This window comes from Papio anubis, chromosome 13, assembly GCF_008728515.1.
Source record: "Papio anubis isolate 15944 chromosome 13, Panubis1.0, whole genome shotgun sequence".
Taxonomy (NCBI): Eukaryota; Metazoa; Chordata; class Mammalia; order Primates; family Cercopithecidae; genus Papio; species Papio anubis.
Genome location: NC_044988.1, coordinates 84,432,892 through 84,577,070, shown reverse-complemented (window position 1 = coordinate 84,577,070; position 144,179 = coordinate 84,432,892). Strand labels below are relative to the sequence as shown.

General features: G+C 41.7%; 1 protein-coding gene and 1 long non-coding RNA gene across 11 annotated transcripts; one reads left to right on the top strand and one right to left on the bottom strand.

Annotated features, from left to right (window-relative positions):
- Window positions 1–40,273: 40,273 nt before the first annotated feature.
- LOC103878131 lies at window positions 40,274–47,857 on the bottom strand. Its single transcript, XR_004177977.1, has 3 exons — window positions 47,764–47,857; window positions 40,983–41,410; window positions 40,274–40,575 (listed from the first exon to the last, which is right to left on the bottom strand). It is a non-coding gene; the product is annotated as an uncharacterized LOC103878131 (long non-coding RNA).
- TNC (tenascin C) lies at window positions 43,866–142,360 on the top strand. Of its 10 annotated transcripts, none has more exons than XM_003911317.4 (28): window positions 43,866–44,428; window positions 70,984–71,576; window positions 74,988–76,397; window positions 77,748–78,011; window positions 79,426–79,541; window positions 80,307–80,463; window positions 84,407–84,676; window positions 86,069–86,254; window positions 86,524–86,613; window positions 88,803–89,066; window positions 97,506–97,778; window positions 98,356–98,628; window positions 99,235–99,507; window positions 102,739–103,011; window positions 105,306–105,578; window positions 113,828–114,100; window positions 115,676–115,948; window positions 119,951–120,073; window positions 121,073–121,216; window positions 123,778–123,897; window positions 126,257–126,400; window positions 127,160–127,290; window positions 130,836–130,968; window positions 132,113–132,264; window positions 133,063–133,159; window positions 135,792–135,953; window positions 138,359–138,522; window positions 141,622–142,360. In XM_003911317.4, the coding sequence occupies exons 2-28, from the start codon at window positions 71,120–71,122 to the stop codon at window positions 141,730–141,732; spliced, it is 6,606 nt and encodes a 2,201-aa protein (XP_003911366.1). In that variant the 5' UTR covers window positions 43,866–44,428; window positions 70,984–71,119; the 3' UTR covers window positions 141,733–142,360. The 10 variants fall into 10 exon arrangements, with proteins under 10 accessions (XP_003911366.1, XP_017805092.1, XP_017805091.1 ...); XM_021927215.2 differs by lacking the exon at window positions 43,866–44,428 and adding an exon at window positions 49,083–49,827; XM_017949603.2 differs by lacking the exon at window positions 99,235–99,507.
- Window positions 142,361–144,179: the final 1,819 nt, after the last annotated feature.

The window sequence follows — 144,179 nt, the reverse complement described above, 5'->3', positions numbered from 1 at the left end:
TGAAGCTCCTAGATCATAGGGATGGCTTAACTTGTTTGAACTAAACCTTTGATTCACTGGTTGACTCATTCCATCATTCATGTTTATTGCTTGCTTTATACCAGGAACCATATTAGGCATGAAGATATGAGCACTTTAAGAACACTGTGCCTGGCCCAAAGTGGAAAATCATGTACTATTTATGGAAGAAAGGAAATAATTCAAGAAAAGAGAATATAAGTGAGATTCAATCCCTGTCTTCAAAAAGCTCAAAGTCTAGTAGCCACCTAAAAATGAAACAGACACTGCCTAATAGCAACTACTATTACTAGATGTCAGGTTTGATATGAGCTAGGAAGGAAAAAGGAAAAAAGGAATATCATGCAAGATTCCCCAGAGGAAGTGAAGGAACTTTCAAGTTGAAATCTGAGAGCTATGTTGGAGTTGAACCTAAGTGGGAAGTCACAGGAACAAAGATGTTCTAGCCAAAAATATGCAAAGGTCCAAGGTGCTGGGACCTCATTAAGGATTCAGGCATTTCAGAGAGACTCCAATATTGATTTTTGGCTTCTGCGTGGGAATGCATATGACTGTATTATTGGGGTAGGAAGAGATGTGTCAAGAGATATGCCTGGAGAAACCATCAGAGGTTAGGATTTAAAGATTCTCTAAAGAGAGTCTAAAAATGTGGATGTCTCAGAAGAGCATAAAGCAGTGGAAGGATTTTCAGCAGAAGTGAAATATCTTTATATTTGTCTGCTATGCATAGAATGGATTGGATCAGCTGAGACTGAGGGCAGAGAGGCGAGATAAGAGGACACTGCCATAATCCAGGTGAGAAACACTGCCAACATAAGAAAAGATAATTTTAACTTCAAAAAGATTCATGGTCCAAAATGGACAATTGGAGATTATTACAAACATTCTGAAGACATAAGCAGAGATTCAGATGCAAGAATTAATGAGGTATACCATCCATAATTGTGTACCCAACTTTAATTTTCTCCAATAGAATAACTACAACAATAAAAATTTCTTTTATTTACTTTACATAAATCTTATAAATGACGATGTGTTCCCACTTGTCTTAAAGCCAATGTCTACTTTACAGTACATGTTCAGTAAGTAAAGGCTCTCACAGGATTCCCCCAGTAGTCCTTTAAGGTAAGCAGCAGAGCTATGATCAGCATGTCCATTCAACAGATGGGAAAAATGAGACTCAGAGAAGTTAATGAGTGCCTGATGGTCCAAGAAAACTTCAGAGCCAAAACTAAAACTAAATTTCATGGTTTTGTTTTGTTTTGTTTTGTTTTGTTTTGTTTTGTTTTGTTTTTTTGGAGACAGAGTCTCACCCTGTCCCCCAGACTAGAGTGCAGCGGTGCGATCTCGGCTCACTGCAACCTCTGTTTCCCGGGTTCAAGCAATTCTCCTGCTTCAGCCTCCCAAGTAGCTGGGACTACAGGTGCCCACCACCACGCCTGGCTGATTTTTGTATATTTAGTAGAGATGGGGGTTTCACCATATAGGCCAGGCTTGTCTCAAACTCCTGACCTTGTGATCCGCCCGCCTCGGCCTCCCAAAGTGGTGGGATTACAGGCATGAGCCACCGTGCCTGGCCAATTCCATGTATTCTTAACAGGTATTCTAACTACCTCCATGCTGGAAGTCGAGGGCATAATTTTTGGTGCCTACAGATAGAAGCCTGAGTTTGTATCTTAAGAATAATTGATCTTAAAACTTATTTTCCAAATAGTGTTTTAAAGGAGGATTTGAATGCAGGCTCCACAAACACAGTTGGCAGGCAGGGTTAAGGTAAGGGAGTTTGAAATACCTTAAGGTGGCAGAAAAATCTAAGATGATCTCTCACCCAAAGCTCCATATAGGCAGGTCGAACTGGTCTTATCCTGGGTCTTCATGTGCTAAAGACAAATTTATGTATGTTTATTTCCACTGACAACAAGTGAGGATTCTGGTCATTGTCCGTGTCCCTGGTTCACTCCCTTACAGGTCCCTGTAGATGCCAAGCCCCACACATGCCAGGAATCGTTCTTCACAATTGACATGTGATGAGCCAGTGCTGGCTGACAAGGATATCTCAGGAATGTGGGCCACCAGCCTCTATATCCTGGGAGAGCACCCCTCCCAACATTAGGAAAGAGGCAGATGGTGAAATCCATCTTTCTACCTCCTAAAAAGCTACATCCTGCCAAGATCTTTCCAGCTCTGGATCCAGGCGCCTTCCCTCAGTCTCCCTTCCTGGACCAGGTGGAGATGAAGTCAGTCTTCTGGCTCCTCCAACTCATCCCTGGCGACTCAGCTCAGCTCACAGCTCTCCCACACTAAGTGAGGTTGACAGTTGGTCACTAGGGAAAGGAGAAAGACGGGGAGGTAAACCAGAAGGAGCAAAGAGCACCGCCAGTTAGGCCCTGTCTTGGCCATTTGTAGTAGACGATATTACTGATCACCTATCCTGTGTCTCTCACATGGAAGATTACATACCTTCATCCTGTTCACTTCTGGTGGAGTCACAGGACTTGTTTTGGCTAAGGAAGCATAAGCAGAAGTGATGTGCGTCACTTCTAGGAAGACGCTTCTAAGAGTCAACGTGTGGTTGCTATATTCTCTGGTTCATCTGACTGAGTTCCAGATAGAGGCTGCTCAGTCAATTTGGGCCCTAGGCAGAGACTGAAGCGGAACAGAGCCACAGATAAGCAACATGGCCACATAGCACAGTAGGGAGATGAAAGTTGTAGTTGCACATTAAGGTTTAGTGATCATTTGTTACCTAAGCATAACTGAAACTCCCTTTTTGCTCTCCTTCTTCAACCCTCTAACATGGACCATGTGTTCCCACTCTGGGTTCACTTGAAGAGTCCCCTATGTGTTTCTATGTCCCAACATGTACCATGGCATATTGGAACATGTATATGTTGAGTATCTGTCCAATGGTCCCAGGGCTTTATGTTCCTTGATCTGTACCTATACAGTTCCTGGCAGACAGATCACACTGCATAATAAATGCCTGTTGAGATTAACTCAATTAATTTATTCTTACAATGAATGTTTTGTGTTATCCCTTCTTTGGGCATGACACTGTGCTCTATGCTAAGAAGAAATAAAGAAAGAGCAAATACCAACTCTGCCTTCATAAGTCTTCCAGGATGGCAGGGGTGATGGAAGACTGTCAGTTGGCTAACCTAACCTTACACACAGTCCTGGTGGCATTCTCCTTCACCAATCCCTTCTATAGAAGCTAGAAAAGCAACCAAGAATGGCTACATTCTTTGGGCCTGAACAAGTGGAAATATTCTGGGTATTTTGAAAAAACCTTTCCTTTTCTGATAAAAAGGATTGAGTATAGGTAATGCCATTCACCCCCCTTCCTCCTGATTAGAGTGAAATGTCCAAAACTGTGACAGACAAATGAGATGATCATGAAAAATAAAATCAAATACAGATACCAACTTTGATATTGTTAGAGCCAGATTTCTTAATAAGTGAAAAAAATAAACTCAGAATTGTTTTTCCCATTGCTAGTCAGATTTTCTGTCACTGGCAACCAAACACATCCTATCTGATATCAGGAAATAAGTTGTTAATTTTTGGAACACCAACCTTTACCATCTTCCTTCATTGTCTAACTCCTACTAACATTTCAGGATTCAACTCAGTCATTATATCCCTCCTAAAGTTTAGTCTGCATGTCAGAACACAAACTTTTGATCCATTCTGCCTGGATCAGTGAAACAAGTTACATAAATTTTCTATAAACAGCTAGTTTTATTATCCGTACACTTCTTAGATCCTAGGAACAAATTCTGCCTAGATCTTTGATTTCTGTAGGTGTCCCCAATGAATCCATTTTCTCTGGATTGCATACATTTGAAACTTCCCCCTACGAGAACTTGAGAATCCTTTCTGTGGACTTCCAGGGACCTTCCTATGACCTGGGGCCAATCTGGAACACAGGGTGAGCAGCAGGATCTCTAGGGTCTACCACATATTCTGTATTGCTGTATCTCTTCAGACCCAAGAGTTGTCTATGGGGATAAGTTTTAGTTGTTGTACACTACTAGAAAACACCTAAGCATTTCCCAAAGAATCATTAGATTTTTGCCCTTGCTATTGAACTTGAATTAAATGTGCCGCTTGCTTGGCTTCTACGAAGGCTGTCAATTACACTGTCCCCTACCCCAGTGATCCCTCCCCCACCTGCAAGCTGGTGTTCCATCCCGGAACACCATCACATATATCATTGTGTAAAATGATCTTGGAGACCCATGACCTGAGCTCAAATACTTGCCACAGTAGATCCTGAACAAAGAAAGGAATGGTGTTTCAAGAAAGTATAGACCGGGCACGGTGGCTCTTGCCTGTAATCCCAGCACTTCGGGGGGCTGAGATGGGCGAATCATGAGGTCAGGAGTTCAAGACCTGTCTGGCCAACATAGTGAAACCCTGTCTCTACTAAAAATACAAAAAACTAGCTGGGTGTGGTGTCGAGTGCCTGTAATCCCAGCTACTTGGGAGGCTGAGGCAGGAAAATCACGTGAACCCAGGAGGCAGAGGTTGCAGTGAGCCGAGATCGCGTCACTGCACTCCAGCCCGAGTGACAGTGCGAGACGCTGTCAAAAAAAAAAAAAAAAAAAAAAGGAAAGTATAAAGGCAATACAAAGGTATTTTCCAGACCGCTGTGAGTGGAGATCATAGTATAATGCAGGGTTAATGGGCAATTTATGGGCTCAGATAATCAGAGCTCAAATGTTGGCTCCACCACTTGCTGGTTGGGTAATCTTAGAAATGTTACACAGCTTCACTGTGTCTCAGGTGTTATCTAAATATCTAAAAAATAGAAATTTTAACAGTACCTACTTTATAGATTGCAGTGAGAATCAGTTAAGCTAACACATATAAAACATTTAACATTTTTTTCTGGCTATAGTAATTACACAATAAAGATTAGCTGGCAATATCAAGCCATAAAAGTAGAGGTAAATTGGTTGGTCCCTAGCATCAAAGTGAGGAGGAACTGCTATGAAACTTTTGAACATGAAAAATGCATACAAGTAGACAACCAATAAGAGGACTCAGAAAACAGAAAAGCATAATGCCAATGAAAATTAGATTGGTGAAAATACAATTCTAAAGGCCGACATTTGTTAATGAATAGAAACTGTCTTTGGCAGATGATCAAGTAACCCAATTTGGAGAAATAATTAGACTGTAGACTGAAAATAAAAAAGACTAAAAAAAAAACAAAGATTAGTTTAGCGTCATAGTTAAGAGGATTTCCTCGTTGCACTACGTGTTTTCCCTGGGATGAGCTCAGTTTAGGATTAAGAAATTGGTCCCCTCCACAGAGATGATGAACAGCTGCAATTCATTTTCAGTTCCTGTCAAGAAAGTTGCACGTAAGAAGCTGGGGCAGAAATACAAGGATCTGACATTGAGAGATGCCATATTCACCAGGGGGCCATGAGGTAGATACAGAGGCATCCGTATTTACCAGGCAGAAATGTAAATTAGGAAATCTTCAATGTAATGAGATAAATTTCTGCAAATATGCATTTCCTCTGTTTCAATTTGGAACTGGTTAAAGTGCACCATGGTTGTGTTGGCTGGATGTGTGGGTCTGAGCCCAGGACTGGGAGCCTGCTATCTCCAGCTACTTTCTGAGTGACGTTGAGAAAATGCCTTCCCCTTTCTGGGCTCCAGTTGCCAGCAACTATAAAGTGAGCTAGACCACTCCAAAGCTCCTTCCATCTTTAGAATGTACCTGACATGTGATCATAAAGAAAAGTAATTGGCTATGATGGTGATTTTAAGGGCCCCACATTTAGACACCACATCCTCTTCCCACCCGCAAAGTCAGAACCAACTTCATACTTTGAAATTAGAGTCATATTTAAACAAGGGAATTAAAATGTCATCTTTATTAGGTAAGGTTTGGTTGGAGAGCATGGTTTAGGTATGTGAAGGCATGGGTTTTCCAACACTGCACCTGAAATTAGCATACAGGAACACCTATTAAAGGACAGCACTGCATAACTGCATGTCCTTCCCCAGCTCCACCAGGCAGACCCTTTTTTTAACCACACTGCAGAAAACAAACACAGCCTCTCCGTGAGCAGGCAGGTCCAGAGAGGGTGAAGGAAACAGCTAACTAGTGGTTCTCAAATTCAAATGGTCATCAGAATTATATGGTGGGCTTGTTAACACACAGATGGCTGGGCCCATCTCCAGAGTTTCTGATTCAGGAGGCTGGAGTGGGGCCTGAGAATCTGCATTTCTAACATGTTGCTTCATGCTATTAATGCTGCTGGTCCTCGGACCACACTAAGAGCATTGAGCTAAGTATATTCAGCAGCTCCTAAACTCATCAATTGAATACATAAACTCATTTCTCCCCTGCTGGGACAGATGAAAAGAGGGAGGGGAGCCAGCATTTCCAGGGACTCTACAATGTCTCTCTACATGGAATAAGGAGTAAGTTCCCTTCCACATCAACTATTAAGTTTTAGCAGGATGTAGTCCTGCAGTACTTACTGATTTATTGTCAAAAAAAATAGAGAAAAACAATGCTATTGTAATTGTGCTTCATTAAGTGTAGGAATTGATAATTCACTAGGATACTAGTAGTATAATTCCTAAGAGAAGTTATACCACTCTTCCAATCAAAAATAAGATTTCATAATTTTCAATGTATTAACCAACAGTGAAACAGTATAAGAAACAGTTGGACAAGGACAATAATTCTTATAATTGTTAGCTTTCAAATTACGGAAGTATTGAACTAATTCAACTAGTACCCTGGACTTTGCACATGTGCTCTGATTTAAACAATTTGCAATCTTCACTAAAGAAAATCAATGGGCTTATTATCTTCTGGGGTATGCTGGGTGCTGGCAAAAGTCATTGCATTAGAAGCTATAAACTGGAATTATTGTCCACGTTGGCTATTTTTTCAGTTGGATTGCCTTGGGCATGTCACATTCCTTCTCTGACCTTCTTTCTTCATATGTCAATTTCAGATGATAATACCTGTAGACAACTGAAACGTTTGTGCCCCCTTATCTTTGTACAGCCTTGAGCACTTTATATTTTTGCAAGCTGTAAGTTCATTTGGTGCCTGTTGATTGAGAGCCCTTAAAATCAAGCAACTCCTCTCATCTAGTAAAGCAGAAATATATATATATATATATATATCACTAGCATTCCACTTTTCTAAGCATCCGTATATATATGGATGCACAGCCAGCAGTGAAATGCTGACTGTCAACTTGGCCTTCTTTTTTTTTTTTTTTTTTTTTTTTTTTTTTTTTAATTAATTTATTATTATTATACTGTAAGTTGTAGGGTACATGTGCATAACGTGCAGGTTTGTTACATATGTATACTTGTGCCTTGTTGGTGTGCTGCACCCATCAACTCGTCATTTACATCAGGTATAACTCCCAGTGCAATCCCTCCCCCCTCCCCCCTCCCCATGATAGGCCCCGGTGTGTGATGTTCCCCTTCCCGAGTCCAAGTGATCTCATTGTTCAGTTCCCACCTATGAGTGAGAACATGCGGTGTTTGGTTTTCTGTTCTTGTGATAGTTTGCTAAGAATGATGGATTCCAGCTGCATCCATGTCCCTACAAAGGACACAAACTCATCCTTTTTTATGGCTGCATAGTATTCCATGGTGTATATGTGCCACATTTTCTTAATCCAATCTGTCACTGATGGACATTTGGGTTGATTCCAAGTCTTTGCTATTGTGAATAGTGCTGCAATAAACATACGTGTGCATGTGTCTTTAGAGCAGCATAATTTATAATCCTTTGGGTATATACCCAGTAATGGGATGGCTGGGTCATATGGTACATCTAGTTCTAGATCCTTGAGGAATCGCCATACTGTTTTCCATAATGGTTGAACTAGTTTACAATCCCACCAACAGTGTAAAAGTGTTCCTATTTCTCCACATCCTCTCCAGCACCTGTTGTTTCCTGACTTTTTAATGATCGCCATTCTAACTGGTGTGAGATGGTATCTCATTGTGGTTTTGATTTGCATTTCTCTGATGGCCAGTGATGATGAGCATTTTTTCATGTGTTTGTTGGCTGTATGAATGTCTTCTTTTGAGAAATGTCTATTCATATCCTTTGCCCACTTTTTGATGGGGTTGTTTGTTTTTTTCTTGTAAATTTGTTTGAGTTCTTTGTAGGTTCTGGATATTAGCCCTTTGTCAGATGAGTAGATTGCAAAAATGTTCTCCCATTCTGTAGGTTGCCTGTTCACTCTGATGGTAGTTTCTTTTGCTGTGCAGAAGCTCTTTAGTTTAATGAGATCCCATTTGTCAATTTTGGCTTTTGCTGCCGTTGCTTTTGGTGTTTTAGACATGAAGTCTTTGCCCATGCCTATGTCCTGAATGGTACTACCTAGGTTTTCCTCTAGGATTTTTATGGTATTAGGTCTAACATTTAAGTCTCTAATCCATCTTGAATTAATTTTCGTATAAGGAGTAAGGAAAGGATCCAGTTTCAGCTTTCTACTTATGGCTAGCCAATTTTCCCAGCACCATTTATTAAATAGGGAATCCTTTCCCCATTTCTTGTTTTTCTCAGGTTTGTCAAAGATCAGATGGCTGTAGATGTGTGGTATTATTTCTGAGGACTCTGTTCTGTTCCATTGGTCTATATCTCTGTTTTGGTACCAGTACCATGCTGTTTTGGTTACTGTAGCCTTGTAGTATAGTTTGAAGTCAGGTAGCGTGATGCCTCCAGCTTTGTTCTTTTGACTTAGGATTGTCTTGGAGATGCGGGCTCTTTTTTGGTTCCATATGAACTTTAAAGCAGTTTTTTCCAATTCTGTGAAGAAACTCATTGGTAGCTTGATGGGGATGGCATTGAATCTATAAATTACCTTGGGCAGTATGGCCATTTTCACGATATTGATTCTTCCTATCCATGAGCATGGTATGTTCTTCCATTTGTTTGTGTCCTCTTTTATTTCACTGAGCAGTGGTTTGTAGTTCTCCTTGAAGAGGTCCTTTACATCCCTTGTAAGTTGGATTCCTAGGTATTTGATTCTCTTTGAAGCAATTGTGAATGGAAGTTCATTCATGATTTGGCTCTGTGTTTGTCTGTTATTGGTGTATAAGAATGCTTGTGATTTTTGCACATTAATTTTGTATCCTGAGACTTTGCTGAAGTTGCTTATCAGCTTAAGGAGATTTTGGGCTGAGACAATGGGGTTTTCTAAATATACAATCATGTCATCTGCAAACAGGGACAATTTGACTTCTTCTTTTCCTAACTGAATACCCCTGATTTCTTTCTCTTGCCTAATTGCCCTAGCCAGAACTTCCAACACTATGTTGAATAGGAGTGGTGAGAGAGGGCATCCCTGTCTTGTGCCAGTTTTCAAAGGGAATTTTTCCAGTTTTTGCCCATTCAGTATGATATTGGCTGTGGGTTTGTCATAAATAGCTCTTATTATTTTGAGGTACGTTCCATCAATACCGAATTTATTGAGCGTTTTTAGCATGAAGGGCTGTTGAATTTTGTCAAAAGCCTTTTCTGCATCTATTGAGATAACCATGTGGTTCTTGTCTTTGGTTCTGTTTATATGCTGGATTATGTTTATTGATTTGCGAATGTTGAACCAGCCTTGCATCCCAGGGATGAAGCCCACTTGATCATGGTGGATAAGCTTTTTGATGTGTTGCTGAATCCGGTTTGCCAGTATTTTATTGAGGATTTTTGCATCGATGTTCATCAGGGATATTGGTCTAAAATTCTCTTTTTTTGTTGTATCTCTGCCAGGCTTTGGTATCAGGATGATGTTGGCCTCATAAAATGAGTTAGGGAGGATTCCCTCTTTTTCTATTGATTGGAATAGTTTCAGAAGGAATGGTACCAGCTCCTCCTTGTACCTCTGGTAGAATTCAGCTGTGAATCCATCTGGTCCTGGACTTTTTTTGGTTGGTAGGCTATTAATTGTTGCCTCAATTTCAGAGCCTGCTATTGGTCTATTCAGGGATTCAACTTCTTCCTGGTTTAGTCTTGGAAGAGTGTAAGTGTCCAGGAAATTATCCATTTCTTCTAGATTTTCCAGTTTATTTGCGTAGAGGTGTTTATAGTATTCTCTGATGGTAGTTTGTATTTCTGTGGGGTCGGTGGTGATATCCCCTTTATCATTTTTAATTGCGTCGATTTGATTCTTCTCTCTTTTCTTCTTTATTAGTCTTGCTAGTGGTCTGTCAATTTTGTTGATCTTTTCAAAAAACCAACTCCTGGATTCATTGATTTTTTGGAGGGTTTTTTGTGTCTCTATCTCCTTCAGTTCTGCTCTGATCTTAGTTATTTCTAGCCTTCTGCTAGCTTTCGAATGTGTTTGCTCTTGCTTCTCTAATTCTTTTAATTGCGATGTTAGAGTGTCAATTTTAGATATTTCCTGCTTTCTCTTGTGGGCATTTAGTGCTATAAATTTCCCTCTACACACTGCTTTAAATGTGTCCCAGAGATTCTGGTATGTTGTATCTTTGTTCTCATTGGTTTCAAAGAACATCTTTATTTCTGCCTTCATTTCGTTATGTACCCAGTAGTCATTCAGGAGCAGGTTGTTCAGTTTCCATGTAGTTGAGCGGTTTTGATTGAGTTTCTTAGTCCTGAGTTCTAGTTTGATTGCACTGTGGTCTGAGAGACAGTTTGTAATAATTTCTGTTCTTGTACATTTGCTGAGGAGTGCATTACTTCCAATTACGTGGTCAATTTTGGAATAAGTACGATGTGGTGCTGAGAAGAATGTATATTCTGTTGATTTGGGGTGGAGAGTTCTATAGATGTCTATTAGGTCTGCTTGCTGCAGAGATGAGTTCAATTCCTGGATATCCTTGTTAACTTTCTGTCTCGTTGATCTGTCTAATGTTGACAGTGGAGTGTTGAAGTCTCCCATTATTATTGTATGGGAGTCTAAGTCTCTTTGTAAGTCTCTAAGGACTTGCTTTATGAATCTGGGTGCTCCTGTATTGGGTGCATATATATTTAGGATAGTTAGCTCTTCCTGTTGAATTGATCCCTTTACCATTATGTAATGGCCTTCTTTGTCTCTTTTGATCTTTGATGGCTTAAAGTCTGTTTTATCAGAGACTAGTATTGCAACCCCCGCTTTTTTTTGTTCTCCATTTGCTTGGTAAATCTTCCTCCATCCCTTTATTTTGAGCCTATGTATGTCTCTGCGTGTGAGATGGGTCTCCTGAATACAGCAGACTGATGGGTCTTGACTCTTTATCCAGTTTGCCAGTCTGTGTCTTTTCATTGGAGCATTTAGTCCATTTACATTTAAGGTTAAGATTGTTATGTGTGAACTTGATCCTGCCATTATGATATTAACTGGTTATTTTGCTCATTAGTTGATATAGTTTCTTCCTAGCCTCGATGGTCTTTACATTTTGGCATGTTTTTGAGATGGCTGGTACCGGTTGTTCCTTTCCATGTTTAGTACTTCCTTCAGGGTCTCTTGTAAGGCAGGCCTAGTGGTGACAAAATCTCTAAGCATTTGCTTATCTGTAAAGGATTTTATTTCTCCTTCACTTATGAAACTGAGTTTGGCTGGATATGAAATTCTGGGTTGAAAATTCTTTTCTTTAAGAATGTTGAATATTGGCCCCCACTCTCTTCTGGCTTGGAGAGTTTCTGCCGAGAGATCTGCTGTGAGTCTGATGGGCTTCCCTTTGTGGGTAACCCGACCTTTCTCTCTGGCTGCCCTTAAGATTTTTTCCTTCATTTCAACTTTGGTGAATCTGGCAATTATGTGTCTTGGAGTTGCTCTTCTCGAGGAGTATCTTTGTGGCGTTCTCTGTATTTCCTGGATTTGAATGTTGGCCTGCCCTACTAGGTTGGGGAAGTTCTCCTGGATGATATCCTGAAGAGTGTTTTCCAACTTGGTTCCATTTTCCCCCTCACTTTCAGGCACCCCAATCAGACGTAGATTTGGTCTTTTTACATAATCCCATACTTCTTGCAGGCTTTGTTCATTTCTTTTTCTTCTTTTTTCTTTTGGTTTCTCTTCTCGCTTCATTTCATTCATTTGATCCTCAATCACTGATACTCTTTCTTCCAGTTGATCGAGTCGGTTACTGAAGCTTGTGCATTTGTCACGTATTTCTCGTGTCATGCTTTTCATCTCTTTCATTTCGTTTATGACCTTCTCTGCATTAATTAGTCTAGCCGTCAATTCTTCCACTTTTTTTTCAAGATTTTTAGTTTCTTTGCGCTGGGTACGTAATTCCTCCTTTAGCTCTGAGAAATTTGATGGACTGAAGCCTTCTTCTCTCATCTCGTCAAAGTCATTCTCCGTCCAGCTTTGATCCGTTGCTGGCGATGAGCTGCGCTCCTTTGCCGGGGGAGATGCGCTCTTGTTTTTTGAATTTCCAGCTTTTCTGCCCTGCTTTTTCCCCATCTTTGTGGTTTTATCTGCCTCTGGTCTTTGATGATGGTGATGTACTGATGGGGTTTTGGTGTAGGTGTCCTTCCTGTTTGATAGTTTTCCTTCTAACAGTCAGGACCCTCAGCTGTAGGTCTGTTGGAGATTGCTTGAGGTCCACTCCAGACCCTGTTTGCCTGGGTATCAGCAGCAGAGACTGCAGAAGATAGAATATTTCTGAACAGCAAGTGTACCTGTCTGATTCTTGCTTTGGAAGCTTCCTCTCAGGGGTGTACTCCACCCTGTGAGGTGTGGGGTGTCAGACTGCCCCTAGTGGGGGATGTCTCCCAGTTAGGCTACTCAGGGGTCAGGGACCCGCTTGAGCAGGGAGTCTGTCCCTTCTCAGATCTCAACCTCCGTGTTGGGAGATCCACTGCTCTCTTCAAAGCTGTCAGACAGAGTTGTTTGGGTCTGCAGAGGTATCTGCTGCTTTGTTATTGTTTACTGTGCCCTGCCCCCAGAGGTGGAGTCTACAGAGACAGGCAGGTTTCCTTGAGCTGCTGTGAGCTCCACCCAGTTCGAGCTTCCCAGCAGCTTTGTTTACCTACTTAAGCCTGAGCAATGGCGGGCGCCCCTCCCCCAGCCTCGCTGCTGCCTTGCCGGTAGATCACAGACTGCTGTGATAGCAATGAGGGAGGCTCCGTGGGTGTGGGACCCTCCCAGCCAGGTGTGGGATATGATCTCCTGGTGTGCCTGTTTGCTCAAAGCGCAGTATTGGGGTGGGAGTTACCCGATTCTCCAGGTGTTGTGTGTCTCAGTTCCCCTGGCTAGGAAAAGGGATTCCCTTCCCCCTTGCGCTTCCCAGGTGAGGTGATGCCTCGCCCTGCTTCAGCTTTCGCTGGTCGGGCTGCAGCAGCTGACCAGTACCGATCTTCCGGCACTCCCCAGTGAGATGAACCCAGTACCTCAGTTGAAAATGCCGAAATCACCGGTCTTCTGTGTCGCTGGCGCTGGGAGTTGAAGACTGGAGCCGCTCCTATTCGGCCATCTTCAACAATCAGAGCCAACTTGGCCTTCTTTTCAGCCTAAATTGATTTGATTGAAGGAGAATATAAGAGTCCCTCATATCCCCAGGTCTAGAAAAGAGCTCTTTACATAAAACCAGCAGCTGGAAGGAGTTTAAACATTCCTTCGGCTTTACAATTCCCGTAAGATTGAAAAAGCTAAATCAAGTCAAAATATGTCATCATCAAATATTCAAGAGGAATAATTTCAATTTGCAATTACTAAGAGAGCACGGTTTCTCTGCCTTCTTAAGGAAATATCTAGTAGGAAGACTTGAAAACAGGTAAAGAGGAAGCAGTAAATGAGACTGAAATAGAAATAAGGAGGTACAACAACGGTCACATTAAAACCCACTTATCAGATGACAGGGTGAGTTGTCTCAGACCTAGCAGCCCATGCCCACAGCCAGCCAGCTATCCAATACAGGCAGAGCATAGAGATTCAGAAGCTATTAGAGTCAAAGCCCAGGCCTGACTGAGGGCACAATGGCAAGGGAGGATGGTGCCAGACAAAGAAGAATACCAAAAACCCAACCCACAAGAAGCCAAAAATTTAAGGGACAGAGAAGGAATAGACAGAATAGTCCAACCAGAGGAACAGTACAAATAGATGTCAAAGGAGACTTGCGCTCCAGCCAAGACTAATTAACATTATCTATTTCAGTGAAGAGGTCTGGTAAAAGAAGAAACAGAAAGATGGCCACTGGGTTCGGTAATATGAACACTGAGTTGACCTCAGTGGGAACAGACTCAGGAAAGGAGGGTGGAGGGAGAGGGCTAATGAAAATGAATTGACAAGTCACTATGAGAGGAGGACACTCAGTGAGTATAGACTCTGCACAGATGAGCTTAACAGAGCCTGACACACAGTATATGATCAAAAACACATGAATAAAGAAGAAAGAAAGGGATAAAAGAAAAGCAGAGAAATGTATACTCCAGCATACGAAGAAAATGCCATGAAGGACATAGTAGAAGGATGAAGAGGCTAAGGTTTCTATGGGACTCTTTTAGGTAAATTGATAGTTATATATTATTCAAAGACATGTATCCATGAATTAAATTACAAGCCTGAGGAAAACAACAAAGAGAAAGGTCTGTTATCCCTCTGGACAGATTATTTGCATCTTTGGCACATTTTCTATTCAGTCTAAATATTTATGGAGACAGTTTTACTTGGAGTTGCACCATCTCCATCAAGGGATGTTAGCAACATGACAAAGAACCAGAGCAAGAGATGATGAATGTAGGATGTGTGATGGGGTGGGTGGGAGTGCTGGGGCCAGGAGAGCTCGCTGCATTTTCCAAAAATATGCTTTCATGGAATCTGGCCTTGTGGACAGGAACGCATTAATCGTAATCCATAGCAACATCTCAAGATGCGTGATCAGAATGATTCATTTGCTATTAGTTTTGTCTTTCTCTATGCATTGATGCCATAGTATTGCCAGCAATGCTGACCAGGAGGGAGATTATTGGCAAGCCCTACTCACCTGTGACTTGCACAACATCTGCAATCTGGTCATTGTCTATGTCTGTATCTCCATCTCCTCCTGCAGTAACCCTCAATAACTCTCCTCCACCCATACTAGCTTTTGCTTTTTTTCTTTCTTTCTTTCTTTTTTTTTTGAGACGGAGTCTTACTCTGTCGCTCAGGCTGGAGTGCAGTGGCGCTATCTTGGCTCACTGGAGCTCCATCTCCCGAGTTCACGCTATTCTCTTGCCTCAGCCTCCCGAGTAGCTGGGACTACAGGCGCCCGGCTTTTGCTCTTTTTCAAATACATCAAACTGGTTCCTGACTCAAGACATTGGTCCTGTTTTTTACTCTGCCTGGGAAACAGATATTTGCAAGGTTCTTCACTGTCACTTTCTTTAGTTCTCTGATCAAAAGACTTCCCCTTGAAGAGGGCTTCCCTGGCTATCTTTGTAAAAATAAATCCTCAACTCTAATATTGATTAGTCTGTAGACCTTTGCCTTGTTATAGGCCTGTCACTGCTGCAAATTTGAATAATGTTTTGTTTAATTACACTTGTTGCATTTCTCCCATGAAGGTGAGGAATATTTTTGCTTTCTTAGTGTTGCATCCCTCAATATCTGGAAGAGTATCTGACACAGAAGAGGTATCTGTTAAATATTTGTTGTAGGAATGAAATAATGAGTCACTTTAATCAATTAATCCTCCAGGAAGACAGGAAGACCCCTCTAATTTCCCAGATTGGGGTAGGTCTCCTCATATTCACTTCTATAGCCCCCCAGCTATATATTACATATGATTGTATAATAGTGTATGAAACCGAGCTGTTCTCATATCTGACTCTCCAACTTCCTCCTAAGTTCCTGAAGCTCATGAACCAGGACTGATTTATCTTTGCATCTCCAATGTCTCCTGCAGCAGTGTTATTCACTGAAATGAAGGTGAAAGGTTTTATAGACCAAATGATGATAATAATTAACCAGAAAAGGAGCTGTGGGACAAAAAAGGACTTGAAATTTAGCAATGGCTTGCCTAGAAGAAGGAAAGATGGTTCTGCCATACGTTAAATTATTTTTCACCAACCAGCAAAACATATTAACTATCCATGTGAAGTGACGGGCCTCGTCAGAGTGAGCATCCTGAACTGAGGGTCAGGCAGCATCTATTCTGGCCCTAGCCTTTGTGTGAGTATGAGCAAGGCCCTTCCCTTCTCTGAGTCCATTCTCATCTGTACCACGAGAAGATTAGACCATGGGATGCCTAAAAGTCCTTCCAATCCTGTGTTCCAGGATTCTATATACCTAGGACAGTGAATGGTGCAATGGAGGAAGAAAAATGTGTACAATGCATAACCCTGCTCTCACAAAAGCCAACCATGAAGGATTTGGAGTCAGACACACATGGGTCTAAACCCAGAGTCTGGAGCTTAACAAACTTTGTGAACTCAGGCAAATTCCTCAATCGATTTAAGCCTCCATAAAATGGAAATAGTAATTCCTAACTACACGTTCAATAAATAACAGCTTGCTCTGCACTTCTTTCCCGTACATCCCATGGCTGGCTATTTTAGCAACATTGACTCAATAATGAAAAGATTCTTTTATAAACACCATCCTAGCAGTTTAGATAGCTCAAGTGCTGCTGCAGCTCCAGCTGACTCCAACACAGGAGTAGACAGCCTCCCTCACAAGGCTAAAGTTTTCCAGTCACTCTCCTTTGGGGCCTCTGAGCAGACTCTATTTGTGTTACCCAGGAAGTTTCTTGAGCCATTTCTTTTGCTAGAATTGCACGGTAAACATTCTTACAGATGACTTACCGCCTGTCACAACATTCTACTGCTCTTTCCAGAAAGAATTCCTGCAGAATGAGGTCAGTCGCTTACTAACCATGACTTCCATTTCTTTCACCCCTTTTGGTCTTGCCCTTACGATGTGGAGTGACTGACTCTGGCTACCTTAATGGGTCACTTCCAACAGCTGTGGGAGCAAAATGTTCCAGTAGTTCAAGACAGATCCCAGAGGATCCACAAGATGAAGAACAGACTCCAAATACAATCAGAGAGCCAATGGGGAAATTCCAAGTTTGTAGATCCAGTAACCATGGAAGGGAACTAAGAAGTTCTTAGATACTTTTCTAAAAGGTTTGGAAATGTATACAGTGCAAAGATGCTTGCCTTCTTATAGACATTCTTATTCATCAATGGCCCCATGATGCCAGGAATGTTGTTTCTTTTTTCTATGCTTCCAAAAGTGCTGGAGGCGCTTAAAGGAATTGAGATAAGGACACTATAGAGTATATAACTTCTACTGGAAAGGGCCACAGCAGCTCCCTCTCCCCAGCTATGAGGGAGCACAAACCAGGAGCCTTCGGGTAAACACCTCTCACTATTTCCCTCAAGAGGACAATGGATGTCTCCTGTGATCTCAGAGTGGGCACACAGGAACATGCTCCTTCTCATAATCTCATATTGCTGAATTATGAATAAATTTGCTACATCGCTTTATCTTTCATCTTGTATAGCTTATGCTTGACACATAATGGTTGCAGAAGTGATGGCTTTTAGTTTGAACTAAGGACTATTTGCCAACCCTGATTTAGGAAACCGTTCCTATTCCCATGTCCAGTAGATAATAATTTCTCTATGGTTGCTCACTAAAATAACACTTCCAAAAAAGCAACAGGGGAACTACATTGCAATCAATCTATCGTCTACTCAGGTATTCAACAGACTTTTACAGAGGCTCTAGGAGAAGCAAAGGCTCTTACACTGTACTACTTGAATTTCAACCCAGCCACTTTAAAAAGTCAACTAACCTCTCTGATTCTCAGTTGCCTAAATCATGAAATGGCAATAATAACAGAATCTATCTAGGGTTATTAGTAGGATTAAGAGTCATACCAACTTTACTACATGTAATAAAGTCCCTGACATTGTCTGTGCTATGATGTTCAGTGGGTTAGGTGTATTCAATGCATTTTTGACTTATGATAGGTTTAACTTATGATGGGTTTATTGAGATGTAATCCCACCGTAAGTCGAGGAGCAGCTGTACTCAGTTGTCTAGTATGATACAACATGAGATCCTTGAGGAAAGAATTTTTTGTGATTTACTATTGTGTTCTTTGTGCCCAGCACAATTAACAACACAGGGTAAATACTTAATAAGTATTTTTCAAATGATGCCATGAATGAACAAACAATAAATAAAGAAAAAAATGCTTGGGAGGAACTCCTTTATTTAAGGTGGTGTTTTTATTTCAGAGGGACAATTTTATTCACAAATATTGTGGGGACAAACTCTTATGGGTTGATTTTGTCTGAAAACACAATCTATAGGGCTTTTTACATAAAGAATTTCCCCATGATTTTCAGTTCCATGGATCCAGACCAGGGACACACATTTAATATTTTATAAATGGGAGGAGAAAAAAAAAAGAAAAATTCCAGAGAAGCATCAAGCTGAGCCCAAGTGATAAGAGAAATGCCTAAAGAAGGAACAACATTGAAAGAAATTTTTTGAATATATTCAAAGTATATAAATCATTCTGAAACCATGGAGTCCTGGTAAGAAACACAGAATAGAAAAAAATTATTTTCTCATGTGCTAATATTTCATCATAACTGGCAGCTCAAAACCCGTGAGAGCCTGGAGTTTGAAGATCTTTGAGATGGGAGCTGGAAGGACTGATCTCAGAGCATTACCTTGGAGCCAGTTCTCAGGAAAACCACAACACATTGTGTGGCTTTCTGGAATGCTTGTGGAGACCTCTCATTCCAGTAGAGTTTCAAGGAGGAGACAGGGCTTTCTCAGGGGGTTGGCTGACAAAAGAAAGAAACAGTAAAAGGATAAAGTCATACTAGGCATGGCGCCAAAACCCAAGTATCTATCCCTTGGGGTCACTGTCTATCAACCAGGCTGTCAGGAGCCTGCCACTCAGTCATTCTTGCAGCACCCTTCATGCCTGTGACTTTACTTAGGCAACTGAGACCCCAGTCTCTGCCTAACATTTTGTGACATGACGGGTAGCAAGAGATGTAAATCTGAATGCTGGTTCCATCACTATGCATGGCTTACCCAAGCTGAACTTCAAAATTCTTGTCTGGGAATTTAAAAAGAAACAAGGGGAAAAAAAAGGAGAAATGAAGGAAAGAAAGGAGAAAAGAAAGAAAGGAGAGAGAGAGGGAGAAAAAGAAAGAAAGAAAAGAAAAAAGGGAAGTGAAGGGAAAGGGAGAAGGGAGAAGAGGAAAGGGAAGGGAAGGGAAGTGGAGGAGAGAGGAGGGGAGGGGAGGGGAGAAGGAAGGGGAAAAGGGAAGGTCTAAATGAATAAAGGGTTAGATTCTGTTGAATTGAGCCATCTGACATCATTTAAATAAAGTTGTGGACACCAATAGAAGAGTACACAGTCATCAACAGGACGGATAGAGTTGGGTGTCGCTTTGGAGACCCTTGGAGATGCACAGCTATGCTCGGTCTCCAGCCTTGTCATAGTTGAAACTACAGAGGCGATTCTTGGAGAACGACATTTCCCCCCAAAAAGGCAGTCCTCAATAATGCCATCTTTGTTGCAGCAGAACATCGGCAACCTTGTCCTGAGCTGGGTCCAAGTTGAGGGGAAAGAGAGGAACAGCCAGCTGTGAAAAGATCAATTTGTTTCCAATCCATTCTTTCTTATGGTTAGAGAGGCTGACTCCCCACACTGGCTGGGTCTGTCAGGGACAGATGCCAAGTAGGGCACAGACTGAAGAAACACCCCCTGTTCCCACTGAAGCAGGAGCATTCAGCCTCTGCTCTGAGTAAGCCTCAGAGTCTGTTGCATTAGCCATCCCCCAGTTAGGTTGCTTTGGGGAGACACAAGTTGGGGCAGATGAGAGGGATGCCTCAAGTCTAATTCAAAACTACAACTATTCAAAGCCTCCATTTATTTTTGTTTGTAAATATCCAGTGTTGGCAGGTTGTGGGAAAGCAGGGGTTCCCATATACCATAGCTGAGAGTGTAAATTGGTATAACAGCTTAAGAAATCCATTTGGCAGAATCCATGGAAATTGAAAGTGCATAGGAATTTATCTGAAGGATAAATTCTCAGAAGTGCACCCAGATGAATGCACAAGGAGGATGTTTATTACAGCATTGTTTGCCACAGAAAAAGTCCAGAATCAACTGAACATTATGTTGTAGAGTAAAAGAATGAGCTACACATAGAAAGAGGTCTGACAGAAAAGGGAGGAAGGAATATTCAGTTTGATACGCATGGTAAAAATCTATTTATTATACATAGAGTTAACTCCTCCATCAACATGTATGTTTTACATCCTGTTGGACCTCTGCTAATACCTCGGTCTGTTCCTACCCCAATCCCAAGATTGAATAACACAAGGCAAGAGGACTCCTGTAGGGCCCTGTGGATGTGCAAGATGCTAAGAATGAGTGGATATTATAAATAGATGTAAAAGTAGGAACCTTGCCAGCCTCTATTACCTTTCCTCAGTAAATCTGTCTTCCTGGGCCAGGGTGAGGTAGAAACAATAGCCAGATGAGTGATCAGTGGCTTGTATGGCTTAGCATTTTTTCCTGAGGTCCATTTGGAGAGGAAACTAAGACCATACTCAGTATTTTCAGGTTTTCAGTCTCTTCATAATTGACAGCCCGTTTCCTCCTCTTATCAAATTGCACAGAGATCAAATGTGAAGAAGCCTGAAAGAAAGGACAGGTTACATTGCTCAATTAAGAATTTGCTCCCTTCCAGCTCTAAAACATCCCCATATTTTCCAGTTGCAAATGTTACCAAGTTTACAATGACCACCAAATGCTGAATAAAACATATGTAATTCTACCCATCCTGGCAATAATTCACTGTGGACTTTTGGTCAAGCTTCCTGCTCTCACTCGGCCTCAGTTTTCCCTGTGGCTCATGTGATAAGGACTATGTACCTGGGGTGGCAAGAGCAGATCACCTGCGCCCCTCTCTCCCTGCTTCCTCTGACAGGCATAACTAACCATTTACAGCATCCTTTCCTACAGATCTCAAATGATTCCTCTGACTCCTTCTTGACACAGAATTGTAAGCAATCACAAATATTTAATCCAAGTTGACATAAAAGTCAACATTTAATTGTCCTCTCCATACTAGATGATATCTGAAGTTCATTCCAGATTTAATATTCTGTTTCCATAATTCAAGGATTCATTTGAATGCCAGCTCGTTCACAAAGTCAGCCTAGATTGCTGAAGAACAAGTTAGGTTTTCCTGTTTCTGACTTATGGAGACAGAGCTATATAAGTCCATATGAACTTGACTTCTGGTTTCTTTGCATTGTTATACCATTGTCACCTGTATAACAATGCTGCCTCCGTGGGGAAATTTAATTTAAATATAGAAAGGATATCTCATACAATAATTTTCAGACTGTGATGCATAGTACCCCTAGAGTTACTCAAAGATTTTCCACGGGCTCTAGTTGGCAGACATAAGGAAATTTTCAGATTCTCAGCTTTCATTTGCACTCTTTCTCAGGAATCTGAAGAGAGTCCCTTTTTCTTAAATGCTTTTCTTTCACTTTACAAAGGGAATTCATGCCTCTCACTCATCTCGAGTTGCCTTGGGGTATAAAAATTTCTGGGGGACCAAACAAAGGTACAATTCAAAATTCTTTTGAGAAAAAGTGTTGAGAAAGTGAATGACTAATGACCTCGTAGCAAATCATTCTGCAAGTCAGATGACTTTCAACGCTTTGGTTACAACAAAACTGAAGGGGAACCTAATTAAAATGTCAGCTAAGAAAATATTTAAAATGCTGTTTGATGATTGATCTTTATGTGATTTTCGGTATACAACCTGGTAAGAAGTTATAACACTGCTATAATAAAAGTTTTTATTTTCCCATCTACTTATTTCTGTGAATAGGTTTCTCAGTGCTTACAACCAAACAATGAAAAGTAAATATAATTTATGAAATACCACTTCATGTTAGCAATAATGAATATTCCTCAGCAGACATATGGCTTAATTTTTTAAAAAGTTCACCTCATTCAGAGAAACATTTCTTTTTTATTTATTTATTTATTTATTTATTTATTTATTTATTATTATTATACTTTAAGTTGTAGGGTACATGTGCATAACGTGCAGGTTTGTTACATATGTATACTTGTGCCATGTTGGTTTGCTGCACCCATCAACTCGTCATTTACATCAGGTATAACTCCCAATGCAATCCCTCCCCCCTCCCCATGATAGGCCCCGGTGTGTGATGTTCCCCTTCCTGAGTCCAAGTGATCTCATTGTTCAGTTCCCACCTATGAGTGAGAACATGCGGTGTTTGGTTTTCTGTTCTTGTGATAGTTTGCTAAGAATGATGGTTTCCAGCTGCATCCATGTCCCTACAAAGGATGCAAACTCATCCTTTTTTATGGCTGCATAGTATTCCATGGTGTATATGTGCCACATTTGTATACTTCTAATAATTGTTATGACAATTTAATGCAGAAGAAATTGGGTTTTGTTAGCATCTTATATTTACAGAACATTAAAGAAATTTTAATATGAATTTATATATATGTTTTGTTGCAGAATAATATAATAATATGATCAGTGAAAGAATTTCCAATATAAAAAATCTATTACATTAAGAAACATTTCTATAGAGCAAATGAAATGGAAATAAAGATTTAAGGAAAACAAAAAAACTATGTAAGTTTTCAACTGTTAGGGAAGATTCTATTTGTATATTTTTAAATGGATGAATGGTGGTATCAAATTAAAGTGGAATTTTGATCCATTAAATCTATTTATAATAGACAGTTTTATTTTAAATGACTATATTTTCAATATACTTTATATCCCTCACAACTATTTAAACTTATAATAAAAGCACTTGTCAACTTAAAAAGGTTCATATTTTTCCAAGAATATTTTAGAGAGCATTAAAGCAAACTACTAAGGACTGTATTTTATCAGAGTGAATTCTCTTCAATAATTATAATAGGGGAATCGAATGGTAGTTGTTTAAGAAAATCCAATGTACTGATGGACAAATCTGTATAAAGGAAGTAAGAATGACACATTTTCTAAGTATAAATGTTACACGTCAAGTTTGGGCTACAATTGGACTAAGTCTTCACTTCCTTATTTATCCTCAGCCAGTCAATCCAGGTCTTATGGCCCTACCCTTTGATCTATGCTACCCTGTGTAACTCTTCCCTAACTTGGATTAGAAAATTGAAAGATTTTCAAACTCTAGGTCTTTGTTGATAGATTTTTTAAAAATCTCTTTAATTATAGTATATAATTCTAGTGCCTAGGAATCAATGCCTTATCTGGGAAACACAAGCAAAGCAATATGTAATTGCATCATTTCTTAGGATATTCATTCCTTTTTTGGTCAGTTCTGATGCTCTCTTTTCTGAGCAGATTGCTAAGCTGGGGTGAAGGCAAGGCAAAGCAAGAAGATGGTGGGAGGAAAAAAGGTATGTCATCTACCTACTGTTGCTTCAGTTTTATCTTGAATTGGCTTATCCATTGATTCATTCAGTAAAGTTTTCCTAAACATGTACTCTGCACCACTTTCTGGGTTAGGACTGGGGACTACCAAGGTCAAGAAGATACAGGTTTTTCCCTTGAAGAGTCACAGTTTACTAAGGGAAAGTCAAACTCAACAAGTAATTGAGATGCTCTGCAATAAGCTCTACATTAGAAGAAACTCAATGTGCCAGGGATCAGAGAGGATAGTATGAGTATGATCAATTCTATAAGAAGTGGTAGTATTTGAGCAAAGCCTTAATTAAAGAGTAAGAACTGAGGACAGTCCCAGCAGAAGGTACAGCACACATTTTAGCATGGGACCATATGTGGTCATGACATTTCGATAAATAGAAAGCATATCATATCTAAGGCAGAGGTTAGAGCCAGCACCTAGCAGGTGGAGGCAGGAGATAAGGCTAAAGAAGCAAGTTGGGGACAGGTCACAAAGGGCCATGAAAGTTGTCTTAGTTTTTTCAGGTGGCTGTAGCAGAATAACATGGAGTGGGTGGCTTATAAACAACAGAAATGTATGCTCACATTTCTAGAGGCTTGGAATTCCAAGATCAAGGCAGCAGTAGATTCAGCGTCTAGTGAGGGCCCCTTCCTGATGTCTTCTTGCTGCGCCCTTATACAGTGGAAGAAGAAAGGCAGCTATCTGGGGTCTCTTTTATGAAGGCATTAGTCCCATTCATGAGGGCTCCACCTCATGACCTCATCACCTTTCAAAGGCCCCACCTCCAAATACCATCACATTGAGGATTTGGTTCAACATGAACTTGGAGAGAAGACAAACATTCAGACTCTAGAAAGCCTTGCTCAACATTTGAAAATTGAACTTGATCCTTTGGGCAACAGGAAGGAACATGATGAGATAAAGACTTTAGAATGATAATCCGAGGTTAGAGGACATGAGAACAATCCTAACCCAGCACAGGATACAGACTCTCCAAAAAACTTTAATTGACCTTTCAACTTCCCTTTCTCCCTTAAAGAAAGCAGGGCTCTGAATCCCCAAGATACAGTGCATCCAGTATTATATACTGAGAAGAGAAAATGAACCAAGAATAAGATAAGAACTATTCATTTGTTTTATTAGTATTTATCAGGTGCCTACTCATTTACATATAATTCTGCTTTTTTTTTCCTCTTAAACAAATTTGTCAAATAAGAGCTAAGGCCTGTACTTTATCAAAGTGGACACTGAACCACAGATGGCTTCAGTAACTTGCCCAAGCTCACATATCTAATTAAGAATTAGACTATTTACAAATCCAGCAGTCTGCCTTACATGTACTTAACCATGGTGCCATCTCTCTGTAAGCAATATGACTATTTTACTGCTGTGGACTGCGAGAATAAAGATATGCCAAACAAACAGGGTAAGGGCCTCTAAGGGATGAACTTTGCCTGTTCTTAGCTCCATCTTAAGTGAGAGGGTGCCATATGTATGTGCTGGCAGGCCAAGTCTGGAGATAAAGAAAGCACAGGCATGGTTGCCTGCTGAGGCCAGGTCTACAAAGGAATTTGTTTGTTTCTATTGCCTCTATTCCTAAGCTGGGACTACCAGGTCCAAACAACGGTCACTTTTCCCTCTTCTCCCTACCTGCCAATTCCATTTCAGGATATTACTTCTCTCTAATCTTTACCCATATCCCATCAATCACCAAACCCTTGCAAGTTTGTCTTTAATATCACTATACTCTGCCCAATTCCCTCCATCCCCACAACTCCCACTCTGGTTTGAGCCACCATCCTCTCTTGCTTAAATGACTACAGCAGCCCTTCGCTGGTCTCTCCAACTCCAATCTGCTTGCAATTCTGCTTCACAATTATAGCCAAGATGATATTTTTAAAGCATGAATCTAACTTTATCCCCCCTTGTTGACATCCAAAAACGGCCTCCTATAACTTTTCTAGAGAAGAAGAGTTCAAAATCCTTCCCAGGGCTCTCAAGGTCCTACATGAGATTCTGCCAATTTCGTCTGTCTCACCCAAACCCTCCCTCCATTCCTGATCCTCACTCCATGGACATTCCCAATATACAGCATGCTGCTTCTCATCTTCACACTCTGATATGGATAGACCTCTCTGCCTCTCTCCCACTGCCTCCTTTCTTCCCTTTTCTTCCCAAGCTCTAAATTGTATTCAAGATTCTGTTCAAGTGTAATCCTCTCTAGCAAGCCTTCCTCCCCACACCCTGAGCCACTATTGGTTCCTAGATCCTGTACTTTCCCTTTAATGACATTAATGGGTTACAATAGTCACTTTGCTTGTCTGTCTCCTGTTCTAAGCTATGAGCCCCTTAAGGACAAATCCCCTGGTTCATCTAAATTCCTCACTTCCCAGCACAATGCTCAACGCATAGCAAGAGACAGGCAAATACGTATTAAACAAATGAATAAATATTCTCATCATCTTTAATTCCTAATGAATATTATACATTCTCCTAGTAGATGCTATGCGTTTGCAAACTGGATGATCACAAAAGTTAAGTGAACTTGAACATTGCCATTAACTCATTAGGACCACCCCCAGCCTCCCTCTTTCAAGTGTGGTCAATATGGCTTCATCATTGCCAAATGAACAAGTTCCGTTTAGTGGGGGAAACCCACATATCCAGCTCATCGGCAACTAGGGCTAGCAAATGCTCCTGCCACAGTTTTAAAAGTCTGAACAGTCTGTCTGACCACAGGTGAGAACATGATGAATTTTTCACATCTGCACTTCAAAACAGGAAAGAATCCACTCCAAACTCTGTAAAAGAAGAGCTCTTGTAGCATTTCCTTTTGTGGGGGGCGGGGAGGAATTTTCCAATAGATCAGGCTCCAGACTACTGAATGGAAATTATTTCCTCACTCTTCCCTCCATCCCCCCAACATATACAGACACACGCACACACACACAGATGTCTGAAGATTTTTCTGAAATCAGGGATTGACTCAAGGAAGGGTTGTGTTTCATTAGCTGTTTCATCAAGGGAAAGAGACACGGAGCCTACTAAAGGTCAAGAGAGAAGAAGAGAAGGAGCTGAACACGGGTGGCCCAGATGCCCAGGCCCTGCCCCGCATCGTGACACACAGCTGTTTGGAAGCACAGTGTTGCAAATCTGATCCTAAAATATTTCATGACGTCACTGGAGTGCTTTCTATCGTGATGAAGCACAGAACAATACATGTCCTTTCCTTCACAGTAAATGCCTGTGGCAGGAGCCCAAGATATTTAACGCTCTGACTCCTTGGATACAACACTGTTGAGATTTCCTAGCATATTTTTTTTTAATATAAGATGAACCTTGGATGGAGGTTGCCTTACTTCAGTAGGGAAAAGAAATAGTCCAAAAATTTCAATGAAACTCACATTGTTCTTGCCGTATTCAGAGAACTGTTATGTCATGCTGGTGGAACATACAAAGCTAGATAAAGGCATAAATTTTAAGCCCTCCAGGAGTTTAAAATCTCAGAACCTCCATTTTACTCATTTTTGCTATTTTTTTTTTCAGAGACAAGGTCTTGCTATGTTGCCCAGGCTGGACTCGAACCCCTGGGCTCATGCAATCCTCCCATCTCAGCCTTCTGAGTCACAGGAGTACAGGAACATGCCATCATACCCACCTTTATTTTTAATACGGGGCTGGTAACATCTGCCCATAGTCAATTTGGGAAGATTCCATGAACAAGAATTTATAAAACAATTATCCCAGTGCCTGCCACATAGAGGCTCATAATAAATGTTACCCCCCTTATTTTATAATCTCATGAGAGGGGCACATGAGAAAACAATTACTTAGGATCCTGGCAAAGTGGGGTAACCAAGGAATAGAGATAAAAGTGAAATATAAAGAGCATTCTGGGCTAAATATGGAGGAATGATTTATGGAGCAGGTGGCATTTGGTTGCACATTAGAAGATGAAATGATATTTTAGATAGAATGGGAAGGCTATCTTCTCAGAAGTCTATGTAACTGAAGTGCATCATTTAAGCATAAAAAGAAACACTTCCTGGCTTCACTAGTCATTATTGTGTCATTTGTTAACATTATCAAATCTTTTCCATGTGGTTCTGCTTCCTATCCAAAAATAGCTTACAAACGAGAAGTTTAGATTCTAGTTCCCAAAGCATCCTCATCCCCTGTATCTTCCACAGATGCTAGTGGCAGGAAGGTGCTAAATCTCTTCATAGTAACTATACAGTGAGTCTATCTTCTTCTCTGAAGAAAGGAAACATCTATCCAGTTCCCTGGGCATGGAGGGAGGAAGGACATCATTGTATAGGAGAATCCTTGGCAAAACAGAATCGTACCTAAGTAGGTAGAGAATCAGTGCCCACTCTGTCATGCATCATAGCCGTGAGAGACTAGAATGTGTAGCAGATGTTGTATATGGACTACAGCCTCAAGGATCACATGACTAGAAGTCCCTAACCTAGTGGCAAGCACACTGGGGTGGCTGGTGGTGCCATAGGTGCCCTATGGAAGACCAGCAAGTTCTCATAAGGGTTAGCTGTGGGCAGTTCCATTGTATATTGTGAAAATCTCTATTCCTAAGTGGACATTGTTATTTTGGGGAGATCAGAAAAGCTGAATAAATGCACACTCCTTAGCACACAGTACTCATCATGATCTCTCCCCTATGGATCATGTGCCCATCTCTCCCGAACTACTCACTGCTCCTAAAGTCTCGTCTATGCCGCCCTGCTTTTGCATGTGCTGTATATTCTACCAGATCACCCTTTTCAAACTGCTTTGAGGATGTTTCAAAACTCAGAGATAAATCAGCTAATCCTTCCTGTAGCCTGGGTTAGACAACCTTCATCTAGCATGTACCTACCTCAGTCACAGGACTTACTCTGCTGGATTGTAATAATATCGTTCCTTGTCTTGTTTTCACCCTTGACTGTAAGCTTCTTGAAGAGCAGGTACTGAATGTTTAGGTGCCTGGTTCCTAGCATAGTATCTAGTATAAGGGAACACCTGGAATTTGAGGCAGGAGGCAGCAGTAGCATGTGTATATTGGAAAGGCATAGAATTCATGCCCAGGTGAGAGATGAGAGGTTTTGGCAACTGATTTTACCTGTTTCACCCATTTGCTAAAGAGCAATGTCAAGAGGAATCAGAAATGCTTCCAGTACTCCTCAGTTGCTGGAAGATCTTGGATTAGTCATGCTTTCTGCAAAAGATTAGCTATCTTCTCACTGGAACCAAACTAAACCATTTAGTGAGAAGCATCTGGCTTAGTGGTTAAGACTTAGGTTTTGCAGGAAGTGAGAGAGGAGTTGGAATCCTGGCTTTTCCACTTGGTAGCTGTGGCCCTCAAGTGAGCCAGCTTTGCTGATCTTCCATTACATCTGCTTTCAAGTGGAGAAGCTAATCTACACATCGTTTTAGAATTACACGAGGTTGTACACTTGTTAAACACATAACACAGTACTTACATTGTTATAACTGCTCAAAAATTAGTAGCCATTTTAACTTTTTGACATTGCTATAGGCCGAATATTTGTATCCCCCTAAAATTATGTTGAAATCTAATCCCCAATGTGATGGTAGTTAGAGGTGGAACCACTGGCAAAAAGTTAGGTGGTGAGGGCGGTGCCCTCATTAAGGAATTAATGCCCTCATGAAAGAGGGCTCAGAGAGCTTTCTTGTCCCTTCTGCCAAGTGAGGACACAGAAAGAATATGGCTGTCTATGAACCAGGAAGCAGGCCCTCACCAAACACTGAATTTGCTGGTACCTTGATCCTGAACTTCCCAGCCTCCAGAACAATAAGAAATAACATTTCTATTGTTCATAAGCCACCCAGTCTGTGGCATTCTGTTATAACAGCCTATAATAAAAACACATATGAAATACAGACTCCCTGGAGATCTCTAAAATTATGTATTTCTTCAAAAAGATTACTGAATATTTATCACCTGTCATAATAAACACAAGAAATACAGACAGAATTATCCAGGCACCATTCTCAACAGAAGATACCAATATCCTTTTGGCTTTTTCTGTTTCTCAGCTTTTGTCCTTTTGAGAGACAGAACCACAAACAAGCCCCTCTCCTCCTGTGTGTTGGGGTGAGCTTGGGTCCTGGAAGGTGAAAGGCCAGCCCAGAGCTCATCAAGCAACTTTGGTCTCTCAGAGCCAGAGCTGCTGACGATGTAATACAATCTGGCTGCAGAGAATGTGACTAAACGAAACCCCATCTGCTGCGAGGTTTCCCTGGGTTCCCAGGAGGGACCTGAGCAGGATATGAGGCGGCGGTGGTGGTGAGGTGAGGGGTCTGCAAGGAAATGGTGCGATCCCCCACGTGTACTGTGTCTCACCACAGGCCAGCGTGGGTCTCCCCCAGCATGACATCATCTTGGAGCTCACCCGGGCTCCGGTCTGCTGGCTGCTATAAACCAGGGTTTCTCAATCTCAGCACTATTGACAATTTTCAGCTGCATAATTCTTTGTTGAGAAGTGTGGAGGGAACTGCCGTGTACATTGTAGGAGGTACACAGCATCCCTGACCTCCATTCACTAGTTGTCAATAGCATCTCCACCCAGTCTAGTTGTGACACCCCAAAATGTCTCCAGTCATTTCCAAACAATGGGGAACAAAACGGCCCCAGTTGAGAACCACTGTCACAGAAAAAGTGGAACAAATCAGACTCCCTTTCTATTAAAAGCAAGGGGAAAAAAATCCAGAAAAAATAGAATACAGTAAGTTTCCAACTCCTTAAGTAGTTTTAGAAATGAATTAAAAGTTGAGCAGCTAGCTTTGATGGTTCAGGTGAGAGCCTTCAAATAAAGAGGAAAACCTAGAAGTAATAATAAGTACCATCGACTTAGTGCTTTCTGTGTCCCACTGACCCCTCGAAAGAGCACTGAAGGTAGGTGTGTGATCTCCGTTTCATAGGTAAGGACTCTGAGGCTCAGGGGTGTGAAAGTCTTGCCTAGAAGCATATAGCTAGTAAGGATTGAGCTGGGATTTGAACACAGCTCTGCATGATTTTAAAGAAACTCAGAGCCATTTGGTTCTCTTAGTTCATTACTTTGGAGTCTGTATCCAACACCATGAAAATTTCAAAGTCTATGCTTTAAACCAGGGAGTATTTAATAGGAACTTCAGCCTAGACAGAAGGTAGGTGGATTTGAGTGGAAGAATCAGACTTTCCATGTCCTTACTTAAACAAGACTAATCCACATTTATAAATCAACATGAGATAGTATACAATTAACCCCTATATGGGTGGTAGATGTTAAAGGAGTGTAAAGTAAATAACAGGCTGAATAGAAAGAATGCATTTTAACAAGCATGCTTCTAATAAATTAGTGAAACTGTCACTGAATGGGGTGGCTCATATCTCATGAGGCTCCCTTATGAGGACTTGGAGTGAAGTACATGGGTTTGGCATTGGACAATTCTGGCTTCTAATCCCAGCTCCAAAACTTACCAGCTGGGTGGCTCTTGGCAAAACACTTTACAACTGAAAGCCTCAGTAAACTCCTTAGCAAAATACAGATAAAAATACTTACTTTTCAGGATTGATGGGATTAACTAAATCCAGGAAGTGGAAACTAATGTAGAGTGTCTCACAGGCAATTGACTTTTCTTTCATCACTCTTTGGAATTACATGTTTGTTTGTCTATTTGTGTGTTTAATGGTTGCCTCCTTTATTCTCTGCCTCTCCAGAATCTCCCATAGTGCTTGGCATGTAGTAAGTACTTACTTAAAATATGCTCAATGTATAAGAAACATTAGTGCACTTTCTTTTTAGTTCCTTCCATGACAATGAGTTTTCAGACATTAAAAATACTCAAGCAATGGAAATACAAGATTCTCTATCCCTTTGTGTCCCAATCTTAGCCTCTTATGGTGACTTGTACCACAGCACTTATGACATTGTTTTGCAATGACTGTTTCTTTGGTTATAAACTCCTTCAGGGCTGGATGGATCAACTTTCAATTCTTATGACATGGTCCCATTACTTGCACCCAAGGTGTAATACATGTTTGAATCTAATAAGTATTCGTAAAATAAAGATATTGATGCCTTAGGGGGCATCAGTCCACTGAATGGGAGCTCCAACAAAATTACGGTTCCAGCCTTTGGCAACTCTACTGCCAATTCTGCTCATACAACATCTAATGACCAAGAACAAAAGGTTGGGGCTGTTATTTTTATTGTTCCAGGAAAATGTAGATAATTAATAACTCTGTATTGAATTTAATTGGCTTCTTTTGCAAGGAAAATTGTGAGCCAGATTTTCCATATCCAAGCTAGCACCTCAAAGGTGATTAGATTCAGCGATTAATTCTTATAACAAATATTTATAGAGTGCTTACTATGAGCCAGCCACTGTTCAAGGTACCAGTTAAATCTTGGATATTTTAAGTCTTGGGGAATGATTTTGACATTGAGCATTCTTCTCAGTTACCCAAAGGAAACCAGCTGTTTCTATTGGATTGCTTGAGACAGACAGCAATAAGGGGCTCAGAGGTCTTGGATACAAATTCTTAAGCCTCTGGTCTCAGTATCCTGGTCCTTGGAGAAGGGAACATCTAATACACAAAGGAAACAGTTAATAAGCCAAGCCGTATATACTTCCTAACTAGAGGTTAGCATCCAAAACAGAATGCTTAGGCATTGGAAAGTTTATCATACCCATGGGTCTCATCTCCCCATCATGCAACTTTCATAAAAAACAGGGAAAGCTATTACTTCAACTGCAATTGTTGTCTTTTGAAAGAAAGAAAAAAAAAAACCATTTTCTGTGACTGGCCAGAAGCTGGGAGATATATATATATATCTCCCCATAGTGGGTACATTACAATACTTGAGGGTAAGATATATCTCATTTCTTTATTTCTTTCAACCATGCCACACTCCTCTGAGTTCTCATACAAGTGACTGTTAGAAAATTCAGTGTCAGCTGTGTTGAGTGTTGCTTCTCTTGTCCACTGGTTTATTCAAAAATCTAGAGGTCTTACATGGCCTAGAACATTTAGGAACCAGTTGCATGCCCCTTTCCTCTCTGGCCATAGCAGATATCCTCAGTTTTGGGGTCTGTACCCTTAGAAGTGAGTAGTTCTGCTTCTTCCATCTCCTACTATGATATTAGGATCCTGGAGACTCACTCGGGACACAGCCTCTCTGAATGCACTCCGTGGCATGATCAGTTCAAGTCTTCTCACTTCCTAAGACACTGCATTAGAAGAGAGTGTTTATCCCACTCATGAAACCTATGTCTCTCACACACTATCCCACTGCATGTCTATTGGGTTAGTTCTGCCCAAGGTCATAAATGTTAGAGTGATTCCAGGGTCCAAATTCAGGTCTTTTCAATCTCTATGTTGGACATTTGTCACGATTCTACATCCTACATCCTCACTAGATCAGCATTATTCCAACAGCACTATTGACATTTTGGGACAAAGAATTATTTGTTGTGGGAGACCATCCTCTGCATTGCAGACTTTTAGCAGAATCTCTGGCCTCTGCCCACTTGATGCCAGTAGCAAACCTCCAAATTCTGACAGCCAAAATGCCTGCAGATATTACCAAATATCCCCTAGAGAGCAAACCATCCCTGGTTGAGAAACATTGCCCTAGAAGGTAAGCCCAAGAGGAAAGTGACTGCATCTGTTGTGTTTGTAGCTATATTGCCAACAGTAATTAGCACAGGACCTGTGTATCCCATCAATCTAAGTGCAATGAAGAAATGGTTAGAAGAATTAGTCAACAAAATAAATAGAAATAAATATTACCATGCCCTTTCCTTGCTTCCTCCTCTTTTTCTTTATTTCAACAAGGAAAGTAAAGCAGTAAAACATTGATATGGTTTGACTGTGTCCCCACCCAAATCTCATCTCAAATTGTAGCTCCCATAATTCCCATGTGTCATGGGAGAGACTGGTGGGAGGTAATTGAACCATGGGGGTGGGTCTTCCCCATGCTATTCTCGTGGTAGTGAATAAGTCTCATGAGACCTGATGGTTTTAAAAAGAGGAGTTCCCAGGCCAGGCGCGGTGGCCCATGCCTGTAATCTCAGCACTTTGGGAGGCCGAGGCGGACAGATCACAAGGTCAGGTGATGGAGACCATCCTGCCTAACACGGTGAAATACTGTCTCTACTAAAAATACAAAAAATTAGCCGGGCGTGGTGGCATGTGCCTGTAGTCCCAGCTACTTGGGAGGCTGAGGCAGGAGAATCACTTGAACCTGGGAGGCGGAGGTTACAGTGAGCCGAGATCACGCCACTGCACTCCAACCTGGGCGACAGAGCAAGACTCTGTCTCAAAACAAAACAAACAAACAAAAAAAAGTGGTAGGGGAGTTCTCCTGCACATGCTTTCTCTTGTCTGCCACCATGTAAGATAAGACTACTTTGCTCCTCCTTTGCCTCCCACCATGATTGTGAGGCCTCCCCAGTGTGAAACTGTGAGTCAATTAAACCTCTTTCCTTTATAAATGATCCAGTCTCTGGTATGTCTTTATTAGCAGCATGAGAATGGATTAATACAAACATCCTCTGCAGGAAAACATAGTGAAGAGGATCCTGTGCAAGATGAAAAGAGTTTTGGGTCCTACTCCCATATCCAACACCAGCTATTTATTATTGATCAAGTAACTTCCTCTTGCCCATGCCTTCATTTGGGACTAATAATAGTATCTATGCATATAAATGTTATGAAGATTAAATGAAATTAATGTATGCAAAGTTCTAAAAATGGTATCCAGCACATAATAAATGCTCAATAAAAATTAACAATCACTATTTACAGAAGATCCCCTGTGTCATAGAAGTGATAGAGTAAAACTCCATTCCCTTCCAAGGGGCTCATTAGAAAGCAACTATCCATTCACACGTTTGCCCAGGTGTAGTCTCAAGAACACTATGCCTTTTACCCCTGCTATCTGGTTGTCTCCATGGCTCTCTAAGGGCCTAAACCTGAACTCTGATATGCAATATCAGCTTGTGACGTCTCTTCTATTGGGGGTCTTCCTGCTCTACCCAGGTTCTACACATGGTGTTGATATCCACACAGTACAGTATCCACAAATGGGAGAAAAAAATCATCTGCCAACCATGGCTGTCAGAACTGCAAGTACGGGTCTACCTCACTGTCCTTCACAAATACCCTGCCCCACACCAACTTGGCCTGTCTTTCCATTGCAAGAGTGACAGTGGGCAAAACCTTTTTAAATTTAGCCAAGGTCTGGTCTGGAATTTATCTTTGTCACAGATTTGGTGATAGGGCTTATACTGCATTAGGTTTAATCATATTAAAGTATCATTTTTATAGGTCAAATATGGTTGAACAAGAGCAATTTCATATGAATTACTTCTTAGATTAACTGAGCAAACAACATTGCAACTTGCTAAAAGCCAAAGTACTTCCACTTCCTTCAAAAGCAACCACTTGTGACTGATTTCCGCTCATTAAACCAGACTCTCAGATCTCTCCTTGGCATACTTGACTAGTTTAAAGGAGCCACTGGCAGAATATACTTCAAAGTCAGCTTCCCTGGATTGGTATTCCACAATGCAGCTGTCTCACTGATTCATCCTGGCCCCCGCCCACTACTGTCCATGGGGATTATCAAGGCTTCACCATAATTTCCTTATAAAGTATTTCCACGAGAGAAATCTATCATCTGCCTCAAACGATGAGTCATCTATCTATATTCACTCAAGAGCACTCCTCATATACCATTCATCTGCAAGTTGAGTCCAATGTGGGCCTGGGCAGGTGTTCCAAAGAATTTAGAAAGTCTTTTTGAAGTTCCCCTACAGAGGCTGCTTTCTGATACAGTGTCTGAAAAACTTGCCTGGCATCTCACTAAGGGGCTCCTTTGGCCCCCTGATGCCACAGCCACATCGATAAGAGCACCATGTGCATCCAAAACCAGAGAAAAGCGGGAGAGAAAGAAGGGACATCGTACTGCTGACGGAAGCTCAGAGGGAGTAGAGAGCCTGGTGTGTGTTCACCTACTCCTCTCAGTCCCCTTTATATGTCCTTTCTAAGCGAAGAAGCCCAATCCATGTAAAGGATTTTTAAGCAATAAATTCCTTTGGTTTTGGCTGGTCTTACACTAATCTAGGCAAGCATTTTCCTCCACATGGAACATAGTTTCACAGATGAGCAGACCTGGATTTTAGCTCAGAGTGGGCAAGACGCAACTGCTTTGGGCCCCATTTTCTTATCTCTAAGTTGAGCAGGATTGTCTCATAGCTCTTTTCACACTTGTCAAAGTGTGCTCTGGGTGAATCCTCTGAATTGTGGTTGAGCAGTGACCCAGATAAGCCTGCCACTTGCTGGGTTCAGACTGACCTGGGAATGATAGGAATGTCGTGTATAAGTCTAGATTTACTCCTCACTGTGGGCTAAACCACTCAACACTGCAAAGTTCCCATGTCAACAGGCCACTTCAAAACTATCAGGCTAATGATGGAGGTTGCAACTCCCTCCAACTTCCCTTTCTTTCTCTGTCTTTCAGCCTACAGCTAAAATGTCATGTTAAAGGAGCTATGCCAAAAAAAAAAAAAAAAAAAAAAACTACTTAAAAATCTAGCGATGAGCATTTACATCATAGAACTACATCTCTAAGGAAAAGCATTCCAGTTTCAAGGTAAGTTAATGCCATTTCTCCCAGAAAAATAATCTCTTGGACGAATACTAACCATTACCATTTTTAAAAATTCATTAATTTTTGTTGGTACATAGTAGGTGTATATATTTACAGGGTACATGAGAGGTTTTGTTTAATAATCATGTCATGTAAAATGCGGTATCCATCACCTCAAGCGTTTATCCTTTGTGTTACAAATAATCCAATTATACTCTTTTAGTTATTTTTAAATGTACATTTAAATTATTATTGACTATAGTCACCCTGTTGTGCTATCAAATACTAGATCTTATTCACTCTTTTTAATTATTTTTTCTACCTATTAACCATGCCTACCCCCTAATCCCCCTCCCACTACCCTTCCCAGACTCTGGTGACCATCCTTATGCTCTCTATCTCCATGCATTCAAGTTAAACATTACTGTTTTTAAGGCCCTGTTATGCACAAGGCAAAGACACTTTCCCATTTATTTCTTGTATTAGTTTTATATTGCTACTCTAACAAATTACCACAAACTTAACGACTTAATAAAACAGAAATGTATTCTCTTAAAATTATGGAGACCAGAGGCCTGAAGTGAGTTTTAGTAAGCTAAAATCCAGTTGTCAACAGACCTGGTCTTTCTGGGGGCTCCAGGGGATAATCCATTCTTTGCCTCTTTCAGTTTCTGGTGTCTGCTGGCATTCCTTGGCTTGAGGCCACACCACTCCAGTCTCTGTTCCCTGGTCACACTGCCTTCTCCTCCTCTGTAGTCAAATCTCTCTCTGCCTTCCTCTTATAAGGACACTTTTAAGTATATGCAAAATAAACTCCCCACCTCAAGATCCTTAACTTAGTCACAGCTCCAAAGTCCCTTTTGCCATACATGATAATATTCACAGATTCCATGGATTCGAACACACATCTTGGGAATCCTTATTCAGTTTCCCATGACCCTTCCTTTATCCCTGTGAAGTAAGTATTCTCCTCTTTTACAGACTCAGATACAAGATGGGGTCACGTAAGTGAAGGAAATTGAAAAAGGTCAAACACCAATAAATGGCAGAGCTAAGATTGATCCCATCTGTCTAGTGTCAGATCATGAGTTTCTTCTTTATACCACTATACCCCATAAAACTGATAAAATAATACTCTTTATAGATGGTTCTGCAATGGAAACCTGAAGAGCCCAGTAGCCCAGTAATTTTCATGTGTGGACCTTCTGTGAGACCACATACCAGCTGTGTGACTTTCAGCAAGTCTCTTGATCTCTCCTCACCTCAGTTTTCTCACTTGTAATAGGGGAATGGTCTGGTGTGAGGACTGAGATAATGCCAACGCCTTGTCATGTTATTAGCAAATACAAGTGGGTGTATTTGTTACCACCCCTACCATTGGAAGGCTATGGGGCAAGGAAGTAGTCAAGGTTAGGACTTCCCAGTATGTGCTCACTAAAATAAGGAGCGTCAATTTACTCTCCGCCTTAGGAAGGGCAAGGGACAAAGGGCCAGCCCAGAGTACTTTCTAAGGAGGAGAGGGACACAAATACCTATGTGATGCCAGTCCATCAACCTCTAGACCCTGCTGAGGGAGCTTCTGGCTCTGAGGCCAGTGAAACCACCCAGCTGACTCTGAATCAGGGAAATTTTTCCACCTGAGAAACAGAATGTACAAGGCTTGAAAGACAATTAAAAATAATAATACCTTCTATTGACTGGATAGGCAAATGTCATTCTACTTTTCAAAGGAAGTTCAAACTATTTCTCTCTCAGAGCAATACTAAACATCCTTTCAGGAAAATACTCATTTCAATGAACTCTCTCTCTCTCTCTCTCTCTCTCTCTCTCTCTCTCTCTCCCTGTGTGTGTGTGTGTGTGTGTGTGTGTGTGTGTGTGTGTGTGTGTTGCATGTGTGTAGCAGGATGGAGGGGAAATTTATGAAGAACATTAGAACACACAGGGTGACTAGTACAGTTCAGTTAACCTGAAAATCTTATGTCCCATGATGAAAAGAGCTGTATATTTTTATTTGCATGTACCTTTGTTTTATTAACCCTTCTTATTTTAGTGAGCACATTTATGAAGCATACCTCTGACATTATCTTTTCCATCATTTTACAGATGAGAAAGTAAAGGCTCAGAGTAGAATAAGTGACTTATCTACAATAGCCAAAGGCCACCATTTTGAGATTACTTACAATGTGGCAAGCAACAGCATAAACTTTTGACTAAGTATTGTTCTTTTAATCCTGACGCTAGCTCCAAGGAGTACCCGTTTTACAGATGGAGAACCTATAAGAAAAGTGTTAAGTAATTTATCCAAGGCCCTACTCCTTTTTGAAGCTACTATTGGTTCAATTAAGGTTTGAAACCAAGTCCATGCTAGGTAATCCCAAAACTCCAAGATTAGCACAAATAGGGACAAAGCAAAATAACCAAAATCTTGCCTCATCAGATCTTTATGCACAAGCTCCAAATCACTCAATCTGGTTCACAAATCGAAGAATGTAATCTTTTCCTTTGGGCAATTGTTACATTAAATACATAAGAAAGCACTGACAATAATAGAAAATTGGGAGCTGGAGTCCTCTTGGTGGGTTTGAATCCTCTTGCTACTATTTATTACCCATGCACCTTGGTCGTTTCTCTAACCTCTCCATGTCTCATACCCCCCATCTGCAAAATGGGAACAATGATAGGACTAACCCAATAGGCTCATTGTAAAGATTAAATAATTTAATACATCCAAACTGCTTCAACAGTGCCTAGATCACAGGAAATATTCAATCAGCGTTAGCCACTGTTATTCTTTGTGGTCCACAAAATAAATCTTAAGAAACCTAAGAGAGAAAGAAAAGAAGCAAATTATACTTCCTCACAAGTATCCAACCCAGCTGTGGAAAATCAAAGAAAGAAATTCAATTTGCATTGATTTCAAAGCTATATATTCCCTCTGTGACCTGCATTAAGCCCAAGATGGTTTGACCCATTTGTATTCATCACCACAACCTGAGCTCAGACCGGTAAACATGATCAAAACTGCCTCCCCATCCCTCTGTTGGAAATATACAACTCCAGATCTTCTAATTTAGCTTGGGCAATGCTAGTTTTTTAAATTCTCCCTCTTTCCCTTCAACCTCCAAAGAGGCAGTCTTTAGAATGTTTTAACAAGACAGCACCAGGTGGCTTCAACTCCCCTCTTCCTGCTGCTAGTCCCTGTAAAGCCCAGAAGCGTTTCAGATAGAAGTGGGGGTTCCATGCTTTCATAAGCACAATACAGCTATGGAGAGATTGAGCTATCTTTTGGGATTTGGGGGTTGTGGGGCAGGGAAGGGAACCACATCATTTAGCATCAAAAAACTCTACATAGGGCATCCCAGTTTGCTAAGCACTTTGCTTATACCCTCTTTCTTGGTCTTCATACCAATTTTGAAAGGTACTCAAGGTACAGATTTTTATCTCAGTTTTATAAAACAGGAAACCAGATGGATCCCAAGAAGAAGAGGAGCTTAAGAGAGGGGACGTGCTTTTCTCAAGGTAATTCACATTGAAAGCAGTTGGGCCAAATAGAACACAAAACTGTGTGGTAATATCATATATTTTCCACTATGCAGCCAATTAGTTGATCAGTCGATCATTTCAAGGGAACATTAATAGACCTCCAAGTGTTTTGGGTCTGTACAGGCGAAAAGCACAGTCCTTGCCCTCAAGGAGTCCTCACAGACCAGCTGGGCAAATGAATGAGTAAATCGATGCTCACAGTTAAGGTTTCTAATCATTTCATAAAAGTCACTTCAAGAATGTTTTTATTGCTTACCTCCAAAATCTGCGACAGGTCATATGCTATTCTAAAAACTATGATATGCAGGAACAATATTCAAAATAATTAACAAATAATATGGCATAGGCAGCAGCCATCAACAGATGCTGGCAACAAACAGAACTGCTGACAAACAGACGGAAAGGCACAGTGCCTATCCTCAGATGTCCATGATATAGCAGGGTAAACAGGCAATGGAAATCAAATGTGCAATATGCCAAAAGTTAAAAAATGGTGGTGTGGATGAGCATGAAGGAGAGACCCTTCTCTCTGGATGTGAAGGTCATTAAAAACTTTGTTAGAAGAGTATGAAGGAACTCTTGAAAAAAAAATAATAAGGAATTTGTCATGGCAATAAGGCAGTGTTCTTCCTAGGGAAGTGAATGTGCAAAGGCTTGGAGACTTCTAAATTATTTCTTTAAAGATTTTACTTGAGAGTTTTGAGTTTCTATAATCCCTGGGAATTCCCCACTTGGTAACCAGGACCCTGGGGGTCAGCGGGGAAAGGGATTTTCCCAAAGTCACACAGCGAATTGATGCAGCATCAAGACTTGGACACTTAACCAACGCTGTCCACTCTGCTCTGCTGACCAGGCATGGCTTCTTGGTTGATGGTGCAGCTAAATTGCCATAGTCCATCCATCAGGGACGCTCTCATATGTCTTGCCACACATTCCATATGGTCTTTGACCTTGATTTTGTCCTTTGTTTTCTAAGGAAAAGTGAGAACAGATGAAAAGAAGACCACTCAACCATGATCTGTAAGCAAGTTGGGAAACCTTGACTCTAACGAAATGCATTTAATTAAGTGACTGGCCCACTGTGTAGGATCAGAGATCCATCCTGGCTTTGGAAAAGATTTCTGGTGATTATGGAGTTACATGAGACTTTTGGACCGGCGTTAGCACACCAGATGAGATGAATCCTGAGAAGAGGAGGAGGAGGTTGGGAACAGTGAAGGAGTACGTAATCAGAGTAGGAAGCAGGGGATTCCATGGGGAAGGGGACACTCAGCTTCCTCAGCACTAGTCCTGGCCAAAATTCCACTCATTGGCTGTTCTGTCTGGAAGAAAAAGTATTACATTTAACAGACCTTTAAGGAAATGAGAATGATCTCACCTGAGGCAAACCCCGACATTCCTCTGGCCTCCAAACCACAGCCTCCACCAACAAGTCCTGAATGAAAATTGCAAACAAGCAACAATGAAATCAGTCTTTGGCAGGAAGCTCTGTGCAGAGGTGGTGTTTACACGCATTCATTCTACCCTCTCAAGTGGAAAAAAAGTGCTTATGCTTCTGAGAAGGATGCAACCATGAGGGATCAGATGCCAAGAGGTATGGCCTCTGCCAAACAGGAGGATAAATGGTTCTTCATTTCCATACACTTCCTCTGCTGTAATGTCTAGTGTGGCTTGGTTACTCAGTTCTGACTGTGACAGTTTTCTTCCTGGAAAGCAGGCATAGTGGCTTCAGACAACTCATTTTTCCTCTCAGTGCCCCATTTTCTGATCTGTGCGATGGAAGCATTGTACACAATAATCCAGGTTCTATGGTTGTAAAAGGAAGAATTTAATTATAAAGCACAACATGTCAAACATTTATTTGTTCCTCCATTACTTCATACATTCTATAAACATTTACTGAGCTTCTCTGATACCCAAGGCTCTATGCCAGGTACAGAAAAAGCAAGTGTGATCACCAACCTCAGGAAGCCTAGAGTCTAGAAGGAAAATCTAGACATGCACATGTTTAATTATACCACGTTGATGCAATGGATGTCCTAATAGAGTTACAAATGCCATAGTGCATAGAAGCATTTCTTCCTAGATGGATTTCTTCCACTTAGGAAGCTCCATAGTGAAGTCAGATCAGAAATGGATGACAAATAGATGTGAGGACATGGAGGTGAGGAGCCTAGGGCATCATCCTAGCATGAAAAAAGGTTGGGGGTATTGTAGAGTACATGGTGCATATGGACCCATCTACCAGAAACAGACGCTGTGAACAGTACAGGGATGGAAAACACGTCCTTGTCTGGGCCCTCCTTACTCAAATGCCAAAAAGCTATATAGCTTAAGATGCCACATACCTTTTGGAGAAAATACCTTTTACAAGTAGCCTCTCCTAAAATGCATAAATCATCTCTTCTCTATGTTATCAGAATATACTTATATGATAGCTGTTAACTTAATCCACAATAGTATTCCTGTTTGTCACCTCCACTAGCCTTTTCCTGCTTTGAGGGCCAGCCTGGTCATATTTGGCTTTAGTTTCCCTGTGATTGGCCATGCCACTTGTGGTAGACACTAATCAATAATTGTAGAATCTTAAGAGAACTGGGGAGAGGAGTTCGAGTTTGAGACATTCCCCAAAAAAGCCATATCTATCATCTAGTTTTCTAGCATGCGTTCTTGTCTTATTTAAAAACTCACATAGAATTATAAATATATTGATTATATGTTATATACAAATATAGTTTATATACCATAGGAAATATATTGTACACTATTCTAATATTTTACTCCCTAACCCAAGAGATTAACTCAGTAGCCTTAGGAAAGCCAGGAGGCATGGAACCACTCACTGCTGGTTGAGACACAGCTTCATGCTACTGAAATATCCTTTGGCTAAAGCACAGAATGTAAAACTTCCCAAACAACCAACATTTGAATCAGCCAAAATGGATCAAAAGTTCAAATGAGCAGTTTTATGACATGACTATTTATGGGCTTTCTGGCTCTCTGGGAGGGGTCACTTTAGCAGAGAATCCTAAAATACTACAGCCAAAGCACCGTAGGATGACCTAATCATGTCTTTTTTTTTTTTTCAGAGAAACTGAGGCCCACAGCAACAATAATAACTGTGGGGATGATATCATTTAATATTGAAAATAAGTGAATAATTGACACCTCCATTATTAGTAGCTATTTTTTAAAAAATCAAAGGTCTCTCCTAATTAGCTTTACGGAGCAAAGAAATGTATTTTCCATATTCAAATATGGCTGTGATTTCTACACAAATCGTGTTAACAATCTAATACAGCATAAAACATTGCTTAAATATCCTCATACCCTATTCCTAAATAGTAACGTGTAATAGAACTCTGGAGCCCAGTGTTGTAATAGAAACACTTCCCAGGTGTATTCCCTTGGTGAAGTTTCATTGCTTCTCTAAACCTCAGTTTTCTTCTGTGAAAAAGAGACACTTGTGCCTATCCTACTTACTGGTTGCAAGGATATAATAAAAATCGTGAACAAAAATAGTGTTCATAAAGTACCCTGCACAGCACCTTATTAAAGACTTAATAAGGGAGGGCTCAATGGTACTTGCATTTTGAATTACATTCGATGTTTCATTTTCCTCCACGGTCACAAACTACTATGCTCTGTGGCAGGCTCAGAAGTCTCTAGGCGCGGATGAAGTGCTACTTCTCCACTCCCTTAAATGCCCCTGTATGCCCTGCGGATACTCAGCGCATGCTAACCACCAAATGAACGAATGACTCAGAGCTTGGAGGAAATCCACGGCAGGCTGGAAAGCAAAGGCGCAGCTTATGGCTCAAGGATTAGGTTGTTACCTTTTTAAATTATTGCTTTTCTTTAAAGAAAAGGCTGTGGGGGACGCCTTTCAGCACTAAGAGAAAACCTCAGAAACCGTTCCCCCTGGAGACCCAAGCTGAGAAGACCACACCAGGCACAGGGCATGAACAATGTCAAAAAGCTACTGCCCTGTAGGACACTGGGGCTAGAACAAAGATGCCTCCCAGCAGCTGGGCAAGGCTGGCTGCCACATAAGAAAAGCAGGGCTGATATGAGCCTCCCGCACAGTCCCCACCTGCTGAGACCTAATCCTGGGTTATCTCTCCGCTGGCCCAGAGAAACCTGAAACGCCCCAGGCTTTTGAAGGGTTTTATCTCCTCTTTCCAGGAACTGGGCTCAGTCCCTGTACTCACTCCGAGGTGCCACTGAGCAGCTGCTGCCCAGAGCCTAGGCGAGCCCTGGTCCCATTTCCAGCTTGACCAAGTACAGGAGGGGAGCCAGGGCTGCGTATCCTGCTCCCTCTTGCTCCCCGGGGCATCCGTCTCACAATTAGAAAACCCGTGTGAGGAGCAAAGCAAAAATCACATTTCACTAACAACTACTCGGGTCGGGGGCGGGGAGGCGGGAGGGGAAGCGGGAATTCCTACTTTCTCCATAAATTGTATGCAAATGGGTTCCTTCCCTGGCCGAGAGCCAGGAGTGAGTGCGTCTTTCATGAGCTAACCCTGTTCCGCTGGGAGGGCTGTTCCTTTAATTCGCCAACTGAAAAAGTGGGAAAGGATGTCTGGAGGCGAGGCGTCCCATTACAGAGGAAGGAGCTCGCTATATAAGCCAGCCAAAGTTGGCTGCACCGGCCACAGCCTGCCTACTGTCACCCGCCTCTCCCGCGCGCAGACACACGCCCCCGCCTCCGTGGGCACAAAGGCGGCGCGGCTGGGGGACTCGGGACCGCGCACGTGGGAACCGCCGCTGCTTCCCACTCTAGGTACTTCTTCCAAGGATCTAGGTCTCTCCCCCATCAGAGAGGTAAGTCTGTTTTTCCCTCATCACTAGAGATCCTTATGATGTACGGATTGCATTCCTGGTACCAAATAAGTTGTGGTTTTATATTATAATTATAAAACGTTTGGGTGGTTTTGTTTGTTTGTTTGTTTCCGCTGCTGGAAAAAAAAAAAATGAGTGTGTATTGGTTGTGATCAGATGCACCTTGACTGTTCTGGTTTTGTAATTTTGTTTGTTTTAACTTTATGAATAGTCAGACTTGGAAGGAACTTTTCATAAAGTTGTTATCTTCAGCTGTTCTGCAGAGGAAAAGTAAGAATTTTCTCTTAAACTTCCCCCCTACTTCTAGCCTGACTGATTCACCTGTATGTATATTTCATTTTGAGGGTTAGGGAAGTAGAGTTTTAAGGTAGAGTTTGCTCATAGCCTGCCCCTGGGATGGGTTAGAGGGACTTTGATAGAGGAGTGCAGGGAGAATACAAAAGTTTACATCTAAACAGACCTTACATAAAGTTTACAAACAGTTTTGTACCCATTCCCTCATTTGGTCCTCAAAATATTCACCCTGGAGATGAGAGTTGGGGGACAGAAGAGAGGAGGTGGCTCCTGGGCCAGATGAGTAACTGACAGGCAGCTAGAAAGTGGTGGAGAACAGCTTTATTGGGGTGCCTAGAGCCAGCAGCATCCCACATGTCTCTAGAATCACCTCCTCCTCCTCACTTCTCATCACAGAAAGATCTGAGCAACAACTTCCCCCAGGTATGGGAACCCTACTGCCCCTGGTGTACTTTGGAAAGAATGCAGGGTTTCTTCTCACCCATCAGTGTTGTAAGAGGAATAAGAGCTTATGTTTGAAGCCAGAGGTGTTTGGTATTCTCCCCACCACCATGCATACGACCCTGAGAAAGATACATTGCCTCCTTAGTCCTCAGTTTTCCCATCTCTAAAATGGGGACAATAGCGTCTGCTGTCGTTTTGAGGAGAAAATGAGGTATAGAAAGATCAGCAGTGACTGCTCAATAACTGGAAGTTTGGATAATCATTGTCATTGCCAAAAACTGCCATCACTCTGGAAGTTAAAAGAGGCACTTAGCCAGTGTTGGATCGTTTCTTGTGTATTGTTCCTCAGCCCACTCCCAACCCCCACTTTTTATCTCACCCAATCTGACGGTGTCTCACCAGGCTGGCAGGTCTGAGACTTGGCTATATTTTACAAGCAGGAGGTTGTGTTGGCACAGGTTGGAGAAAAGGTAGCAGCCCGGGGCTGGGTGTTAATGTCAAATACTGATTCCAGAATGTCAGGAGGTTTTGAGTTTAGGCATCTGCAGATTCTAAAGCTGACAGCTATGAAGTACGATGCTGTTGGAAACTCTTTGGAAAGCTTTCTGTCCAGAGGGAGAGCAGGACAGGGAGCCCCACTTGAAGAATGAATGCCTCTTTTTCATGTTTTTGTAGACTTTTTTCCCCATTTTTACAGAGCTTTCCCATATGTGCTTTAGAAAGGAAAACTACTACCCACCCCAGCCAGGCAAGCCCGATTCAGGACTGAAGATTTATTCAGTCCTAGATAACCCAGTGAAGAGTTTCTGGCATTGTGCACATACAAGCCATTTGCAGGATATGTAAGTTAGCGTGCTTTGGCCCTTGCATTTCATGAAGGTGACTGCTTCGGGAGGAAGAAAAAGGTGCACAATATGAGTATTCTCTGGTTTGCTCAAACAGAGTAAATTGGACACGGATTGAAAGGGATGTTGCCAAGCTCTACAGTCATTAAATATTTTTTCCTCTATGCTTTGTTTTAAAAACCTAGTTTCTCTATTTTATCTCCCACTAACCTCCTCCTTCCCCACTCTAAGAAGTTACTAACCTTTCAGCCATCAGCTTTGTCATTCATATAATGGAGATGACAAACTATGTCTCACAGGGCTCTTGCAACATTCAAATGACGTAATATATGGCAAACTCTTGGCATAGTACCTGCCACATATTAAGGGTTCAATAAATGGAAACTTTTCTCTGTTTATCATTTTGCAAGGAGTTGTCCAAGATTAATGTTCTAATATCATGATTTTTAAACTTATTTTTAAAGATGGAAATATTCATTACATGAATTTACGGCAAAACCCCAGTATATGACAGGTAAATGCAGGGCTGCTTTGGTTGAAGTGAGGTCACAGGGTCTAAAACTTACACCTTTGCTCTTAGCCTCTGTGACATTGCCACAGAATGTCCAATGACAAAAAAACACAGTTACAAATCATGAAACCAGGCTGCGTGCATTCTGGTTGCCCTTCTACCCTTCAACAAGGATTTTTGCGCCTCTGAATCACCATCTTTTTAACAGAAGTAAAAGCAAGTCCACAAATAGTGCAATAGACAGGAAAATATATGAGAAATTTAAAAGGTTTAACAGTCTATTTTAATTAATTCTAATGACAATGATAGCCAAAATATACGATGAGCCTACTTTCTAAACTGTAGCCCTTAGTGGGATCATGCACAGCATGTCTCTGAGGTGTGGACTGTATCTGTTGGACAAAGAGATGGCTTCAAGAACAGGGAGACTGAATAAATTTACTAAGGTCCCAGAACTCGAAGTGATAGAACCAGGTTTCACACCCAGGTCCCCGTGATCACCAAGTCAGAGGTACATTCTGCCATGTTCCTTCTGAATGCTTCTCTGCTTCTTGCCTGCCTTTAGAAGGAAAACACTTCCTTTCTGACTAAATATGCCCCTCCAGGCAGACTGTGGCCACCCATAAATACAGCAGTAGCGTGATCATATAACCAGAATGGAATTTGGAAAGAGAATTCAAGATGACAGGATGAAAAACATATCCCCCTTAATCCTACCCTTTCTAATGCTTATAATAAATTAAGAGCACATATTCTCTTCTTTCTCTGTAGATTTCTATAGACACCTAGCTGTGCTTTCTTACAAGAAAAAACATCCACTGGACCAAAGTGCAACCCTCTTCATGCTGAAGCCACTTCAGTTTGAAATGTAAAAAGTCTAGGTTGCAAACGTTTAGTTGGTTCAAAATAGACGTCCTTTTGTGATGGTAAAACATGCAAACACAAAGTTGATAGTGAGGGCTATGTGTGGCATATGTAATAGGAGGGTTTGCCAATAGTTTTTCATTTAATTCTCACTCTAACACTACAAATTATAAATTACTAGCTCAATTTTATGGCTAAAGAAATCAACACTCAAGGAAGTTAGGTGACTCATCTGAGGTCTTTCTGTAATTGAGGGGCAGAGCTGGCTTTGACCCAAGCTTTCTAACTAATACCCTACTGTTCTTTCTGCTGTGCTACATTGCCTTCTGAAGTCAGGCTGTGCTGACCAAGTTTAGAACCTTTAATGGTGTCTTTCAGTGAATGATCAAGATCGTGGAGAAGACCCCAGCTGTCATTGGTGCCTATTGATTTTACAGAATAGCCCTGCATGTATCACTTTTCATGGTTCTCAGCAAAGGTCAGCTCTCAGTGGTGCAACTCTCTGCCTGGAAACAGGAAAGTTCAAATTTCAGCCCCTGGAAGAGAGAAGAATGAAACTAGAGGTAGCAGTCAGGTCACTCCCGCTGATTTTTCATCTCAGAAAAGTAGGCACACAGGTGAGCCAAACATCTGGTTTTAAAAGGGCTGATTGGTAGGTAAAGTGAAATCGGCCCTGGGGCCACAAATCCCAGGATAATTTGGAAATGGTTGTAGGCTCCAAGCCACAAATTGAGCTACAAATTCAGGGGAAGCCTGGGAGAGGAAGATTATGATTCAAATACTTCTCACTCTGAGAAGATTGTAGGGAATCCCCTTGAATCTTATCCCGGTCCAGTCTGAACACCTTCAACATGTGGGAAACATTAGATGAAGGCTCCTTTCCAAGAGGAAAACCCCCCTCAAAGTGTGATGTAACCAGCCGCCTACAAACCCCAGGCCATAATTCTATTCAATTCTAAAAGACAGAGATGGTGAACTTACCTACCTTCGTGGGCTATACATGCTTTGTGACTTCTCTGTAAAGGAGAAAAGTCTGTGTACCAACCTGATTCTAATCCTAGTGGCCAGACTTTTTTCAGTTATGCCCCTAAGCCTAAACTCCATTCCCTCCACTTTGTCTCACATTTCCAGCTTCTCCTCCACTTTAGAAACAACTCTATCACCATCATTACTCTCTTTGACCCTTCACCATAGAATAAAAGCAAAATGTCCAAGTCAAAAGCAGATCATGAATGGAAAATCCCTTCCATGTGCATTTTCAGTCTATCTGTGAATGGAGATTTTAACAATATATATTTCATGCCATGTTGTCTCAGAATTTTGAAATTTCCTGAAGTTCATAAGTCCTTCATGATATAGCCATGGCAACTCAAATAGCTTTGTTTGGTCCTTTAACCTTCCCCAAATACCCTACACCAAGAGCCAGAGATATATCATGAGCTCTGAACATAGATAGCTTTGTTTCAGAATTAACCATTGTTCACCTCTAACCCTAAAGCTGGCTACTGCTAACTTCGACAAGAATGTGTCTGAAATGTTGTCCTAGGAGAATCCTAGGGGATAATCATAATAGCTAATATTTACTGAGGACTCTACAGGCATCATGCCATTTAGTCAACCATAGCTTCTAGTAAGTCTTAACACCCACCCCATTCAAATATGCACAATGTGAGGCTGAAAACGTTTAAGTAGCTTACCCAATACCATGCAGGAAGTACTTGGTGGAGTCAAAAATCAAACCCGGTTCCCAGTCCTGAGAGGGTGGTTATAACCATTTCAGTAAGGAAGTCATGCTCAGCACCCTAATTCTATTCATCTTCTGATGAGAGAGGACTAGACACAGCAAAGCTAAGAAAGAGACAAAAGCTTGTCTTTTGGGTCCTTGTGTTCTTTGACAGACTGGTTAATTTTGCTATCTCCAGCTTGCTCCTTCAGGCTTCACCTCTTGAAAAAACTGTAATTAAATGATTAGCATGTGACCCATAAATGTAATATATTTTCTCTACTAGACTTTATGCTGCATGAGAGCAAAGCCCGATCCACATCACATCCCCGCAACCAGCCCGAGACCTGAAGCACAGACACACATAAGCAAGTGCTGCCCAAGGAAAGCCATGAATGCCCTGCAGGCTGCCTGGAATCCCCCTGCTCCAGGTTCCCACTGAGCTCTACCCGTCCCCCACTGTGTGTGTCATAATTACCCCTATGATTGCCTTCCCTGCCACACTGGACTGTACACCACTAAGGTCAAGAACGTTAGGGAGGCAGGAGCTTTGTCTGCTGGAGTTCATTTTCCCCCAAAAAAAGGCCAACCATGGGCAGATGCACCATTAGCACAGTCCCCAAAGGAGATACCCAGGATTGTGGAATGGTCTTGTGAAGGTCGATGCATAGATATTGCAGAGGAGTGCTTTAACTTCTAGGTAGGTTACTATTTTCTTAAATCTCCTTAGGGAACATAGAATTTTCAAACTGTAAGGGCTCACGGGCAGCCTCTAAGCCAGAATCTTTCAGACTGGATTTTAAAAAGAACCTCAGAGGAGATTTGGGGGCTGCTGTGAAGAGACAGGGAGGTCAAGCAGGGGATTCTCCTCAACTTATATCAATGAAAGCCCCTCCACTTATCTGTTTTGTACACTGAGCCTTCTCATGAAATTTCATTTGATGAAAGGGTTCTGTGGGGAAAAAATAGAATGTTTTTGTAAATTGCTGCCCTAGGTTAGCATACCTCATTTTAAAGAGGGTGAAACTGAGACATAGAGAAGGGAAAGATCTTTCTAAGATCTTCCGCCAGTTGGCAACAGGGTCAGTGTGGAATCCCAGGTCTTCTGACTCTTGCTCTTGGAAGCCAGGGACAATATTAAAAGTTTCAGAATTAAGACATTCTTTTAGAAAAGAAAAATGAACAGAGTCTTATTCTCTCAACAGCCTTAACTCATATGGACTGAGCCAAGGATGACTAGTATCTCTGTATCTATTAATGCATACCAAATTACTTTAAATCAACACTCATTTATTATCTCATGGTTTTTAGAGGTCTAAGCACAGCTTAGCTGGATTGTCTGCCTCATGATCTCTCATGAGGTTATTGTCTGTGTTAGACAGGGTTGATGTCCCATCTAAAGGCTGAACTGGGGGATGATTAGCTTCCAAGCTTGTTGATGTGGTTGTTGGCTGGACTCCATTTCTTGAGAGATATTGAACTGAGGGCCTTAGTTCCTTGATGGCTGTTGGTCCAAGGCCACCCTCAGTTCCTTGCCACATGGGCTTCTCCAACAAGGCTATTTACATTAACAAAGCCAATGAGAAAGAGAGTTGCCAGGCATGGTGGCTCACACCTATTGTTAATCCTAGCACTTTGGAAGGCCGAGGCAGGTGGATCACTTGAGGTCAGGAGTTCGAGACCAGCCTGGCCAATAAGGTGAAACCCTGTCTCTACTAAAAATACAAAAAAATTAGCCTGGCATAGTGGTGGGCACCTGTAATCCCAGCTACTCGGGAGGCTGAAGCAGGAGAATCACTTGAACTCGGGAGTCGTAAGTTGCAGTGAGCCGAGATCAAGCCATTGCACTCCAGCCTGGATAACAAGAGTGAGATTACATCTCAAAAAAAAAAAAAAAAAAAGAGAGAGAGAGAGAATCTATAAGCAAGAGGCACATCACAATCCTGTGTAATCTAATCATGGAAGGGATATTCCATCACCTTAGTCATATTCTGTGTGTTAGAGGAAAGTCGCTGGGCCATCCCACACTCAAGGGGAGGTAATTGCACACGTATGAAAATGCCATGAGGCAGTATCAATGGGGTCACCTTAGAGTCTGCCTGCCACAGCCTCCAACACTCCAGTGTCACCAATTTCTGGCAACTTCTTATCAATGACAAGTTCACTCAACCCATCTGTACTCTCCCTGATGAGTAATAAAAAATTATGGCAGCCACTAAAGTGGACTAGTTTCTGTTTAGCATCCTCCCATGTATATAGTGGAGTCAAGTGTTTTGATTAGCTGTCTTAACTCATTGGGTAGCCATAATTTCTCCTGAATTTCACCCCAGGGAGGGGTCTTTCAAGGTAATGATTCCAAATTTATTTTATTCTAATAATTTTATTTATCAGTCAATGTGACCAAAACTAAAACTCATCCATTGTCCCCCTTCTCAATCTATTCCTCTCAGCAGATATAATAATAAATAGTAACATCTTTGATTAATTCTTTTTTCCTTACTATCCCCACGTACAAAATATTGTAGTCTCTACTGCCTTGACAAGCAAATCTGTTCACTGCCTCCCCACTTTCTCCATCATCATCCCCTGCCCCACCTCCATTACCCCTGTAGTTCAGGTCTTGGCACCTCACAGATGGGCCACTGCAACAGCTTTCCCACTGGCCCCCAGCAACCCAGCCCTCCCCTTCTTCAACCTGAGACATAGAGGTTAACATTCCTAGGCCTCAAGATTCCAAATGCTTCTCCTCTGCCTGCAAAACAAACAAACAAACAAACAAACAAACAATAACAAAAAAAAAAAAAAACAGATATTCTGACATTCAAGATTCTCCATGATCTTGCTTCTGGTCTCTAAACAGATCCTGTACTTCAGCTGTAATTCATACTCTTCACATCAACCCTTTTATTCCTTTTATGTCCTTATAAATGCCATTCCCTCATGCCTAGATATCCTTTTTTATGTTTTTCACCTATTCATATTTTTCTCTCAAAATTCAGTTCAGGCACCACTTCTTCCAGGTAAATTAGATGCCCCTTTACTGTCATCTCATTCTACCTATGTTTCTTTTTTTAAATCTGTCATCTCCTTTATCATCCTGGAATGGACTGTCTGCCCCTCTTGACAATATAGTTCTTAAAAGAAAAAATTGTATCTGGTTTATCTGAAACCTAGCACAACCAGAATAAAGTTAATCTTTAGCAATTAATAGGAGTCTTTGCTATGTCCCAGATTTGGACATCCTCTTCCTTAGCAGTTTGCTCAGAAAGCCCAGAACTTGAAGTTGTTTTCACGCTTCACCCACTGGCTTGCAAATGTGCAGTGTGGTGACACAACATGTGACAGGAGGAAACCATCCCAGCCCTAGGACAGGAAACTGTCTCAGAACACAGACCTCAAGGAATGTGTTTGCTTTCAGAGGTGGCCTTCAGGATAAAACACAAATTGCTTTGGATTTGGAAAAACCAGTACCAAGGACAGAGGAGTCCTGTCTGGGGATTTTAGGCTGAGTCACAAGAGATAGCTGAAAATCTGGAGGTTAAAACAAAGATCAGTCAACAACTAATAGGAAGAAAGAACAGGCTCAAGGGAGGGATGGAGACAAAGAGCTGTCTATCTTGGACATGGAGAAGCTCACATCCCATGAGAAGAAATGAATAATGGTTAAGAGTATGACTTTGGCATCAGAATCCTCTGGGTCCGAGAGGTATTTGCTTGCTATGTGATCTTGGCCAAGTTACTTAGCTTCTTTAAGCTAATTTTTTCTTATCCATATTAAAAGCAAAGTAGTAGCACCTAGTTTAAAAGTTTATTGTGATGATTAAATGATGTAGTTCATGAGCATTGCTTAACACAGAAACTGGCATTCAATATAAATGTTTTGTTGTCATTGTTTTGTTACTTGTTGATCAAATAGTTCTTGATGATAAGATCCCACTAGAGAAGCAGTTCCCAAAAGTGTGTCATGTGGAAAAGCATTCTCATGGAAATCACCCAAAAAAGGATTTTGTGGCCAAATGAGTTTGGGGAACACTTGATACCCTTCTGTTCTTGGAAATGCACAGCTCATGTGTCCATTCAATGCATAATTTTAGGGCTGGTGATACAATAGAAACTAATACAGTCAAGATCCCTTTATTCATGGTGTTTACATTATGGTGGGGTATCTTAGTTTGTACAAGTTGTTACAACAAAATACCATAAACTGAGTGACTTACAAACAACAGAAATTACTTTCTCACAGTTCTGGAGGCTGGGAAGTCCAAGATCAAGATGGCACCTTCTATGTCCTCACATGGCGGAAGACATAAGGCAGCTCTCTGGGGTCTCTTTTATAAGGGCACAAATTCTATTTATGAAGGCTCTGCCTTCATGATCTAAGTACCTCCCAAAGACTCTGCCAACTAATATTATCACACTGGTGATTACGTTCCGATGTGTGGATTTTGAGGGAACACAAACATTCAGACCATAGCAGGGGGAAGGCAGACAATAAAAAGGAATCACATAAATTTATAGCACAATTTCAGGTAGTGATATTTGCTGAGAAGAAAGACAAAACAAGGTAAGGGGATAAACAATGACTGGTGGGGAGAGGGGTGCTCTTTTAGATGGGGTGAGAGGTGAATGTGCCATTGTGCAGACATCTGAATGAAAGGAGAGAAGGAGCTCTGTAGGCAATGACTAGGAGTTTAAATTTTATTCTGAGTGTGGTTAGAAGCCAATGGATGGTTCAGGGAAGTAGAGTGCATCATCTGAGAAATCTTGCTGTAATTAATCTATTCGACTTTCATTAGCCCAGTATCTCCAAACATACCTGACCATAGGACGTCTACCTAAAAATATCGTGCAGCGTAGTCTGGGAAATTCTTCACTGGAGTACAGGGCTTCGTAGATTTTAAAGAGACTGCAAATTTGCTCTTTTTCATCTAGATCTGCAGTAAAAATCCAAACATACTGCTTGGGACATGATAGGTATGCCCAGGAAGGAAAACCTAGCTCTAGAGGTAAAGACAAGCAGGATGTCATCCTAATTAGCAGCTCTTTTTGGCCAAGACAATCGATGAGCGCAGCCAGGCCTCAGCAGATTCTGGAAGCCCATTTGATGCCAACGGAAACTCGCCAATATCTACCCAAGGCTAATAAGTGTTTGCAAACAGTACACCTTGGCTTAAGTATTCTCCAAAAAGGAAGTGCATAAAACTTGAGATCCAGCAGAGGTTCTGGGAGAAAAACAAAGGTCAAATATTTTGGTGCTTACATGTGCACAGCCACCAAAGAGCTGCTGAAGGTCTGGGAAATGGAAAGTCAAGGTATCCACTTGAATGCTGATCTCTTTCTTTATGGAGCAGTAAAAATTTAAGTTTTTACCTTATCTGAACTGAAGAAAATTCCTTTAGGAGTCAGCCCAGTGTAGCTCAATGTAGTTGAAAGCACACATTTTAGAGCCACAAATAAATCAGGATTCAAAAGCTAGCTCTGCCTCTCAAGCCAGTCCTGGAAACTCCCTGAGTTTCCATAATAATACCTAACTCACCAGGTTGTCATGACAAATGACAAGATAAATGATAGCATGAATAAAAAGCATTTAGTATAAGATTTGTCATAAAAATGTATATAATAGCCACTCAAAAAAATGTTAGTTTCCTTACTGTTTAATTCAATCTGTATTTAGTTTCATAATAGAAGCTGTCATTTATTGAATAACTACTATATTCCAGCAGAGGTTAGCAAACCACAGGGTGGCAGCCTATTTTTGTAAATAAAGTTTTATTGGAACACTGCTATGCTCATTTGTTTATGTATTATCTATAGCTGCTGCCTCTACGATAGCAGAGTCGAATAGTTGTGACTGAAATCATCTAACTGCAAAGCTCAATGTATTTTCTATCTGTTCACTTAAGGAAAAGTTTACTGACCCCTTCCAGTCAACCTACTAAATTTTTATACTTACTTTCCAGTCACCTTAACCTAACAAGGTGGATATTATCATACCTATGCATATAAAGAGATTGAAGCAGAAAAAAAAAATCAACTAGTAAGTTCCCCTCCAAAAACATAATGTTAAACTCTATACCTAAAAGAAGTTCAGAATAATGATTAAAAGTTATTCGTTTGTATGATTCATCTTCATTTGCCTCTGCCTTCCTCTGACTTGTATTTCTTTCTGACTAAATTTCTTGAATTTCCTGCCATATGCTGAATTAAATGATCCTATTTAGAAGGAATTTTCCCTCCTTTCCTTACTTATACAAATAGGTTGTTTTTTCATAGAAGTCCATGCTTTCAAAACTGAAAGTGGTAATTTCCAGCCCCTCTGAAATGCTCTCCTGCCTTGACTGATTTCTTGGAAACCACGCTTTTTTTAGATAGTACATAGTGTGAAGCCCAGTTTTCCAGAAATGATAGATTTTTAGCTCCCCTGTCTGCTACTTCTCACTGTATCTTCCTCTCACTTATTAACCTTCTCTCCAGGTCAGACTCAAGGAGAGCAGGCTTTTCTCCAGGGGCTTTAAAGATTTGCCTAAGACATAGATGTTATAGTCCGCCTGGCCTATGCTGTCCCCTCAAGTTCACGACTATAAATAAAATAGTTATGTGAATCCCAATTCCCAAACACCATCCTACCTTGTTCCATTTTGCAAATCCAACAACTCTATTCATATTAATTATGTTGAGTTTCTCTCTGATAGTTAGTAGATAAATATTAATTCTTTAACTTGAACAATGAATCTTACTTCAAAGGTAACTTGATATAGCAGAAAGAGCATAGACTTTGAATTATAAGACTGTTCTTAATTCTGATTCAAATAAATGCTGACTGGGCCACTTACATAACCTTCTTAAGCCGTCGGTTCTCTTACCAGTAAAATACAAACAATGCTCCCTAATTCCCACAGTTGGTAACATGATTAAACAGCATTTGTAAAGTGCCAGGCACAGTATAAATATTGACTTACTTGCCTCATAGTTTAAATTGCTCAAGATCCTCTAACACAGGACTTCACATTTTATCCCAGACAGGTCATAGGTATATTGCTGCTTCCTTCTAATACAGGAGGAAATGAAAGGAGAAAGGGTCTAGGATTTGTTCTCTATCAGTTCTTCCCCTATCGTGTGCCATCAAACCTAATCCTAATCCTGTGACTCACTTCAAACAGAATAATCAAGTAGATTTGGGAAACACTCTATAAACTGTCCCCTTCTTGGAGATTTCCAACGAGCATGAACCTATTAAACATCCTGGAAAATCCTGAAGTAAAGAAAGTTGTGTAATTTGTTTGGCTTAAAATCATATATGGTTTAAAATAACATTTTCCAAACATGTTTAATTAGGAAATCTTTTTCCCTCACATTAGTACCTATCAACATGTTGTAGATTACACTTCAGAAAATGCTGTTTAGAGTTACACAGCTAAGTTAAAGCCAAGTCAAGGAGGTTAGACATATCTCTATTTTTCAGGTTCTTCTGCAGTTTTTCCTGTCCTGCCTATAGATCATAAAGATGTTTCGTTGCCAGTAGCTTCTCTGGACCCCGACCTTAGTTATGCAAACCATCCTTTAACATAATTAAAACAAGTGAATCAGTTCACCTGATTTAAATTTCTGTTCCCCCTTTCGAGCTATGTGATCTTGAGCTGTGTGAGCCTCAGTTTTCTCATCTATAAACTGTGAAAAATAAAGACAACTACCTCAGAGGTCTTGGGGAGGATTCACTGAGATAATCCACAGAAGACACAAGAAGCAGTGTCTGGCACAGATGACATATGCAATCAATGTTCGTTATTATTGTAGCATTTAGATGGTCCCATTTTGGAAAAGTGAAAATAGACAATGAAAGTATGTTTGCTTTGCCTGAAGTAACACAAATTTATTACTGGAGTAGTCTTAGTTTTCCCTGAGAGTCTGGTTTCCTGCTTCCAGTCCTAGAGACGTATTTTTGTTTCACGAGTCATATTCTATCAAAATGTATCAGACTTTATTGAACTTCATTTAAACAGGATTTTGTAATTGTCAGTGGCTCCATCTGGCTCCTTCTGATGCAAACCCCACTCAAGCAGGATTCCATTCATTTGAATATTAGCACATTGGATCGGAAAAGATTTCCAAAGCTGTCTGTTTTGCTATGCCAAATATTTGGTGTACGCATCAACACTCCCCACTCCTGTCCCCATGGTTGATATTGCTAATCCATCACAGCACCTTTTCCTGAAAGCCTAGTCATAGCCACAGAATCTTTCTCAAAGCAGTTCCAGGTAGTTATGTCAGCCCTTTGAGTTGAAACGTAATTGATCCCAAAGCAATTCCACTTCTTAACCAGTGCCTGAACCACCTCTACGCTATTACTCTTTTATTTTTTAATATGCCCAATGTCATGGAGCTCCTTCATAAAGGGAAACACGAAGGAAAAGGAAAGAAAAGGAGAAGATATACTAACATTTGGGTAACGTTTATTATTAATATGTCAGGCACTTACAGCTTTGTTGTCCCATTCACTGTCTCAAACATCCCTGGAGAGATTTTATAGTTGAATAAGCCACAATTCAGAAGGTATAGAACGTTGTCCAAGGCTCCCCAGCAGATAAGTAGAATTTGATCTCAAGTCTTCCTGACTCTAAAGGCAATGCTCCTGTCTCTCCCATTGCAATGCCTTCTTAAAATTTTTCAGGGTCTTTCAGGACTGTATTTCTGACATTGGGTGGCTGATAACAGTTTCACAAAGGCCACCATATCACAGAGCCCTATTCAGAAGTTCTCTTACTTAGGGTTGTGTTAGTCTGTCTGTACTTTGTCGTAATCAGTTCTTCCTAGATAAATCTCTTCCATTTCTTAACCTTGGCTCAAGACTTTGAGAACTGCTTTCCAATGCTTGTGAAAGAATCAACTAGATTTCTTAAAATTCTGGATGAAGACCAAAATAGAAGAGGTCATTGTTCCATTGGGAAATGAATTCAAATCTATTTTTGAAACAATTTTCCAGAATTTTACAGGAATCTATATTGTTGCCACTTGGTCAGAATCACTTTTTATTTTCTTTTCTGTCTAGGCAAGAAATAGAAGAGAGAAAGCAAGTGCTCTGCAGTTTTATTTCAAAAATTGAAACCAGACCACACCAGGGCAGTTTGTGGTCTGAATGTATCAATGGATCTAGTCATATTTCATCTGAGCATTTCTTAGGTATACTAAACCACAAATATGAATCTCATTATTGTGTCTGGATGGAAATATTTTATGGATTAAGATTTGTGGATTTAATTTGGTTGGTAATGGAACTTCTGTTCAAGGGGCAGGATGGAGGAAGTCGTGAGGCACCACCAATGCTTAAGCCAAACTATGGAAAGAAACAGTATTTAGAGGGTTTTGTATTTAATGTTGGCCATTTGACTTGGGTCTAAAGTGAAATTCAAAATAAAGTTCAACAAAAATATTGTGAAATTAGCAATGGACCACAGATCACTAGAACCAAAGGGATGTTAGAATTGGGAACCATACACGGTTGCTCATTTTACATGAGAAACTGAGGCCTCAAGAGTGGATGTGACTTGCCCAAGGTCACACAATGACCCTGTTGGTCAGATATGCTTGGCAGAAGTGGAGCTCAGAGCTTCTCCTCCAGATCTTCAATTTATTGCACTTCCTGTTATATGGCCTCATAAAAGGCCAAGTATCTGGGAACTTAAAAAAAAGTAATGAAGGTAAAAAATTTTAAATGAGGAAGGGAGACCTAGATTTAACAACAGTACAACAAAATGACAAATACTGCAATGAAATTGAAAGTGCTACTAACTAATAACCCAGGATGCTTTCTTCACACCAAAACCAAATTTTCATGCTGAGTGCATCTTAGGCCTGGCCAAACTTTATGACCAAGTTTATTTGGTCATAAAGAAATCTTGTTTCAAAGTAGAAAGCACTGAGCTCTTAAAAGCCCTTGGGTTGATGTCTAGAATCTCATGGGAAGGAGCTAGGTCTGTCTTTGTCACTTTTGTACCCTCTGCACTTAGTGTAGTGTCTGGAACATAGTAAGTACTCACTGAATAACTGAATGAACAAAAACAAACTAATTCAGAACTGAGACTGTGATAAATTCCTTGATACATCTTGCCAAGAAATACATTCAGCTTCATTTTATTTAGTATAAATATATTGTGCATTTACTATGTTCTAGATAAAATGTTTTGTGTTGGGCTTTCAGAGATGAATGTCTCAGATATATCCCTGCCCTCATAGAGCTTATAGTCTACATACAATCTAACTGCATGCAGAATAACTGTATGCAAACCAACTGTTTATAGACTAATACAAATATAAGCTAGAATTAGCTAATTTCCTAAGAGACGGAATTATGCACGCATAATAAAGCCATTCCAAATCTTTTTTTAAATGATAAATGAAATAATATCATATCAATTCCCCAGACAATTCAGAAGAGAGAAAGATAAATTTAGGCCAAAGTTACCTGATAAAACTTTCAATAGTAGATTTTTTTAAGCAGCATCTTGAAGGACTGATAGATTTATTCTCGCAGAGATGGCAAAAAGGCTTCTAGAAGCCTTCAAGGCATCTGGAACCCTCGCTCAATGATCACTGAGAAATGGCAGCATCCCAAAGGTATCTGTTATCGTGCTTCATCTCCATAGCAGTCACAGGCTGTCTAGCATCTTAATGGTCTACTTCTCGGGGATTGATTGTATACTGCTTTGAGCCAGGTGTTGGGAAGCTATATAGTCAGAAGTTGGGGCTGGTCTTGACTCACAGCTCCTTTGCTTGGCCCTCCAGCACAAAAGGCTGTATAAAATCATGGTTCAGAGCCCTGACTTTGGACTCAGATGGGCTTTGGTTCAAATCCTGACTCCATAACTTAATAATGTCTGAACCTGCACAAACCATGTAAAGACTCTATGCCTCAGTTTTATCAGCTGCAGAATGAGGGTGCAAATACTATCTCATAATTTTATGTGAATTTGAAATTGGAAATTTAAAATGCTAACTAAGCACAGGCTCTGGCAAAATCAACACTTAATAAATTATAGTTAATGATATCTGTATTACTTATGATGGTGATGATAACGATGTCAACTTCCTGATTATTATTATTATTATGTTAACTTCTTAATGATCTTCCAAGGCCTCTTCAACCAATATTTGGTGACTGTAAGTCTTTGCTTTTCTAGGAAGCCCTCCATGAACTTCCCAGTGCAAACTGACACACAATTATCTCATTCAGGCTGGCATTAATACCAGACCTTGCTTGTATATGATCTTCTAATTTCTGAGATCTCTAGGAACAAAAAATAACTGCTTACTTGGCCTATTTTCCGAAGTACCCAGCACATTGGGAGGTCCATAGTAAGTGAATAGCAATTCGCTCTTGAAAGAATGTTAACATTTATACTCTTGCTATTGGCTTGGGAGTGTTCACCATGTTCTCAACCTGCAGTGGCACTTAAGAATATCACAAATACTAAATCAGCTACACATGAAGTTAAAATCAATTGCAGCTGGGTGCAGTGGCTCACGCCTGTAACCCTAGCATTTGGGGAGGCAGAGGCGGGCAGATCACCTGAGGTCAGGAGTTCGAGACCAGCCTGGTCAACATGACGAAACTCCGACTCTACTAAAAATACAAAAAGTTAGCTGGGCATGGTGGTGGGCACCTGTAATCCCAGCTACTCAGGAGGCTGAGACAAGAGAATCGCTTGAACCTGGGAGGTGGAAGTTGCAATGAGCCGAGATCATACCACTGCACTCCAGCCCGAGCAACAGAGTGAGACTTCATCTCAAAAAATAAATAACTAAATAAATAGCATTTTGTGACTCTTTGGGAGGAAATTATGAGCTTTGTGATTATACGGAACACATTTATCTTCTTCAGTGTCGTATTGTTCATACTTACCTCAGGGCTTGGCACGTATGTACTGAAAAAGTAGATAGTTGGATGAATGGATGGATAGAGAGACAGAAAAGCAAAAACCTCAACAGGGCCAAGAAGTCTAGAAATACTTTAACACAAATGCGCTCCAGGATCCCACCACCTATATTTTTCTCTGGAGATCATTACAATAACCTCAGACTAAGAATTACTGAATGACTTTCGTATGCACTTTTTTTAAGTTTTTTTCTGCCAGCTTTATTGAGGTATAATTGACAAATTAAAATTTTATACATTTAAAGTATACAATGTGGTGATTTAATATATGTATACATTGTGATATGATTACCAGATTCAAGCTAATTAATACATCCATCCCTTTACATAGTTACCTCTGTGTGTCAATGATAAAGACACTTAAGATCTACTACTATCTTAGCAAATTTGAAGTATACAATATGTTATTATTAACTGTAGTCACCATGTCATACATATACACTCCTTTTTGAAGGCCTCCCGGTGGTCTAGAGGAAAAGATCAATCTCAGTTGAACTCCTTGACCCAAAGGCAAAATCTCTGGATTTTAATATCAGCTTTAATAGTTAATTAGTAAAAGTCACCACTGATCACCTAGTGACTCTCTGTGGGTGTTTCAATTCAGTTATTCTCTTAAATAACTAGGTAGTATGGCAAATAAGTTTCATGTGATATACCTACCTCTATTTATATACTACTTAATTGGCTGCCTGAAGTGATGATTCAGAATGATTCTTAAGTAGGGTTCCTCAGAAGTGTGTTGTTATTGATTAGCTGTGTCTGCCCCATGCACTAGAATGAAGTGTTTTGTGCCACAGACTTGCCATGCCTGTACCCAGTGATCTTCTACAGTTGCTTCTAAGTCCTGCTCAAGCATGATTTTGATTCTATAATTTGATGTCTGTCTGTGTCTTTGGAAAGTACTGAGAAGCTGGGCCAAATATTTCCCGTTAGGAACACAGTCTTGAAAGACTAAACCACAGGCAGTCTATTCTGTAGAAAGCCCTGGCTCAGCAGCATGGACAGCCATCCCAACGGCAGCACTGCCCCTGAGAAACCTTGGCCAGGGTCCTGACCTCCCAGAAAAGAGCCCCACCCCAGGCTAATTCGTTTGCTTTTCTTGCTACTGAGTTAAAAGAGATAGGATAGGAGGAAACCCAGGGTTGTAGCCACAGCCTCCTCACTTTCCTAAAAATTTTAGAGTGTCTCTGCTACTTGACAAATTGAAACACTAAGATGTACACATTTCCATGGAAAAAGCAACAGCAGGAAAGAGAGGGCTTCCCAGATTTGTCTTGTAGATCTTATCCTTCAGAGACTAGCCTTCTGTTAGAAATGCTGTCTCCAAGCAAAAGACAGAATAATCATATAATACCAAAACACACCAGTTGCTAAGGTCTCCCTCTTTTTAAGTGTTAGCTACTGAATGTTTTGCCTGTATTATCTCATTTTTCTCACTTTCAGTTGAAAGAACTTTATTGTGCAGTTGATATTAGTGTTCCCATTTTACAGATGTGAAAATTAAGGCCCAGACAGGCAATGTTACACAACCAAGACAGCTACTGGATGGAACCCTGTGGATTTGCTACTACCCAACCATTTCTGACCTAAAACAGTGGTGATTCCCACTTGGACACAGGAGGGGGAACATCACACACCGGGGCGTGTTGTGGGGAGGGGGGAGGGGGAAGGGATAGCATTGGGAGATATACTTAATGTAGTTGGCGAGTTGATGGGTGCAGCACCCCAGCATGGCACATGTATACATATGTAACAAGGCTGCACGTTGTAGCACATGTACCCTAGAACTTAAAGTATAATAAAAAAAAGAAAGAAAAGAGTGGTGATTCCATGTGTTTCAAATTAATAGCAAGTGGCAGAGTAAGGATCTAGCAGTGTTTGACTGATGCGAGAGCAGATATCCTCAAACATTGCACAGATGTTTCTTTGATATTTGTCAATGTTAGTATTTATCATTCTTCGCAACAGGTATCTGTTTACATGTCTGCTTTCTATACCAAACTGTGAGCTCATTAAGGGCAAGACCATCATTGGCTTCTGAAACACCCCCCCACCACTAGGCTATCCCATAGCCTGTTCTTACATTTGTTCAACACATCTCTGTTGAATGCAAGAATAAATCATTTAAAAAATAATTCTCAGTCCTCTCGGATAATCGCTGGCTCCCCCAACATCTTAACCGGACATCAGTTAAGCCACTGTTCTGCCTAAATGGATAACCACTTCTCAGTTCTGGAATTCTTCAAACACCTAGGGTTAGGAGGGTCTTTACTTTGGCAGTTAGAGTTTTCTCAGTTCTCTTATGACACAGGTTGTGCTGGACTCACTCAACTATGGAGATCAGATGTCCTCAGGGAAAAAAAAAATCCACACTTAAGGCTGTTTCCTGGCTCCTCTCTCTTCCTGACACATTCCAAAAAGGAATTTATGGATGTTGGGAAGGACAAAGGGTGAGGAATTTCTAGGACATTTAAGAACGCCCATGTAAGCAACTCTACGCTTGACAGGCCATGCACAATAAAACCCTTTTGCCTGTAAGTGAGAAGAAAAATTTGGTATAAGCTGCCTCATGGGTTGCCAAAATGATGTGGAAACAAATTCATCTGCATTTCTAAACGACAGGAATTCTCCTTGTCCTCCCAAACCTAGAATATTTCATGTACGTGCTGAAGTCAACAAGATAAATATATTCCATGAGGTACTAAAAATGAAGTCATAGGCAACTAATTCTGAAACATGATTCTAGCCAGTTGGAAGTTTTATCTTTATCTAAAAATGAAATTGTTTATTCTCCAGCTGTGATCAGGGAAAAATTCAGATTGTTGATTTCTTCGTCTAGCAATGGTCTTTGTCCTGCAGTGAGGTGCCCAAAAATAACTGTTAGTCTATTCCCTGCTGCTTCCAAAAGGTTAGCTACCAAACAGCTTTACTAGTAAAAGAGAAAAAAAGAAGGACTTGACAGCAAGCCAATAGGCATCTTAATGTGTAAAATTATGTGCTAAAAAGCCATTAAGATGGGCATGACACTGGCCTTGGTTTCTCAACCTTATAAATAAATTGTTATCTCACAGTAACGCTCTGAATAAAAGTCTGTAATGCCAAAATCCGAAGAAATGATTCAACACTGATAACATTTAATACCAAGGCAACTGAAATAAGATTAAAGCTTAACATTTAACCCCTCTCTTACCCCACACTCCCCCCAAAAGCTTTCAGGACCATTGTTTTCATCTTCTTATTTTTTGTAGGGCGCTTGGGCCATAAATGTACTAGGTATTTGGATAATGGGGGACTAAATATTAAAGCCTATATTCTACCCAGCCTTCTCAACAGATGACTAACTGTGAGCAGTTAGGCACCTAGCCTTACAGAGGTGCCACACAGCTTACTGAGTTAAGTACCAGCTTTTCATGTTGATCTTTTATATCTTTCCTAATATGGCTTCTGCCAACACCATGTAGTCTCTGCCTCTCCACTTTCCTATGCATTATTTCATACCCTAGTAGAATGAGACCTCTCCATATTCCCTGCATACTACACCACCTTAGCATGTGTCTGGCACCCACAAGGATAAGCCACTATTATTACAGCCATCTTCTTAATTCTCCTCACCACCCATGCATTCCAACTTCTTTGCCTTTTCTCATGGTGTTTCTTTTTTCTAGGATGCTGTAGGCTTCTGTTTGAACCCACCTACTGGAGTTATATCCAACCATTTTTCAGAATCTTGCCCGTCTTTCTAGTACATCTCAAATGCCACTTTTTTGAGATGTCTTTCTTGGGACCCTCAATGGGTATGAGTTGGCCAGTCTCTTTTGTTACTTGTTATAGTCATGAATGTATCTCCCTGATTCCCCCATCCCTTCTGAAGACAAGGTTTTCTTTCTGATCTATTCTGTATTTGATCAGTGTTGTCATTACTGCTGCTGTTATCATTAGCTGTCACATATTAAGCACACCTTAATGTGTGCCAGACACTGTGCCAGTAGCTTAACATGTGTCTTCTCATTTCATCCCACTCTCCTGCAACACTATGAGATAGGCATATGTATCCCCGGGGAGAGGAGGCAGGGAAAGTGAGGTTCAGAGAGGAAAGGGATTGGTCATAGGGAGCAGCTGCTAAAGTGATAGAACTGTATCTGAACACAGGTTTATTTTGCTCCAAAGACCAGACTCTTTCCCCGATACCCAGCTGCTTCATTAACAGAAATGTTTAGATGGCTGAAGGGTATGGACTGAGTGCTCTCAAAACTGGAGCACAGCAGTGCAGGGACAGCAGAGGAACGGCAGTCATGAGTTGTCTTTGACAAGTTCCTCCAGCTTCTAAGGAGAGGCTGAAGCAGACAGAAAGAGACATCAGACTTGGCCAGAGTGGTTCCTGGAGCAATTTGGTTTTAGTTTGACGTGGGGAGAAGATTCTCACGAGACTCTAAGGTGTGCAGAGGGAGGCAGAAAACTATATTTCTTAACTCAAGGACAAGGTTAGGGGAAAGGATGCTGATCTGACACAGGGTAGTTATCTCTTCAGATCTGCAAAGAACAATAGCCTTGAGGATTGTTTCTCACTTGTACCTGGATATGTTCAAACATGTAAGGTATGGAAACTACAATGCACATACATGCTTGCTATAGTTAATTGAGTTAGTTGCTAAAAAGAAGCCATTTTTTCTCTCTAATCCCCAGGCACTTGTATCTGAGGTACTCACCCATTTTCATTAGTCAAGAAACTTAACAACATTGAAACTTTCTTGTAGATTCTTCTCGACCTCTTTAAGTCTCAGTCTCCTCATTTTGTACCATGGGCTTAGTAAAAACAAGCAATCCTCTAAACTAGTGCTGCTCAATAAAACTTCTTTGGATGACAGAGATGTTCTTCATCTGCACTGTCTCATATTGTGACCACAAGCCCCATGGGCTCTTAGGTGCTTGAAATGTGAGTGATCACCTGAGGAATGAGATTTTTAATTGCATTTAATTTTAATTAATTTTAATAATCACAGGCGGCATATTGGACAGAGCAGCTCAAGACCAATGAATTCAAAGTGTTTTACCTCTTTTTAAATTTTCTATCTCATGGGGAAGTTTTTATTGTGGATTTTTTTCACCAGATTAATTAGTTTGTGAGACATTGACAGGGATGGAGATACATAGAAAATCTCACAAAAACAATTTCATAATTCACAGGTATTTATTTGACTCTAAAAATTAATTTTGGTAAAGAAAGAAAGACACATGTGTCTTCTTTTGCATTAGATACATAAGCTGAGGCAGAGCAAAGGCAGCACAACACGCTTAGCTTGGAAATAGCTTTGTCCTGGGTATGTGACTCCAAAAATCTGTATTTTGCACCAATGCAAAGGCTATGTCTCTTCCTGATGCCCTTCTTTGCAATCATTGACTTACCAGATCCTTAAATATCACCATGAAAGATATACACACACTTACATATATAACATAATATGTAATATATTATCTATATTATATTATCTTTCATTGTTTTATAATATTTAATATGTTACATCACATATTATAATATAATAATATATATAATATAATTGGAACAACTATAATATTATATATGGTGAGATATATATATATATATCAGGGCATGCATATTTTCTGGGATCACTGAGAGAGGAAAAGTTCTCACTTTGCTGCAGAACTCTTGTCTTTTCTTAAAAACAGACATATGCCAAAGTAGGGTTTTCAAAGTTTAGGAGAAAGAAAATCCTAGAAAAAAAACACATTCATTAAAGTCCATATTTTTCGTTACAAATGTTTCCCTTTATTAAGCTCTTACTGCTACCGAAGACTGTGTGCCATTTCTTTTACACACATTATCTCATGCACTATGAGGACTCCCTTAACACATTTATTGATGACAAGACTCTAGCTTATGGTCACAGATAATATCTTGCACAAGGAACAGGAAGTGATCAAACAGTAATTCAAACCTAAGACAATTTGCCTATAAAACTTGTGCCCTTCAACACCATTCTATTTACATTCTGGTGCTTTGGAACCTGCTACATTCCCAAAAAAGCCCTTTCTATTGGGTGCCAATTCCAACTAGAAAAGCCTTTCTCCTGTTGTGCTGAAACTTGTCTTCTCATAACCAACCCTCCCTCCCTGCCCCATCCCCAGCATGTAAACACACACACACACACAGGCACTTGTTCTGTCCTTAGGGGCTACAAGAGGCAAGCCAGTGCCTGCTTTGCCAGGATTTATACATAGTAACCCTGACTCACTCAACCTTGGTTCTCTCAACTACAAAATACATATGCCCAGGTCTGTAGTCCTTCCTCCTACAAGATATTTTCCAGACCTTTTACTGCTGATCGATTTTCTATAAAGATTAGAATCTGTTTGTGTTTTCTAAAGAGTCTCTGTAGAATAAGTTGCTCATTCTGAAATTTAAAAAGTCCTACTATCAGAACACGATTCTTCATGTCTAACCTAAATACCTCCAACTGCAATCTCAAGTAATTTTCCCTGGGTTCATCCACAAAGGAGACTTAAAACAGCCAGTTGTCTGCATGAGAATATTTCACATTCTTAAAGGTCATTATTTGCTCCCTATTTTTTCCCTCTCTCATATAAATATTTCTAGTTCTAGTAAATTTATCTCCTCGCCCACCAGTGATTTCTGCAGCTCTTCTTTGATCTACATCCAAGTTGCTGCTGAGTTTAGGACTGTATTCAACTAGGAGGTCAAGCTCAGGCTTAAGTAAAAGGAGGCTATTGGCATGGACTCTTGTTAGGTTTTGTTCCCAGGGGTGCAACAAAATAGGAACTACTGTTTAATGAGTGCCTACTACGGGCTTGACACCATGCTGGGTACTTTATGTACAGGTCTCTAATCCTTAATTTTCTCTGGAAAGGTTTTGACTCCTGTGTTATAAATGAGGTCATGGTTTAGAGAGGATAAGTAGCTTGCCAAAGTTACAGGGCTGATGAGTGACATTTGAACCCAGGTATGTCTAATTCCAAAGCCTAATCATTTTCTACAACACTGAAAATATAATGGATTTTTCCCAAAGTACAAAAACACCCGCCTTCCCTCAGACCACCATGAGCCAATAGGAAATACACAATGTTCAAGAATAACATACTCTTTCCCCCAACGATGCAACATTTGGTGGTACCGGTGCACATCTCTTAAACACACAGTGAGAAATCCTCACACTACTCACACTCTGGTCATTATTACTCTAAACTCATTGCCTTGGAGTCTCAATCAGCAACTATAATGGCTTTTTAGATGGAAATTTAAGTCATTTAGCAACACACACAAAAGTGTCAGGGAGAAGTCCAAAAACATTTCAAGCTTGGCCCGTGGCCCTTTCTAAAAAAAAAAAAAAAAAAAAACCTAAGAATTGATGGGAAAGGAGTAGGAAAGTAGAACTTTGTGAAGGTGAAGAGAGTTAGAGCAGCTATTCTAGTAGACTGTGCAACCAATAAATATTTGTCCAGTAAACACGTAAGATGGCCAAATTGGTTTGAAAGGAGAGAACATGCCAAGTCTCCTTTTTTATAATAATCTTCATTCAGTGGCCTTACCTACATTACAGACCCACATATTGTTAGTTAAGGAGCTAATTTCAATGAGAAAGCATGCTCAAAAGAAGGTTGGGTGTTTTTTGTTTCTTTGTTTTTTGGGGTTTTTTTTTTTTTTTTTGGTTTTTGTTTGTTTTGTTTTTTTGGGGGGGTTTTGTTTGTTTTTTTGTTTGTTTGTTTGTTTTTGGTCTAACTAGGAGAAGATGCCCTAAATATATATTACAGGAATAGTTGGTAAAGTGTCAATAAGAATATAATTAGAATGTGGTGGGTATGTGGATAGGACCTTCTTGGTTAAATGCAGTATGCTTTCTCAGTCTTTAGGCCCCTGATCAGTCATATAGAAATGTTTCCCAGTTCAATTTTCTTTGCCACAATTCCTCTCTAAGTTTTGCAAAGGCTTTCTGTCATGAAGAAGGAGATGGTCAGTTGGGATCATGTTGATGCATTCTATCATTAGGATAAAATCTTTCCAGAAAAAAGTTAGAAACCTTCTTATAGGCTGAGCAATCCAAGCACCACCACTAATTAACATAAACAACTAACTTACAATGTGCAAATATAAGAACATCATGGGCATAGGGAAGTGTCAATTTCTAAATGACATGTTAAAAAACAAATATTAGCCGGGCACGGTGGCTCATGACTGTAATCCTAGCAATGTGGGAGGTCAAAGCAGGTGGATTGCCTGAACTCAGGAGTTTGGGACGAGCCTGGGGAACACGGAGAAACACTATCTCTACTAAAAAAAAAAAATACAAAAAATTAGCTGGGCATGGCAGCATGCACCTGTAATCCCAGCTACTTGGGAGGCTAAGGCAGGAGGATCGCTTGAACCTGGGGGACGGAGGTTACAGTGAGCCGAGATCACGTCATTGCACCCCAGCCTGGACAACAGAGCAAGACTCCTTCTCAGAAAATAAATAAATAAATAAATAAATAAATAGCTCTTCAATTATCATTTGAACTTTACTCAGGTGCATTCCCTAATTAAAGAAAACCATGAATGACTTCATATCATGTGTAGATCACTTTCACATGCCTCCATGGCATTGTTTTAGTGAATATTATAACTGCCATTTCTTCCTGTCTTTATTTAGTTTCTCAACTGCCTCTGACAAGTCCCCTTTTCTCCGCTGCCTGATTGCCCCTACCGGTGAATAGCTCTGAGACAGATGAATAAGATAACTTGGCAAAGTGAGAACTGCTTCATGGTAGCATATTCTCCTCCATATTCTGTTCCCATCTAATTCTTCTCACTATTTAAGTCTCAGTTTAAATTTTACTCTCCCTTTCCCATAAGCTATGCCCCACCTTTCTCTTGACCATTCCTTTTTATTTTCAAACCCCATAGGTAGTTATACACTATACCACAAAACAAATCCTATACATTCTTTCTTGCTTTGCTCCTTAAGTACTGAATGGATTATTCCATTTTCTTCTTAATTCTATTGTTAACTGCCCTGATGGTATATATACACTTGGTCTTGTATTTATTTCTCCCACCCTCAGACCTCTGTAAAAATGCTCTAAGTACTTGTTGATTGGAGAAGACATCAGAGGCTCTTGGACATCGTTTCTGAGCTGTGAATTTCAGTTTAGACAACTGGTTCAGGAATATTCTGTCAGGCTCTTCTAAAAACTGGACTTTTGAAGGTTTTGGAAATAAATCAGGGAGCAGGGAAACTGAGGTGCAGAGGAGTAGACTGAATGCTATGCTGACAGTCACATAACTAGTAAGAAACTCGACTGGAATTAAAACTCAGTTTGCCTCCTAGAGTCATCCTTTATATTAACCTCTACCTCTCATGACAGGAGAGAACCAGCAGATGGTGTGAAAATCAGTTTTGAAGATCAATAATAAGAGGCAAGAGTTACTGAACATCTACCGGGACTAGGGCCTTTATAACACTGTAATAATTCATTCAGAGGACTTTGTGAATACTGAAGGAATTACTGAATACACAAATAACTTCTACATCATTCTTTTAACCCTGTCATTAGCAATTATGATCTTCACTATACAGAAAGTGAAATAAGGCAAAGAAAAATTACATAACTTATCCAAGGGACCAGAGCTACAGCCAAGATACTAACCTGTGTCTATTTCATTTCAATATTTTACCTTTTTCTCTCTATTTTTCTGTCTCTTTAAATTTCCAGAAGTTGAATAGTGAGTGAAATCATTCCTTCAAGTGACAAAGTTCTTCTAGAGACCATTTTATGTTTTTACAAGGGTATGTAATGAAAGATTATCAGGAGAGCTTCAAATACAGGGATATAAAATCAAAATTCACTTGGAATTACAGATATTCAATATATTCAATAGTAGATACTCATAATTTTTTTCTTCATCTTTCCTTCTAGAAAATAATTCTTTCGAGAAGATCAGGGACAACGGATTTGAAGTCTACTTTGTGCTTCTAAATTCCCAATTCTGCTGAGAGTGAGACACCCCAGAACCGTAGAACCCCAGCAGCACCCAGCCAAACCCACCTCCACCATGGGGGCCATGACTCGGCTGTGGGCAGGTGTCCTTCTTGCTTTGCTTGCCCTCCTTACCGAAGGTGGGGTCCTCAAGAAAGTCATCCGGCACAAGCGACAGAGTGGGGTGAACATCACCCTGCCAGAGGAGAACCAGCCAGTGGTGTTTAACCACGTCTACAACATCAAGCTGCCAGTGGGATCCCAGTGTTCAGTGGATCTGGAGTCAGCCAGTGGGGAGAAAGACCTGGCCCCACCTTCAGAGCCCAGCGAAAGCTTCCAGGAGCACACAGTGGATGGGGAAAACCAGATTGTGTTCACACATCGCATCAACATCCCCCGCCGGGCCTGTGGCTGTGCCGCAGCGCCTGATGTTAAGGAGCTGCTGAGCAGACTGGAGGAGCTGGAGAACCTGGTGTCTTCCCTGAGGGAGCAATGTGCTGCAGGAGCAGGCTGCTGTCTCCAGTCTGCCATAGGTATGAGCTGGCGACCGGCCCAGTCCCACACTGTGCAAATACGGAGAAATGAAGAGCATAGCAGCATCCATCACTTGCTTCCAAAGTGGGCTCACTAGAAAACTAGCTTCCCAGAGTGTTCATTACAAAGAGATTTTATGTTCAAATAAATGTGGAGACTGCAGCCATCTCTCTCCTGCTTGGAGAAGTCATGGCGACAACTGCTTCTCAGAGGAATTTTCAGGCTTCTGATAAACCCTGCTTTGAAAAACCCTATTTCACCTTAATTATAAGTTTCTAAAACGTATTTGACCATGAAATCTACCCACTTTCTACCCCAAAACCTATGAGTACGCCATGAAATTTCTCCCCAGAGAGCACTCTCTGATAGGTATTGGTGTGGCCCCATCACCTCATTGTACAAATAGAGAAACTGAGGCCTGGAAGGAGGATGGGATTCCTGAAGGTCCTCCAATAAGGAGTTAAGTTCCTCACATTTCAGTATTCTTACAAATGCACAGTGCTGCCTGTGATAGTGCTGAGTCTATAAGAATTAGAAAAAAAGTTCCAATTTAATAGCAATTATAATGATTACAATCATATAAGCTACCTCTGTGTAACAGGCACTGTTGTATTATCTCATTTAATCCTCCCAACAGCCCTTTAATAAGGTTAGATAAGGGGAAGATAAGTCCTCTTCTGCAGATCAAAGAAATGAGACTCAAAGGGATTAACCCACTGGCACAAGATGACCCACTGACACAAGATGACACAAAGAGCAATAAGAGATAGGGGCTTTGACTGAGTGCAGTGGCTCACACCTGTAATCCCAGCACTTTGGGAGGCTGAGGTGGGCGGATAACCTGAGGTCAGGAGTTCAAGACCAGCCTGGCCTACATGGTGAAACCCCATCTCTACTAAAAATACAAAATTAGTCGGCTGTGGTGGTACATGCCTGTAATTCCAGCTACTCAGGAGGCTGAGGCAGAAGAATCACTTGAAACCAAGAGGCAGAAGTTGCAGTGAGCTGAGATCATGCCATTGCACTCCAGCTTAGGTGACAAGAGCAAAACACCATCCAAAAAAAAAGAGAGAGAGAGAGGGAGAGAGACAGAGAGAGAGATAGGGACTTTGCATGTGCCTGTGTGTCTCCAGAGCTCATACTCTCCCATGGATGCCCTGTTTCCACATGCATCTTATTTCAAGGAATTTTGCTGCTTTGGAATTATGTCTTTGTCTCCAATAACTAAAGTTGATAAAGCTATGAGTTTCAACAACTTCAAATCAGAGCTGAAAATCTGTGTCCGCCACTCAGAAAAAATGTTCTTCAACAATTAGTTCAAGAGTAAACCTGGCTGGCCACAGTGGCTCACGCCTGTGATCCCAGCACTTTGGGAGGCTGAGGGGAGCGGATCACCTGAGGTCAGGAGTTCAAGACTAGCCTGGCCACGGTGAAACCCTGTCTCTACTAAAAGTACAAAAAATTAGCCGGGCATGGTGGTGCACGCCTGTAATCCCAGCTACTCGGGAGGCTGCGGCAGGAGAATCGCTTAAACCCATTTGAAAACATTTTCTTTAGGCATAAGTTAGTTTATCTTCCACTTCTGCCAACTCCCTGGAAAAATGCAGATGAGAATACGCAGCAGGAGTCATGCTAAGTAGTCAGTTAAAACGATTATTTAGAGCAGTGCTCTCTAATGAAAATATGAGTCATACATGTAATCTTAAATTTTCTAGCAGTCATGTGAAAGGAGAAACAGGTAAACATAATTTTAATCATCTCTTATTTAATTCAATGTAGCCAAAATATCAGTTTTTCAGCCTGAAATCAATATACAAATTATTAATGGATATTTTTCAGTCTATTATTTCATACTATTTGGAATCTGATGTGTATTTTACACTTACAGAACATCTCAATTTAGACTAGCCACGTTTCAATGCCTAATAACCACGTGTGGCCAAGGGCCACCATACTAGACAGTACAGACTTAGACTCTCACATTACAAATCAGTTTTAAAAAAATTCTTACTTCCTGCTGTCAAGAAGGAGATAAAATATATTAATACAAGCTGTTTCTAGGTACAGAGAATATAGAGTGAATATATTCCAGTGCAGATTATTTAGAAGTGGGTTTTGTTTCTTCTCCTTAAGCTCCATGGAGATCAGACCAGTGACTTCTGCAAACTGAGCTAAGGCAATATTTAGGCCTCAAGGAGCTTGAGTAATGTCAACCTTGACCCCACATTCTCCAGGTTGACCTCCACTTAGCCTTCAGGATAGAAATAAATAAAAAATAAAGGCACGATACTTTTCTGGTGACAGAGCCAAACTGAAAGGTGTCCTTATAGAATTAGAAAGCCATTGGCTACCTCATTTTAGTTGTGGAAAGTTAGAATGTTTTGGTTATATAAACCCACATACCAACTTGAGCCAACCTTCCACCAAAAACTTTGGAAAAGAAAACAGAAAAAAATAACAAGGACACAAGAGTGAGCTCTTAAGGGGTTCACTTAACTCGGATATTCCTCAAGGAAGTGGGCTATTGGCCCAACTTCATCTATAAGAAAACTAAGCTCCAGATAGTCTAAATCCCTTGCCAAATGTGGCATAGATATTGAATCAAAAAGTTAGAATTACATTCAGCTCAACAACTATTTCTTGGGAATCTTTTATGTGCCCGGCCTTGACCACACACTAAAGAAATAGTAACATAGTGGCCAGGCATGGTGGCTCACGCCTGTAATCCCAGCACTTTGGGAGGCCAAGGCGGGCAGATAACAAGGTCAGGAGATCGAGACCAGCCTGGCTAACACGGTGAAACACCGTCTCTACTAAAAACACAAAAAAATTGGCCCGGCGTGGTGATGGCCTCCTGTAGTCCCAGTTACTCAGGAGGCTGAGGCAGGAGAATGGCATGAACCAGGGAGGCAGAGCTTGCAGTGAGCAGAGATGGTGCCACTGCACTCCAGCCTGGGTGACAGAGCGAGACTCCGTCTCAAAAAAAAAAAAAATATATATATATATATACACACATATATATATAGTAACACAGCCCAGCCTAATGTATGACTCATAATCATCATAGAAATAGTTAAGACTTCTTGAAAATGTGACAAAAACTATGAATACACTCCCCAGGGGTGGAAATACACACACACACTCACACACACACACCCCTATGCATAATCACACACTGTTTTGGCATACAAGCCTATAATTTTGGGGAGTTCAGGTTATGAATTCCTACCTGGTATAACTGGATGTGAGTCTCATCTGATTTCACACACTACAATAAATGGTTCTCAAGCCAGATGGAGCCTGAGGATGCAACCATCCTTCAGCTAAATTTGAATCTGGGTGCCCTGGGTAGATGCCGAGAAATGTGGCTGCTTAAGCCTGGCTGAGAACTTCTGTTTCTTTTGTTGCAGGCCGTGTGGACACCAGGCCCTTCTGCAGCGGTCGGGGCAACTTCAGCACTGAAGGATGTGGCTGTGTCTGCGAACCTGGCTGGAAAGGCCCCAACTGCTCTGAGCCCGAATGTCCAGGCAACTGTAACCTTCGAGGCCAGTGCATTGATGGGCAGTGCATCTGTGACGAGGGCTTCACGGGCGAGGACTGCAGCCAGCTTGCTTGCCCTGGCGACTGCAATGACCAGGGCAAGTGCGTGAATGGAGTCTGCATCTGTTTCGAAGGCTACGCCGGGGCTGACTGCAGCCAGGAAATCTGCCCGGTGCCCTGCAGTGAGGAGCACGGCACGTGTGTAGATGGCTTGTGTGTGTGCCACGATGGCTTTGCAGGCGATGACTGCAACAAGCCTCTGTGTCTCAACAATTGCTACAACCGTGGGCGATGCGTGGAGAATGAGTGCGTGTGTGATGAGGGTTTCACGGGTGAAGACTGTAGTGAGCTCATCTGCCCCAATGACTGCTTCGACCGGGGCCGCTGCATCAATGGCACCTGCTACTGCGAAGAAGGCTTCACAGGTGAAGACTGCGGGAAACTCACCTGCCCGCATGCCTGCCATGGCCAGGGCCGGTGCGAGGAGGGGCAGTGCGTATGCGATGAGGGCTTTGCCGGTGTGGATTGCAGCGAGAAGAGGTGTCCTGCTGACTGTCACAATCGTGGCCGCTGTGTAGACGGGCAGTGTGAGTGTGATGATGGTTTCACGGGAGCTGACTGTGGGGAGCTCAAGTGTCCCAATGGCTGCAGTGGCCATGGCCGCTGTGTCAATGGGCAGTGTGTGTGTGATGAGGGCTATACTGGGGAAGACTGCAGCCAGCTACGGTGCCCCAATGACTGTCACAGTCGGGGCCGCTGTGTCCAGGGCAAATGTGTATGTGAGCAAGGCTTCAAGGGCTATGACTGCAGTGACATGAGCTGCCCCAATGACTGTCACCAGCACGGCCGCTGTGTGAATGGCATGTGTGTTTGTGATGACGGCTACACAGGTGAAGACTGCCGGGATCGCCAGTGCCCCCGGGACTGCAGCAACAGGGGCCGCTGTGTGGACGGACAGTGCATCTGTGAGGACGGCTTCACCGGCCCTGACTGCGCAGAACTCTCCTGTCCAAATGACTGCCATGGCCGGGGTCGCTGTGTGAATGGGCAGTGCGTGTGCCATGAAGGATTCATGGGCAAAGATTGCAAGGAGCAAAGATGTCCCAGTGACTGTCATGGCCAGGGCCGCTGCATGGACGGCCAATGCATCTGCCACGAGGGCTTCACAGGCCTGGACTGTGGCCAGCGCTCCTGCCCCAGTGACTGCAGCAACTTAGGACAATGCGTCTCAGGCCGCTGCATCTGCAACGAGGGCTACGCCGGAGAAGACTGCTCAGAGGGTGAGTCCCAGGGTGCAGACCAGCGTGATGGCTGTGATGGAGTGGACTCCTAGTATGGGTTGGAAAACTATGTTTATATTTATAAACATACATACACACTGATTCTTTGCACATATTAATATACCCATTTAGACACACACCCATAATGACTCTTTAAGGGGGCCCTGTCATTCAGTTGTTACAAGGTGACCTATTTAAGGGCTGAAGGGCTCAGAGAGGTTATATAATTGTCCCAGGGACACATAGCTGACACATCACAGAGCTGCTATTTGAGTCCACCTAACTCATCTACATAGAGTTTAACATGTAGTGTTCAAGATGAGGTAGATAAAGGGATAACGTCTCTTTTGCTAAATATCAACTTTATTTCCTACTCTCCACTGACATCAAACCAACAGTAAAAAAGTCTCTCTATTTGGATGGACGTAAAAATTCAGCCAAATTGAATATGCAGTGAGATTACACAAAAACAACTGTTTCAAATGCATACTCGGCTAAAGACTAAATGCCTATTATCTGCAAGATTGACCTGTCTTTTAATTGTATTTTGTAACTGGTTTTGTTTTTTTGTTTGTTTCGTTTTTTTAATCCTAAAGACTGTAAGCTCCTATCCTTAAAAGGGCACTATTTCTGGCAGTTAGTAAGGGTCCTGGTACATAGTAAGTGCTGAGGAAACCCTGGTTAAATGAAAACACAGGAGAGAAATATAATGTTCATGTTTAATGAGTGTCTTCTTTGTGCTTCTCTCATCCTCCCATATTATAATTGTCATAATGGAGAATCTTTGCCTTTACTAAAGTTATTGGAATCTAGACATAAATAAATGGCTTTGTGTTCAGTGCGGCCCAAGCAAGGAAGCCTGGTTGGAAAGAACACCAGGCTGGCAGGGAGGAAATATAAGTTCTAAACTTGATGAGGTAAGCAAGCTTGGTCAAGTCATTCTGCCTTACTCACCTCTGTAAAATAAGGAATTAGACCAGATGAACCCAAAATACCCTTCCAGTGCTAGGGACATGTAACTCGAAGTTCAGAGCAGGGAGTCAGGCTCAGACTGCACTTTCCCATGCCAACAGCCTACATCTGAACTAAGACTCAGGGAGCAGAGAAAGTTGGAGAGGCCAAAACACCAAAGGGACTCCAGCCTGAAGGAAATGGACTAAGGAACAGCCACCACAGGTCTTAAGATGGATCACAGCAGGGGGTCCTTGATACTGTCTGCATTTTAGAGGCAGTGGAAGATCTTCAGACCTCTGTGGCTGACAGTGGAAGAGACAGGTCAAGAGAAACAAACCTAGAGAGATTTTATAGGGCATATTGTTGACACCAGATGTCCTTTCTTATTCCTGCCAGTGTCTCCTCCCAAAGACCTCATCGTGACAGAAGTGACGGAAGAGACGGTCAACCTGGCCTGGGACAATGAGATGCGGGTCACGGAGTACCTTGTTGTGTACACGCCCACCCACGAGGGCGGCCTGGAAATGCAGTTCCGTGTGCCTGGGGACCAGACGTCTACCATCATCCGGGAGCTGGAGCCTGGTGTGGAGTACTTTATCCGTGTATTTGCCATCCTGGAGAACAAGAAGAGCATTCCTGTCAGTGCCAGGGTGGCCACGTGTGAGTGAGCATAACTCTTTAGGGTAGCCTCACCTGGCCTCAGCCCACCCAGTATATAACCCTCCCTTGCCACGGCCCCCTACAATCCTGTAGTTGTTCTTTATAGTTATACCAAATAAGAGCCTAGAATTAAGTCCATAGAATCATTTCTTAAAGAAATCCCTCGTTTTCCATGGAATCTTTCTCCTTGCTCTCCTGTATACTTCCTGCCAGAGAAAATCATTACAAGTAACATTTAGCAAGTGTTTACTGTGTATCAGACTTTGTTGTAAGCAGTCTACATACTAGTACAAGAATGGTCATTTGGCCGGGCAGGCGTGGTGGCTCATGCCTGTAATCCTAGCACTTTGGGAGGCCAAAGCAAGTGGATCACCTGAGGTCACAAGTTCAAGACCAGCCTGGCCAACATGGTGAAACCCCATCTCTACTAAAAATACAAAAATTAGCCAGGCGTGTTGGTGCATGCCTGTAATCCCAGCTACTCGGGAGACTGAGGTGGAGAATAGCTTGAAACCAGGAGGCAGAAGTTGCAGTGAGCTGAGATCATGCCACTGCACTCCAGCCTGGGCGACAGAATGAGACTTCGTCTCAAGAAAAAAAAAAAAAAAAAAAAAAAAAGAGTCCTCATTATATGAGTTAGTATATGTATGAAATAGGATCTATTGTTAACTCCATTTTACAGATGAGGAAACTGAGACTGCATGGTTAAGCATCTTATCCCAAATCATGCGGTTAACAAGGAGTAGAGGCAAAACTTTAACCCTGGCAGTCCTGGCAGGTTTATGTTCTTAACCACTCTATTACTTTTCAGTGGAGCTCACTGACTATTTTTTTTTAGTGGAAACATTCTGGTTTATGAGTTTAGCATCAGTATAATTATCTTCATATCTGAAAAGCAAGCTCTGGCTAGAAATCGACCCTTTCTTGCTTAATAATAACATTGGCTGCCATTTATTCAACTTGCTCTGTGTGCCACGAATCAGGCCCAGCAGTCTACACACTGGAGTGGAGTATATCACTCACTCCTCAATGCATTCCCAAGAAGTAGACATATTTACCTTCTTTTTCCAGGTGAAGAAACTCAGGCTTAGAGCATTGTGTGCAATTTGCTCAAGTTCACATTAATAGTAGAGCTTAGATTCTAACCCCAAGTCTGTCTGATTCCAAAGCCTGCGTTCATTTTAGATTTAACCATATGAAATTGCCAAAATTAATCATGCCGTTTATCCTAATAATAATTTTTATACAACCTCATAGTAGACCTCATCCCAGAAGAAGCTTTAAAAGGACACCTGCTCTGGTTGTCAGCCCCTGACTGTTGCAGACATCCAGTCTGGTTTAGTGGAATCGTGGCTGTGTTGCCCAACCCCACACCTGCCCTATCCTTATGTTCTATTTGTGTTGTTACTTACAGACTTGCCTGCACCTGAAGGCCTGAAATTCAAGTCCATCAAGGAGACATCTGTGGAAGTGGAGTGGGATCCTCTAGATATCGCTTTTGAAACCTGGGAGATCATCTTCCGGAATATGGTAAGGAGTACAAAAGAGCAGATCCATTTGATCTCAAGAATTTGAAAGATGACCAAAGGGTTCTGAAGACTTCTGTATCAACTCATTTTCCTTAGTTTTTCGTGGAGGACAAGGCTCTAATTAGCATGTTTTGTGTTTGCATCTATATTTTAAGGGATGTTGGTTTTCCGCTGATTTTAGTAAGTCAGTAAGTTTAGCACTTAGGGCTGATACCCTAGACAAAGAGAAGTTGTCACCTCAAGGTTCCAATTGTCCTCATCACCTTGGGAATCTCTACTCAGATGCAAAGAAGAGAAGAAATGGTCTCTCCCTCAAACTACAGTACATCTCAGATTTAAGCAACCCTTCTCTCCAGACCCAAATGTACATGTGAGGGAGGGAACTTGTTCTCTGAATTTAAGCCCAGGCTCTGCCACCAACTAGCTGTGTGACTTTGCAACAATCACCCTGCTTCTCTGATGCTGGCCTCAGTCTACCAAAGGAGGGACTGAGCTTGTGCCTTCAGAATTCCTTTGGCTCTCACATTCTGTCATTTGACTTGCATGACAAAGGGGTAAATGTTTACAAGAGGGAGAAACAAACTAGAGAAATGTCTTTATCATCTCTGTATCCTCTGTAGCTCACATACTGATCTGATGCATAGTAAGTGCCTAATGAATAGATGAAAGAATAAAAGAGGAATGAATGAATGCAGAGTGAATGAGTCACATAAATTAAGAGACTGACACCTCCCCTAAGTCTTACTAAGCTGCCTCTATCTCTCAGAATAAAGAAGATGAGGGAGAGATCACCAAAAGCCTGAGGAGACCAGAGACCTCTTACCGGCAAACTGGCCTGGCTCCTGGGCAAGAGTATGAGATATCTCTGCACATAGTGAAAAACAATACCCGGGGCCCTGGCCTGAAGAGGGTGACCACCACACGTGAGTATCACCTTTAATACTTATAGAATGATAAGGCTGATTGTACCTCATAGCGCCTCCTGGTTGAGAAAGTGCCTTCTCATATAGCATCTGTATCATTTAACTTTTTCTACATTTTTAAAAGTCCAGATACAGTGGTTTAAAATAACAATTCTTCGCATGTTGGTGATTTGGGTTTGGGCTCAGCTGAGCAGTTTATCTGTTCTTGGCTGCACTCCTCATATATCTGTGTGCTTTAGGGGTGGATTGGCCTAGGATGACCTTAGCCAAGATGGTGTCTTTTTGTTTCGCAGGATCTCTCATTCTCCAGGATGCTGGTCCTGTTCACACAGTTATTGAACTGGTTCAAAATTGGCATTATATCACTTCTATCAAAGCACATCCCATGGCCAGTTTATATTTAAGGAATAGAGAAACAGATCCATCTCTTGATGAAAGGAATTTCAAAATCGCCTTTCAAAGGGGCGTGACTACCTGAAGATAATTAAGCCCATTGCTAACAATCTACCATATGGCTAGTTTAATATTAGCACCCAGTTCTAGGACAGAGGAAGGGAAAATATTAATGTTAAGGCTTAAAGAAGCTCAATGACTTTAACATCATATAGGTAACACTATCAGGGGCATAACTTTAAGCCAGGGTAAGTTTTATAACTTTAACCCCATTTCCACTAACATTGACTAGGCTCTGGTTTATGCAGAATGTTGATTCCATCTCTTCAATGGGAACCTAAATAAAATTTCATTCAGTACTAATGATGTCAGAACTTCTTGGGAGTAGAATAGGATTTAGCAGTACTAGATCATTTGGTGAGAAAAAGACCTGAATTTGGAGTTGCTCCAACAGGAAGCGACTTTTTTTTTCTTTTTTTTCTTTTTTTTCTGTCACCCAGGCTGGGGTGCAGTGGTGCAATCTCAGCTCACTGCAACCTCTGCCTCCTGGATTCAAGTGGTTCTTCTGTCTTAGTCTCCCAGTTAGCTGGGATTACAGGCTTCCGCCACCACACCTGGCTAATTTTTTTGTATTTTAGTAGAGAGGGGGTTTCAGCATGTTGGCCAGGCTGGTTTCCAACCCCTGACCTCAAGTGATCCACCCACCTCAGCCTCTTAAAGTGCTAGGATTACAGATGTGAGCCACCGTGCCAGGCCGCAATGTTTTAAAAAGAAAAACGTACATAATTTTGCACTTCCATATAGGAAAACCTCTTTATTTTCTTCAAGATAACATATGCGCCAACTCTTTAAGTAATTGACTCTTCTTGGCAGGGGTTGTTGGAAAAATTAAATCAGTTGCTAATGACAAGAAAGAACATCTTGCGTTTAAATATTTGCACATTTTGCCTAGCTCAGAGCCAATTCAAAGAATTTTCTCTTCCATAAGCAAGTGTTTTCCATCATCCTGACAACATCTCTCTGTGGTAGGTAGAAAAGCAGGTACCAACAGGAAAAAAAAAAATCATTAGATCACCAGAAAGACAAAGAAAAGACAAAGCAAATGCTTAGTTGCTATGGAGGAGGTACACTGACAATACAAAAGACTTTTTTTTTTCACTGCTCTTTTCTTTTTTATCTAAATTTGGGAATTGTCTGCTTTATTTCTTCTTATTTTAGAACAAACATTTCAACATTTGAAGTTGCATAATCATATAAATTTCAACATAGGGGGACAGATATTTACCTGTTTATTTTGTATTTTTAGTACAGACAGGATTTCACCATGTTGGCCAGGCCGGTTTTGAACTCCTGACCTCAAGTGATCCACCCACCTCGGCCTCCTAAGGTGCTGGGATTACAGGCGTGAGCCACTGTGGCCGGCCGCAATTTACCACATATACCTGAAACCTTTGAACCTTTAACCTTTTTTCCAGATTTAAAGGGCCTTAAATTTCCAGTTCAAAACACATTTGGCTCCTTCTGTCTGGCATCTATATCAAGGTGGTATTATATTTACTTTTGAGGTCGATATTTTTGAAAGGTGTTGTCATGTAACGGGGGAAAAGGAGGGGCTTTGGATTCAATGAGTTCTGAGTTTGAATTTCATCTTTACCATTCACCATCACCTTGGAAAAATCTATTTGTTTAAGCTCCAGATCCAACAGCTGAAAAATGGGTTTACAGTATCCTCCTTGTGAGGTTGTCATAAGACTCAAGACATAAATAACAAAGCACCATGTTTGCACCTGATAAGTACAGAGCATTGTTAGTTTCTGCTATTCAAGGGCCCCAAATCTAGGGGGACATCAGTGTCCTTGACCGAATCTCCACTTCTTTAATGTAAGGGGACTAAGGAAGGCAGTAGGTACGGTTTGAGTGCTTGCTAGCACCTATAATGACATAGAGCAGGCAGCTTCTGTCCATTTTTGTGGCATCATTTTCGTTGTGCATTTTATATCATCTGTGAGCTGAGACTGATGTATCAACACCTAGACTTCAAAAACAGACTCTGCAGTTTTCTCACAATCAGCTGTGAATTATTCTTCCTTTTCATTCGCCATATAAAGCCAATTTCCTGTCACTTGTTATTGTTTACTGAACAAATGCTGAAAACACAAACATGAAGAAGAAGGAGACGACGACGACGAGGAAGGAGAAGGAGAAGGAGAAGGAGAAGGAGAAGGAGAAGGAGAAGGAGAAGGAGAAGAAGAAGAAGAAGAAGAAGAAGAAGAAGAAGAAGAAGAAGAAGGAGGAGGGGAGGAAGGGGAAGGGGAAGGGGAAGGGGAAGGAGAAGGAGAGGGAGGGGAAGGAGAAGCAGAAGGGGAAGAAGAAGGGTAAAAAGAAGAAGAAGAGGAGGAAGAAGAGGAAGAAGAAGAGGAAGAAGAAGAGGAGGAAGAAGAGGAAGAAGAAGAGGAGGTGAAGGAGGAGGAAGAGGAAGAGGAAGGAGAAGGAGAGGAAGAGAAAGAAGAAGAAGAAAAAAGGAGAAGGAGAAGGAGGAGGAGAAGAAAAGAAGAAGAAGAAGAGTCACTGAATACCCAGAATGTGCCTGTTTCTATACTGGGAATTTAAAAAGACTCACTCTCTGAATGAATGAATAACCCCACCTAAATTGACTCAAACTGTACAGAAATCTGTTATGAAACAATGAGACAGATGTGATATTAGAATGCTCTTTAAGGACAGTAGCAGCCACAGGGAGGGAATACATGTTTACCTTACTGAAGCTGGGTTTAAGAAAGGCTTCTCATTAGGAGACAACATTTAAGTGGGATTTTGAAGGATGCGTAGGAGATTTTTACAGGGAAGTGTGATCTTAGAAAGAAGAGAGAACAGCATGTACAGAGACCAGGTGGTGCCCAATAGCATAATGTGCTTCCAGAGCTCTGAGCACCTGTCAGAGTACAACAGATAGTGGGTGGAGCAGAAAAGGTCAAGAAGAGCATGCAAAGATAGGCACGGCTTGAAATAGCAATGACTTTCTTGCGTGAATTCCTTTTCATCAAAAATAACTTTTCATACACTGTCAAGACAGTCCACTGCCTCACTTTTCTGCTTTGTAATTCTGTTGGAAAAGTTTTCAACCATCCAGGAAGTTTTGCCTAATTAAAAATTTAAAGAGACCAAGTTCATTTTTTCAAATAAAGTATCCCCAAAGCATGTTTCCTCAACTTATGAGAACAGTAATAATAGCAATAATGATAATAACAAAAGAACAACCTTTTTTTTTTCGTTTTCATGTGACTCCGTGGGCCAGGCTTTGTGCTAGATGCTTTGCAAGCTTTATCTCTGTTAAGATTTGAAAAACAAAAAACACTAGAGGTAGCTGCTATTATCCCTACTTATAGTTTATCAAACCAAAAACTGAGGTTCAGAAAGGTAAAATAAAGTCAAGCTGTTAGTATCTATCTAAGCATTCACCCACAGATCTGGAGAATTACAAAGTCCTCTCTGCTCAGCCTCAGGCACTGGCCCTAACCTCTGAAACCTCTCTGTCCTCTGCCCATCATAGGCTTGGATGCCCCTAGCCAGATGGAGGTGAAAGATGTCACAGACACCACTGCTTTGATCACCTGGTTCAAGCCCCTGGCTGAGATCGACGGCATTGAGCTGACCTACGGCATCAAAGACGTGCCAGGCGACCGTACCACCATCGATCTCACAGAGGACGAGAATCAGTACTCCATCGGGAACCTGAAGCCCGACACTGAGTACGAGGTGTCCCTCATCTCCCGCAGAGGCGACATGTCAAGCAACCCAGCCAAAGAGACCTTCACAACAGGTAAAAGGCCTCCGCCTGTTAACAGATACAGTAAAGGAAAGATTGAAAGATTTCCATCCCACTCCATGTTGGGGTATCTTCCAGGCTCATTTTACAGTTAAAAAAAAAGGAGTATTTCTACTCATGTAAATTTTAAAATATTGTAGCAATTTATTAATTAATTTTTCAAAAAAAATTCCAAATAACCTTCCAAAGCACTTTTGGGGCTGGGGGGCCTATATAGAAGATGCTGGTCAGATATTCTCAGACAAAAGTTCTGATTAAAATAAAGTTCAAATAAATATTTTTAAAGTAAAATACAGTATATGGAAAACATATATGACAAATGAGCCTCCTAACACCTTAGCCTATGGCATTATTTTAAAAGTTCAAAAGTGTCAATTTTTCATTCAGTAAATATTTTTTCAGAGCTCAGTAAGTACTTTGTGAATTATTAGAAATATGATGAGGAGGCTGGGTGCGGTGGCTCATGCCTATAATCCCAGCACTCTGGCAGGCTGATGCAGGCAGATCACGAGGTCAAGAGATCAAGACCATCCTGGTCAACATGGCAAAACCCTGTCTCTACTAAAAATACAAAAATTGGGGTCGGGTGCAGTGGCTCACACCTGTAATCCCAGCACTCTGGGAGGCCGAGGCGGGCGGATCATGAGATCAGGAGATTGAGACCATACTGGCTAACACAGTGAAATCCCATCTCCACTAAAAATACAAAAAAAAATTGCCAGGCATGGTGGTGGGTGCCTGTAGTCCCAGCTACAGGCTGAGAGAGGAGAATGGCATGAACCCGGGAGGCGGAGCTTGCAGTGAGCCGAGATCGCGCCACTGCACTCCAACCTGGGTGACAGAGCGAGACTCCGTCTCAGAAATAAAAACAAAAATAAAAATAAATAAATTGTAAAAAATAACCGGGCATGGTGGTGTGCTCCTGTAATCCCAGCTACTCAGGAGGCTGAGGCAGGAGAATCACTTGAACCCAGGAAGCAGGGGTTGCAGTGAGCCGAGATCATGCCACTACACTCCAGCCTGGTGACAGAGGGAGACTCTGTCTCAAAAAAATAAAGGAAGAAAGAAATATGATGAGAAAATGCAAAAGACCAGCTTTTACACGCATGAACTTATTTTTAAGTCTTTGCATTGTTCTTTAACCACAAAGTCTGAGAAAAACACAAATGACTAAAGTGTCACACTCATCTATAATAGGGAAAGGTGCCAAATCTGTAGCACTTGTTTAGATTTGCACATCAACTATGGGGACAGATGAATGTGCTGAGATTTTGTAATTTATCTCCAGTTCCAGGCACATTTCATATGTCAGCTTGGGCTATCAAAGACTCTTGCTCTCTTGTGACTGATATGTTCAATGCAAATGTTCCTTCTTCTCTCAAACAGGCCTCGATGCTCCCAGGAACCTTCGACGTGTTTCCCAGACAGATAACAGCATCACCCTGGAATGGAGGAATGGCAAAGCAGCTATTGACAGTTACAGAATTAAGTATGCTCCCATCTCTGGAGGGGACCACGCCGAGGTTGATGTTCCAAAGAGCCAACAAGCCACAACCAAAACCACACTCACAGGTGAGCTCTGCATCTCTGCAAGCCTGAGCCAGCCAGCCCTAGAGGGCCCTTAAAGGATGGGCATCTGCTCCCATGTGTCCCCATTTGCAATCCTCAGAAATAAGTCCAATTTCCAGAAATACTGCTTACTTGGATTGCAGCGAGTTCTTTTGTAAAACATTCTGAACATTGGTCGTCGCCTCCAGAGACCAACTCAAAGCCATTTTTATCATCCTCTGAAAGTCTTTCTGATTTCAGGATGAATCTCAACTTGCACATTCTCTCCTTAGGTCTGAGGCCGGGGACTGAATATGGGATTGGAGTTTCTGCTGTGAAGGAAGACAAGGAGAGCAATCCAGCGACCATCAACGCAGCCACAGGTGAGGCACACCTGGGATTCCCATCCCACTGAGCAGGTGCTGGGCAGATGAGACAGGGCCCATGTGGCCAAAACCTATTCAAAGAGAAAAAGTAGAAGCCCGGAGGAGAAAGGGCCCTGTAGTATCACCTAGCCCCAATGTCAAAATTCAAAAGGAACATAAGTGTGGTCCATCTGTGTGATGCCAACATCATCCCCTGTACGGAAAGGGAGACTGGGGATTTTTGTTGTTGTTGTTGTTGTTATTGCTGCTGTTGTTATTGTTGTTGTTTTTGAGATGGAGTCTCACTCTGTCACCAAGCTGGAGTGCAGAGGCATGATCTCAGCTCACTGCAACCTCCACCTCCTGGGTTCAAGAGATTCTCCTGCCTCAGCCTACCAAGTAGCTGAGACTACAGGTGTGCGCCACCATGCCCAGCTAATTTTTGTATTTTTAGTAGAGACTGGGTTTCGCCGTGTTGGCCAGGATGGTCTCAATCTCTTGACCACATGATCTGCCCGCCTCGGCCTCCCAAAGTGCTGGGATTGGACTCGTGAGCCACTATGCCTAGCCGGGATTTTTTAAAAGAAAAATTGGAACCAGGCTTTATAAGAAATTCACGAACATTTTTAAGTTGGTAATCAATTGCATCTTTTAAATAAACCGTTGTCTAGTCCAAACACATCTGTGGGGTTTTCTCTGAGAAAACACCTAACTTTTATACCCCTGTCAAGCAGATTATAAGTAACGGGATTGTAGTTTAAGTCCAGGCTCTGCACTTACCTGTCATATCCTGTAGCCACAGCCTGCAGGTGAAGATGCTGAAGGGTTACCTGATTTGAGGTCATTGATTCTTCCCTCAAGATTTTTTTTCCATTTTTCTAATAAGTATGCACTGCAAAAAGAAAACTCCTCCTCTGCCTCTCCCCCAGCCCCTAGCCCCCAGCCCCCAGCTTACCTCCCTGCAGACACTATGAGGAAGAGGGAAGCTGGTGTGTAAAGAGGAGATGGAGCATCGTTGAGCTTCTACATTATGCAGGATGCAAGGCTGGGCATTTACATGACAATTCTTTTTCTTTTAATCTTTTGATTTTGAGATAATTGCAGATTCATATGCAATTTTGAGAAATTATACAGAGAGATTCCCTGTGCCCATCACCCAGGTTCCCCCAAGGGTAGCATCTTGCATAAATGTAGACGAATATAACAACTGAGAAATTGACATTGGTGTAATCTGTCAACTCTATATTTCACCAGTTTTGCATACACTCATTCATGTGTGTGTATATACTTAGTTCTATGCAATTTTATCGCACATGTAGATTTGTGAATGCACCACTAGATTCAAGATACAGAACAGTCTTACTACAAGAATCCCATGTGCTACCCTTTGCAGCCACAGCCACCTCCCTCCCTTTGCCCCTCTGCCTAACCCTGGGCATTCATTTATCTGTTCTTCATCTCTATGATTTTGCCATTTCAAGAATGCTGCATAAATGGGATCCTACACATATTAATCCATTTGTGTTACTGTAACAAGAATATCTTAGACCAAGTAACTTATAAACAGAAGGAATTTATTTCTCACAGTTCTGAAGGCTGCAGAGTCCAAGATCAAGATGCCAGCAGATTTGGTGTCTGATGAGGGCCTGCTTTCTGGCTGACAGCGGGCCATCTTTCTGCTGTTCCCTCACAGGACAGAAGGGGCAAGGTCTCCTTTATAAGGGCACTACTCCCATTCATGAGGCCTCCCAAAAGTCCCTAGATCCAAATACCTTCACTCTGGGGATTAGGTTTCAACATAAGAACTTTAGGGAGGCACAGACATTCAGTGCATAGCGATACAGCATGTAACCTTTTGAAACTGGCTTTTTTTCCTTCAGCATAATTCTCTCGAGATTCATCTAAATTGCTTCTTTTATCAATAGTTGGTTCCTTTTAACCGCTTTAAATTTGACTAGCATTTCACGGAATGGATATTCCATGACATTTTTAATCTTCTCAGACTCCAATGGAGTCATGTGGATAATGTATAATTAGACCTATTTTACAAAAGTGAAAAGAGAGACCCAGAGAGGTGACTCTCCTGTGGTCCCTCAGCTCCTCTGTGGCAAACCTAGGATTCCAGCCCAGAGGCAGTTGACTTTCAACCCCAGAAGCAGCCCTGCCTTGCAGCCTGAAGAGCATTCATCTCTCTGTTCTCCTCCCAGAGTTGGACACACCCAAGGACCTTCGGGTTTCTGAAACTGCAGAGACCAGCCTGACCCTGTTCTGGAAGACCCCGTTGGCCAAGTTTGACCGCTACCGCCTCAATTACAGCCTCCCCACAGGCCAGTGGGTGGGAGTGCAGCTTCCAAGAAACACCACTTCCTATGTCTTGAGAGGCCTGGAACCGGGACAGGAGTACAATGTCCTCCTGACAGCCGAGAAAGGCAGGCACAAAAGCAAGCCCGCACGCGTGAAGGCATCCACTGGTGAGTCTGCCCTGAGCTTCCTCCAAACTCTAGGTTGATTCTGAGGTTAGCAGATCTGCTCAGTCAGGGTGTCCTTACATGAGAAAGCCAAATGCAAAAGCAAGCCACTTTGTCCATCCCTGAAGTCCCTAAACACCACTTTGAAAGCACTGCTTATTCATCTTTCCTGCCTCCTGTCAATTGATACAACAAAGTTCCCCCACTGGGAAATAGGGGTTTTAAAATAAAATATTTCTTCCTAGGAGAACTTAAAACCTCAGGGTTTGTGTTTCAATTTACCTATGATTTTTGTTTTCTTTTTTTAACTGTGTGTGCATCATAAAATCTTTTAAGTTGTTTCTTGTTTATTTCCTCCTTTTAGCCTAACAATTAACTTACCTTTCATTTTACTTCATTTAAAGATGGCCAAGATGTTGGTAATAATATTTTTTTGGTTATTTTACACAAACTGTTTTTATTCCAGGTCTTTTGCTTTCTGCCAAGGTTACCTCTGAAGAGTGGCACATGGCCATTTGAGACTTCCACGGTGCCCTCTCATTTTCTCTTTTCTCTTAGTCATTTAGACGTTAACCTAGTTTGTGTATGATGACAGCTGAATCCTGACATTGTGGCCCATGCAACCTGTGTCCATTCTGGCCCATGCAACCTGTTCGCTGAACCTGCTGCCATGCTTACTTGGTGGCTAAACTGAAGAGACAACCAGGATTTTAAAATATTTCCTCCTTTATGAAAAATAAGCCTATTCAATTTTGGCCACCAAATATTCAAAAAGTATAGGTGGAAAATGTTACTTCTCCAGGGTTTGGCAAGTAACAGTCTTTACTTCCAATTTAATTAGTAAGCATGTTTTGAGTACCTACTGCATACATTGTACAGTACTGATATTTGAGGAAAAGTAGTTCCCAAAGTCAGCATTGTTATGTGGACTAATTTGTGCCTGCTGATAGTGCTTGGGGAAGACTAGATACTCAGAATGCTAGACAGAACTCAAGAAAAAGAGTGATCCAAGGAAATCAGGAGAGCTGACAAAGGTGTTACGGCAAGAGATGTTATTCCAGTTGAAGCTTGATATGCAAGAAAAGGGTTAGAAGCATGGATATATTTGGAAATGGCTTGAAGAGTCTTTCTCACAGTATCTTCAGTCTCAAATCACAGTCACTTACACAAGATAGAAGTTGGTTTTCTTTCTTATAAAATGAATCTGGAGCTGGGAGGCACAGGGATAGCAGTAGTTTCAAATTGTCAGGCACCAAGGCTGCTTCTGTCTTTCTTTTCCACCATTTTTAGTCCTTGGCTTCCATTCTCAGAGTCATCTCAGTGTCACAACATGGCTGCTGTAGTACATCCATTACATCTGTGTTCTAGGCAGCATAAGGGAGGGAGAACCAAAACTCCCAAAGAGGAGCACCTTCTAGGTGAGTCTTTCTGGAAATTCCACCAATCACTTCTCCTCATAGTTCATTGCCACTCTTAGCTGTAAGGGAGACAGGGAAAGGTAGTCTTCTGTCTGAACATGTTGCTTCCATATAAAATTGAGGTTATTTGTAAGAGAGAAATTTGGCAGACAATGAGCAGTCCCTGCCAGAGTCTGAAATGAGTTTACGTGGTCAATTCTGTTGACTCTGCATTGACTGCTTCCCACCCAACTATAAGATTATTATCAAGGATGCTCTGAAAGAGTAATTTAATCAAAAATAAGGGGGGGGGGATAGAATCAAGAAAAAATAAATCTATAATAGAGATTTAGTTTCAGCTTTATAAACATGAGCTTGTTATAAAGTGTCAAGGGGCAACAAATGAATCAGAAATACACAAAAGATGAAATCCCTCTCTTTCTTTCTCTCTTTCTCTCTCCTTCTTCCCTCTTCCCTCCCTCCTCCTCTTCTTCCTCCTCCTCCTTCCTCTGCCCATCTGTCTTAGCTTTCCCTTAAGTTTGATAAATGCTGTATCTAAAAGAGATTCCTATTGCCCCTCAGTCATTCCACCTTCTGGTGATGGCCACATTGCCTCCTTCCTCCAGTGAGAAAGCCCCACGCCTCCGCAGTCACTGAAGAGGTTTTATCTCCCTAAGATCCTGGGGTATGGGGCTTCTCCACTAGAGAAAGGAGGTAATGTGGCTATAACCAGGAGATTTACTAGCTAGAATTATTCTGTGTCTGAATGAGAGCCCAATATTGGTATTCCAAAGCCTTAGCAGTTGCATTTCCCCACCATGCCTCCTTAATGCCATTTCAAAGATATCATGTTTCATATTTAAAGACATTCTTCAGTGTGGGAAAAATGTGCAAAGTTCTTTTTATTGGTTCTTCTCCACTGTCCACAGAATATTTCCCCCATCCCTTTTTCCACAGAAAAAAAAATATATATATGTTTCATTTAAGGTGAAGCAAACATTTCTTTCCCTCTCTTGAATTCTAACTTGTAAAGTCAATAAAATATATCACCATGCTCTGTGCTAAGTTATGGGGTTAATAGGGCAAAGAAAATGGGTATCTAATTCCAAGGAACTCACTGTGTAGCAAACAGACAATGAGACAACATTCTGCTCACTACGATTGAGGGTACAGAGGGTGCAGCCAGTGCGCAGGAGACACTGGATCTAACTTCAGAGAATCAGGAAAGGCTTACAGTGGGAAGATGCTTTTGGACAGACAGGGCAAACATATAAAGGGCAAACATACATGTGTTAAACTGAATAGGTAAAGAAGTAGAAGCCCAGGCACCTGGCCTTGGTAAGCATATAGGAAGAAAGAAAACAGGAAAAGTGAGAGCTCTTGGGTGAAGGAACCACGTGGCTGTAAGTCCTGAAATGTTGCAGAGTTTTAGGTTCAACCCTCAGAAGCAAGAACCTTCCAGCTCTGTATCACTGGATTCTTATCAACAGAATCCTGCAAGGCGCCACTCAATGTCTGTGGGGCTTACAGAAAAAAATGGAGAATCAGTGGCCCTGAGGAATTTTTCCCAGGGAATTCCAGGGTTTTAGTGATGGATTGGCCCATAATGTAAGCCTTTTTCTTGATGTGGCACCATACTAAAAGTCTGCACAACCTGGCCACCTATTGCACCTCTCACCCAAAGACCCAGCCATGGGTTACAGGGCCCTACAGAATCTGGCATGGCCAGCCCATCCTCTGACCTCAGTCCTGCTACTCATGCCCTTGCTCACTTCACTGTGGCCTCTTCGGCCTTTGCACTGTTTCTTAAGCTTGCTGAGCCTGCTCCCCTCCTCGGGCCTTAGCGTGTGCTGCTCCCACTGCTTAGATATCACTCTTCTCCCAGCATTTCATAGAGCAGCTCAGGTGTGACCCAGAACAGAGGTCTTCTCTGACCACCAGCCTAAAAAGGCACTCCCATCCTGATCTACCCCTTCAAGCTGCTCTAGAGTTCCTTGTGACACTTACCTGCCTTGATATTATACAAGTAGTGGTTTACTATAATACCTATGGCCTGCCTCCCCATCAGTGAGCAGAATGTAAGGACCAACTCCATTATCCACTGCTGTATCCCATCCCAGTGCCCTGAAGGCAGACAAGTTTGTGGTATGAGCTTCATGAGTGTTTGGGGACCCTGGCTACCCCGGAGTCAACATTTCCATGGAATCTTCTGATTCTTCCTTTCCACTTCTGCATTAACACCCCAATTCTTTCCTTAAGGAGTAGGGGAAGGGAAGGGAAATCATTCCCTTGGAAAGTCTTCAGTTCAGCTTAATCTGGATAGGAAGGAAGGAAGGAAGGAAGGAAGGAAGGAAGGAAGGAAGGAAGGCAGGCAGGCAAAAGGAGGAAAGAAGGGAGGCAGGGAATAAAGAAAGGTACTTGGTCTGTTGGCATTTAAAAAAAATGAGCATGTACCAGGCATCCTTCCCTCTCCACCTCTCCCATTCCTTCCCTTCCCTTTCTTTCTCCTCCACGCTATTCTCCTCCTCTCTCCTTCCTCCCTTCTCCTCTCTTCTCTCTCTTCTCCTCTCCTTCCTCCCTTTTCCTCTCTTCTCTCTCCTCTCCTCTCTCTCCCTTTTCTCTCTGCTTTTGTACTTTCATAAACCCAACTAAACCCTGCTTAAGGTCAAAGCCATGAATTTGCTGCATGCCGTAAGAGACAGGAGGCAGGGTTGATAGGTAGAAAGCCAGCAAAGCATCTTTTCATGGCAACATAAGCCTTGACAGTGACACCCCAGTAGCTCTCAGGAATTTTGGAAGAAGAGAGGTGGAATTTTGTTTTTAGCCACAGCTACCAGTAATAGAGAACATTCTGCTCTGCTTTGCTATTTTGGTTTTCTCACAGACCAAACTGAAATTTATTCAAATATTTATTCATCCAACAAATATTTATTTCATACCTACTGTGGGTCAGGTGATGCCGGTGTATAGAACAGAAAGAAACAGCTCCTCTCAAGAAATGGTGCACATTGCTATAAGAGAGAGAACCAAAACCAAAATTATAATGCTGGAGCTTATCTGTTTTAGAGGGATTTGTGGGAGGCTGCAGGAGCATAGAGACAGGAGCATCACAGACCTAAGCAAAATGAATGAAGAGCATTGGAGTAGGCTTTTTGGAAGAAGTGATGTTTGGTTGAGTTCTGAAAAAGAAAAGGGGTTGGGCAAGTGGAGAAAGAGTAATGACATTTCCAGCAGGGGGAATAGCATCCAAAAAGCTGAAAGGCATGAGAAACTTTACCTTAGTGAATTGCAAGCTATACAGTCCTACTACATGATAGAGTGGGAAAACAGTAGGGTAGGAGGCTAGAGGCATCATCAGGGGCACCTGCAAAGGGGCAGTTACAAAGAAATCACTGAATGTTTTAAGGCAGCCAAGGCTTCTCATTTCAATTGTCTTATCTCTGTGAGATGAGAGTAAAGCCACTGAATATATCCTTTGGGGTTGTCAGGCTTGGACATGACCATGCCTCTGCTGTGGGAGAATCAGTCTTTCTCCCGTAAGTGGTCACTGAAATGGGTTCCTCATCAAGCCAGCACTTGGTCATCACTATCTAGAAGATGGTAACAATCTACAGATTTTAAGTTGGCACTGTCAGAAATTCCTCCAGACCAGCTGCTCAACCCACCAGGACTACAGCAGTGGGGTTTCAAAATTCTGATTTCCCAAGCCCACTGACATTGTCTAGAGGATAGATTCCAGTGCACAGCTGTAAGAAAAAGACAACAGCCTTTTCATAAAGAAATGCCAAGAAATTCAGTGTGGAATCTATAATGGAAACACTTGGCTTCTAGGGCAGTAAATTCACAGTATGTCATTTGTGGTTGAAATGTGGAGCCAGCATTTATGTGAAGCCTCTTGGTCCTCACCTTAACTATTCTCTACTGTATTTTTTATTCATAATATTCCCCCTTCTTTCATAATTCTGACCCCTCTCTCTTTAATTTAGGCACTGATTTTATTTGTGGAAGTTTGGCCACATACTGCCTCTCTGAGTTATAAACAAATGCTCTTTCTTGATTTGCCTACCAAAAAAAAAAAAAAAAAAAAGATAGAGAAATAGCCAAAAGTGTTAGCAGAAGTACCAACACCATCACTATTACTATTTACTGAACAACATGACGTTATATAAAAAAATCACTCTATTGACTATATGAACAGATAAAACAGGATGTGGAGACCATTAGATGAAAGTATCAGTGGCATATTAAAAATCTGATTCAAAGAGATAAGATGATTATCATCAGGAAGAGACATTTTCCAACGTGCATCTTTTCTCTCCATCCATCTCTTGCCACAGCTTAATGGGCAATCCACAATCACATTACCCCACCCCCCGTAAGGTAACTTTCCCAATATTTCTTGCAAGGGGGCATTTAAAATTTCTTTCATAGCAAAAAAAATATGTTTTATGTAACAATTAGAGATAAGGATTAAAAGACAGACACCCGCAGAAGAAAGAAAGTAACTTAATTCACATGAAGGGGTATGCTGTCAATGACAGATTAGTTCCTGACAGGTGGACAGCAGAGGAACAAAAACAGGAAAGTGGGATAAGAAGGAGAGCTAAGAAGACATAGGACTGATTTAATTTTCACTTAGCTGTGTTTTGTCCTATACCTCTTTCTGCATCAGAACTGCTGGAGTATTTGAGAAGGACATGCTCTTGAGTGTATTTGTGTTTAAATCCCAAGGTCAAGGGTACAATCACTATATCAGGGCACTGTTTCTGGCCTCACAAGGCCCAGCAGGATTAAATTACTATATCAGATACTGTTTTTGGCCTCACAATGCCCAGCAGGATTAAAGGTAGTTGACACCTCCTTTCTTTTCCTAAATCTAGATACCTCACTTGCAGTTTGGGGTCCTTCCTTTCTCATAAAGACCATGTTTAGGTGGTTAAGAACTGCTTTGGAGCCTCGGGGGTAAGCTTCAGGACATGAGTCGGGGTTAAAGAGGAGTCTGTAGACTGTCATTCAAGATCAACCATTGCAAACATTTTCTGTAAAGGGCCAGATGGTAAATATTTTAGACTTTACAGGCCAGGCAGTTTACATCACAATTATTCAACTGCACATTTCGTAACACAAAAGCAGCCATCAACAATGTAAGTGAACAATCATGGCTATGCTCCAATAAAACTTTATCTGTGACACCAGAACTGGAATTTTATATGACTTGCATGCACCGTCAAATAATATTCTTCTTTGGATTTATTTCCCGACCATGTAAAAAAGTTAAAAAAACTGTTGTTAGCTTGCTGACTACCAAAATAGCAGGCCAGACGTGGGCCTTGGGTAACAGTTTGTAGACCTCTGTTCTCGATCAAACAAAATTTGAAGAAGTGTATGCTCTGACAATGTGAAACAAGTAGGAAGAATGTTCCCCAGAACTTGGAAACGTCTGAGTTAAATCAATTCTAGAAAAGAAATATTTTCTCCTCTGAAAGGATATCCTCAATCAAATTCCAAGCTAAGATTTTCAAGTTAGTAGCCGGCTCTAATGGACACATAAGACTCATTTGAAATTAGCAGCAATGTGAAGTATAAATAGAAAAAAACAATTTGTTCTTTTAAATGATTTAAAGGCAGTTTCTACTCTCTAGTTTATAGGATCCATTCCCAGAGAAATACTTTCCTTCCTAAACTATGCAAAGTCCACTTAAGCTCAGCCCTGGGCAAGTTATCTCCCTTAAGTCAGGTTGAGACCAGTGAGTTTTTATGGAATTTTGTGCATTAAGGAGATGAATGAAGAGGGTGCGTTCAGTTTTACTTGAGCTTCATAAGATCTGCTTCTGCCAGGACCTCTTTCTTTTTTCTAATAAGGAACAGTTTTTCAAAGCATCATCACTTTCCTCAGCTCAGGCTTAGTAATACTGTGTCAATGTGTCTCTGATCTTTACTAATATGATCTATGTAAATGATTTGAACCCTAGAAACTGATGAAATCCCAATATAAACTATAAAGCAGACCTCCCATAGGATATTGAGGCAGCACAAAAAAGAAGAGGATTCTTTTTTTTTTTTTTTTTTGAGATGGAGTCTCAGTCTGTCACCCAGGCTAGAGTGCAGTGACTCAATCTTGGCTCACTGCAATCTCAACCTCCCGGGCTCAAGCGATTCTCCTAACTCAGCCTCCCAAGTAGCCGGGATTACAGGCTCATGCCACCACACCCAGCTAATTTTTGTATTTTTAGCAGAGATGGGGTTTCGCCATGTTGTCCGGGCTGGTCTTGAACTCCCGACCTCAGGTGATCTGCCCACCTTGGCCTCTCAAAAAAGAAGGGAATCTAAGAGGAGCCAATTGTCTCAAAATACAGAAGGTTGGACAGCTCAAATCAAGACCCCCAGAATAACTGAGGGCCACCCCCTTATGATGCAAGACATGTTCCGAAATGAAAACTGAAGCTCAGAGCATTGCTAACAAAGACGTATAGTTTTCTAAATCTGCAGGACACTGATCAATAGGAAAATACCATTTCCGAAAAACCCAAATATGCGTGAAGGCAAAATAAATTTTTTTTTTTTTTTTTTGGAGACAGAGTCTCACTTTATCCCCCAGACTGGAGTGCAAGGCGCCATCTTGGCTCACTGCAAACTCTGCCTTATGGGTTCAAGCGATTCTCCTGCCTCAGCCTCCTGAGTAGCTGGGATTACAGGCTCCCACCACCACGCCTGGCTAATTTTTGTATTTTTAGTAGAGACAGTGTTTCACCATGTTGGCCAGGCTGGTCTCGAACTCCTGACCTCACATGATCCGCCCACCTCGGCCTCCCAAAGTGCTGGGATTACAGGCGTAAGCCACTGTGGCTGGCCGCAATAGAAATATTACATTGTTGTCCTGCTGTGTTTTAATAGGGACAGCACCAGTAGGGGATGCAGTGAACAAAGTATGGCACTCGGACTGCAATGGCCTATAGATGTGGCACTGGGCTTGCCATTCCCAGGTTCTCAGAAGCAAAACTTTCTGAGGAATACTTTAACTGACCCCATCTCTGTCATTATTCAGAACAAGCCCCTGAACTGGAAAACCTCACCGTGACTGAGGTTGGCTGGGATGGCCTCAGACTCAACTGGACCGCAGCTGACCAGGCCTATGAGCACTTTGTCATTCAAGTGCAAGAGGCCAACAAGGTGGAGGCAGCTCAGAACCTCACCGTGCCTGGCAACCTCCGGGCTGTGGACATCCCGGGCCTCAAGGCTGCCACGCCTTATACAGTCTCCATCTATGGGGTGATCCAGGGCTATAGAACACCAGTGCTCTCTGCTGAGGCCTCCACAGGTATCTCTTTCCTTTCTATTTATAGCTTCTGTTTTTCCCAGCAGGAAACTGCCCGTGAATAATCAGACACGACTAGCTTTGGAATGGACTTGTTCTGCCACTAGTTATGTCTATGGGGTCTAACTGTGACACCAGGCCATTATACTAGAGAACCCCAAGGCAACTTTTAATGCTTCACTCCACATGAATGACACCCTTGGGAGTTGTACAGAGCTCAACCTGAGGGACTAAACACACAGCTCCCATGGAAAGGGTCTTTAGCTCCATAAACAGCCTCCCTCCTGTTAACGGATGTTCAGGCTCTGTATATGAAAGGGAAAGAAAATCACAAAATTCTCTCATCTACTGAGGGTTAAGGCAATTCTTTAAGATTTAAAAAACAGACAAACAAAATATTTTCCAACACTTCCCTCTCTTTGCTCCATTTCTAAAATTTAAAGAGTTGCATGATGCATGTTTATCTAAAGAAAATCACATTTTTTCAGTAATATTATTATTCAGCTTATTCTTGCATTAAAGATTCCCTGGATCTTGTTGTGTGATTTGATGACTAAACTAGTTCTTTGTCCTTCTCCAGGGGAAACTCCCAATTTGGGAGAGGTCATGGTGGCCGAGGTGGGCTGGGATGCCCTCAAACTCAACTGGACTGTTCCTGAAGGGGCCTATGAGTACTTTTTCATTCAGGTGCAGGAGGCTGACACAGTAGAGGCAGCCCAGAACCACACGGTCCCAGGAGGACTGAGGTCCACGGACCTGCCTGGGCTCAAAGCAGCCACTCGTTATACCATCACCATCCGCGGGGTCACTCAGGACTTCAGCACAACTCCCCTCTCTGTTGAAGTCTTGACAGGTATTCTAGATGAATTCACTAATTCACTTCCTCCCCTTTGTCTCCACTCAGGAGGAATCAAAGCACTTTCTTGCTTTAAACTGGGATCAGCTCCTACCACCTTGGGGAAATACCAGTGAATCATCTCTGCTTCTTCCTAAATGTCACATCCCTTATTTGGCTAAGTCCTAGTTGTAGCCCAGTTCTATCGAAAATTCCACCTACTCTTCTTTTAAAAAAGTGAGAGGTGACTTTTCTTTCAAAGTAAGTTTCAGTCACAATATCTAAAAAGTTGGAAAGCCCAACCTGTAAATGAAGAAAAAATAGCTCTGAGCTCATGAGCTCATTTTAAGAACACCAAAGGACTCCCCATAGCCCTATTTGTATGTCAAGAATAGAAATTGTGAACAATTCCTAAAACTACTTTTCATTCCCAAAAGCTGAATAGAAAAACCCTGGCTTTAGTGCCAACAATTTGAGTGTGCTCAACACCTGCTGTAAATCATGTGTCTATAATCAACACTAACCAGACAACTCATCCCAACCTTAGCCAAAATGCCATCTCACCTGAATCTCAGAGTGCAATTGCCTTTTTAAGTAACTCAGCAACTCTGTGTCCTTATGCAGAGGAGGTTCCAGATATGGGAAACCTCACAGTGACCGAGGTTAGCTGGGATGCTCTCAGACTGAACTGGACCACGCCAGATGGAACCTATGACCAGTTTACCATTCAGGTCCAGGAGGCTGACCAGGTGGAAGAGGCTCACAATCTCACCGTTCCTGGCAGCCTGCGCTCCGTGGAAATCCCAGGCCTCAGGGCTGGCACTCCTTACACAATCACCCTGCACGGCGAGGTCAGGGGCCACAGCACTCGACCCCTTGCTTTAGAGGTCATCACAGGTATATGACCCTCCTCCCAGACTGGAGACGTGATAGGAGCCAGCATGTCATTGAAATAGAGAAAATTCCCCTGTGAGGCAGAATCCTACCTCAGTGTTGTTGACAGACAGAATGAATCTCTAACTCAGGAAGGTCTGTGTTGGAATTCTACCTCACTGACTAAATATTCTTGGGAATATATGTATGTATCTATATAGATACACATACATACATACCCACAAATATATACTTCTATATATAGTGTGTGTATATATATACTTATATATATAGTGTGTGTGTATATATATACTTATATATCTAGTATATATATAATTTTTTTTTGAGTCAGGGTCTCATTCTTTTGCCCAGGCTAGAATGCAGTGGTGTGACCATGGCTCACCATAGCCTCAGACTCCTAGACTGAAGTGATTCTCCTGCCTCAGCCTCCACAGTAGCTGGGACCACAGGTGTGAGTCCCCACACTCAGCTGAGTTTTTTGTATTTTTTGTAGAAATGGAGTTTCACCGTGTTGCCCAGGCTGGTCTCGAACTCCTGGGCTCAAGCAGTCTTCTCACTTTGGCCTCCCAATGTGCTGGGATTACAGGCATGAGCTAGCGTACCCTGCCTCTATTCTTGGGTATATTTCTTGACATCCCTGAGCCTCCTTTTTATATCTTTAAATCAGCAATGACCCCTACTTCAGGAAACTGTCATGAGCAATAAATAAGCTAATGAATGTCAGTGCTTAGCAAAGTGCCCATCATGTAGTAAATATTGAATATCAAATAGCTAAATTTATCATATAGCAACAGAGTCATGATTTTTAAAATAGCACAAACATTAGGGCTGTGGCACAAAAATAAGATCAGAACTTTCTAGAAAAACCTTATCACTAGCCTCAGAGCCACCAACTAACACCCAACTGATAGGCAGATCTCTACATAATAACCTTTAGAAATGATGCAGTTAGCTTCTGCTAAAACTATCTAAGACTCTCTCCTCAACAGATACAAAAAGTAGGGACATTTCCAAGAAAGGACAGCCACCTTTGACTTCAATGCTTTTCATTCAATTTGGGAAGGAAAAACAATTCCTCTCAATTTTCCACCAAAAATGTGCTGCTTGCTGGGTGCGGTGGCTCGTGCCTGTAATCCCAGCACTTTGGGAGGCTGAGATGGGCGGATCACGAGGTCAGGAGATTGAGACCATCCTGGCTAACATGGTGAAACCCCGTCTCTACTAAAAATATAAAAACTTAGCCGGGCATGGTGGCGGGCGCCTGTAGTCCCAGCTACTTGGGAGGTTGAGGCAGGAGAATGGCATGAACCCTGGAGGCGGAGGTTGCAGTGAGCCGAGATCGCGCCACCGCACTGTAGCCTGGGTGACAGAGCAAGACTCCATCTCAAAAAAAAAAAAAAAAGGAAAAAAAAATGTGCTGCTCCATCTGTTATAGAAAACTGTGCTGTACATGAGGTATCTAGAAATAGCTTCAAAAAGGGCTATGGGAAAAAGGGCCAACGTTTTGGTAATAGGGTTTCTGTGCTGACCCCTAAGCCCATGCCCCACTCTACATATCCTGCCTTTTGATAATGCAACCCAAATCACCCAATTCAAAAAAATTGTTTTCCTTGCTCTTATATAACAAATTAAACTTGGTGGTTGCTAGAAACTACACAAAATTCCAAAAATAAGGGGGCCAGGTTGTATTCCTATGTTTCCTGGAATATCTTCAGATCAAACAAGAGCAAAAAGGGCCTTTGAGTCAGGTGTGGCCTGTGTGCAAGATGCTCATGATCTTCCTCTGTAGTCTGCAAACTTTTGTTTTTAGCAGTACAACTCCTTTTGCAAATGAAATCTTCCAAGGAACCCTACTATTTGACAGATAAGTGAACAGCTGTTCTTGGTGAGCCTGGAAGTAAGAGGGAGATACCGCCACCCATGTTCTCAACACAGTTCTTCTAGAAAAGCCCCAGATCTATGTGGAACACAGTTTGAAAATAACCCTTCTTAAAAGGAAGAGGTTGCTCAGACTCTCACGGTGCATTGAATCCTTGGACACCCAAGAACAAGTACCTATATCTTTCACCTTTTTTTGGTTGAAATGCCTGCAGATATTCTCCTCCCTAACTTCTAACCCATGGCCACTTCAGCCTTCAAAACAGTGGCTGAGAGATTGCATTTAACCCTCAGAAGCATCCCACAAAGCAATGGGATTTTCCATATCCTAAATCCAAACTTCCTAAATCACCAATAACAACTATGTTAAATTTCCTTTCTACATTGTAGAAGTACTAATAGTGGGTTCTGTTCTGCACCATTTACTGCAAAAAACATCCTCTCTTTTAATTAAAGGTAGGCACACTCATTTCACACAAACAGCTTTGCTCCGTGATACAGCCATTCTTCATTTAGACATAAAGTACAAGCAGAAAAAGGTGGAAGAAGAAACAAGCTGGGAACCCAGGACACAACTTTTGATCCCTGAAAGCTGATAAAAGACCAAAGAAAAAACATCATACTTGTTCACACCTGAGATAGCATACACTTTATCAACCCAGGCAGGCAGTCAGTGGCTAGTGATGAGATTATCTTTCTAATTACAAATAATGAAATAAAGCAGACATTTCTCCCCGACATGAGTAAGAAATTCCAAGGGAAAACACTCAAACAATAATTTATTTATTAAGCTGGCCACTCGCCATGTATCAGGTATGATACTAAGAAGTTGATAAATATTACCATTTAATCATCACACAATCCCATGAAACAGTACCATCAGCTCCATTTAAAGGTAAAGAGAGGGTGGTTCAGAGAGAAGCTGAGTGATATGCCCAAGATTACGCAGCCAGCAAACACTAGTGTTGGGATTCCAATCAAGGACCACCTGCCTCCAAAGTCTGAACTTATAGCTATTCCCATATCTCTTACCCTAACCCACAATCCTACTTTTCCATATGAACTTAAGCTGCTGGTAGTACACGCTCCCTGTGGGTTGTGCATTGGTGCAGATGTCTTTGCCATCTCGAGGATAAACCATGCAGATATTCCCCTTTCTGGCCATTTTCAACACCTGAAAACTACTGTGGCCAGAGAACCACAGTTCAAATTGCAAATGCTTAGAGACCAAGAATTTAAAAAAAAAAAAAAAATTATCTTTCCCCTTTCTCTCTTTCCTAGAGTCAGGCTGTGGGATGTTTGGTTTCCTAATTTTTGGTTTACAGAACTGACAAATACCTTTCTATCCTTCTTCAGAGGAGCTCCCACAGCTGGGAGATTTAGCCGTGTCTGAGGTTGGCTGGGATGGCCTCAGACTCAACTGGACCGCAGCTGACCAGGCCTATGAGCACTTTGTCATTCAGGTGCAGGAGGTCAACAAAGTGGAGGCAGCCCAGAACCTCACGGTGCCTGGCAGCCTCCGGGCTGTGGACATCCCGGGCCTCAAGGCTGCCATGCCTTATACAGTCTCCATCTATGGGGTGATCCGGGGCTATAGAACACCAGTACTCTCTGCTGAGGCTTCCACAGGTACTTCCTCTCCCTGTCAATGCTTTCTCCCCAAGGTTCTTTGCTTCCTCTCCAAGAGATCATGCGCGGAGTCAGCATCTCGCCATAACTGAATCCTTTCCATGTGCCTTTCAGTGGCCGGCTGTGCATGCTCAGAGACCTCCCTGTGGGCTATGCCTTTGTCCTCATGCCTTTGCCGTGTGGATGGCGAATGATACAGGTGTTGCCGTCTCTGATCTCCAGCCCCTCAGCCTTTCATACTTTACCTGACTGATTCTACATCTTTTTTGAATGATGAATTTTTGTTTCAGGAATCAGCCTGATGGTTTTAATTCACTTATCCAGTGCTTGGATATAACTAAAAGCCTCCCTCCCTATATATGAGTTCTGGTGGAACACAGATTATTTACTTTAGAGAGTCTTTTACTAGTTGGAAACGGTGCTTTTCTATCTCTAAATCCCTCAAGGATATGGGTACTGTGGTTCTTGCATTTAAGAAATGTTTCTTTAAAACGTAGCCAGTATAATAAGAGAACTGAATTACCCTCCTCCGGGCAATTCTCTCAGATACTGAGTCATTGTTAGAACATCAAATTAGCAAATAGCTAGACCAGAAGGAAAAAAAAAGAAATTACACAATTATGACTGGAGACTGTACCAAAGAGAAAGCCATTCATTAGCACAAGTACACACAGCAGCTTTTGGAACAAGGAATGTCCTGGGCTATGAATGTCAAAGAACTGATACCCTTTTTGCTGTTTTAATCAAGAGTTTCTCTCTGGAGTGTTGGCCTTTGGATGGCAAACTCCCAGCCCCAGACCCAGGAGGGTGCGTTATAGTTTACTCGTCACTCTACCCCTGTTACAAGGCTTCAGTGTTTCCCGGGAGCCTGCTAAAGTCAGCAGTCTTCCCCCAACACAGTTTTCCATTGCTCATCTTTATTATGTGACACCATGGGTTTGAAGTTCAGTAGAGACTATTGCTTCATTTTGCATATGACTGCCCCCCTTTTAAAATAATTATTAATGCATACCTGTACGTCCCAGTTGAATCTAGCAAGAGCATAGCTCTGCATTTTAACCTCAGTCATTTCACTAATTTTCACTGAGATAAAGAAATATAAAGCACATGCAACCACTGCCAGGACAGTGACCCTGAAATGCCTAGAATTTGCAGCCGAGGCTACTCTGAAGGCACCCGGGCCTCCTTTTTCTGAGACCCATAAACCATCCCTTCCCAGAAGGCAAAGTAATCACCCACCACTTCTGATCTTTTCTGCAGATCTTGTGGCTTGGGTGTCCTCGGCATTTTTATGTGTGTGTGTTTTTCTTCTTAACAATAGCAACATTCTTGCCACTGATGAATTGGCCTATGCGCAGGAAGGTCCATCATCCCATCTGAACTGTATCTCAACAAATCTATTAGAAGGATCTCAGAGACCAGGAGCCTTCTTTCTTGCTAAAGAGACAGTACTAGCTTTTCAAATCCTGCTCCTACCTGCCCTCTGCATGTTTTATTCTTATGGCTGGGGAAAGCACTGGCAGGACCATCTTCAAACAAAATGTTATTTCTTCGCTGAAAGGGATGGCCTAAACTGCCTTGCCTTGGCTTAGCCCTCTTGGTTGGCAATGCAATACTAGCCTTTTTGGCCTGCATAGCAGCAGTTAAGAGAGGACAAGTTATTTTAACAGAATAGGAGAATGGTTGGCGGGTCCTTGTCTAAAGCATGAAAAAAAATACCAAGAATTACACTGAGAAATTGGTAATTCCCATTAAGTCGCAAAATCAGAAGCCTCAAGTTACCACCTTGGGAGCATAATGGCATCAGAATTATTTAGCTCTCATTTGAATAGATGGGAGCTCCTTCAAAGCAAAGAATGTCTCGGGGGGGGCATCCGAGTAATCTTGGTTTCCTTAATGCAATTCAAGAGACTGGAAGCTGTCAGGACTCATATCTTTTGACCAGTGGCCAGCAACCCTGAGGGAGGGCTCCCAGAGGCATATGTGACTAAGATGCAACAGTTCCTGATAAGATCATTCAGCACATCTTCTTGGCCAGGGCCTGATTATATGTGGCAACTGCATGTAGAGAAATCTAATTGCCATACCTTCCTTTCTCTAATTTTTCTTTTAACAAAACTGCTTTTTCTCTCTCTTTGGCACTAATTGGTAACATTGCTTCCTTCCATCATAGCCGTGAACTATCAGATCTCTCTACCCAGCAATGATTCCATTAACAACCTCAATCTTAAAACACAGCCACATAATTAACCCAAATTTATTTGTTTCTTCTCCCCTACCCCTTCCTTTTTCAGCCAAAGAACCTGAAATCGGAAACTTAAATGTTTCTGACATAACTCCCGAGAGCTTCAGTCTCTCCTGGACAGCTACCGATGGGATCTTCGAGACCTTTACCATTGAAATTATTGATTCCAATAGGTTGCTGGAGATTGTGGAATATAATATCTCTGGTGCTGAACGAACTGCCCATATCTCAGGGCTACCCCCTAGTACTGATTTTATTGTCTACCTCTCTGGACTTGCTCCCAGCATCCGGACCAAAACCATCAGTGCCACAGCCACAACAGGTATATGTGCATTCTCCCATTTCTAACACAGTCTTTCCACAGTCTTCCTTGCAGGGTGAAGCCTCTCCTTCTCCTCGCCCATAGATGTACAAGCCACGGGGCACTAACTCTTCCATGGTGCTAGGCTGAAGTGCTGTTTAATATAACTCTTTTCCAACAGCAGCCCAAATAATGGATTGCCATAAAGCCATGTGCCTGATTTATTGCTGACCAGGATGTTTACAGCATAAAATGTAGTTCAGTCTAGTTTGCCGTATGGAATCTAGAGAAAAGAATTCTAACCTCTGATAACTAAAAAGCTATATAATAAGAGCTGTTCTTGACTTTGAAAGATGTCTACCTCAGTCGAAGAGGTCTTATAAATTTTCTTTCGTATTATCTTAGTGTCTTTGTCTTCCTAGTCTCTTGGACCTTGCAATACCCAAATATACCAGTGATTTAATAATCATGTTGATGGTGTTCAGTATTTTTTTCCAATTGGGAAAGTAAAGAGAAACAGCAAAGATTGCTTATCAGATGAGTGCAGGAGGCAGCCATGCCATTCAGATCACCCCAGTTCCAACACCACCTCTAGAAGACCAGACCATGATGTCTTGCCCTCAGAATAGTGAATGATAAATGGCAAAAATAAAAGTAGAATAGTTGTGTTCAAACAAGGGACTTAGTTTAAAAAACAAAAGAATGAACTGCTCTCACTTTAAATTTGTGGTGTCTGTGAGATGTGCACTAAGTCAGATGCTCTTTGCCATGCAGTAAAAGAGAACCCTATGTGAATTTAGAAAGGGGAACCCCATACATTCAAAATAGCATTCTTAGCACAATTTAGACAGTGCCCTTTCTTGGGAGGTAAATGAAGAAATCACAAACTAGAAAAAAAGAAACAATATCTACAGAACAAACACAGGAGAAATGAAGAAATCACAAACTAGAAAAAAAAAAAAGAAGAAACAATATGTACAGAACAAACACAGGATAATTTTTCCTTATAGTTTACAAAAAGGGGACTCATAGTCTGGGAAATCCAAGAAAAGGATTGACATTGTAGCATCAAAACTGCCTGTCATTTAGGTCTCACCCATGGTTGAGAGAGCGTCTGTCCTCATTCTACATGAGGCTACAAATTATCATCAGGGTGGTCCACAGATAAGGCAGAGAGTCAACATTATCCAGTTCCTATCTCAGCCAGGTTCTAGTATAAAAAATCTTAGAGGAGAAAATTAGACAAACATATATGTTTGTTTCTCATGGCTCAAACTGATTTTCAACAAGGGACAAATTATTTTACCATTAACAAAGGGTAAAGTCTAAAACTTTATGGATTTAGTCTTAAGTGTTTTGATTTTGACTTTATAATGGTGTTTTAAATTGACACACTTTCTTTTTTTTTTTTTTTTTCTTGCTTTAGTAGCCGAACCACTTCTTAGCCACCTCACTGTCTCAAACATGACCTGGGGCAGTGTGTCCATCTCGTGGGAAGCTCAGGAGTCTGCCTTTGATAGCTTTCTTATAGAAGTTAGTAATTCCGATCACCCCCAGGAGACCATAGTGCTCTCTGTGCCTGGGGTGTCTCGCAGCTCTGTCATCACCAACCTCAAAGCTTCTTCTAATTACACTGCCCACCTTCATGGGCTGATTGGTGGGCAGCATGCTCAGACCCTGATGGTCCAAGCAACCACAGGTATTTCCTATTATGGCTTCTTCACTCTTCATTGAATTTCCTCTGAATAGCATTCCAAAAATCACCCGCTACCCACTTTTCATCCTCCTAGTTGCTCCCAATCCTTCTCAAATTTGATAGAGCCATCCAAATCAAAGGTTTAAGGCTTTAAAATAACTCTCATCCCAAATTAAAGAATTTCAGTGTCAAACCTCTTTTTCCTAAATATCCATTCACATCTGGAGTTGTTCTGTTTGTTTGTATAAAGTTAACCTGACTTGCTTTGGTTGAATTTCTACACCATCCTTTCATCTGATCTTGAATAATCTTTTTCAATCCCACCCATTATCATCTGCTTGTGGTCTTTCTAATCAAAGTTTGCCTATGTCATGTTCAAAGAGGTATGTGCATGCCATTTCTGGTGCCTTGGTCAGAAAGATCTACGCTCTCTTTCTCTCTAGCAGGATTTTAAAAAATAAGAGTGCCTTGAGCATGCTGAGAATAGACTCTGAATCACAACCCAAGAACTGCATGAGAGGACCCAGTGGTCTTATCTTGTTCTCAAGATTTTTGTCTGAAGACTACTCTTTTTTGACATGTACTTTGTCAAGCATGTTTTGCCACCCACTGATAGCTGTCACAAAGTCTCAGGCTCTTCTTTCAAGCCATCATCTTGTCTAAATCTTGGTGCATGTGATGAATATTCAGAGCATTAAATTTTGAAAATGTTTCTTTTTCCTGGAAGCAGCTAGCATGGCAATGAATCATTTCAGAAAGTTAAAAGTGGTGGGAGAAAAATGCCCCTCGTTTTGCATGGAACACTGACCACACCCTAATTACCACTATCTTTCTCTGTTTTTTCTTGCATCTCATTTCTCAGCTTGGTTGCACCCGTTGAGAGACAGCTGAGGTAAAGCTGACCTCAAGAACCAGAGTCTTATTCTGCATGGTGAATCTGTTGGCATTGACAGTCTGTCTGGTAGCATGAGAAGAATTCCAGCATGCATCCTTAATTTGGGAGATGGTTTCTACAGCAAAATATAGGGAAATAACAGAGTTCCACTTGGAAGATTTTAGTCTTTTGTGTGGTTGAGGGAATTTGTCAAAGCTATAGCTGAAAATGATTGCATTGTTACCTTCTGAAACTAATTGATAAGGAGGAAATCCCATGTCAATGCTAATGGCTATATTCTGCTTCTGAACCAAATCCTTTTTGTTCTTAGAGATTTTATGACATCGAGTTATGCTGTACAATTGTGCAGTTAAAGTTTATCCAAATGAGCCCCTTCTTTCCTCAAATTTTGGAGCTGAAGCAAAATAACTCCCAAGTCCTTGGAAGAAATATTATGCCTTTTCCCAACCCTAAATCCTGATCTTAATATCTGAATCCTCCGGTACTGTTGCCTCTCTCTAAAATACAATCTGGGCCACACTTACTTTAAAATTAGTTTTATTTGATAAATGAACATTTAGGAAGCCAGCCCCATGAACATCTAGCCATATAGGCCCCTTAACATTAAATGAGTTGCTCTCAAAAGTGAATGTCTAGACTTTAACAGAAAAGAGATATTTAACCTCAGAAAAACCATCTATCTGTCCAAATTATCCAATAAGTGAGTTTCCTGAACAGAAAATTCAATGCCTAACTTCAAGTTTTTCTTTCATCTTTGCATTCACCAGGAATTTTTAATGGAAGCCATCTTCACCTTTACAGTATTAAATGGTGAAATATAGATTTTCCTACAGTGCATATTAAGTACTGTAAAAATTTATCTTGTATGGATATTAGCCTTTAATTTGTGCAACCAATAGATACTAAAAAAGAATACTGAATAAGGAAACTCAAAGAAGCATTTTCTAAAACATGTTCAATGGAATACCAGCTCCTTGAGATGTTCAAAGAATATTCCTCAGTTAGGGTATGCATTGATCAATAAGTTTATGAAATATGGGCTAAACAAAATTAAATAGGTTTATTGACAGAACCAGCCTGTCAGAGCCTTCAAAATGCAAACTCACCTTGTGAATCTCTATGGTAAGACATAATATTCAGTGTTTGCCATGCATACTTAATCATAAAGCTGTCTTTTCTTGGAACATCTTACAGGGCTTATGTCCCCATTACAAACTTTAGAAAATGTAGCCTTAATACCCTTCATATTATTCCAATCTACCACCCTAATGGCTTGTCTACTCTTCCTCATACATGACTAGCAAATGGTAGTGTCTATGCTTTAAAAGAACACAGATCTAAAAAATAAAATAAAAATAAAAATAAGAAAAGAACACAAATCTATGCCTGCAGAGAAAGCAATATATTTTCTATCATCATATTCAATGCAGGTGTAGACACAGCCTAACATACTGTCTCTTCTGCATGTATTTGGAGATATTGATGCTTTCATGTTCTATGGCTACATTCTGGAAAAATCCACTGCTTCCTCTAATAATGTCTCTCTCTTTCTCTCTGCCTGTGTTCCTTCTTTAGAACCAGAGCTACAGTTGGGCACGCTAATCCTTAGCAATATTACTCCAAACAGCTTCAACATGTCGTGGACCACTCAAGCTGGGCTTTTTGCAAAGATTGTTATCAATGTGAGTGACACTCACTCACTGCATGAGTCCCAGCAATTCATAGTCTCAGGAGATGCAAAGCAAGCTCACGTCACAGGCTTGGTGGAGAACACTGGCTATGACGTCAGTGTGGCAGGGACCACCTGGGCTGGGGATCCCACCAGACCCCTCACTGCCTTTGTCATTACAGGTACTCAATCAGAGGTTCTCACTTGTCTAACACAGAGAGAAAAGGAGATAAGTCATCTTAAAGGAAAATTCAACAAAAATACAATCTTCACTCCAAATGTATACTCTTTTATTTTTAATTGACAAATAGTAATTGTATATATTTATGAAGAATAGTGTGTTGTTTTGATATACATATACATTGTGGATTGGTTAAATCAACCTAATTAATATATCAATCACCTCACCTACTTATTTATTTATTTATTGTGCTGTGAGAACATTTAAAATCTACTCTTTTAGGAATTTTGAAGTGTTCAATGCGTTATTATTAACTATGGCCAGTCACCATGCTGTGCAGTAGATCACTAAAACTTATTCCTTCTGTCTAACTGAACTTTGCACTTATTGACCAACATCTCCCCTTTCTTCATCTCCCCAACCCCAGTCACTGGTAACCACCATTCTTCTCTGTGCTTCTATATGTTCAGTTTTCTTAGATTACACATATGAGATCATGCAGTATTTGTCTTTCTGTGCCTGGATTATTTCACTCTGTATAGTGCCCTCCGGGTTCATCCATGTTGTTGAAAATGACAGAATTTTCCTCTTTTTTTAAGGTTATAAAGTATTCCATTATATATATACACACACACACACACACACGGAATGTATATATGTATATATAAATGTGATATATCTATATTACACATTTTCTTTATCCTTTCATCCATTGACAGACACAGGTTACATTACTCATGAGAGCCAAGATAATATATGTAAACTTCTAAGTAAAGAGAAAGCAGATACTATTATAAAGGAGAGGACTTTCACAGCTGCTCTTAGGAAGTGGAGACAACGTTCTCAAGAGTTGTATAAAGCTTTTAGGGTTTTTTGTGCCCAGTTTTATTGTCTGTTTTATCCATAGTTTAGAGATTCTGCCTAAAAAGTGACTCCTAAATTAGTAAAGGCCTGAGATTGAAATTCTGTTCATAAATCATGCTAGGTAAGGCAGTTCATATATGTGCCTCAAAAGTATAATCATCTTTTTCTTTAGAAAATAATTATTCTTAAAATTGACAATACAATAGATTGATTAAGGTTCAACTTCAGATGACAGATAAATTTCAAGTTTAATTAAGCCCTACCCATTCATTCAACTTGACTTCTTGAACATTTGCCAGTGTTCAATTTGGCAAATGCTTCCAAATGGTGGCAGCACAAACTTCAGTGGCAAAGTCTGCACATGGTGTCAGTTTACTAAGTCTCTAGCCCAAAAAGCCTCAGAAAATATTTAGAAGTCTCTTCCTTTTTCATTAGTGATAATTTTCAGAAGATGGACTTTGCTGTCTGATTTTCACATTAAACTAGGTCTCTCCCAGGGTCTAAATTGTCATAACTAAGACATGTTAATTACTACAATTAAATATTTAATTAGAGGCAGCATGGTGTCCTGGAAGAGTGAGGATTTTGAGATCAAGCTTGCATGGTTTCTAAACCTCTCCCACAGTTTTTTAGCTACATAACTTTAGGAAGTTCTTAACTTGTTTGAACCCTAATTTCCTTATGCATGGAGAGAGGACACCACAGGTATTTCTGGGAGCCTTGTCTCAGAGATTAAATAGAGTTGATGAAATTTAACTGCCTAGCATCCAGTAGGAATTTTACAGATGCTAGGTTCTTTCTGCTGTCTCCCAACATAATTAGGAAAGCGGCTTTCTTTAAAATAACCAATAAGCCTAGATAGAACAATAGACCTATGCAATCATGAACTCCCTCTCCTTTTTAAGAGAATATTGGATGCGTTTTAATGTAAGATTAAAAAGTGATTATTTTTTCCTATCCAGTTACCTAATGTGAATTAAATCATTCAGATAAGTCTTCAAATGCAGAACATGGTAATTTCTTAAGGGACTGAGACAAGGAGGTATGAGATGAGATTCTCACTGCTCAGGAGAGGAGAAATGGCCACAGATCCCATCAGGCCATTGCTTGTAGCTGCTTGCAGGACCTCCCACATAACAGAAGAAAGGGAAGCTGAGAGAGCCAGTCTTGGGAATCCTAGATCCCGTTACAGCATTGCCTCAGCTAATCCATGATGTGAAAAGATTGTGTTTTAAAAGAAGCATATTAAAAAAGAAAAAAACAAAACAGGAGGGACTCTTAAATAACAAGCCCTCGATTGACTAATTATCCTGAATGCCCTCACTTTCATTGGAATTCACTGCTTTGTTGGTGTGGAGGTGCAAAGAGGCCAACTATCAAAGGAAGACGCCACTTATCTAAACAAAATCCAGGAACAGAATTTGAGACCCTTGTTTCTCAGACCAAGATTGTTTTCTCAGTATAAGATATTTCATCTTTGCTTTTGATAGAATTGTGATTCTTGGGAAATTTTTACATGGAAAAAATGCCTCAGAATAAACACCAAGTGTTTCAAAATAAGTACAGGAAGTCCAAGCCACGACAAAATTTAAATCTCTATTTATAACATGAAGGTATTAATTCCCTTATTCATTCAGTCACCAAACACTTCTTTTTTAAACATTTTTCTTTATGTGTCATGGATTAGACCCTAAGCATTAGTGAATTAATGCAAGAGCTTTGAAAGTTTCCATTTAGCTGCAATGGAAAAGAAGTCTCTAAACTAGATGCAGCTAATTTGAAATTCTTGTCTCCTTTTTTTCTTCTGATTAAAAAATAAAATGCATTTACCAGTACTGTTGGAAAAAAAAAACACACACACACACCTAGAAAAGAGACGCTGGACCTTCTCCACTAATCCTCCTTTTCCCTTAGGATTGCCATCACTGATTGGGGTTGACTTTGGGTATGGAAAGAACACAGAACTTGGAGTCAGAAGACCTGGTTGGATCTCAGCTTAGGCACCTAGTAGATGTATGACCTAGGTTAAGTCATTAACCTCTCTGGTTTTTTAAGATGTGATAGAGGTTGGAAGGCAGGTAACAATATCTACCCTACTGTATCATTTTGAAGATTAACTAGGATAATGATGTGAAGCTTTGTCAGTTGGAAAGTATCAGTGGAAACTTAGCCAACACGAGCTCACTCCTTTTGGATATCCCAATGTGTGAATAGGCCATTTAGCACGTGAGAAATCAGAATGCCTGGGACATACATGTTTGGTGAATGAATGAATGAAGGAAAGATGATGGCAGAACTTACTAAGACCCAGATGTGTTCTTGTTTTCTAACTTTATCCAGGAAAATAAACAGCAAAAGATTTAGCAAATCTTATAATTTCTTAGTGGGTTATAACCATGAGCTATTAATTTTGACACATAAGAAAAAACTTACCTCCTCCCTTTATTTCAGCTTGTGAGGATATGTCACTAATTGACTTCATTAATTTGATTCAAAATGTGCACTAGAAGTGGGATAGAAACACAAGAAGTATACCGGAAATAAATTATACTTGGAAAAAAAAAAACCTGAAAGCAGTGGGAAGTAGACAAAGGGATCCAAACTCAACACAATGCATCCTATTTGCATAGAGAACTACATGGCTTTTGGAGTCAGACCCGACTAAAAACTTTGCTCTATCTCTTCTTACAAGCTTATAACTTTAGCCAAGTCAATCGACTTCTTTGAAACTTAGTTCGCTCACATGTAAAATGAGAATAATACCTACCTCATAGGCTATTAAGAGAATTGCACAAGATAACCCCATCTGGCACCCAATAAGTTCTTGCTGAATTTTAATTTGCTGAGCATATAACACAAATTGAATGATGGACTTGGATATCTATTGATGTTCTTGGAAACGTGTGCTATCCTGACAGAGTCAGTGCTGCTAACCTGAGTTATTTTCACTCCTCCCTTCTTTCAGAGGCCCTGCCCCTTCTGGAAAACCTAACCATTTCCGACATTAATCCCTACGGGTTCACAGTTTCCTGGATGGCATCGGAGAATGCCTTTGACAGCTTTCTAGTAACGGTGGTGGATTCTGGGAAGCTGCTGGACCCCCAGGAATTTACACTTTCAGGAACCCAGAGGAAGCTGGAGCTTAGAGGCCTCATAACTGGCATTGGCTATGAGGTTATGGTCTCTGGCTTCACCCAAGGGCACCAAACCAAGCCCTTGAGGGCTGAGATTGTTACAGGTATTTCAAATCAAGTGAGCCGTTCGTTCCTCTTCCTGGTCCCCTTCTGTGTAATCTGTCTGCCAGATCGCCATGACTTTAACATCTTTGTTCACATTGCCTACTTAATCCATAAATGTGGTCTACTGTTTCACCTTCTCCCCATACTCCCTCTTGTCATATGTACCTAATGAACATGCCCCACTCCCACCCTAGAAATGAGAAGGTCGAAATATTTCTGCTTTGTATTCAAAATCCTTTAGGCCTTGTCTTGTCCATAGCTCTTGTGTGCTTACCTCATATCATCTTCCCTTGTGATCAACCTGGCTGGTCCCCAGCTACATTTCAGCCTTCTCAAAAGAAATATACCAATGAGTATATTTCCAAAACGTGTTTAAAACCTTTGCCATCTCAAAGTCTCAACCACGATCTTAACAAACTTACCTAGTGGGCTCACCATTGGAAAACCAAATGTGAACTTATTTTATTGGTAATCACTAATATCAGAGAGACTCTGCAACACAGACTAAATCCATAATTTTCTCAAGACTAATGATTCCTACAGAAATTAACAACTGTAACAGTCAAACATCTGTGTTTCCCAAAGTCTTTCTAGAGATTACTAGCTCCACAGAATGTTCAAAGGTCCTACTCGGTGAGGAAATTCCACGTTCAAATAAGTCTGGAAAGATTGAGTTAAACAAAGTTAAAGAGGATCTTTAACTGCAAGGCTTTTCAGAACACCCTAACGTGCATTATCTCCAAGAAGTACTTATCCAGGCAATATTTTCCAAACTTAATTGACAAAGGATACTTTTTAAGGAAGAGGATCAAACAGGAATAGTTCGCTCTGAGCACACTTTGGGAAACTCAGCTCTACATCTACATTGACATTGAGTTTTGTCTAGTTAAGGCAATACAAGATGAAACCCTAGGTCCACAATATGTAGCACAAAAGTTTCCAACTTCAGTTCTACCATCTGAACATTTATCTAATAGTTAATAAAATAACAAGAAAGAATGCCAAAAAAAAAAAAAAAGTCAAGGGTAGGTGCCTTCTTTAATGAAACAGCACTACGAACAAAGCAAAAAGACCAAAACATTTTAAAAGCCATTTTGGGCAGCCTCAAGGGGAATGTAATCAGCAGTATCATCATGAGCAGCTCTACAGATCATTAATGCTGGTTTATTTGTCTTTTCAAAAAGAAAAGAAAAGGGTCTTGCAGGGGATGGGCACTCAGCCACTGGAAGACAGAGAGCAAATGTAAACAAGTTACTGGCTTTGAACTTATTTAATAATATGTGGGAGGGGCCGATACTGAGTCCAGATGTGGATTTACAGAATTGCTTTTAGACAAAACTCACATATGCAAACATACTTGATTTGTATTGAATGTGTCTACTCCATCATTCCCCTCTCCTGACTCTACTGGACTTGTTAATGTTGAATGATTTTATTTTTGGTATCTCAGGACACTTCTATCTCTGAAAGCCGGGGCATCACTTCCTATTGATACCCCCACTGGAGAGAAGATTGTACGGACTGGTAAATGATGTTGTCTTTCCTCCTTCTCCCACCATTTTCTCTCCCTCTAGAAGCCGAACCAGAAGTTGACAACCTTCTGGTTTCAGATGCCACCCCAGACGGTTTCCGTCTGTCCTGGACAGCTGATGAAGGGGTCTTCGACAATTTTGTTCTCAAAATCAGAGATACCAAAAAGCAGTCTGAGCCACTGGAAATAACCCTACTTGCCCCCGAACGTACCAGGGACATAACAGGTCTCAGAGAGGCTACTGAATACGAAATTGAACTGTATGGAATAAGCAAAGGAAAGCGATCCCAGCCAGTCAGTGCTATAGCAACAACAGGTACTGTAAATAAACAAGAGAAAACAGAGAAAAGTCATGACTCAGGGGTCTTGTTCTCACAGGGCTCAGTAATCACAGGAGCTTTGGATGCAGGCAGGCTGGTGCTCTGATCCTGGCTCTTTCAATTATAGACTGTGTTACCTTGGACAATTTGGCTAAGTCCTTATGCAAAAAAAAGTATGATACCATTTACTTAATAGGGTTGTGAGGATTAAATGAGATAATTTATGTAAAGCCCATAGTGGAGGGCCTGGCACATGGCAAGGGCTCAGCAAATGAGAGCTATTCACATTATCATTAATGCATCATCATCGTTACAATTATCGTCTTTTTTTTATGTTCCAAAGATTCTTCCTTCTATCTATTATCTCATCATATTTTATCCAGAGATACACCTCCTTGTTCTTTGGCCAAACATTTGAGCTACACCAAGCAGGGAGATAATGGAGAAGCGGCACCTCTACCTAAAAAGATTAACATTTATAAAATGCTACATGTGAATAATCAGTACAGTGATCAGCAAGGATAAAGGAGAGAGCTGGCAAGATTAACATGCTACTATTTATGAAGCTCTCTAACTTTGATACTCATAACAACTCTGAAAGGCACCTAGAGTGTCCTTGGAGTTTAATCACTTTTTTCCAGAAAAAAAAAAAAAAGATGGTTAATAATATGACTCTTAGGCCCAGTATGATGGCTCACACTTGTAATCCCAGTATTTTAGGAGGCTGAGACAGGAGGAGGATCACTTGAGTCCAGGAATTTGAGACCAGCCTAAGCAACATAGTAAGATCTTGCCCGTACAAAAAAAAAAAAAAAAATTAAAAAATTAGCCAGATGTGGTGCCTCATACCAGCTACTTTGGAGACTGAGGCAGGAAGATCTCTTGAGCCCAGGAGATCAAGGCTGTAGTGAGCCGTGTTCATGCCACTGCACTCCCACCTGGATGACGGAGCAAGACCCTGTCTCAACTAATAGTAATAATAACAGTAGTAATAATATGACTCTTTATAATAATAATACTAAGATGAACATGACTTTTTAAAGAGAAAAGGAAAGACCTCCAACAAGTAGAGTAAATTCTTTCATGAAATTGAGGGAGATGCAGAGACATAGCATTTGCTGGAGACAGCTGCTTCAAAGGGAACCAGGGGACAGAACCACAAAATCACCAGGAGAGATAAAAGGGACCTGAGAGGTGATGTAGCTCAACCTCTTCTGTTTGTGCATGAAGACTCTGAGGACCAGAATGATGAGATTATTTTTCTATGGTCATAGAGCTAGATTTGGAGTAAAACCCAATGACCAGTTTATTCTAATACTATTAAAAATGAGCAGTCTGGATGAGAGAAAACCAATGCCTATAGCTGCTTGCCATCTCTGCCAGGTATAGGCATGACATTTGCCAAAACCTCTCCTTTTTGTCTAAAGATAGATATTCTATATTGTCAGGTTTTCAAGACGTAACAAGTGGCAACAAACCACCCATGTAAAAATAATAATCAGTATTTATAGACTTGGAGAAAATGCTAGAATCCAGGCAGCAACCTAGTAAGAGGGAAAAATCCTGTTTCTTATTAACAGGGACACTCTATCCTGGGATGCAGGTCTCAGTATCCTCCTCCCTGTGGCTGCCCATAAAACGACTCCAGATCAGAGACAGAGCCTTGATTTTGATCTTGGTTTGTAAACAGTACTCTTCAAAGTTTACTTCTGATCATTGATTTGTTTTGCTGATCTTTTTTTTCTAGAAGCCCTGCAGTTCTAAAGCAAAAAAGAGAATGAATAATCATGAATTAAAATTTTTTTTAAGAACAACAACAAAAAAGGCAAGGCAGACCCTGCTCTTTTGGAAAGCCCTCTCTTTCATTTTCTTCTCTAGAGCCTTGTAGTTTACAGCCAAAGACAGGCGCCCACGTGTGTGTGCAATTGTGTGTGTGTGTGTGTGTGTGTGTGTCTCTACATGCCTGTGCTCCAGGACCAGAAGACAGGAAAGGGGGCTCTTGAGCACAGAAGATGCCTAATTTCTATCTTCACCTCATCAAGTTTATAAATTTCCCCTTTTGTGTGTGTGTGTGTGTTTTTTTTTTTTTAATCCTTTCTCCTCTCCTTTCTTCCTCCCTCATACCATTGTAAACTCTTCTCTGTAATGTCCTATCCCTGTTCCTCCTGAGAAGGCCCTGCTGTAGCTCTTCCTGTCACTCACAAGGTACCTCTCCACAGCAGAAGCTGCCAGCCCTGGGTGCCCAGGGTAGTAGAAAGGGCAGTGAAAGACAGTGCTACCTGTTGGTTAAGCCAACAACCGTGGGGCAGTGTCCTTGGAATTTAATCATGGCTCTACCTCAATTCCCTCATCTGGAAAATAGAATTTAACTCAAAGGTCAGCCACGAGATTTAAATAAGATCATGAATATCAAGTATTTAGCAGAATTTCTTTACCCACAGTAACCATGTTAGCTATTAATGTGTTTGGCCATAAGATACACTTACTAAAATGTACCTACACCAAGGAGATTTTCAGTTGGAGCAAAAGTGTGAGTATGCCAGGTTGGCAGAGGGAGGTCCTCAGTGCCTGAGTTTATACACCTCACTGGTTTTTTGTTTTTTCCCAGTAGCCTCATCTCGATCTTTCGTAGGGGACACCTTAAAGTCTATTATGGCCCATGGAGGAAAGAGGGACATGGGAAAGAATATAAAGAGAGGGCAATAGTATTTACTGAATTCTCACTGCATGCCAGATGCTGTGCTGGGCGTTTCACATTTGTTATCTCCGCTAATCCTCAAAACATCCCTGTGGGTGGGTACCACTTTTCCCTCTGGACAGATGGAGCAACTGAGGTTCACAGAAGTGAAGGGACCTGCCCCGGGTCACGCAGCCTCTCAGTGGTATTTGGACAATTAAGATCTTTCAGGCTCCAGAGACCCATGTGGTTTCTGAAACTTTCCATGGACAGGGCAAAAACCCAGGCAGCCACAGAGTCTGGGGGTGGCTACCAGGCCACAGAAGAAAGCTGTAGGAGGAGATGTCTTGGATGAGAGAAAAATACAGAAAGGGGAAGAAAAAAAAAACCCTTTCTGAATTTCTGTGGGTTTCAGCATGTAATAATCCCTGTGGGTTGGAGAGGGGAAAAGATGAGGAAGTGAGCTCCCCAGAGCCTGAAAATTGTTTCCTGAATTCTCTGGGTAGGCATGGTCAGCTGAAGAGGGCAAAAATCGAAGCCAAAAAATACACAGAGAAAAGCCAAAGGGAACTGGGTTTTGAGGGGAGGTATTTGGGGAGGCAGAAGCTTCCCCTGGGCATGGCTCTCCTCACAGGTAGACCCAGTGTCCACTGGGTGTTTGCTTTGGTGATGGGCCTGAGGTTGTTCTCCTGGCTTTGGACCTCCTTCCAGTCCTAGGAATGGGTTTGTCCGGGTCAGTGTCTGTGTGAACATTATTTCCAGGATTCCAGGCTGTGCTTGGCTCTGCTGCCTACTCCTGGGACCCAGAAAGATCGCATCACAAGAATGTTCATGGGAACTTTGGTTTGGTCCTCTGTAAAATGGCTACAATCGCATCTTCTCGGGGGTTTCTATGTGAGGATTAAGCCTTATAAATTGCAAAGAACTGTACAGTTGTCAAGTCTTAGTATTATTTAATAAAAGGAACTAGAAAGCAAAGATTTAAGAAAATGTTAAAAATCAAAAATGAAAGGGGGACATATTCCAATCTGGGAAACCATTCTCCCTCAATTCCTTGGAAGTCAGCTATGGTGCTATCACTCTCCTTGAATTAAACCAAATTACTCTTCTACAACCCTGGGTCCTATAACTGAAATGAAACAACAATTGGTCCTAGCAAGTCACAACTTAACCACAAATCACCACATTCTCCATCCTAAGGGCTTGGCTCAGACATGAATTCTAAGCACTGAGTTTTCCTAAATAAGGAATTCAAGAAGAACCATTGATGAACAAGATAGTTAACTGTTTCTGGGTTTCTCTTTTGTTTTCTTCTTCACAGCCATGGGCTCTCCAAGGGAAGTCATTTTCTCGGACATCACTGAAAATTCAGCTACTGTCAGCTGGAGGGCACCCACTGCCCAGGTGGAGAGCTTCCGGATTACCTATGTGCCCATTACAGGAGGTAGGAGACTCAGAAAGTGGAGAGAGAGGAGGAGTGTTGTGGGTTTGGATGGATCCATGAAAGAGACCCTGATAATTTTCATCACCCCAATATCATGATCGAAGAAAATGAATTCTTTATTTGTGAGACCATCTGGAGAGAAGAGATCTCATTTATAAAGTGCTATGAGATTCTTAGAAGAAACTATCTTGTGAAGGGTCATTTGAACAAGACCTTTTTTAGTCTTGAAATTATAAAATTCCATGAGAAATACATCTCTAGTATTGTTTGCACACAATGACAAAAGACTCTAAATATATTGACATTTCTCTCCCTGAGCACACTCATCTGAAAAGCTAGTCTTGGATGTATGTGAATTTTTCCTTTAGGTACCAAATCTGTCTGTCTCAGTAAATGATGGCAAGTTGTGCCTTAGAAAATTTGTGAATTCTAATTCAAAGCACATGGGCTATAATAGAGACCACAGGGAGGAGGCCCAGTCAAATCTGCCTAAAGACACTCTGGCAGGTAGTAAGTTACCTGTTGCTGGAAGTGTATAAAGAGAGGATGGTTGATAACCTCTTCACAGGAATGCTGTTTCATCTCTATGGGAAGTCTGACCAGCTGATGTGCAAGCTCTTCACTAGCCCCCAAACTCTAAGAAATACAATTTCTGTGTTTATTAATAAAAACTGCAGCACAAACTTGACTATGATCAACTTTCTTTTCTGAAGTAGAATTTCCTCCAGTAAGGGAGTCTGTATAATCCTAAGCCAAGATAATGGGTGAAATAGATCTGATAGATGTTACATAGTAAGCTTCCCATATTCTTTGTGGGGAAAAATAATAAAATAAAATTTGCACAACGTGCCAGCTCTCTACTGAATGGAAACTTGCCATTTTTAGTACGTTGTGACTTCATATTTTTTTTTCCCACCTCCTGGCTTTGTTTTTGGCATCTGCACCAATGGAAAAAGCATGAGGTTCATTATTCCTCATCTTGCTTTTACTGTGTTCCAGGTACACCCTCCATGGTAACTGTGGATGGAACCAAGACTCAGACCAGGCTGGTGAAACTCGTACCTGGGGTGGAGTACCTTGTCAACATCATTGCCATGAAGGGCTTTGAGGAAAGTGAACCTGTCTCAGGGTCGTTCACCACAGGTGAGTTGGTGGGGTTGTGTGTATGTGTGTGTGTGTGTGTTACTGTTTTTCAGAGGTCACTTGTGCATCCTACGTCATTTCTCACTTTCAACCTTGTAGCTCATCACTCAGCAGCTGGAAAAAAAGGGGGGGTTTGTTTATGAGATACTAGTGGAAAGTGAACTGGATTTGGAATGCCAGATTCCTCTCTTCTGGCCCATCCCAGCCTCTGGTGAGCTGGGTAAACTTAACCTTGTTGGGCCTCCATTTCCTGGACTATTGTGAAAGAAAAAGTCCAAGTTTGGGCGTCATACTTACCTGAATTAATATCCAAATTCTACCAACTACATGAGCTATCAGTCTATTTTACTAGGGTCCACTTTCCTCCTCTATAAAACAGACACAATTCTGCTTCCCTCACAGGGTATGGTAAGGATCACATGAAGCTGTATTTGTAAAGCATCTGTAAATGCAATTGTTCACATTAGCCCACCACCTCCTTCCCCTCTCCGCCTATTACCTGGAACCCTTGTGAGGGTCCTTCAAAGCAGGTGCTTCACATGAGCATGTGATGGTGACAGCCACAAAGTAGCTCCTGTCTATTTGGTGGCTCCTGCATTCCAGGCACTGTTACTAAACCCTTCACATTTAATCCCCACAGCTATTATCATCCCCATTTTACAGAGGAGACAACTGAGACTTGGGGAAATGAAATACCTTGGCCAAGCCTACATAATTAGTAAAGGCTGGAACCAAATTTGAACATAGGTCGGTCTGACTCTAAACTCTCTGTCCTTCTAGAATAAAGAGTTCCTTTCCTAGGATAACCTGATTTGTACAGTACACTGTAAAGAGGGGAAAATAATGAATTGCATTGAAGGAGAATGAAGTGGAAAATTTCTCTTCAGACAGCCATGTCTCTAAACAATTTATCCTTTGATATATGAGCAATTATCCAGTCCAACTCATTAAGGGATACAAAGAATGGGCCTCATAGGAAATTTTAAAAATATCCTCATAGCCTAAAAGAGTTGACAACACACAATTAAAACATCCCATCTGAACCCAGAGTCCCGTCCACCCTGCCTCACAGGCCCTTATTTCCCCAAAGAAATCTTTCATCAATGGATTCTCCACGGCAACAGATGGCAAAAGCTGGACGTAGTTCCTCCCAATGCCCCATTGTCATCACCAGTTAAAGGAGATTCTATCCATGCACAGTGAAGCAGGAAGGAACTCAGAGTGGACAATGTGGGCTCCCCAATTGCCCTGCCACATCCTGGCTCCGGCCAGTCATTTCATCCCTCGAGGCTCAGGTGCCTCTCTGTGAAATGAGCTGAGGATAGCTTCCCTCCACCCCCGCCAGGGCTGCTGGCATGGGCATAATTCAGTAGTAAGTGCAAAAGCAAGAGGAAATGGTCAGATTCAGGTTGGCTTCTGAGAAAGTGATGTTGGGTAGTAGGAGAGGTCAGTTAAAAGAGACCAGGGATAAATACCCTTTGAATATCCATCCTTTCTCAGCACAAGTCATTTGAAAACCATACTTAAGACTTCAAATACCTTTAATAGAGATCTTAATAACAACTCAATTATTGAGAGCTTTCCCTGGTACATTTTACACACCACACATTGCTTAGCTAGTCTTTATTAACTAAACAGTCACCCTTTGGCAACTAAAGAAAGTGAAGTTGGAGAAGGGAAATGAATTTTCCCAAGGCACAGAGGCACCAGGCAGAGAAGCCGTGGTAGAACCCGGGACCACTGGCCTCCAGAGCCTGGCTTTATGTTCTCTGCAAGCCATCTAATGAGAAATACCACTCAAAGCTCAGAAAAGGCTCGGGGCCAGGCGTGGTGGCTCACACCATCTCAGCACTTTGGGAGGCCCAAGCAGGTGGATCACCTGAGGTCAGGTGTTTGAGACCAGCCTAGCCAACATGGTGAAACCCATCTCTCCTGAAAATACAAAAGTTAGCTCAGCTTGGTAGCGCACACCTGTAATCTCAGCTACTTGGTAGGCTGATGCAGGAGAACTGCTTGAACCTGAGAGGCAGAGGTTGCAGTGAGCGGAGATTACACCACTGCACTCCAGCCTGGGAGACAGAGTGAGACTGTGTAAAAAAAAAAAAGAAAGAAAGAAAGAAGGAAGGAAGGGAAGGGAAGAAAAAGGCACAGGCAGTCTTAACTATGCAAGTCCCCTCTGTTTGTGTAAGTTCTTTCCCTGAGGAAAGTAATATAAACTATAACAATTCTTGTCATGTGTTCAGCCCTGTTCAGTTTACATAGCTTCTTTCCACCAATAATATAATGGAAAAATCAAAATAACACGGAGCATGAAGCCAGCCAGAATTACTATCCCTATTTTACACATGAGGACATAGAGGCCCAAAGTAACTGAGCCAGCAAGGGAGGGAGTCATTACTCAAAGCCAGGTCAGCCTGGCTGCAGGCTCAGGTCTCTGAACCATTCCATGCAGCTGACACCGTCCTAATATCAGGACTCCATAAGCAGTGTGGACAGCTGAGCAGCTGGGGTCTGACGTCCCAACCAATGACTTCCTTCCTGTCCACCATCTTTCTTTGCAGCTCTGGATGGCCCATCTGGCCTGGTGACAGCCAATATCACTGACTCGGAAGCCTTGGCCAGGTGGCAGCCGGCCATTGCCACTGTGGACAGTTATGTCATCTCCTACACAGGGGAGAAAGGTAAGGTTTTGTCCAAGTCTCTCCTCACTCTAAGGAGGAGTGTCTTTCCTGCTGTAAACTCTTCCCGTTCACTCTTCTCCCTGCCACACTTGGTACAGGATGATAAAAATGCATGGGTAGGTTGAAAAGTCCAGTAATGTTTTTGTGGCTCCCAACTGAAACCTCAAGGGAGTCTGGTAGGCCATTTAAAATAAAAATAAAAATACATCTCCAGCCTGTACATGTTTTCCTGGGCCATTCCTCCTCTCCTGTTAGTCTCTCTGCCCACCAGTGTGAGACACCCCATTTAGGAAGCAGCTGTCATCTTTTACAAAGAAGAAAACCAGAATCTAAAATCTTAACCAGACCACTTCAGGCCATACTGAGGAGTCTCAACTTTTCAGAGATCACAAAAGTAGCTAGTTTTAGCAGATTCTATTAAAAAGTCTGAAATTTTAGGCCAGGTACAGTGGCTTACATCTGTAATTCAGCACTTTGGGAGGCCGAGGCAGGTGGATCACTTGAGGCCAGGAGTTTGAGACCAGCCTGGCCACTATGGTGAAACCCCGTTTCTTCTAAAAATAAAAAAATTAGCTGGGTGTGGTGGTGCATGCCTGTAGTCCCAGCTACTCGGCAGGCTGAGGCAAGAGAGCTGCTTGAACCTGGGAGGCGGAGGCTGCAGTGAGCTGAGATCGCACTACCGCACTCCAGCCTGGGCAACAGAGGGAGGCTCTCACAAAAAAAAAAAAAAAAAATCAGAAATGTTTTCTTGTTTGGCAACCACCAGTGCTAATTTACCCAGTTGGCAGATTAAACACTTGTTTTGAGCACCAGCAAACTACAGCCGCCAGAAAGTAAAATCAAATGTAAGTAAGAGACAGGAGAAAGAGAGAGTCCTTTTCAATGAACCCGTCCATCATTTTGTAATGATCTACTCTAGAAAGAATTGTATAATTTTAATTTCCAGGTATAGGTAAGTTTCATATTTTATGGTTTGGTATTGTTTTGCTCTCAGTGACAACATGAGCAGCCACCAGCATCTGTGCCTGGAGCTCTGAAAATTTTAATTCAGTTCCGGTAACCAACTAAGAGAGGTCTTTTTGAGGACAGAGCACGGGTGGGGATGGGTAACTGACAGGGAGGAAGGATGCTGGGTTTATTCTTTTTACTCTTTAATTCTTAAATAGTCCCTGTGAGCAAACTCTTCTGAGTCAGGAAAGATGGTGTTATACCCAAAATGAATCAGGTATAGTTCATGGGAACCATGGAGATTGCAGATTCAGGGCAAACAAGGGGCTTGGTTCAGAAGAGGGGGGGGTGTTCACAAATCATGAGGTAAGGTGACCAACTTGTCCCCACTTGCCTGGTACTGTCTCAGTTTTAGCACCGGAAGTTCCACACCTAGGAAACCCCTCATTCCCTGGCAAACCAGGATGGTTGGTCACCTGTGAATAGGAAATAAACACATGCCCCTGGGCACAGCGATCGGTATTGCTTTCCACCATTGGACATGACCCAGCAGGCCCGAGACATAGTGGTCAGGCTCTGTTGCAGCTACCGCTGTCCAATTTTTTTTCTTTTTTTGAGATGGAGTCTCGCTCTGTCACCCAGGCTGTAGCTCACTTTTTTTTTTTTTTTTAGACGGAGTCTTGCTCTGTCGCCCAGGCTGGAGTGCAGTGGCATGATCTCGGCTCACTGCAACCTCCACCTCCTGGGTTCATGCCATTCTCCTGCCTCAGCCTCCCGAGTAGCTGGGACTACAGGTGCCTGCCCGGCTAATTTTTTGTATTTTTAGTAGAGATGGGGTTTCACCATGTTAGCCAGGATGGTCTCCATCTCCTGACCTCATGATCCGCCTGCCTTGGCCTCCCAAAGTGCTGGGATTACAGGCATGAACCATCGTGCCCAGCCTGCTGTCCAATTTTTGTGGCCCCTCAGTCTAATGACTTGATAACATTTAGTAAATTATAAAAAGGCATGTGAAAAAGTGACAAAGAGAGGAGAGCATGCACCAGGACAAATTAAGCTTGGGCAGCACAAGGCTTGGGAATGTCCCTCCGACCGTCCTCTACCTTGGTCTCAGTGGCAAAGTGATTCCAGCCAGTACCATGTGGGAAAAAAATCTCCTGACCCCCAGTTCCCCTTCCTTCTGATTTGGGGCCTGGAAAAATTAAGTCTCCATATGATAAATCCTTTACACATGAGGTGAGTGCTCAAGAGAGAGAAAGAGAGTGTGAGTCATTTCAGAAATCAGACCCGCTTTTCCGCAGGGTCACTGAAAGTTTTGATGTTCGAAGGAGGTGTGTATGTGGTTTTCCAAGCCCACTCATGGCTCAGACAGTGAGAGGTGACTGCCTTGGTATGTGTATTTCATGTTTAGTGCCAGAAATTACACGCACGGTGTCCGGGAACACAGTGGAGTATGCTCTGACCGACCTCGAGCCTGCCACGGAATACACACTGAGAATCTTTGCAGAGAAAGGGCCCCAGAAGAGCTCAACCGTCACTGCCAAGTTCACAACAGGTACAAAGACACTGAGAGCTGGAAGCTCTCCCTTCTGAGATGCCCACCCACAGCCTGCATCTTAAACGGGAACTGCTAGCCAGTTCTTTCTTAAGTCAGGGCCTTGCAATGTGATTACATCAGCATCACTTAAATTCACCAGTGCCCACTCAGTCAAGGCCTGAAGAAACACACCATTTCCTTTTGAACTGAAATGACCTTGGTTTCCCCACGGGCAAGGAAAAGATTTTAAGAGGAGGGCTTTGTAAGTGGAAAAACAGTTCCCACTGGCCCTAAACCTAGTATTTAATGATCCATGTTCCAGGCAGGAAAATATTTTTGAAGAGGCAGATTTTTTTAGGCAGTTTTTCCTAGATGTTTGTTAGGTTTCTATACATTGAGAGCTTTTTACAAACTATAGCAAACAGGGAAACAGAGGAACCATCCTGTCTGTCGGGGTATTGATATTAGCATTCATCTGTCCTCTTATTTAGAAACAAGGGGCTTGATAATGATGTTCACAGCTGTATATTTCTCTCTAAATCCAACCAAGGCCAGCTAGAAACATCCAGCCCTTAGAACGAGATAAAGCATAGAGAATTCATCTTTGGAGGTCATCTGGCTCAACCACCTTATTTATACAAAGAGGAGATTCTTGCCAAAGGTCACATAGTTCAGTAGTAGGGAAAGGACTTGAACCCGGTCTTCTTGATACCTAGCCCGAATTTCTGCCCTACATTTGCTGACCTTATCCGATATTAATTGTCCTATCTTCTCCAGACCTCGATTCTCCAAGAGACTTGACTGCTACTGAGGTTCAGTCAGAAACTGCCCTCCTTACCTGGCGACCCCCCCGGGCATCAGTCACCGGTTACCTGCTGGTCTATGAATCAGTGGATGGCACAGTCAAGGTATTTTAAGTATACAACAACTCCTCAATGCTAGTTGAGGAGCATTTTCATGATCTTTAAAGTACAGAAGAATTACCTGATGCTGTTTTTCTACCCCAGTGCATCTGGGGAGCTGGAAAAAAAAAACAACAAAAATCAGTAGAGACTGGACGGCATGCCAGACCTTCTGAATCATACTCTCCAGTCTCTTTCATTTTAACCAGACTCCAGTTCTGATAGCCAGCCAAGATCAAGAACCACTGCTTACAAGACTTGAGGACATTTTAGGAGCTGGAATCTTGATCCTTTAATATTTTGTTGAACAAAGGCCAAAAGGTTCTTCTGCATGTTTTCCATATGTATTATCTCGCAGATGGTATCTTTATGTTATGTATTGTAATATGTTTCACCATGTTCTTTTTATATCAACTATTAATACTGTTTTTATCCAGTGTTTATATTATTTATATTCTCTATCCAAGAATTTTCTTTCTTTTACCTTTTAATTTGAAATAACTTTAGATCTTCAGACAAGTGAAGGAGATTTCCTAAACTTTGCCTTCCAAACTTGTTATTGAATTTTTTATTTTGGTTATCTTACTTTATATTTCCAATATCTTTTGCTTATTCTCCACACATTGATGTTTTTCTGGCATTTTGTTTGTGCTTCATATATCATCATCTCTTTATCTCTAAGAATATTTTGCTGGTATTTTATTTTATATCCTGCACAGTGTTTGTTCCAAGTTCCTTTGCTTTGCTGCTGTTGTTAGGTTTGGTTTGGTTTGGGTGTCTGTCTTTCACGTTGGAGACATCCACCCAACGTCTGTTGATCATGGTCTGTCTTTTTGTATTTGAACTAGGAATGAAAGAGCTAACTGGGAGTTCCACCTGCACAGGCAGGGCTTGTAAACTTTGTGGCTCCCTGCAGAATGGTTGGGCAAGTACCCAACAGTTTTCTTGGGGAACCCCCAAATAACAGTGTCATAAAGCCTGGGCTTTCACTGTGTACAAACTTCATCTCACTATGTTTCCAGTGTAGCACCTCGGCCTCCTTGAAGGCTGAGCCTAGTGGATTTGAATCTGGAGCTTCCTCTCTGTCTCATCCTCTCCAGAGAGTAAACCTCAGCCTACCATCTGAATGGGAAAGGGCAGTCATTTAGACTGTTGGAGGGAATGGGGAGATCTCAGAGTCTATTTGTTACAAAAAATCAAACAAACCAAACTTTTGTTCAACCACACTCCACACTGGCCTTTAAAGACATCTCTGCTTTTGTACACATTCCTTTCCTAAACTTGCTGGACTCTGTGACTTGCACCAAGCAGCCTCTGACTAGCTCTGCCCATGCTCCTTAGTTAACCTCAGCCTTCTTCATTCATTCCCCTCCACGGTCTCTCTACCACTCATTTTCTATCTACCAAGATTCTGTTGCCAGGGCACACCTGGTGCTGTCTCCTTTCCCATTCCCCTCATCTTTGTGGATTTATACCTCACATTCTCCTGCTCTCTTTTTAGTGGGTTTCAGAAGCAAGTAGAGATGAGTGGCTATATCCAATCTGTCATATTTAACAAGAACTGGACACATTGCTAATTACTATCATGCCCCTTTCTGGAGTTGATATAACAATGAACTATCTCACTGTGTGAGCTAAAGCAAGTCCTTTATCTTCTCTGGGTGTCAGTGTTCCCATCTGTAAAATGAATGTCTTGAACTTACCCATCTTTGAGGTCTTCTCCTGGTCAGGCATTCTAGGATTCTGTGTTTACCTGAATCATGAATCTCGTTTTGATCTAGAGTACCCTAATTGCCTAGAAAATGGCTTTGCACAGAAGCCTAGAGAGCTGACAGGTAATTGCATTCCTAAGTAATGCAATGAGTCCAGCTTTATCCCTGACAGTTGATCTTTCCCCCAGGGAGTAGAACTGGGGGGCCGCACAAAGGCCTCTGGGTATTAAACAAGCACTCATCCCAGTTTACTTTTCTGCAGGTCCATTCACCAGCTTTATATGTCTTAGAAAAAAAAAAAATCAACCTGGTATAGGAGAAAAGAGTCCTGGACAGGGTGTTAGGAAACCGGGATGGAAGAGCATCCTCTGCCTCTAACAATTTATGGAATGAGAGCAAGTCTTTTAGCTTCTCTGAAGCTCAATTCTCCCATTGAAAAAAACAGGATAAGGTACCTTACCAGTTCCCAGGATATAGGAGAACCTTCCGGGGCATCTGCACTGATTCATAACTGCCCAAACTCAGCTGACTGTTTGCAGATTGTAGAGAACAGCGTTGTGTTTGGTTTACTAGGAGTGTAGGTTGAATTCCAATCCCAGACACTAAGGTCATTTGCTGAAAAGAATTGGAAGCTAGCAAGAGGATGTGGAAAGAGGACCTCCTGTAAACTGAAACCAATCACCTCCTCTGTACGGCAGCCCAGAGACCAGCCACAGACTATAAGTGTAGTTAGAGTTGGTCAACATCTGTCTCTCATGGATATCCCTGTTCTAGAAGAGAGACACGTGGGGTCAGCTTAAGTTTTCATCATACCACGCCTATGGGGCTATTCTAATCATCTCCTAACACAAGAGATCCCCAAACTGACTGCACATTCGAATCACTTGGGAAGTTTCTTAAATATAGTCAGGCCCAACTTCTGGCTCTGACGATTCAGTCAGTCTGAGATGAGGCCCAGGCATCATATTGTTTTAAAGCTTCTCAGAGTGATAAAGAACTATATTTAGCGACCACTGACCTAACTGACCTCAAAGTCCCTTACCCTGTGTGATTCCTCTTGCCACCAGATTAAGCTTCTTAAAGCACAGCTTGGTTTATGTCATTGGCATGTCCAAACATCTTTCAAGACTCCCCATTCCTTATAATAATAAACTTCAAGTTCCAAAGCTTAGCATTTATACCTTACGGGGATCCTCACTCCCTTTAATGATAAACTTTAAGTTTCAAAGCTTGTCATTTAAAGGCCCTTCATAATCTAGTAACATTTTCCACTCTTCTAACACCTGAAGTAAGTATGGTTGAGGTCACTTATTGCCTCCTTATATTATTTCATTTTATGTTTTAAATCTGCTTTATTCAAAGTTTACTGATTTAAATATTAATCTCATCCGAAAAAAAGAAAAAAACACCTTCACAGAAACATAGAATAATATTTGACCAAATATCTGGGCCCATGGCTAGCCAATTTAACATATAAAATTAACCATTACAATCCCATTCTCCCAACGTAGTTTGGCAGGGCCTTGGGCAGGTGGTAGCCTCAGCCCTGGAGTCTACGGCAGTGCTCTCGTGCTTACCAGATGCAGTCCCTCCCTCCTCATTTATTTTAACTTGCTCTGCACCTTCTGGCCCAAGGACCTTTGCTTGTGCTGCACTATCCCCATCTCTGATATCTCAGCAGTGCACATGGAGCCTGGCACAGAGTGGGTACTCAATGAATTCTTGTCAAGTAAATAAGTGAATGGATGGGTAAATGAACTTATAAACAGAATGACTTGTTATCTATACCCTGATAATTTCTGTGACCAAAAGCCATTATATTCTTTCTTCTGCTCTTAGGAAGTCATTGTGGGTCCAGACACCACCTCCTACAGCCTGGTAGACCTAAGCCCATCCTCCCACTACACCGCCAAGATCCAGGCACTCAATGGGCCCCTAAGGAGCAATATGATCCAGACCATCTTCACCACAAGTAAGGAGGCCCTGAGTGCAACCCAGCCTTGAGATCTAACTTTGACTGAATCAACCCTCGACCTCCCCTTTGACTTCTACCTTAAAATTTTCAAACAAACTTCTGAAAAGAATTGATTCACTGTTACTAATTGGAAGCCTGATGAAAGCAACTATGGGAGGGTAATGAGCATCCTGGTGGAAGGAAAGGAGGGAGCCCATCTGGATTCAATCCCCATTTCTATCACTTGCTAGGTGTGCCTTAAGAACGCTACTTCCATCCTATAATCTTTACCTTCTTCATTTATACAGGGCGATTAATAATAATCCCTCTGTCACCTTGCAAGGGTTTGTGAGGTGTTGCATTTGAACTCCTAGCCCAGCATATGGCCCATATAATTGTGTGGTCCTTTTATTGTCAGAGTCCAACATGAGCTCAAAGTCTCTTTCTTTCTCCTTCATCATACCAGTGTTTACAAAGCCCATCCACATTCGAAATCACAAATGGTCTTCCCACCAAGCTGGTATAGTGGGCCCTATGCTCAAAGTCCTAGTAGGGAAGCAGAGGCTTTCAGAGACGAAATGACCTGTTCAAGACTATCTTGTGAGTTACAGTCAGAGTTGGGCTCAGATATTCCATGCCCAGGGAGCCTCCCCCTGCACCTGCCACAAAGTATCTTCTGCAGATAGCAAACCTGCAAGTTGTTCCTTTCATAAGTCCGAGTAGCATCCATTCCCAAGGATCAGAGGAGCTGGTCTTTGGAAGCCCTGCCTTTTACAATTCATGGAACAGTCACTCTGCACACTCTTTGTGTGCAGAATGCAGAAGGTGCTTCCTCTTTGCCAGATCTTATGCCAGATGCTATGACTGTATCCTAAAGATGCTCTTATACTAGGGTTGTGAAATAAATAAGAAAACAGCTCATGATACAACTTCAGATGAATGTCCTCAGATCAGAAAAAAGAACTGCTATGAGCATCAGCTCTAAGACATCTACTAGGCATAGTTCCAAAATTGTCCATTTCTACGAGATTTTAATTGTTTGCATCACATAATTGCACTTGGAAATTCCCCAGGCATTCTAGTCCATAGAGTTAAGCTGAGAATTAAGCTCCAGCTCAGTCGTCCTGCTCTGACAGCATCACCATTTCTCCTTATTCCACAGTTGGACTCCTGTACCCCTTCCCCAAGGACTGCTCCCAAGCAATGCTGAATGGAGACACGACCTCTGGCCTCTACACCATTTATCTGAATGGTGATAAGGCCCAGGCGCTGGAAGTCTTCTGTGACATGACCTCTGATGGGGGTGGATGGATTGTGAGTACCACCAGGGACTGCAGAGCCCTCAGGCCTAGGGGAGGAGAGAGAGGGCAAAGCAGGGGAGGAGAAGAGAGTGATCTCCTCCTGGTGCACTCTGATACCCACACGTGTGAGGCCTTGTGAGATAGTGCCTGTCACACAGAGGCACTCAGGAATTCTCTCTTAAACAAAAGAATGGGAAACACACTGGTTACTTTTTGAAATGGGGAGATGAGTTTCTTGAAGTTTATCTCATCAGATCCTCATCAAATAACTCTGTGATGTATAAATGACAGTTGATCATTGAACCCATTGCTTACATTAATTAGCACTGACTAAGCATTTATTATCTACCAGGCACTGTCCTAAGAGTTCTAGATGAATTATTCCAATCCCATTACCATAGGAGCTGGGTAGTATATTTTTGAATTAATAAACTTTATTTTTTTAGAACAGTTTTAGGTTCATGGCACAATTAAGTGAACAGAAAGTTTTCATATACACCCCACACCCACCCACGCAACCTCCTCATTATTAATATCCTGCACCAGAGTGGTACATTTTTTACAATCAATGAACCTACTTTGACACATCATTATCACCCAAAACTGGGTGGTATTTTTAATCCCTGTTTTTCGGGTGACAACACCAAGGATTAGAGAGGGGGAGGTGACCACCCAAAGTCACATGGCAATTTAGGGATGGACTGAGCAGAGCCTGATGCTCTCTCCACAGTGCCACATTCCTTCCTGTCAGAACGATGCCCTCTTTCCTGCAATAGCTTAAGTACACCCAGATTCATTGATATGTTTATAGGTGTTCCTGAGACGCAAAAACGGACATGAGAACTTCTACCAAAACTGGAAGGCCTATGCTGCTGGATTTGGGGACCGCAGAGAAGAATTCTGGCTTGGTAATGCAGCTCTGCATGTTTGTATCTAAAATGCCCATTTCTGCCCTCCTTGTCATTTTTCCTAACCCCCAGGGACCTATGGGAGAGAAAAAGATGAGGAAGAAGCACTAGTTCTGGTGGCAGACACAGAATATCAAATTCTTAATGAAAAAGACTATTATTTAAATGCTCTGAATCATTAAAATGTAAACCAAAAATTATCTGAGACAGATCTCAATCAGTTTAGAGGTTTACTTAGCCAACGTTAAAGGCATGCCCAGAAAAGAAGAACACAAAGCTACAGGAACAACCTGTGGTCCGTGCCTTTTTTTTTTTTTTTCCCCAGAGGTAGTATTGAGAACTTTAGTATTTAAAGGGGAAAAGCCACAGGAACAACCTGTGGTCCATGCCTTTTTTTTTTTTCTTTGAAAGATGATAATGAGAGCTTTAGTATTTAAAGGGGAAAAGTGAGCTGGAGGGGAAAGAGGGAGGGTATGGTCACATTACTGAAACCACATGTTGCAAGATTTAAAAAAAAAAAAAGCAGAATGATTTAAAAAAGCAGAATGACAAAAAAGAGAATGGTCAATTATGTATTCATCTCACACTCAATAAATCGGCACTTTACATAAGATAAAGTGAAGACCTGTGGAGATATCTGGCCTTTTATCTGTAGCATCTGCTTAGGGACAAAAGGAGAGGCAGTTTCTTGCATGACTCGGCTTTCAGTTTATTTTTTTCCTTTTGCCAGAGTTAAATTGGGGTCCCAAGATTTTATTTTCCTTTCACATAAAAATAAAAATCTGATTAAGGAAGAGCCAAAACTTACGTGTTAGCCTTAACACGTAATATCATTGACCGTTTCCCTCCTGTGCCCCAGGTTGTGCTCCAGGTGCTAAGATGGATTTCTTAGAGCCATAACCTTTAACCCCCAGAGCACCCCTACAAAGTACTCAATTGCCACCTGGTGGGCAAGGTGTCAGGTGTCAGAAGTGGTTGACTAGCAGGTTGGAAAGATGAATTTACCAACAACAGTATAGGTTTGAAAAAGGAAAGTTTATTAGAAAGAAAGAATGCTGCAAAAAGACTTAGAGCTCTGCAGTGGATTTTTCCTTAGGGGTATTTGTGGACCTTAAGGCAGGAGCTTAAGTGTAATTTGGACCTTATTAGCCATGTAGAACATGATAAATGATTACATTAGTGGACATTTTGGTGACTTAATGTCAGCAAGGGTTGCAAAATGAGTTTCGATATACATGTATTCCAGAGATGTATAGAAATTCTAGTTATCTATACATTTTAAGGAAATAAACCTGGAACCAGATGCTTCCTTGAGATATAGGGAAGCCTAATTACCTCTAAATTCCTCAGTTAAGGAGTTTTTGTCTCCGAGGCCTACTTGATGGTCACCAGGTGATTTTGGCTCTCCTCACCACCTCCCATGGATGAAATCACAGCCTCAAAAAGGCTGAGTGGTTTACCCATAGGAGTCTAACCAATGAACAGCTGAGCTGAAATTTGGCATCTCCCAAGTCAACACTATAATCCTATCACCCATCCATTCATCCATGCAACCCACACTTTCCAACCACCTAACTGCAGAGAACATTGTTCTATGCACCACTGCCTAGGTCAGAAAATGTTTATCATACTATAATAAACATTTATCCATATTATTCATTGCCCTTCATTTGTAAGGCACTTTATTTTTTTTTATTTTTTTGTTTGTTTGTTTGTTTAGACAGAGTCTCACTCTGTCACTGAGGCTGGAGTGCAGTGGTGTGATCTCAGCTCACTGCAACCTCTGCCTCCTGGGTTCAAGCAATTCACCTGCCTCAGCCTCCCAAGTAGCTGAGATTACAGGCACCCTCCCCCTGCCCTCCTAATTTTTGTATTTTCGGTAGAGACGGGGTTTCACCATGTTGGACAGGCTGGTCTCAAACTCCTGGCCTCAGGTGATCCACCCACCTCAGCTACCCAAAGTGCGGGGATTACAGGTGTGAGCCACTGCGCCTGGCCTGTAACGCACTTTAGAGTTTAAAAAGTACTTTCACCACCTTATCTCCTTGGATCATCACTAATGCACTGGAAGGTTGGAAGTGGGGCAAAAATGTCAACCCAATTTTACCTGAGACTTAGAAATATCACATATTTGGCCTAGTATTACTCCAGCAAGCATAAGACTGAGCTTCCAGCCCAGGCCTGTATGATATGCACCCCCCCACTTTTTTTTTTTTTTTCTGAGATGAAGTCTTGCTCCGTCACCCAGGCTGGAGTGCAGTGGCACAATCTTGGCTCACTGCAACCTCTGCCTCTCAGGTTCAAGTGATTCTCCTGCCTCTGCCCCCAAGTAGCTGGGACTACAGGCACCCACCACCACACCCAGCTAATTTTTGTATTTTTAGTAAAGACAGGGTTTTGCCATGTTGGCCAGGCTGATAATGAACTCCTGGTCTCAAGTGATTCCCACCACCCCCACCCCACCCCCTCCCACCCCACCTCTGCCTCACGGAGTGCTGAGATTACAGGCATGAGCCACCAGGCCCGGTTGGCCCCCTTTTAAGTGTACCCAGCTGCTGCTTTTACAGAGTGAAATAGAAATGAGGGCCTCCGTCACCTGTGCTTCTTAGCAACCCTTGCCTGTCATCCGCAGGGCTGGACAACCTGAACAAAATCACAGCCCAAGGGCAGTACGAGCTCCGGGTGGACCTGCGGGACCATGGGGAGACAGCCTTTGCTGTCTATGACAAGTTCAGCGTGGGAGATGCCAAGACTCGCTACAAGCTGAAGGTGGAGGGGTACAGCGGGACAGCAGGTACAGTAGTGGCTGCACTTAGAGCCTACAAAGTCACGGAGACCTTGGCATTTACAACTTATTTCTCAAACTTTCATTCCTTCCTCATTAATCCAGCCATTTATTAAATCAACAAATATTTGAATACCTACTGAGTGCCAATCCAGAAACATTGCAATTCAAAAGTGTTGGGTAGATATTCGGATCCTGAAACATTCAGTAGGTTGGGAATCAGGAAAATCAGGATTGATTTCTAATGACCATCTTTCAAAAAAAGTGTGTCTTCCTTACCCAGTTTTAGATATCAGTTGTAAACTGATTAAAAAAAAAAAAATTCCCCCAAAGGCCTTAATATTCATCCAATCCAGCACTTCTCAATTTACTCTGGGCATATGGACCCACTGGCGATCTTGTGAATGTCCAGATGCTGACACAGGTTGTCTGGGATACGACTGAGATTCTGCATCTTCTCCAAGTTCCCTGATGATGCCGATGTAGCTGGTGTTGCTGGTCTGTGGACCACACTTTGAGTAGCAAACCACCCACTCCATCACCTAACTGCTTGAATCTCTTCCAAGACATTCCTGCCATGTGATCATCTAGTCTCAGCCTGCATCCTCATGAATAGAAGGTCACTGCCTCTCAAGTGGCCCCTTCGTTCCTTGTCTGGCTCATAACCTTCATTCCGGTTTTGAAGATTTCTTGGACTTGAAGTGGTTTTGTGTGGTTTCCTGGCTCCACATAAGAGGAGAAATAAATAAGGAAGCAACATGTATTAAGGCCTACTAGGTACCATTCTCTTTTGTAGACATTCCACCTGCATTCATCTCATTTATTCCTCATAAATCCATTTTATGAAGATGTTATTTTTATACAGAAGAGGAAAGAAGTTCAGAAGAGCTCAGTGATTTGCCCAAGGTAAAACAGCTTGTAGAACGTGGATGCAAGCCCAGCTGCAGAAAACTGCATCCGACGGTGTTCTTGGTGACAAAGAAGGGTCAGGACTGAGAGTGTGGACCACCCTCATGCAACCCATGCCCACTTTCGGTGGCTTTCTGTTATGTTTGTGAGAGCAGAAGAGACACATGCTTGGCACATTTCCAACCTCCCTGAGCCCTGAAAGAAAACAACCATAAAGTGAAAAGGTTGCCAGATAAAAGTTTGCCAAAAGCCAGGCTGAGCCGAAGGAGGCACAAAGCTCTTTTGAGATGGCAATTTAGTGATAATAAAGAGAGACACCCAGGGGCAAACACTGCTTTAGTTCTTGAATCCTTCAAAGAATGTTGGCATTTTATTACCTGGAAATAAATACCTCTTTGGTTGAGATAGCTTCAGGCAAGAAGAATAATGTTATAGGGCAAGCAAATTCGTTAAGCAGCAGGAATGTGACCTCTGTTCCTCTTTGTACTTCCATTGAGGAATGAGCCATAATATTTCCCTTTACTGAGATAACGTTTGTAAGGCTGCATTTTCTTGCATGATTTGGCTGCACCCACGCCCTCTGCAGGAGAGCATCCTGTTTCATTAATATCTACGTGCTGTCCTCATGCTCTGGGTAGCATCATCATTTAAAAAGGTATCTGGGTCCCTTCGACAACTTGCTCCAAATTATCACAGTAGAATGCCTCAGAGTCTTGAAATGTTTGTGCACAACAAAACATTTGGATTGCTGGATTGGGAGTGAGGAGACCCACAAAGCAATGGCACTGAAATGCTTCAGAAATTCAATATATTAAATTACAAATTAGATTTCCAAATAGTACTACACGTAAATGGGCTTCTTGTCTAAGAATCACGGAACATTGGTCTGATAAACACTTTAAAAAGCAACTATGTGATACAGAGGTTATTTAGGGACATCTAATGTCTGCAGGGCTTAATTATGACTAATAAATATTTGTCTGTGGGAGAAAAGCATACCATTATTAAATGCATACTTCTCACCTTACTCTCTGAAATCTTTTATGTAAAGGGAATGCAGAAAAGTCATAAAAATAACAACAATCAAAGTAAGTATTTGTATGCCATGCCACCTGTTTAGCATACGCCTTTGTATCCATTGTCACAATGGCACTGCTCAGTATATAGAATCAAAGTGCTAGTTTCATTGTGTAGATGAGAAAACTGAGGTTCAACAAGAGGCTTGACTTGTGCAAGGTCACAGCCAAAAAGTGAAAAGGTGGGACTCTCCAAAGCCAGCTACAGCCCTCTTCCCACCACATGAAGCTGCTTCTGTTGGAAATAAATAGGGGGGATGACACTCATGTCCCATTCAGTTCCACATTCAATGCTGACTCTGCATTCAATGTTCAGGGCCAGTCCCACCCCCAGAATCTTTCAATTGTCACCTCTGGTTCTGCCCTTTACAGTCCAGGAGGGACATTTCAGCTGGGATTTCTCAGGTACATATTTTCTGTCTCTCCCAGGTGACTCCATGGCCTACCACAACGGCAGGTCCTTCTCCACCTTTGACAAGGACACGGATTCAGCCATCACCAACTGTGCTCTGTCCTACAAGGGGGCTTTCTGGTACAGGAACTGTCACCGTGTCAACCTGATGGGGAGATATGGGGACAATAACCACAGTCAGGTGAGTGGACCATGAGGGCCCAGAGCAGGCCAGGCTTGGGAAGCAGGAGGGGGCCGATGGAAGTACAATTTAACCCCCTATCCTAGCAGAGACTAGGAGGCAGGAATCCTACTTACATGACAACATGTTTTTCCCAAGACAATGAGCACTCTCAAGGACACTGCAGGCCAGGTAAAATAGAAACAGCACAGGCTAACCCTTGGTGATCCCAAGGACAAACACCGGTCAAATGGATTCCAAAAACAGAACGCTTTGCTCAGACAAAATCTCTGTCTGAACCCCAAAAGTAAAGCAGATAAAAGTGGAGGCCGTTTAGACGAAGCAGGGTTGATGACACAGAACCCCTGGCCTGGGGCACCTTTGGAATCCCAAGAATACCTTGAAATGAAGTCCACAGACTTTAAATCTCCACCTTTTGTGAAGAAACCAAGGCCCAGAAAAAGCTGATTTTTCTGAGGTCACAGAGTGAAGTTGGCAGCAGAGCCAGCTCTCCCCACTTCCAGCCCCTGGCATTTTCCCTGCACCACACACACCTCTAGCATTTGTTCTGCAATCATAGAAACAGATTTTTTTCGATCCCCTTTAGAAACAGGCGAACGGATCCAATTCAGTAAATCTCCCTTACTCTGAGCCCTGCCTACACTGGCACATTCCTGAAAAGTATAAAGCTGCTTGGGACTAACCACTTAATCATAACCAAACTCCTGCCCAGGTCCCTCTACAGAACTTAGTCACCATCCCAGGGAGGAGGGATGGGTCTTCCCTCAAGGCCACACCACACTGATCCCTGGACCGCAAGGATTCTTATGAGGTCTGCTCACTGGAATCCCGGGGACTTTATAAAAATGCAAAGGGCCAAATTCCACTTTATGATAACCTCAGGGATTCTGATTCAATGATCTCAGGCAAGACACAGCATCTCTTTTTTTTTTTTTTTTTTTTTGCATATTTGCATTTTTGTTGTTGTGCTTTTGCAGCGGGAATGGGGGGTTGATATACTCCACAAGTGATTCCTGACATACAGCAGATGTTGGGACGTATTGCTTTTCAATATTAGTAACTTTAATACATGTGTTTACGCTCTAGTTAACTGCTAACAAATGACACCTGCGACCTTAAGTGTAGACCTTACCTTACATAATTTCTGGCACTTTTCAAAGCACTCTTACCTTCTGTACCTCAAGTGCTTATCACTTTTACCCTGTGCAGGAATTAGGATGTGGTTTTTCATGCCTGTGTTACAGAGCAGGTAAGAGTCACAGGACATTTCTTGACAGCAGTCCTGTGTTGTTTCCATCTTATTATGTTACTTCATCAATATTTCCATTCTGAGCACTATTTTATCATCTTTATTGCCTTGTCTCAAAATACTTGTATAATACAAAGTTCTTCTGGGAAAAAAACAAAAACAAAAACAAAAAAAGCACGCTACATGTCAGAAAGCAAGCCTCTCTTTCCATCCTTCCATTCAATTATGGAAGAAGAAAGAGATGACATGGAAAGGAGCCACAGGAGCAGAGCCCCAGCTCCGGCTCTGCTCCCGCTGCTGTGTGGCCTCTGTGAAGTCACTCTCCCTCTCTGGCTTTAGTGCCTGCCACAGTACAAGAAGGTGTGGCTTCCATCCCTGAACTGTCAGAGGAAAGAACCGGGGCAAAGGCAGGCAGTGTGTGCACCAAGCTGTTGGACTACCATACTCACTGTAACTGAGTGATTATAAGCGGATTTGCCCATAAGATGAATGAGTCATTCTTTTTTTATTATTTTATTTATTTATTTATTTATTTTTATTTATTTATTTTTGACACGGAGTCTCGCTCTGTTGCCCAGGCTGGAGTGCAGTGGCGCGATCTCGACTCACTGCAAGCTCTGCCTCCCAGGTTCACACCATTCTCCTATGTCAGCCTCCCAAGTAGCTGGGACTACAGGCACCCACCACCACACAGGGCTAATTTTTTGTATTTTTAGTAGAGATGGGGTTTCACTGTGTTAGCCAGGATTGTCTCTATCTCCTGACCTCGTGATCCGACCGCCTCGGCCTCCCAAAGTGCTGGGATTACAGGCGTGAGCCACCACGCCTGGCCGAATGAGCCATTCTTAAACCTCACATCCCTGTAAGACTCAGAAACTGCCCATGTCAGTGAATGCCAAACAATTAGAAGCAAATAAAGTGTCTCTATTTTTCTCCCATCTCACTAGCCATTAACTTCCCCACAGTGGGGCAAGGGGCCATGTGGGGTTTCATGGGTGGACTCTACCATCTGCAGACTTCGCTAAAGAGTCAAACTTGGAACCTGGATGCCAAGACGCAAATACAGTTTTTTCTTGTAGAAAGCCTTGGCCAAAATTTCAAGGATATTTCCCCCTACTTAAGACTAGGGAAGTAATACTTATCAAGTACCTATGATGTGCCCAGGTCTGTGATAGCTCCTTTACAAACTCATTTAATCTTCGTCTCATCTTTCAAGGCCAGCATTGTCAGATCTTAGGAAAGAAAGAAAAAAACAAAACAAAACATAGTAAAACCGAGGCTCAGAAAATATTGAGAACTTGTTTAATACTATTTATCTCTCAAGTAAGAGCACTAACATTTAACCCTGTACGTCAAGTTGTAAAACTGTGTTTTGTTGATGTTCTTTCTGCTATTCCATACCAAACCCCTATTAAAATACTCCATAGGAATCTTGTGAATTACAGACACACACATACACCCTGTATATAGCTATTCAATTCTAGAACTTCTGATCATGATCTGAATTCCTTCAGAACCTATTCTGAAGGATGGCAGGTTTCATCAGCTACCATTTTGCTTCAAGAGGGAAAACCAAAGCTCCATGCAAACTCAGGCAACTCGACTCAGGTGAAAACTTGGGTCAGATTCAGCCAGTTCCTTTGAAAGTTTTCACAACCCAGACCAACAGAGAGATAGGCAAGAGGCAGCTGTGATACACCAAATGGTCAAATTGAAGCAGAACTCATTTAGTTTGACTAAATAGCAATCATCAGTGAATACCTTGCCTAACAGTAACCAACCTGGAGGCCTTCTTATTTATTTATTTACTTATTTATTTATTTATTTATTTATTTATTTATTTTTTACAGGGCGTTAACTGGTTCCACTGGAAGGGCCATGAACACTCAATCCAGTTTGCTGAGATGAAACTGAGACCAAGCAACTTCAGAAATCTTGAAGGCAGGCGCAAACGGGCATAAATTCCAGGGACCACTGGGTGAGAGAGGAATAAGGCCCAGAGCGAGGAAAGGATTTTACCAAAGCATCAATACAACCAGCCCAACCATCGGTCCACACCTGGGCATTTGGTGAGAGTCAAAGCTGACCATGGATCCCTGGGGCCAACGGCGACAGCACAGGCCTCGCCTCCTCTGTGATTTCTTTCTTTGCACCAAAGACATCAGTCTCCAACATATTTCTGTTTTGTTGTTTGATTCAGCAAAAATCTTCCAGTGACAACATCACAATAGTTTTTTACTTCTCTTGGGTGGCTCTGGGAACGGGAGAGGGGTAGGATGTACAGGGGTAGTTTGTTTTAGAACCAGCCATATTTTACATGAAGCTATATAATTAATTGTCATTATTTTTGTTAGCAAAGATTAAATGTGTCATTGGAAGCTGTCCCTTTTTTTACATTTCATACAACAGAAACCAGAAAAGCAATACTGTTTTCATTTTAAGGATATGATTAATATTATTAATATAATAATGATGATGGTGATGAAAACTAAGGGTTTTTCAAGAGATCTTTCTTTCCAAAACATTTCTGGACAGTACCTGATTGTATTTTTTTTTTTTTAATAAAAGCACAAGTACTTTTGAGTTTGTTATTTTGCTTTTAATTTGTTCAGTCTGAATTTCACCAAAGCCAATCATTTGAACAAAGCGGGGAATGTTAGGATAGGAAAGGTAAGTAGAGGTGGTGGTCAAGCAGGAGGGGTAGAAAGGAGACTAAAGACTGGAAGGGAGGAAAGCACTTTTATAGACAAAATTGAACACGCTTGTGAAAAGCTTACAGGCCAGGCATGGTGGCTCATGCCTGTAATCCCAACACTTTGGGAGGCCGAAGTGGGAGATAGCTTGACCCCAGGAGTTTGAGACCAGCCTGAGCAACATAGTGAGACCTTGTCTCTACAAAATAGTAATAATAATAATTAAATTAGCCTAGTGTGGTAGTGCACACCTGTAGTCCCAGCTACTCAGGAGGCTGAGGTAGGAAAATCGCTGGAGCCCAGGAGTTCGAGGTTACAGTGAGCTATGATCGCACCACTGCACTCCAGCCTGGGCAACAGAGGGAAACCCTGTCTCTAAAAAAAAAAAAAAGAAAAAAAAAAAGCTTACAACTTGAGATTCAGCATCTTACTCAGTATTTCTAACACTAATAGATTATGGTTTAAAAGATGCTTTTATACTCATTTTCTAATGCAACCTCCTAGAAATTCTATGATATAGTTGAGGTAAGGATTGTTACCACACATGGACTAAGACCCCCAGAGGCAGACTACCTGAGTTCAATTCTTGGCTCCACCATTCCCAAGTTCCCTAACCTCTCTATGCCTCAGTTTCTCTTCTGTAAAGTGGGGATACTCACACTTCTTATTTCAGAACATGTTTGTGAAGAATCAATTATGTTATCCATTTGAGGCCCTTAGAATGGTGCCTGGAGTATATTAAGTGCTAGTACATGTTAGCTATCACCATTATCACTTTACATGAGATGAACTGGGATTCATAGAAACTCAATGACTTGATAGTGGTTACTACTCAATAAATAATAGAATTTGGATTTAAACCCAGGTCTTCTGGCTCCAATGTTCCCGCTCTCTCCCAGTCCCTTAAATCTCTCCTTCTTTGGAGAAATGTGTGCTGTGGCAAGAGAGTGAAGGTTGCAGAATGGGATATGGGGGGAAGTTCAACTGGATGCTTCCTCAGGCTTCTACAATCCTGAACTCTTAGAACTAGGAAGAATGTCTGTTAGGAATATTGCCTTCTCCCCTACATTGCAGTCCCCAAAAAGGGAGCAAGCCCATATTCCCCCAACCTCAGACTGATGGGGAACCCATTGTCCGGATGGCAGGTGTGTTAGTCCTCAGCAAATATAGTGAGTCAGAACTGCTCAACACATAGCATTTCTCTTTTGAAACAAAGGTATATGGGGGGAGAGTAATTCCCAGTTTACTCTCTTAGGGATTTTCAGAAAATTGACTTATTTAATAAAATAAGTCAAGTTTGGGCTGATAGGCCTCATTCAAATGGAATGTGATGGCTCTGGAGCAAGGATCAGAGGAATTTATGGCTTCAGCCATATCCTTTGTTGCTGAGTTTATCTTGCTTTAATAAATGCTGTCATGTTATATACACAATGTGCTGTTCCAGATCATAAGAACTGTTGAATGCAGTTCAGCCATAGCAACACTCTCCTGGCTGTATAAATCCAAACAAACGGGCTCCCTGTAGCAACCAGGCCTCTAATTGGAGGCGTACCTCTCCACTGGCTGCTGACTTGTAAGTCTCTAAACCCAAGCCCTATCCCCTCTACAGAACTGTGGATGTACCTAAGCTTGAAGGTATTCCCCACAAGCCACACAAGAATCACATTCGGATTGGTGAAGAAGCCACATCAAACAGGAGTCAGTAATAACCCAAA

What these genes read in the sequence shown, in the direction of transcription:
- TNC (XM_003911317.4), top strand. Translation starts at nt 71,120, where the DNA reads ATGGGGGCCATGACTCGGCTGTGGGCAGGTGTCCTTCTTGCTTTGCTT. An exon ending in CACTGCCAAGTTCACAACAG is followed by an intron (nt 126,401 to 127,159) that starts GTACAAAGACAC and finishes TATCTTCTCCAG; the next exon opens with ACCTCGATTCTCCAAGAGAC. An exon ending in CAGAGAAGAATTCTGGCTTG is followed by an intron (nt 133,160 to 135,791) that starts GTAATGCAGCTC and finishes TGTCATCCGCAG; the next exon opens with GGCTGGACAACCTGAACAAA.